The sequence below is a fragment of the Capricornis sumatraensis genome, chromosome 16 (assembly GCF_032405125.1).
Source record: "Capricornis sumatraensis isolate serow.1 chromosome 16, serow.2, whole genome shotgun sequence".
NCBI lineage: Eukaryota > Metazoa > Chordata > Mammalia > Artiodactyla > Bovidae > Capricornis > Capricornis sumatraensis.
In genome coordinates, this window is record NC_091084.1 from 8859062 (window position 1) to 9003240 (window position 144179).

The following is a 144179-nucleotide window of genomic DNA, read 5'->3' on the forward strand; positions in this document are numbered from 1 at the left end:
CATAACCTGCTGTGTAAATGGTCAAAATTTAATAATTTTATTTTCTACAGGAATCACTTGGAGCCCATATAATACCCTAGGAATAGTTTAACAATGTTAGGCTAAAGAAGTTCTTGGGAAGGTGATTGTTAAGAATTCATTAAATTTGTTTTATTAAAAAAGTAGGTAAAATATTCCAAACTGAAAATTCTGCTTCTAAGATTCCTCGTTTTTATATTGAAAAATCATGGGAGGGCCTGGAGGCTGCCCTGCAGTAACCCTTTATCCTATATTGTAACGCACAGACGTACTTCCTTACTTGAGGAAAGGAAAGTGTTTTCTGCTTTCGAGTCCCAGCCTGACACAGGGTAAGAACTAAGTCTATATTTGTTTAGTGAATAAAAATAGACAAATATAATAATTTTTACAAAAAGAAAATATCAGACTTCTACGGTTGCCAAAAAGAAGAACTTCTAAATTTTGGGTAAAACAAAGTCTGAGCTGGGTAAGCCTATCAGGGGGATGACACTGAAGTCAAGTCTTAAAGAATAGAGGAGAGAGGAATTTAGGAGCACTCCTGTGAAGCAGTGGGAGCAGCATGGGCCCGGGATGCTGCAAGAAGTTCCAGGGAGACCTGCTTCTTACTCAGAGTATGTAAATTATGACCTGTGGAGCAACTGGAGATGAGAGTGAAAAGCTCTTGAGTGTAGTTCTCTGGAGTTTTTAAAAATTACTTTTCATTATCTATTTATTTATTTTTGGGTGCACTGGGTCTTTGTTGCTGCACTGGCTTCTTCTAGCTGTGGCAAACAGTGGGTGCTCTTTGCTGCATTGGGGTGACTTCTCTTGTTGCAGAACATAGGGTCTAGGTGAAGGGGCTTCAGCAGGTGCGGCCCGTGGGCTCTGCAGCTGTGGCTCATAGGCCCTACAGTGCGGGCTCAGTAGCTGTGGTACACATGGGCTTAGCTGCTCTGTGGCATGTGGAATCTTCCTGGGCCGGGGATTGAACCCTGTCCCCTGCACTGGCAGACGGATTCTTATTCAAGGTACCATCAGGGAAGTCTTAATTTTATCTTTCAGGTGATGGGTAACTACTGAGATTGGGTTTTAAGAAACAGAGTGTTATGTTCATATTTGCGCTTTAAAAAGATTACTCTGATGGCGATGGTGTGAAAGACGCAGTGGTGAGAGCAAAAAGGGAGGCTGTTGAAATAGTCTAGATGAGACATGATGAATTATTAAACTAAGATAATAGTAGAAATAGAGAGGAGTCAGCAGATTTGAGATGCACTTTATTATTGGGAGGATTTACTGACTAGGGGTTAAGGGAGAATGAGAAGCCTGGATAAGATATAAATTTCTCTCTGGGAAATTTGGTGGATAATGGTGTCATTGATTGAAATAAGGGTTACAAAAGGTAGAACAGATTTTGGGGGGAAGATGGGAAAGTGTAAACCCTGACTCATCACTGAGAACTCATCACCAGAACTCATCACAGTTCTGAGAGTTGAGAAAATCACTTAATGTCGCCAACTTAGAAGATTAAACTGAAGAATATATCTATGAGACCATTTGGTACAGTGCTTTTCAATGGTAGGAGCCTAGTAAGTGCGAGTTTCCTTTCTTCTAATTATATCTCAAAAATGTTCAGTTGCCACAAAGACTATTATTGATTAAATGTTAACACTCAGGGGCTTCCCAGGTGGTGCACTGGTAAAGAATCCACCTGCCAATGTAGGAGATACAGGTTCGATCCCTAGGTGGGGAAGATCCCCTGGAGAAGGAAATGGCAACCCACTCTAGTATTCTTGCCTGGAGAATTCCATGGACAGAGGAGCCTGGCGTGCTGCAGTCCATGGGTTTGGAGTTGGACACGACTGAGTGAGTACACAACAACATTAACACTCAGGGACTTCCCAGGTGGCCCGGTGGCTGGGAGCCCACGGGGCTGTGGGTGTGGTCGTGGTCGGGAAACCAAGACCTCAGCTGACAGGACAGCTGAGCCAGTGTGCTCTGGAGCCGGCGCTCTGCAACCAGAGGAGCCTGTGCGCCCACAACTGGAGAAAGCCTGCGCAGCCAAAGCAAACAAACAGATAAACAACACTCAGTAGAGGCCTTTGGAAGAACGCTAGAAACAGTGGTACTCTTATGGAGCATAGAATCCTTAGAATATTAAAAAAAGTTTCAGGTTCACTGCGTTTTAATGAAGCCTGAAAAATGTGGATAATTTATATATTCACAGACCATGTATAAAAAAGCCATATAATCTCCACCAATATTTTGCAAATTTCTATGAAGTGGACAGATAAGTGAAAAAAAGCCTCTAAGATCCAAAAAAGATTATTCACTTAGAAAGACAACTAACAAAGTGCATATGGAGTATATATGTATAAAACCAGATATACTGCAGTAATAAGTTCAGAGGAGGCTTAGAGTATCATAGACAACAGTACCATAGAGTATTGGTCACAGGATGCTTCATGGGAGAAGTAACATTAAACTGCAGCTTAGAGGGTTGTGTCTGAAGAGTAGAGCAAAAATATAGTGCAGATAGGAATTGGGCAAGAGTGTAAGTAAAGCATGAGAAAAACATGAAAGCAGAGCAGAGGACTGCAAACTTGATTCCCATTAAATACATTAAACATGTTTGGCTAGAATGGAAGATCGACATTGTACACTGTGGGATTAAAAATTGTTGTTAGAATAATTCCTATTTTTTAGAAGAGAAGTTACACTTTGCATGTAAATTTCATGTAAATACTTTTTGGAATGTCACTTTTTTTGGAGATAATTTAAGCTAGTAAGATGACCATGTGTGTTAGTTGCTCAGTCGTGTCTGACTCTTTGTGATCCCATCGACTGTAGCCCACTAGGCTCCTCTGTCCATGGGATTCTCCAGGCAGGAATACTGGAGTGGGTTGCCATTTCCTTCTCTAGGGGATCTTTCTGACCCAGGGATCGAACCCAGGTCTCCCTCATTGCAGGCGGATTCTTTACCGTCTGAGCCACCTGGGAAGCCGAGGTGGCAATCATAATAATAGTGCAACTTAACATGTATTTAGCACAGGCTATGTTATAGGTTCTATTCCAAGTGCTTTACATGGGTGATTATCTCACATAATGCTATCAGTACTCTATGGGGGTGGATACTATTAAAGTGATTATGAGTGTTCAATGAAGGAATACAGGAAAGAGTGGGTTGAATACTTTTCTTCTGAAAAATCTCAGAACAGCACTTGCTATAAGCAATAGCAGTTGACTGTGCTATGAAAGATACTGAGCTGGCTCTCCTGCTCAAAATTATTCCTCTAACCCAAGTATTAAAGTGCCTGAAATCCCACTATTAGAAATCCATTATTGTTCTTTCTAGATAATGGTTTCAAATGATTTAAATGGTTTTACACCTTTCAGAATGATTTTTTAAAATGATAAAGTATCTTTTAAAATTTATACTAAACACATTAGGAAGAAAAAATACATCAGTTTACTTCTATGCTTGAGATGAGAAACCCAGATCAACACTATCAAGCACTGGTATGGAGGGAACATCCCAAAGGGCAATTGAATGGGGTAAATATGCAAACAGCAACAACAATAAAGCCATATATGTGGGGTGGGGGTGGTGGTGTATTAATATATAAACTTCACTCAGGTTGCGAATTTTCCAGAGAGATATACAATTTCTGGGAATGAAACATCAATTCTCCAATGTTAAACCAATGACATTTGGGTTTTTAGTATTGGGGTACCTGATAGATATTATATATTGCTAGGTGGAGAAATTCAGTTTCTGAATTAACTACATAATACGTGTACATTGTAAAGCTATAATATCGCATTATAATTTAAAAACAAAATTCTTGTTCATATAGATAGGAAAACATTGGAGATGAATGAAAAAGAAAAAAATACTCATAAAAAGCTTATCTGCAATATCTCCAAAATAACAAATACTTTTGAACAGACATTTTTGCCATTTAAAGAGATAGAAATATTTTTTGGAAAAATCTCTATTGACTAGAAATAGGCTATACTACAGGTGTCCTGGAAAATACAATTTTAATGGTCTCTTGCACTTTCACTTTTCACTTTCATGCATTGGAGAAGGAAATGGCAACCCACTCCAGTATTCTTGCCTGGAGAATCCCAGGGATGGGGGAGCCTGGTGGGCTGCTGTCTATGGGGTTGCACAGAGTTGGACACGACTGCGGCAACTTAGCAGCAGCAGCAGTACATATGGAAAGTGTAAGAATATGGTTATATATTGCCTTTTTAGAACTTTCATATTAAATAATTTTACATACATAAAATACAGTGAAAACCCAAGAACAAATTTTGAAATCTTTTAAAAGACCAAAGTACATCGAAAGCCCATGCACTTTATTCCAAAGAGAAGAACTAAGCTTGGACATCTAAAAGTGTGGACATCTGTTTTCGGGACTATAGATAAAAAACAGTTAAACAGAAGATGCGAAGGCAAGATACAGGTAGAAATAAGACCAAGTGATTAGAAGAAAAACAGGCTACAAAAACATAAACTGAGAACTCTGCATTCATAATAACCTAAATAAAAAAATTAAAAAATAACCTGAATCTAATCATGAGAAAACAATCAGACAAATCCAGATTACAGGGTATTCAATATAATCAGTCTGGATGCTTCGCAAGTGTCAATGTAGATGAAAGATTAAAAAAGAGAAGACTTTTCTAGGTTAAAAGATACGACAACCAAATGAAACATTATAATCCTGGGTTAGATCCTGGATCAGAGAAATAAAATAGCCACAGAGAGTTCTTTTTAGACAACTGAAGAACTTTGAATGTGGAATGTGTATCAAATAATATGTGATATTAAATTTCTTGGGTGTGATGATTTTGATGATGTAGGTGAATTTCTGTATGCTGGGGTATTAGAGGGGAAGTATCACCATGTCTACACTTTAAAGCAGTTCATTAAAGTATATTTTTTTGTGTGTGTAACTATGCATCTTCTGTCCCATCTACCCTGTCCTATCCGAGCCCACCTATTCTACTCTCTTCTTTCATCTGCCCATCCATCCATACATCAGATAAACCAAGGACAGCAAAATGTCAACAGCTGGTGGATCTAAATGAAGAATAAAATAAAATAAAATAAAAACAGCAGACAGACGGGCAAACAAAAATAAAATGTTCAAATCTCGAGGCAGAATATGGCAAATGAAACTGTATTGATGGAGGAGGGGAATGGAGTAATTTTGATGTCATAATTCTGTGAATTTATACCATTTTCCCTGAAAAAGGAAGGTTGCTGACTGATGTTACTGTTAAAATAAGGAAGAGTAACGTGTTTGGAGAGAAAGCTAATGGTTACCATCCATCAATTGATGAAATGCTCTCAATGTAAAAATCTTTATATTATGATTTTTTAAATGAGAGGATGTTTCCTTGATTCTAATAAAACATCTTATAATTAAAAAGTTGACTGGGGAGAAAAGCTTCCTAAAAGTCAATCTCAAGAAAAATTATTATCAATAAAGGATTCTTACATATAAAAACATGATGTTTCCTAAAACAAGAAAACAAAAAATACTCTGAAAATACTTACCAGAAGTGGTATTATTTGTAAAGTACTTTTGATGGATGGATTTTTGCAAATGGTTTCTTGTATATCTGAAATAATTATACCAGGATATATAAATAATTTAGTTATATATATTGAAAGGACTGGCTAAAGAATCAAATATCAAATTCTGATGTGTCAAAATATTCAGAACTGAATAAGAAACTTTTTTCCATATTGTCCTCAGAAACAGTCAAGAATTAATCTGATTAAAAACAATTATTTATGTTTTAGGAACATAAAAACAAAATTTATGTTCCTAAGAAGACATTCCTAGTACTTTGACTGTTCCATACCAATCTTTATTCAAATGATTATTTGAATCATTTGCATGGTTATTTTTTCATTAAAATTTTTCTATCTTCTTTTTTTTTTAATTTTTCTATCTTCTTTTTAAACAAAAAACAAATTTCATTCTTGGAGGATCTCAGGAAAAAGGAGGAGATGTTTAGTTATTGAGGTGCAAAAAGTTTAGTAATTTGGTCAGCTCTTGCCTTTTCAATGTTTTTGCTTTTGTCCATATAATAGCAAAGATCTGGACAAAAGAAAAAACTTAAGACAGAATCTTTTATATGAAGTATTTAAGATGTGTGAAAACATCTAAAGGAAAAAAAGAACCCTCCAAAAAAACTGACTTGATGCTTTTATTCTTTATCTGCTTAATTTTTGGAGAAGGAAATGGCAACCCACTCCAGTATTCTTGCCTGGAAAATCCCATGGACAGAGGAGACTGGTGAGCTATGGTCCATGGGGTCGCAAAGAGGTGGACACTACTGAGCACAGCACAGCTGCATAATTTTACATCGTAAACCTACAGCTTTAGTTATGTATTGCTTTTGTAGATTCAGCACCCTGTCTTTAATTAATGTATTAAGTATTTAATTTTGAAATTAACACAAAGAGTATGTAAAACATATGTGCATATTTTAGTTAGTAATAATAACGCTAATGTCTTGTGTAACTACCTAGACTAAGATATTTGAACATTATCATCACTTTGGAGAAATCCTGGAATACCTCAGCTGCTCTGGGGATTGCACTCTCTTCCCTTGCTCACAGAGGTAATGCACTAAACTGGTTTGCTTCTTTATAGGTTTAATACATGTGTGCATATCCCCCAAATAATTGTCTAGTTTTGCATGTTTCTGAGCTTTACATGGAGAAGGCACTGGCACCCCACTCCAGTACTCTTGCCTGAAAAATCCCATGGACAGAGGAGCCTGGTAGGCTGCAGTCCATGAGGTCGCAAAAAGTCGGACACGACTGAGCAATTTACCTTTTGCTTTTCACTTTCATGCATTGGAGAAGGAAATGGCAACCCACTCCAGTGTTCTTGCCTGGAGAATCCCAGGGATGGGGGAATCTGGTGGGCTGCCGTCTATGGGGTCGCACAGAGTCAGACACGACTGAAGCGACTTAGCAGCAGCAGCAACAGCAGAGATTTACATAAAAAGTATTTCTGTGGTTTGTCTTATTTTGCTTAAAATTATATATTATTTGGATTCATCCATGATGACGTGAGTAGCTCTAGTTTTCCATGTGTGTAGCTGTTCATTTTCCTTGTTGAATAGTAATCCAGAACCTGAATATACCATATATATATGTGCATATATATATGTTTTAAAATTCTTGGCTTTTGTTGTTATGATGATCTCTATCCCCTGGAGAAGGGAATGGCAACCCACTCCAGTATTGTTGCCTATGGAATCCCATGGACAGAGGAACTTAACGGGCTACACTCCATGGGGTTGAAAAGAGTCAGACATGACTAAGCAACTCACACACACACACTACACATACTTATACATGTTTCTTGATACACATGTGCAGTTTTCTCTAGATATGCACCTAGAAGTAAAATTGCTAGGTTGTAGGGTATGTTCATGTTCAATTTATTACATGGGTAGCAAAATATTTTCTAAAAGATTGCCTCAGTTTACATTCCCATCAGCATTATCAGAGAGCTCTAACTGCTGTATGTCTTTGCCAACACTTAGCATTGCCACGCTTTTAAACTCATGTCTTTCTGATGAGTATATAACTGTATCTCATTGTTTTATTTTGCATTACTAATAATGTTGAATAATCTATTAGTGTTTATTGTCATTTGCATTTTCTTTGTTTCGAAGTTCCTGTTCATCTTCCCACACCTATTTTTCTACTAAATTGACTTTTCTTATTGATATATAGAAGCTCTTTATATATTTGAATGATGTATTAAATTTTGTTTTGTGGCCTGCCTTTTCATTCTTTTAATGTTCTGAAATGAAGAAAAGTTTATAACTTTAATACAGTCAAATTTATTATCTTTTTCCTCTATGGATTATGATCCTTGTGCTCTACTTAAGAAATCCTTCCTTGAAATCCTGAGATTACAAATATTTTCTATACTACCTCCTATAAGCTTTATATTTATATTTTTCACATGTAATCTTTAATCACCTTGTAACTGATTTTTACGTATATTATGTAGTAGGAGCTCAATTTAATTTCTTTCTATTTGGTGCCCAATTGTTGCAACATGAAATGACAAACGACTTGTCTCAAAATGACCCCAGAAGTTCTTTATAGCTACTTGGGACCCAAGAACGGGTTCTCATCCTATGGGCTTTACCTAAATCTAATCGGTAGCTCATTCCAGTGAAAAAGGCTGTAATTTCTCACACTGGGATCCCAATCAGATGTTTGTTAGACTAGTTTATATTGTTCCATGGCTCTTAGAGCCTCTGTCCTGGTGTTTTCCTTCAAACTTGTTGTTTTTTCTCTTGGTGTTTCAGTTTGGAAATTTTCTCTCACCTATCTTCAAATTAATAAATCTTTCCTCAGCTTTGTTGAATCTACTGACAAGTACATAGAATACATTACTCATTTCTGTTAAGTGTTCCTATTTCTCACATTTCCATTTGACCCTTTTGTATGGTTTCCATCTCTCTGCTGAAATTCTTATCTGTTCAGGCTTGTAATCTCCCATGTGGCCCACCTTTCCCTAACCTTTAACATATTAGTCATATTAGTCATAGTTATTTAAAATTATCTATTAACAGTTTCAACTTCTGGGCATTCTGTGTCTCACTGTGTTAATTGCTTTGTCCCTTGACTAAGATTTTTTTTTCTTGCTTTTTAAGTTTTGACTGAATGCTGAATTTCTTGTTTGAAGTAAATATGTTTGTGCCAGAAAATGGGCATGGTCTTTTCTGTTAGACAGTTGGTGTGTATGTATGTGTGTGTGTCATTAATCAACTCAGTTTGAGTTTTATTGTTGCTATGGTTACCTTCAGTACATCAATGGTTTCAAAATTCTCTAGTGTTATTTTGTGCTTTTTCAGGTGTCAGAGGTTTTTCCCTTAAATTTCCCCCTCTACTTTCAGTTTTTGCCTCCCTGTGTGTCTGCACAGTACCACAAGACTCTATGCTCTTGCTTTTCTCCAGCTGATTTCCATTGCTTGTTTTTGGGTACTCGCTGGCCTTGTAGTGGGGGAGTAGTGGAGTTTTTCTGTTGTCCTGCTCCAGGCTTAGTCTCAGGCAGGTCCTCTATGTCTCCTCAGTCATTCTCCTCCTCCTTTCCAGGGCAGTCCACTTTGCCCACTATATCTTTGGAAGGTTTTGTGCAAGACAATTTTGTGCCCCTTCTCCAATAGCATGATATCTCTAATAATCTGGGTCTCTGCCTCCTTTCTGCCCCAAGAGTAGAAGCCTACTTCTCTTATCTTTATGCTACACCCAGTAAGTCTTCACTTGTGCCTGGAGGGCAATCAGCAAAGTTTGCTGCCTCTATCCCAATACCTGTGTGTGTGTGCTCAGTCGTGTCCAAATCTTTGCACCCCAATGGACTGTAGCCCACCAGGTTCCTCTGCCCATGGAATTTTTCAGGCAAGAATACTGGAGTGGGTACCATTTCCCACTCCAGGGGATCTTTCTGACCCTTCCTGACCCAGGTATCAAACGCACATCTCTTTTGTCTCCTGCTTTGGCAGGTGGATTCTTTACCCCTAGTGCCATCTGGGAAGCCTAGACCTTCATTCTGCAGAAAAGAAGGTTCTGCATGGAGCTCGATACCTTTCCTACAGTGATGGCTGCTCCCTTTCTCCAAGACTGCATCACTGAGAAAGGATTCCTCTAGTCTCCTGTTCTGCTCTTTTTCTTATGAACACATAGTATAAGTTTATAAAGAAGAATCTGTGAGCTGTGTGGACTCCTCTTGTGTCTGTGGCTCCCAGGGGTTTTATATTCCAGTAATAGCCCACATTTATCTGTTAGCAATTTAAACATAATTTCTAAGATCAGCTTGTATGGAATCTGGCATTTCACCATATTCTGCCACAGGGGAGCCAATGCTCATGTTGTCTCTCCTCGGAAGTTCCTGTCTTTCCTTGGATGTCAGGCTACTTCGTTGTGATTGAATCTCAGCTCTCTAATGGGTTCAAGAAAACCTACGTTTTTGTTGTTTATCTGTTTTTTCTCATTCTTAGTGTGTGATTGATTGATATATTCCAGTTTTCTACATTTTATGCAAAAGTGGAATATATACATGCACACAGTAAATACATATATATTTATATATATATTACATATTAAAAATATTCAGTAGTTCTTAACCATAGGTAATTTTCTTTTTGCCATTCAGAGAACATCTGGCTATGTCTGAAGACACTTATCATGATGGGGACATTCTATGATTTTCAAAGCCAGAGATACTGCTAAGCATGGTACAAGGCATGAACAGCCCCCCACAACAAATGATTATTGACCAAAAATGTCTGTAGTGACAAGGTTGAGAGACCTTGATAAATACATACATATAGAAAATATTTTTATTATTGTTCTCATCTAAATAGCTTATAATTTTGATTATGGTTAATTTTCCAGAACACTGGTTTGTTCAGAAATGTTTTTCTTAATGGTTATTTTTTGGTACTCATGTTTAGTTCAATTGCATGTGGTCAGAGGATGTGCATTACTCCAATCCTTTGAAGTGTGTCAGTGTGTTTTATAGTATAATATTGGTTCATTTTAATAAATGTTCTATGTGTGCCTACAAAGAATGTGTCCCTTTGATGAAGAATGTTAATCATGTTTGATTCTTACATATCAATTTTTTCAGTCTATTTGTTCTATCAATTACTGATTGTAATTAATTATAATTAATATTGAAATATCCCCTAGCCATGGCTAAAAAATACTTTATACATTTTGAGGCTATGTTTTTAAATGTTTATACAATGAAAATATTTTATAGATTTTTCCTGTATTAAAACTTTGATCATCATGAAGTCATCTTTTTTTATATCCAGTAATGTTTTCTGCTTTATAGTCAATTTCATCTGATAATAATTCATCTAAACTAGTTTTCCTCTGTGACCTTAGTAATTAGCACAGACATACTTTTTTCATCAACATTTAAGGTTAATTTCTGTCTCTCATGGACAGAGGAGCCTGGCAGGCTGCAGTCCATAGGATTGCTAAGAGTAGGACATGACTGAAGTGACTTAGCAAGCATGCACAAAGTTAATCTCTATCTTTATTCAATTTGATAACCATACAAGAATTCTAGTACACTTTAACACCATTTATGTTCTCCAATTTATGTAATATTTTTGATAGGTATTTAAATTCTGTTTTGTCTTTGAATCACATACTACTTTTTAATTACATTTATTATTTTTTAATACAATGTTTGTTCAAATTTACCCTCTCAGACTGTCCATCTGAGATCACTTTTGGTTTGCTAAAGTACCTTCTTTAGAATTTCCTTTAGTAAGAGACTGCTGTTGACAAAAACCTCTTAAAGAGTTACATTCTATACAGACATACAGAGGGGTGAAAAAAAGCTTGCATGTCTTCTCCCCTCATCGGTTTAATTTTGGAACTTGTTAGGCAAGCTTTTTTTTTTTTAACCTCTCTCTGTCTCTCTGGGAGTCTGAGACTGCATAGGATGTAGCTCCTCGGTAGGCCCAACTTTAGGATGGGAGGGTCTTCCATAGACTACTCATATTAAGTAGGCCATGGATTTTGTCTTCTGTTCCCATTTTTCCGTGGGGCCATGAAAAGCAAAGCTCAATTTCACTCTGTGGGTTAAATGTTCTCAAGACAAAAGCTAGCAGCAGTACTCTCCTTATCACTTTAGGTTCTTATTTATATTAGTTCCTGGTCCTATGAATTTCTATATTCTTACCATCTTATTGCTATATTTAAGATTTTAAAGTATATAATCCTGAATTTATGGTTGTTTTTGATGGATGGTAAATACAGAAGATGAGATGATTGGATGGGATCACTGACTCAATGGACATGAGTTTGAGCAAACTCAGGAAGACAGTGAAGGATGGGGAGGCCTGGCATGCTGCAGTTCATGGGCTGACAGAGTTGGACACGAATTACTGACTGAATGACAGCAACAATCCTGAATTTATGGTTGTTTTAGATGGATGGTAAGCACAGATAACTAGCTTGTCACATTGCTGAAGTGGAAGTATATTCACACTTTGCCAAAAGACAATTAAGCCTGCCAGTGAAACTGGTATCATTGTAAATGATATGAATACAGTATATTTGAAATAGTATATACATTCAGATAAATTTTAAATTGTTATATACTTGGTTCAAATAGGTGATAATCTGGATACATTTTGCATTTTCATTTTCAATTTTTAAATTAAATTTTAAATAAAAATTGTCTAAGAATAAAATACAAAATTTCCTGTATACAAAAAGTGTTCTTCCATACTTACAGTATAATCTTTCATTGAGATGATTAAGGGACTGCAGGATCTTTTGTTCTTCAGCTGATAGTGCACAGATGTTAAATTGCTGCATTTTATTTAAATCCAGATTTGTTTGCTGTAGCTGCTTGCTATTCATGACAGTTAGAATCTCATCCTCAGGCATTGAAGCTTTCACTAGATTTTCAGCCATCAAAAATTCAGAAGTACTGCCTGAAACTACAGAAATTTTATATTAACTATTCTTTGATCCCTTTTTGTCTTTGGGATCTCTCCTTATACATAACTGACACGCCTGTATGTATTAATTTCACAAACAGAAACCCAGTAAGTCTTTTGTTACTTTGCATTTTATTTATCAAGGTCTTCTATATCTAGCATTTTCCCATCCCTAATTAAAAAACAGATACTCAAAATGATGGCAGTGAGGTAATAAAAGTTCATAGAGTGTTTAACTAAGGAAAAAATACATTATGTATATGTAGATTATTTCTGTGTTGTTTTTATTATTCATTGGTAGAATGAAGAGATGAAGTAGATTGTCTTATAATAGCAATTATGATGATAAGAGAAAAGGAACTTACAGAAATTGTAGAAAATTAGATGACCAGCTGGACAGAACTGAAAGCTTAGAAATTGACCAAATAAAAGACCATATGACTAAAGAAGGATCAAATACTTCAAAGAAGATGAGTCTAATAACTTAGCTTGTTGCTTATAAAATAAGCACTTTGGAGTTTCACTTCACATCATCTATTTAAACAAATTTCAAAGGAATTAAAGAGTTAAGTTTAATGAATCAAATCATTAAAGTAATCTAGAGGGAAAAGAAACATTTCTAACTTTCTTCATTGGAAAGTGTCTTTGGTAATGCACAAATCACTACGACAAAACCAAAAACAAATTTTTAAAGGTTGGTCTTCCCTAATAGATTTTAAATTCTGAAGGCCAAGACTTTTATATGTTTGGTTAATTATTATGTATCTAAAATATTCAGTTGCAGGCAGGAAATTAGCTCTCAATAATTATTTCTTAAATGAAAAAATGTAAAGTAAGACTTCTATATGTGAAAATAAAACATAAGTGGAATAAAATGCACATAATAAAGTAGTAAAAACATTTGTAACTAGCATAAGGATCAGAATCCTTGATATTTAAAGAGTTTGCAGAAATGAGTGAGAAAATACTAAAACTCCAATATTTATAGGAAAAAAGAATATGAAGAAATAATTCACTAAAATAAATATACATACAGAAACAATTAAGCTTATTATTAGTAAAAAGGTACTCATAAAAACTAATAACACACCATTTCTCTGTCATATATGCAAATAATAGAGGTGATATTTACCTCAAGTTCACATACACCCCAGAAGAATTTTGAATAATACTTTTCATGAAAATGCTACAGGAATATATAAAAAAGGCCACAACAAAATTTATTTCCTTTGACCTAGTACCCACTCCAGTGTTCTTGCCTGGAGAATCCCAGGGACAGCGGAGCCTGGTGGGCTGCCCATCTATGGGGTAGCACAGAGTCGGACACAACTGAAGAGACTTAGCAGCATTAGCAGCAGCAGTACTCATTTAATACACAGAGTTTCATTCAATAAATATTAGTTGGGTGCCAATTAAGCCAGGTACTCTAATTTTAATTCTGGGTATATAAATATGGAAATCACCAAATAGGAAAAAATCGGATGTAGAAAGATGTTCAATATATTACTATTTAGAACAAATAACAACTGGCAACAGTCTAAATATGCAGGTTAAGATGAATTCAGGTCCTAATTGGTGGTGTAACAGTCATGTGATATGTAAGAACTTTGGAAAATATGTATAAGAACAACAAAAAAGAAATCATTGGGAACAAAGCTTAGAGGAAAATGTTTAAACTAAAACATACCTTCTTCAATATTAGAAGTACCCCTTGTAGTTTGTTTTGGCTCACTTGAACTTAGCTGGATATTTTGTCCAAAATTCTATAAAAATAGAGTATTAAATCAGAATATAATTCCATATTTAAAATTAGTGATATATATTGGCTTAAAAATTTTATTTGCTGTTTTTATTTTCAATTATCACTATTCATATAATACATATTTCCTTTTTATGGGGAGCAGAAATTAAGAATTACTGGAATAAGCCCTTTCTAGCTAAATGGCTTACCTGATGGCTCAGTAGGTAAAGAATCCGCCTGCAGTGCAGGACACCCCTGTTTGATTCCTGGGTCAGGAAGATTTCCTGGCAAAGGGATACACTACCCACTCCAGTATTCTTGGGCTTCCCTTGAGACTCAGCTGGTAAAGAATCCACCTGCAATGCGGGAGACCTAGGTTCGATCACTGGGTTGGGAAGATGCCCCGGAGAAGGGAAAGGCTACCCACTCTAGTATTCTTGCCTGGAGAATTCCATGAACCGTATAGTCCATGGGGTCCCAAAGAGTCGGACACAACTGAGTAACTTCCACTTTCATGGTAACTAAAGATTAGAAAAATGTTTTATGTCAATTTTGGTACATTTTCAGATTGCAATATCATCTTGGACATTTGTAAGAGGGAGGTAAGTTGGGTGTTAATCCAAAGTATTAACTAAAGGAAAGGTAAAAAATTACCCTAAGGCTAGTTTATCATTGTAAGGGTAGGTGACAATTACTAACCAGAAGTATCTGATTGTGGCTTTATGCCAAAGATAAGCAAGCATCTTAGATGACAATACTTAAAAAAGAAACAGCTGCCTCAATGCTGTGCAGAACTGGGAAATAAGAAATATCAGAGCTCTGGCAACTAGCATTTCCATTCAACACTCTTGAGTGATACCAACTCTCTTCCCCTGGATATGGTCTGCTTTGATTCTTTACTCTCGTTCTGTTCCACTTTAAGAAATGATTCTTAGATAAAGTTGCCTGGCTATTACTATACCTAGCCTTTGTTCAGTCTAACTGTAAGAGTAACTGAGGCAGGTTTCTGCAAAAACCCTGCTTCGATAGCTCTCATAGCCTTGCCTGATCTCCATTATAGATTTGAGACAACCTGGACTGAGACCATGAAACAAAGTGGCAATTGTGCTTTTTAAAATGTTTCATTGTGTTGGAGAAGACGCTTGAGAGTCCCTTGGACTGCAGGGAGATCCAACCAGTCCATCCTAAAGGAGATCAGTCCTGGGTGTTCATTGGAACGACTGATGCTAAAGCTGAAACGCCAATATTTTGGCCACCTGATGTGAAGGGCTGACTCATCTGAAAAGACCCTGATGCTGGGAAAGATTGAGGGCAGGAGGAGAAGGGGACAACAGTGGATGAGATGGTTGGATGGCATCACCGACTCAATGGACATGAGTTTGAGTAAACTCCGGGAGTTGCTGATGGACAGGGAGGCCTGGCATGCTGTGGTTTATGGGGTCACAGAGAGTTGGACATGACTGAGTGACTGAACTGAACTGACCTCTTTTAGATTCTCTGCACACAGAAGTAGTGGTTGGGAAAAATCCAGTGTGATAAAATACATTTCCTAATAACAAGGTGATAAGAGCCAGTGCTATAGTAACTGAATTCTTGTTTACCCTCTTGAGTGAAAACAAAACCAAACTCAACCCCAAACCAAAAACCAAAACAAAGCAATAGGGATGAAAAAAATTAAACTTCAAAACTTTGTTTTGAGTCAGGAAACACTGACCTGTTTTAAAGCTAACGAGACTTTTGTAGATGTGTAAGTGGAGTGAAAGACGTGTATGTGAAAGTGGAAGTGGAACTTCTGAGAAGAACAGAAACGGTCTCTAAAGGCAGCAGGAGAGAATGCAAAGGAGCAACACACAGAAGAACAGAAAAAGACACAGGAAAACAGAGACGAATTTAGAGAGGACAATAGTAATGGCATTTAAAATTCAGTTTGTTCATTTTTTTGTCATAATAACTATATATTACTTATAAATTTAATGTAAATTGATAAAAATAAAGAAAAAATAAAGATAAAAAATTTGTTCACTTTAGAGACTTTGAGATGTTTGATATGGAAGTTAAAAAGGAAGGACTTCTTAGGTATTATTCTATTTGTAATCAGGAAGTTATATTTATAATTAAGTACTATGTTTGTTATTAAACAGTAAAAATGTACTGGTAATGTGACAGGATTATTTACATAAATAAAAAAACTAATGATTTGTTTTGCTAAATCATGATTGATTGTTCTCCATACTAATAACTAGCAATATAAAATTAATAGTTCCTACAATATTCAAACAATAAGACATTCTACCTTTAACTTGAAATACTAATTTTTCATAAAACATTCTATTTTCAATTCTATTAAAAATCAGAGGTGGTATTTAATGCTATTCACTCATCCACCTAGGTTTTAAAAAATATTTTAAATACAAGCTTTGGATCAAATTAGACCTCTAGAAAATGTTATATTTAGGTCACATTTACTTAGCTCTCACAGAATCACCTCTACTAACTTTTAAATCCACATTATTATGCTTCTGACCTTTACTGAAGGCCTCTATTTCAAACAGCACAGGAAACTTCTTGTTTATTTGTTGCTGACTGTTAATAGGAATATATCTATTATGAACTTCAAGGTCCTGTATGATCCTCAATGATACAAACAAAGTAATTATCGATATCCCCTGAGAACAATGCAACACTCTATTTTCCTTCTTGGCATGTCTTCCAGGAAGTTCAGGTTCAAGGAGAACATTTAAACACACTGGAACTATATTAGTCTTTATGATAAGCACATTGCTTTATTTTCCACAGCTCTGGTTTACTTTTCTTTTTTTCCCTTTTTTAATGTATAGCTAAATATTAATATTGTTGTGAATAAATTCAGCTTTTCCCCAGAGCTGACTATAAATAATAACAAATAAAATAATGTGATTTCTTAAGCTTGCTTTAAAATATTCATTAGTAACTGATCATTTAGGCAGACTAGAATATAGCATTTACGTATAGTACTATAAGCTCCTAGCATAGAGAGTTCCAGTGCTTCACAATGGCTTTGGCTACATCATTTATGTTGTGGAACAGTTTGCAGGCAGAGCACAGACCTTTAAGAACATTCTGTTTTCCAAGCAATTTTTCACTACTGAATAGAGATGTCTACTAATGCTGTACTTACATTCATCTGCTCACTGTACTTCTGTCCTACAGATCCAGGGTTTTGTCTTTTTTGCTCTAAAAGACTTTTGTGCTTATTTTTGACACTTCGTTTTCTTCTTGTGACACTAGAATCTTAAACAAATACCACGACAAAGTCAAAATTTACATGCGTAGACAGTATATATCCACTGTAAACTTCCAAGTTACCTTCAAACATCACAGAAAACCCTAAGTTTCATTCATTCAGTTGGCAAGCTTTTATTGAACTTCTCTTACATGTACTATGCATGACACAGGTACCATAAAGATTTAAACAACATCTCTGCTTTTGAGGGGTCTATAGTTTAGAGCAGTGACCTCTAAAGTGTTGTGGCAGAACACCAGGAGGATATGCAAAATAAATCACTGTTGCACAGGAAGAATATGTTAAAATTTCATTTTCTATTATCTAAAAATTAGAAATTTAAAATTTACTGTGGTAAAACATGATTGATACTGGCACCCTTGTGAGTTTGCAAGGTAGATGCATATAGTATGCATACAAGGTATGCACATTGCTTACAGTAAACAGTTATCTTGGAGGAAGTGCACAGGTTCTAAGTGTGTGAGGTTGGCAGTGTTATCTTCATTAGTGTTCTTTTGTGTCCTTCAATGCACTGAATTTTATGTGTGCCCTGGATTTATGGATATTTCATAGTATATGAATGAATCTTTACAAAGTGGAAAAGAGGCTAAAATGACTTTTGTAGGGCTTTTATTGTATATGTAATATTTTATTATTACTTTACTTATTATTTTTTCTATGACTAATTAAAAACATAGTCTTGCAAAATCATAAAGACAATACTAATAGCGCAAGAACAGGCGAATAAGAAAGACAGAGCTGATACACATCTTATTCTCATTGCAAACTCTTTGCCACATAATAACAATTACAGTATAGTTATATTATAACAAAGGATCACAAATCTAAAAATTGTAAAAAATAACAATAAACCTCACTCTGTGTATTACGCCTTGAGATATCTAAGGATGGTATATAGAATGAAGTCATCATAATTGATAAGACATTTGAAACTAACCATTCAAAAAATTATTAATACTATATGAGAATTTTGCACGTTAATATGTAAAATTATTTTTATAAATATTTAAAAATGTATGATTTATAAGATAAAAAATATAACAATTATTTTAAAAGTCTGTATTTCATCCTTGTCTCAGTTAAAAATTTTTTCTATTTCTGGCTAAGGTGCTTAATGTATATATTAGTAGAGTAATATGTGTGTATGGTATATATGTATGTGATATTTGCTCAACATTTTTGTTAGTGGTGGTACAATAAAAACTCTTGCAGTATTCCAGAAGAATGGATGTAAATTTAAATGGATTATTACAGTAAAGTGAATAAACTGTATGTGAAATTGTAACAGAATTAAGTGAAAACACAGAGCCTTTATGAGAATCAAGAAAGCTTTCATAGAGGTTATGTTTAAGTTTGGTCTTAAAGGAGTAGTAAGGATCTTTGAATCAAAAGGAACATTATGTTCTAAAGTACAAAGTAACAAAGATACATAGTTAATAAGATTCTTGGACTGAAAGGTGGAAAATTCAATGAGTGTGTATAAGCACACAAATATCTTGGGAGTGTATATGTGTGCTTCTGTCACACAGGTTTAGGTAGGAAAAAATATACAAGTATTTTTAGCTGAAATTGTGTTACTGAAAGAACACAGATATTTATGCTACCATAGCTAATTATCTGTATATTTTCTCTATATAACATATATATATAATTACATACATGCTGCTATACATACACTATAAGTAAATATCTATATCTATATAACAACAAAGACATAAAAGCTTTCAAATTTCAAGAAAGCTGGCTAGTAACTGAACATCTGACTTTTTAGAGTAAGAAATACTAACATAATTTTAGCTAATGTGTTGAACATTTATAGTTGCCCAGGCCTTGTTCTATACTATAGGCACTATTATCATCACTATTTTTATAGATTAAAAAAACTGAGGCACAGGCAAGGGTTAGTAACTTGCTGAAGGTCACAGAGCCAGTAAAGGACAAAGATGAGATTTAGCTCAAACAATCTCTAAAATCTAGATATCTAGCTCTTACTCTCTATGCTAGTAATTTTGATTTGACTGTGTCTCATAGAAAGATATCTTCCATTGTAACCTGTGATGCACATATAGCTTTGTGAACCATATTTATGCTTACAATATACAGTGCCCTCGGGTAGTTTCTATTCTAGAACATTCTACAATTATATTTCATTAAAAATTTCTGGTTACTACTCATTAACTGATTTATAACCTGCTAATGCGTCATGACCTATAGTTTAAAATACACTGTATTATATTTATTCTAATATGGGGATGGTAAATATGTTAAATGCTAGATATGTTACATGCTAATAGCTTATAGTGAGATAATTTGGGTACCAATAAAGTTTTAATACTGTTTATTAAGCTTGGATTGTCTTCAAAATCTTGCAAAGTCCCCATTTTCCTATTTTTGAACAGCTCTAAAAATATCTTCAGCTGAAGAAGCAGAAGTTGAATGGTTCTATAAAGACCTCCAAGACCTTTTAGAACTAACACCCAAAAAAGATGTCCTTTTCATTATAGGGGACTGGAATGCAAAAATAGGAAGTCAAGAAACACCTGGGGTAACAGGCAAATTTGGCCTTGGAATATGGAATGAAGCAGGACAAAGGCTAAGAGTTTTGCCAAGAGAACACACTGGTCATAGAAAACACCCTCTTCCAACAACACAAGAGAAGACTACACATGGACATCATCAGATGGTCAACACCAAAATCAGATTGATTATATTCTTTGCAGCCAAAGATGGAGAAGCTCTATAGAGCCAGCAAAAACAAGACCAGGAGCTGACTGTGGCTCAGATCATGAACTCCTTGTTGCCAAATTCAGACTTAAATTGAAGAAAGTAGGGAAAACTGATAGACCATTCAGGTATGACCTAAATCAAATCCCTTATGATTTAGGAATACAGTGGAAGTGAGAAATAGATTTAAGGGCCTAGATCTGATAGATAGAGTGCCTGATGAACTATGGACAGAAGTTCGTGACATTGCACAGGAGACAGGGATCAAGACCATCCCCAAGAAAAAGAAATGCAAGAAAGCAAAATGGCTGTCTGGGGAGGGCTTACAAATAGCTGTGAAAAGAAGAGAAGCGAAAAGCAAAGGAGAAAAGGAGAGATATAAGCATCTGAATGCAGAGTTCCAAAGAATAGCAAAGAGAGAGAAGAAAGCCTTCCTCAGCGATCAATGCAAAGAAATAGAGGAAAACAATAAAATGGGAAAGACTAGAGATCTCTTCAAGAAAATTAGAGATACCAACGGAACATTTCATGCAAAGATGGGCTTGATAAAGGACAGAAATGGTATGGACCTAACAGAAGCAGAAGATATTAAGAAGAGGTGGCAAGAATACATACACAGAAGAACTGTACAAAAAAGATCTTCATAATCACGATGGTGTGATCACTCACCTAGAGCCAGACATCCTGGAATGTGAAGTCAAGTGGGCCTTAGAAAGCATCATGAACAAAGCTAGTGGAGGTGATGGAATTCCAGTTGAGGTATTTCAAATCCTGAAAGATGATGCTGTGAAAGTGCTACACTCAATATGCCAGCAAATTTGGAAAACTCAGCAGTGGCCACAGGACTGGAAAAGGTCAGTTTTCATTTCAATCCCAAAGAAAGGCAATGCCAAAGAATGCTCAAACTACATCACAATTGCACTCGTCTCACACGCTAGTAAAGTAATGCTCAAAATCCTCCAAGCCAGGCTTCAGCAATACGTGAAACGTGAACTTCCAGATGTTCAAGCTGGTTTTAGAAAAGGCAGAGGAACCAGAGATCAAATTGCCAACATCTGCTGGATCATGGAAAAAGCAAGAGAGTTCCAGAAAACCATCTACTTCTGCTTTATGGACTATGCCAAAGCCATTGACTGTGTGGATCACAATAAACTGTGGAAAATTCTGAAAGAGATGGGAATACCAGACCACCTGACCTGCCTCTTGAGAAACCTATATGCAGGTCAGGAAGCAACAGTTAGAACTGCACATGGAACAACAGACTGGTTCCAAATAGGAAAAGGAGTACATCAAGGCCGTATTTTGTCACCCTGCTTATTTAACTTATATGCTGACTACATCTTGAGAAACGCTGGACTGGAAGAAACACAAACTGGAATCAAGATTGCCGGGAAATATCAATAACCTCAGATATGCAGATGACACCACCCTTATGGCAGAAAGTGAAGAGGAACTAAAAAGCCTCTTGGTGAAAGTGAAAGTGGAGAGTGAAGAAGTGGCTTAAAGCTCAACATTCAGAAAACAGAGATCATGGCATCTGGTCCCATCACTTCATGGGAAATAGATGGGGAAACAGTGGAAACAGTGTCAGACTTTATTTTTGGGGGCTCCAAAATCACTGCAGATGGTGACTGCAGCCATGAAATCAAAAGGCACTCCTTGGAAGGAAAGTTATGAGCAACCTAGATAGCATATTGAAAAGCAGAGACATTACTTTGTCAACAAAGGCCGTCAAGTCAGGGCTATGGTTTTTCCTGTGGTCATGTATGGATGTGAAAGTTGGACTGTGAAGAAGGCTGAGCACCGATGAATTGATGCTTTTGAACTGTGGTGTTGGAGAAGACTCTTGAGAGTCCCTTGGACTGCAAGGAGATCCAACCAGTCCATTCTAAAGGAGGTCAGTCCTGGGTGTTCTTTGGAAGGACTGATATTAAAGCTGAAACTCCAATTCTTTGGCCACCTCATGTGAAGAGTTGACTCATTGGAAAAGACTCTGATACTGGGAGGGATTGTGGGTAGGAGGAGGAGGGGATGACAGAGGATGAGATGGCTGGATGGCATCACTGACTCGATGGACATGAGTTTGGGTGAACTCCGGGAGTTGGTGATGGACAGGGAGGCCTGGGGTGCTGTGATTCATGTGGTCGCAAAGAGTAGGGCATGACTGAGCAACTGAACTGAACTGAACTGAAAAATATCTTAAATGAAAATTAACTTGGTTACATGACTGCTGTATCAATAATTTTTCTCTTCCTTCAGCCTGTTAATAAATCTTCTGGAGGCAAGATCTACCAATACTTTTGTACTTTCTTGATCTGTACCGTAATTATTTGCCTTTGATTGTTCTTTGTGTAGATATTCAGTTTTGTGGATTATAGATTGATCCAAAGAACAGATGAAAATTTATGCTTAAAACTGTTCATGTTTTGTTCCATTCACATACATGACCTTAAATACTATTATATTTACTAATTAATATTGTAGCTGAGAATATAGGTACTTTTGCAAAAGTAACATAGTTTGTACTGGCATCTCTAGCCAAATTTCTTGTCTCATATGAAAATTCTAAATATGATAGAATTACTGCCAAAACTCAAAATAAAGCTACTAATCTTTAGGAAAGTATTACATATTTTAAAATTTATAATGTTGTTAATTAAAACAAGGGGAAATTCTGGAGACACTCATGAAATTATAAGTTTGGAAGAGATCTTAGATGTTAATTAGTTCAACCTCTTACTCGTAAATCTAAAGTACTCAGAGGTGGACAATCAACCTGTGCTTGAATGCTTAAGTGATGAGGAGCCACTTCCCCATGGGGTACCTTCCTCAATTGTTGGTGGTATTAGCTAAATTCTTCCTTATGCTGAGCTGAAAACATCTTTGCACATTTTACCCCTTCACTTAGTTCTGTTTCCTCCTTTTTTTACAATATAAACCTTCAAACATTTGTACAGAGCTTGTACATATCTCTCTGGCTTGAGCTCCTTTAATTGGTCTTCAGAAACAACCCCTCCTTCCAGAGTTCTGGCTCACTCTAGTTTGTTTATATACAGCTCTTAAAATATATAGCTTAAAATAATGTAGACTATCGAAGTACTTCCAAAGATCTGGTTATTATTGCCTAAAATTTTATTAAGTTTCTAACAGATATAGTAAAGTTTTCTTTTTTGTTTGTTTAGTTTTGTCTTGATTTTTTTCTTTTCTTAAAGAAAAATTGTCAAGATAGATATCTTGCTTCTGTAAAAAAAAAAAAAAGCCAAACTAAATAGATAGAAGCAAAACACATACACACACAAAAAAAGACCACACAAATCACAAAGTGGCAGAAAATATATGCAATACATATAACTGATGTTGAATCCTAGAATATATTCATATAAGGCACTTTTATCAATAAGGAAGAAAAACTCAGTACCCAAGAGCAGACATTTCACAAAAAAGGAAATGCAAATTGTGCATAAACATATGAAAAATGCTCAATTCATTAGTAACTAGGACAATGCAAACTGTTATAATTAGACACCATTTCTCATCCATACCTTTGAAAATATTAAAAAGTTTGACTACTGGAGGTTTAGTGAGCATGTAGTAAAGGCACTCTCATTTATTGCTTTGGAAAATAATTTGGCATTACCTGTAGCAGTATACTTAACCTGGCTGAAATACACATACCCAGCAACATGTGTATCAGGATATGTACAAAACTGTTCCTAGAAGCACTATTCATAAAGGCGAGAAACTGAAAGAACCCAAACGGCCAGGAGTAGGAAAATGAAAAATTTCCATAGACTGTAATACAGCAATTTTAATGAAATGCAATACAAAACAAGCACAAATGAAGTGTAGCTAAACTAATCAATAATAATGAATCCAAAACACAAATTGAAAAAAAGCAAATCATAGAGGTATATAGATGAAATGGTTCTATTCATATGAGTTACAAAACTAAAGCAAAACTAAATAATATATTGTTTGAGATATATTTATATATGGTAAAATTATACCGAAAAGCATGGAATCATTTACACAGTTCTATATAGTGTCATTTTGTAAGAGAGAAAAGGGATGTAACTAAGGCGAGGTATGTGAGATTTCAACACTACCAGTGATTTTCTAGTTTTGAAACTGGGCATTGGTTCTTTTATTATTAGTCTTTAACTTGTTCTTGTATATTATGTACATTATTTTGTATGTAAGATACATTTCACAATTGAGAGACTTAAAAAAGTATATTGAATGTAGAGAGGGAGGGATAAATTGGGAGATTGGGATTGATAAATACACACAACTATATATAAAATAGATAACTGAAAAGGACCTATTGTATAGCACAGAGAACTCTGCTCAATACTTTGTAATGGCCTATGTGGGAAAATAATTTTTTTTAAAGTGAATATATGTATAACAGATTCATTTTGCTGTATACCTGAAACTAAAACAACAGTGTAAATCAACTATACTCCAGTAAAAAAATTTTTAAAATTGTATTGAATGCATATACATGACTATAGTTATCTCTACTAAATCATAGTTTTTTAGTTTTGGTTTATCACTTCAACTGGTAAAGATGATTTTAAATCTTCATGCCATTATTCATTTGATTAATGACTTTTTTGTTACTCTGTACTTTTGACAAACTGTGTTAGATGAATGTACTATTTTAAAAATGTGTATCACTGAAAAATTTGTGGTTATTCAGAGTTTTAAAAATTAATTTATACTCTTCAGCTTTAGTGAAATATTGACAATGTAACATATTTAAGTTTAAGGTATACAATGTGATTAGTAGGTAACATGTATTTCAAAATAATTGCCATGATAAGATTATCTCCATCTTCTTACACAGAGAGGTATTTTTGTTGTTTTTGTTTTTTAATTACAAGCATAATAGCTAAGTAATTAAGAGCAGAGATAATAGAGACAGAAGGCTGAATTTTAACCCTGGCTCTGCCATTAGTCCTAGTCATGTGACTTACACACGTTATTAGCTCTCTCACTGCTTCATTCTCCTCGTTTATAAGATGGGAGTATTATTAGTTACTCACAGTTATTGAGAGAATTAAACTTGTTTCCACACGTAAAGTGGTTACAGTAGTGACTGGCACATAGTAAATGCTACCTAATTTATATCTAGAATAATTTGCTTCAGTATCTCTAATTACATTTCTGATCTCATGAAAACTAGATTTATTCTAAGGTAAGAATAAATTCAGCTGCAATACAACATTCTGGCTCTGCTTTGAACTGCCTGTGTCTTCTTTGGCTATATAATCTCATTATGTGTATCAGTTTCCTCATCCATAAAATATGGAAGCTAAGCTCAATTGTATCTTTGATCTTTTCTAATCAAAATTTTGATTCCTTGAAGGTATTTTTAACACTCCCTGGAGAAGAAAACAAAGCATTCTTTTTGAAATCAGATTTCAAAGTATTTAGTATGTCAACATCATTTGGATTTTTAAAAAACTGAAGTACAGCTGCCTATAGAAACATGTGCAAATTTTAAGTATTCAGGTAGACATACCCAAATGGCACAGACACCCAAGTCAAGAAATAGAACATTACCACCACTGAAAAAGCTTTCCTTCTTACCTGTTTCCATATAACCCCATCCATGGTTTTACCTATTCTTCAACCTGATAGAAATGGAATATAATATGCATTTTTATGACTGGCTTCTTTTGCACGATATCCTGGTGTGAGATTTAGTCATGCTACTGTTTCTTAGCAGTGGCTGATTCATTTTTTATTATGGTATTACACTCACTGAATAACTTTTACTTTACATGTTATAGCACTGAAGAACATTTGAGATCATTCTAGATTATGGCTATAAAACTGCTATGAAAGTTCTGGTACATATCTTCTGTTTTACACATGAATGAAATTCACACACACACACACACACACACACACACACACACACACATCTGCTGGTCTGGAATTGCTGAGTCATAGGATATGCATATATTCAAATTTAGTAGATGTGACCTTCCAGGCATCACACATCCTTCTTAACAGCATTGTAGTTAAAAAATTTTAGCCCTTCAGATGTAATTTTATCTAATTATTTTAATGTGAATTCTTCTGAGGACTGAGGCTGAAGTTTTACATATGTTAACTGACCATTTGATAAGCCTCCTTTATGAAAAGCTAATTCAAATATACTGCCTTTAAAATAAATTGGTGTGATGGTTTTTTTGATATGTCACCTGTCTACAGTCCCCAGTTGTTCAATTAGGCACTAATGTATTGCTGTGAAGGTATTTTGTAGATATTATTAAAGTCTATTATCAGTTTGCTTTAAGTAATGGAGATTATCCTAGATAACCCATGTGAACTTGAGTCAATTAAGTCAAAGGCCTCAAAGGTAAGTCTTTTTTGAGAGAATACAAAATTCTGCCTGTGAATGGCAAATTTCATATATTACTGTGAGTTTCTGCCCTTCTTCCTGGCCTGCCTTAAAAATTTCGTACTTGCTTAGATTTCCTGTTCCCCATATTTATGTAAGCCAATCTGTTATAATAAACAATATATCTTACTGGTTTTGTTTTGTTGGTTCAAACATGACTCATATAACTATGATGTCTTTTTCTTATTGATCGTAGGAGTTCTTTATATATTTTGGATATGAGCTCTTTGTTGGTATTATGCATTATAAATATCTTCTTTCACTCTATAGTTTGCCTTTTCAGTATTTTAATGGTGTTTTGGATGAAAAAGTTTCAGTCTTATCCTTAATGGTTAGTGCTTTTTATGTCTATGTAAAAAAATCTCTTCCCATCCCAAAGTCACAAGCCCATTCCCTGTATTATCTTCTAGAAGCATTTCTTTTTCACTTTCCATATTCATATATACAGTTCACTTGGAATTGATTTTTGTGTATGGTGTGAGCTAAGAGTCATTTTACTAATTCCATAAAATCATTCAATTGACTCAGTACCATTTAATAAAAAGACAAGTACTTTTTCCCTGCTATGCAGTACCATCTTTGCCAAAAATCAAGCATTCAAATATGAGTCTGTTTTTAGACTGTATTTTATTCCACTGATGTAAAACATCTGGTGCAAAAAGCATATTGCAATCAGAAAGAAGAATGTAAATTAAATTACTAATTTTAGAATTAAGGAAGTTATTGATGTTAACCCAGTCCAAAGTATGACAAAGGGAATGGGTACTTGAGGCAGAAATAGTACAGAAAATCACTAGAGGTGAGAAAGGATTGAGAGAGATCAGGGCTTTGGATCGTTCACTCACGTGAATGCTGAATCACCAAAGCAAAGACTTTTCCAATAAAGGAAGACAGTTGGAGAAGGCAATGGCACCCCACTCCAGTACTCTTGCCTGGAGAATCCCTTGGACAGAGGAGCCTGGTAGGCTGCAGTCCATGAGGTTGCTAAGAGTCGGACACGACTGAGAGACTTCACTTTCACTTTTCACTTTCATGCATTGGAGAAGGAAATGGCAACCCACTCCAGTATTCTTGCCTGGAGAATCCCAGGGACAGAGGAGCCTGTTGGGTGCCGCCTATGGGGTCACACAGAGTCAGACACGACTGACGTGACTTAGCAGCAGCAGCAGCAGTGAACTAGATATCAAAGTCATCTTCAGGGGAAAATGACTTGAAAGGTCAGGAGTTGGTACCTTTGAATGGCTTGGGTCTCATGGAAGAGTTTTTACTGAAAGTTTTGCTGGAGAGTTTTGGATATGCTAACAGAGAGCAAGACACCATCCATAACTGTCAACTCTGGGTACACTGACTATGAGATTAAAAATGCCCTAGCAAACAGCAGAGTAGGAAAAAATGAATAGATGCTCACTGAACTATAATTCATGGGCTTTCCAGGTGGCACTAGTGGTAAACAACCAGCCTGCCAACACAGGAGACACAGAGATGCGGGATCGATCCCTGGGTTGGGAATATCCCCTGGAATAGGAAATGACAACCCACTCCAGTATTTTTGCTTGGAGAATCTCTGTGGATAGAGATCCTGTGGATAGAGGATCCTGGCAGGCTACAGCCTACGGGGTTGCAGATTCAGATACGAAGTGACTTAGCCCTGAGAACTATAATTCAGTATTAACAAGGGGTTCACTTGAAATGTTTAATATTTAAAACAGTTTTAAAAAATGTTTGAATGACTGAACATACAAAGTTTTGTTAGTATTAGATTTTCTAAGTATAACTGCAATAATAAGAAGTATAGAAATAAACAACAAAACAGCATGGTACTGGCACAGAAACAGACAGATCAACTGAACAGAACAGAGAGCCGAGAAATAAACCGACCCACTATGGTTAATTAACCTATGACAATTAACCTTTTCTCCTTTTCAATGGAGGAAAGACAGTCTCCTCAATATTGGTGCTGGGACAACTGGACTGCTAAGTGTAAAAGAAAAAATCAGAATAGTCTCTAACACAGTGTACAAAAATAAACTCAAAATGGATTAAAGATCTAAATATGACTGGAAATCATAAACTCCTAGAAGAAAACATAAGTGTAACACTCTTTGACAGAAATAATAGCAATATATTTTTTTAGATTTGTCTCCTAAAGCAAAGGAAATAAGATAAAAAATAAATAAAATCCAGTTAAACTTAAAAGCTTTTGTACAGCAAAGGAAACCATCAACAAAACAAAAAGACAACCTCATGAATAGGAGAAAATACTTGTAAATTATATGACCAATTGTTGTTCTTGTTCAGTTGCACAGTTATGTCTGACTCTTTGTGATAAGGGGTTAATATCTAAAATATGTAAACAGCTCAGATAACTCAATAGCAAAAAATAAAAGATAACCCTATTAAAAAAAAAAAACAAAACAGGCAAAAGACCTAAATAGACATTTCTCCAAAGAAATACAGATGGCTAACAGGCACACGAAAAGATGCTTAATATCACTAATTTTTAGAGAAATGCAAATCAAAACCACAGTGAGGTATCATAACAGTCAAAAGTATTATCATTACAAAGTCTACAAATAATAAATTCCGGAGAGGGTGTGGAGAAAAGGAACTCTCCTATACTGTAGCAATGTAAATTGGTGCAGTCACTATGGAAAAGGGCATGATGCTTCCTCAATGAACTAAAAATAAGACTACTGTATGACCCAACAATTCCACTCCTTGTCATATATACGATGAAAATGAAAACACTAATTTAAAAATCTATGTGCACCTCAATGTTCATAGCAGCATTATGTACAATAGCCAGGTTATGGAAGAAATGCAAGAGCTCATCAACAGATGAATGGATAAAGATGTGGTACACACACACACACACACACACACACACACAGAGGAATATTATTCAGTCATAAAAAAGAATGAGATTCTGCCATTTGCAATAACATGGACAAACTTAGAGAATATTATGCTTAGTGAATGAGGTAGACAGAGAAGAAAAACACTATTGTTATCACTTTCTTGCAGAATCTAAAAAAATAAGACATATGAAGAGGTGAAGTCGCTCAGTTGCGTCCGACTCTGCGACCCCGTGGACTGTAGCCTACCAGGCTCCTCCGTCCATGGGATTCTCCAGGCAAGAATACTGGAGTGGGTTGCCATTTCCTTGTCCAGGGGATCTTCCCGACCCAGGGATTGAACCCAGGTATCCCGCATTGGAGGCAGACGCTTTACCATCTGAGCCACCAGGGAAGAAAGTATATAACAAAACAGAAATGGACTCACAGTATAGAAAACAAGCCAGTGGTTACCAGTGAGAAGTGGGAAGGGGGAACAGGCAAGATAGAGGTACAGAATTATACAACCTACTATGTAAAATACAGATAAGCAACAAGCATATATTGTATAGTAAAGGAAAATATAGCCATTAGCTTTTAATAACTTTAAATGAAGTATAATCTATAAAAATATTAAATCACTGTGAGGTATACTGGAAACTAATATGATATTGTAAATCAACTATACTTCAATAAAAACAAAGCAATGAACAAAAAAGTATGGATATATATAATTTCAATATCTCTTTAAAAACATGGCTAAAAATATTTAAATTTTCCAGTATTTCTTATACAAAGGCCCCTACTTTGATTATATGTTAGAAAAATATTTGTTTCTCAGATTATATATACAATATATATTTTTTCTTTTATCAGAGAATGAGAATATAATTTTCATATATTTTTATATTTATGCTATTGGGAAACTATATTTCTTAATGCTTTTCCTGATCATCTCAGACATATGTTTTCTTAATATTTATTACATAGCTTTAGTCCCATAGCTTTAGTATGGGACTAGGAGTCATAGATATTTGGATGAAAATACTACTTTTGCTATTTATTGATAATAGCTCTTGACTTTTGGCAATTCTATTTCCTTCTTTGCAAAATGAGGTTTTAAAAAATATGTATTTGTTAGGATTGCTGTGAGGTTTAAATGAGATAATACATATAAAGCACTTATTACTATAATTGGCAAAGAGTAGAAATTCACAAGTTAACTATCATAATTTATTTATCAAAATTTCCTTTAAAATATCAAATCTACATGATGTATTCTTTTTTTGGAAGCAGTGTGAAAACTAAAGTTACACTGTGAAGTGGCTGGATAAAAAGAAAAGCAAAACCTTTTGTGAGAGAAATAATATTTAAAAATCTAGTTTAAAACTAGAGTCTTGGCATTTAGCTTCCCATCTGCTAACATGGCCTGTGTCCATTCAGTTTAAGAAAAGTTTGGGTGCTTAATAAGTGCCAGGCACTGTTAAAATCTGGGGATATGGTAAAGAAGTCAAAAAAATTCCCTTGTTCTTAAAATCTCATGGTCTAATTGAAGAAAGGTGTAAATATTAAACTAACTCTCACTTTATATCTTAATATTTATTCATACCTTTGGGAAAAGAAAGAGTTGCCTTTCTGATTTTTTTCTCAAATCTTATGTATTTCTGACTAGTCATCTGATTTCTACTAGTAGAAAAATGTATGGGCCTATAGTCCATTCCTTTAGAGGAAAGTAGCTTCATGAAGAGTCAACCAGGCCTACTAAGGGCAATGGCATAACACAGAGAACGAATTTTCAAAAATATTTAAAGGAATTCTATATTTTTTTCCTTCGTATGAAACCTTCCATACATAGCCTATTAAAACAGAGCTGCCCCTCTTTTGGAAAGATAATGAGAGGGTTAGGCACACCTATTGTTAGCTAATAACAATTAAATTTAACAAATATTTTAAAGAAGAATAAAGAAAAGTATTATAATCACATTTATTCACCTGTTTAGAATAATTTAAACAAATATTTTCCACTGTGCTTACTTTGACAGAAATTTTGACTGTAACACTGCAGTAATAACAGAATGATATGGGATAAGAATCAAACCACATTTCTTGTCTTCCCTCTTTTAAACTAACAAGTCATGGGGAAAAACAGAAGTTAGCAAAAGTTTTTAATTTTAGTTATGCAAAGGTTGGGTCATTTGCTTAAAAGTGTTAGCTACTAGACAGACGGGTACAATATTATGGGTGATGTTATTTCTATAAGGCTGTTATTGTTCAATTTTAATATCTTGTAAGGTACATTATCAAACCACAATAAGAAAAAGTTCACATTTTACCTATAAAAATATATAAATTTATTCTTACCAGCAGCCTTTTCATTTTGACCCAGAATATTATGCTGTCTTTTCCACAAGGGAACCAGTTCTTCTCTAGTAGTTTTAAGAGTCACAGAGGGATGACTTTCTTCATATGTTGGACATCTTTGGGGGCAATATAATGTCCCATCTTGTGGGGCAACAGTTTGCCTGCCATGTGAATGATTTATTTTTGTTAACGTTTGGCACTCTGAAGAACAATATGGTAGAGTTGGCATCACAGTGACTAAGTCAGAACAGACATGAGGGAGTGGAAGACTACTTTCTTGATTCCACTGATTTAACTTGTATTCTGTTGGAAGCATATGTTTTGAATTAAAGTAGTTACATGTACTGATGTTTTGAGAATTATCAGGCATTACAGATTGACACTGAGATGCCTGTATATTTTTACAACTTCTAATATTTAATTGAGATGTAGGAGGAGGATGAGGTACAATTAATTTACCCTGAGCTTGTGCAAATGTGTTGGCTTTGCTCGCAGACTGTGGTCGAATAACAGTGCCTTTTCTGTTCATACATACAAAGCCTGACTGGACTTTAGCGGATCTTGTTCTTCTAATGACTTTCGCTTCACTCCTTTGTGGACTACTTTTCTGAGTTTTGGAACCACCACTCTTTACAGGGGATATACTTTCCTCCTCTGTGGAGTCTGGCCAGGCTTGTTTAGCAGTGTTATAACCTGAAGATATAAAACAGTTCAAAGGCACATGGTCTATTCCAGATCCTCCTAAAGCAGTGACATTTTCAGAGATAAAATCGTCCTTGGGCTCTTTTTTATTAGCAGAATCCACAGCAGAAGCAGGAATACTAGGCATGTTGCTGGCAGCACCACTTTTAGCTCGAATGTGGAATGGTTGAGACCACTGTTGAGGTACTCTTTTTCTACTCTTCAGCAAATGACTATCTTCAGCATTTTTCCATGTATTGCCAGTTTCATCAAACCATCTCAGTTTTTTAATAGTTTTTGGACTTTCTGCACTTTTCCCTTTTTCTTTTGTTAATTCAATACTATCTCTGATATCTGCTGCTTTTTGATTTCCTAACTTAAAGCCTTGGCTTGTAACCAGTGCCTTAAAATAATCATGCTCGTATTTAGATTCTTTCTTTAAAATACTTTTAAGAAATCTCACACTATTCTTCTCACAAATATTGTATTTTATTTTCTTGTGCTGACTGACTAAGTCACAATTAGAAATTATATTAGAGAATGATTTTGATGCTTCAGGTATTTTCTGTTTTTTATCTTTTGAATCAGAGTTGTGAAGTATACAGGCGACTTGAAAATTATCTGAAAATAAAGACAACTCTTCCTCATTACAATTAAAATATTTTGTCTTTTCATCTTTAATGTCTTTTATTTCCCCTAACTTATCAGAACACTGCACTGGGTCAATTTCCTTTATGTGTATACTGCTCTTTGGTAAAGGCCTAGCTGATTGTGTATTCAATGGCAAAACTAAAGGTGTTGCCAAAGGTACAAATGAAGTAGGAACTGAAGTAGTTCTATTTTCTTGAGTCATTTCAGAATATTTCTCTTGGTCTGAAATTATTGTGATTTCCTGTGTTAGAGAATCTGGAGTGGCCCAGGCTTTGCTGAATTTAAATTTTGGGCTCTCAGTAACTAATGGTTTCTCCCTTATGAATGTTCCAGAAGAGGAGTCAGTTGTCCTTATAACACTAGTTTCAGATGCGTTTTTGCTTTTTTTATCTTGTACAAATATGGATGGACTATGTAGAACGGCTACTGAATTATTAGCAGTGTTTACGGCTCTTTCCACGGTTCTACTCAGAGCAGATGGATTTTGTTCTTTACTATCAAAACATTTACTGGAATCAGGGAGAACATCAGGTTTACTAAAAATATTTGAGAAAATATTTGGATCATCTATATTTATAAGCCAATTATTTATGTGTTGAGTTTTAGAGAATGACATTTTATCTTCATCAAAGCAGCTTAGGTTAGTTGATGGCAGATTTGCTGATTTGAGGGAAACAGAATTCTGCTGCTGGACTGATGTGGAAGGCTCCTTATTAAGTGTTAAATATATTTCTTCACATTCCCCAGCCTCAAGACTGTCTACACTTGAGAGGGTTTCAGAATTTATTATCTGATTAACTTCATCACGAAATTTCTGAAAGAAATAAAAAGAACATTGTTTTATAGTTTAGAAATTTTAAGTGTCAACAAAAATGATTCAATATACCACCATTACTTGGCACATAAAAGAGAGTAATATGACTACAGACAGTATAGGTATATAAATAATCCATATCCCTGGAGAAGTCCTCACAGTGAAAAAGAGGGAGCCAACAAAGACAATAAAACGTATTTGCCTTAGCTTCTTCACCTTAAAGTAACTACTCAATGATCCTAGCCATTAGTTATAGCTTAGAAAATAATTTTTGCTATTGCTGTTCCATTCAGAGAATAGAGTTTCCTGAAGGTTTCATAATAGCATGTGAAATTCTGAAAAGTAGTTATTTACAAAGGGTATTTTTTTTTTCATGAGACTTGGACTGGACTTGAATGAGGCTCTTAAAAGCCCTATGACTCTAATATGACTTTCCTGTTGGTAAGGCTATACCTTCTTATAAAAGTTAATCTCATGGTCTATAAAAATGTAAGATGTTTATGAAAACATGCCTGGATCCTGCTGATTTAATACTTAGATGGAGTGTATGCACTGGTGGTGGTATTATTATTTTTAAATTCCCCAGGGAATTCTAATGTGGATTTAGGACTGAGAACTATTGATTTTAATGGCTCATTTTGGGGGATTTAGCACAATAATAATTTCCATGAATTCTTTACAGTAAGAGTCTCATCATTACTTCAATGGAATCTAATGGAAATTATCAGTTTTTAATAAAATTTCATGATCACTTCAAAGTATTGTTGTTGTTCAGTCGCTAAGTCATGTCCAACTCTTTGCCACCCCATGAACCGCAGCATGCCAGGCCTCCCTGTCCATCACCAACTCCCGGAGTTTGCTTGAACTCATGTCCATTTGAGTCAGTAATGCCATCCAACCATCTTGTTCTCTGTTGTCCCCTTCTCCTTCTGCCTTTAATCTTTCCCAGCATCAGGTTCTTTTCTAATGAGTCAGTTCTTCGCATCAGGTGCCCAAAGTATTGGAGCTTCATCTTCAGCACCAGTCCTTCCAAAGAACATACTGGGTTGATTTCCTTAAGGATTGACTGGTTTGATCTCCTTGCAGTCCAAGGGACTCAAGAATCTTCTCCAGCACCACAGTTTGAAAGCATCACTTCTTCGGGGCTCAGCCTTCTTTGTAATCCAAATCTCATATCATACATGACTACTGGAGAAACCATAGGTTTGATTATATGGACCTTTGTCAGCAAAGTGATGCCTTTGCTTTTTAATACATTATGTAGCTTTGTCATAGCTATTCCAAGGTTGTTGTTGTTGTTCAGTTGCTCAGTTGTTCCAACTCTGTAACTCCATGGACTGCACCATGCCAGGCTGCTCTGTCCTTCGCCATCTCCTGGCACTTGCTCAAACTCATGTTCATTGAGTCAGTGATGCCATCCAACCATCTTGTCCTCTGTTGTCCCCTTCTCCTCCTACTTTTAATCTTTCCCAGCATCAGGGTCTTTTCTAATGAGTTGGCTCTTTGGATCAGGAGGCCAAAGTATTGGAGCTTTAGTTTTAGTGTCAGTCCTTCTAATGAACATTTACAATTGATTTCCTTTAGGATTTCCTGGTTTGATCTCCTTGCAGTCCAAGGAACTCTCAAGAGTCTTCTTCAGTACCACAGTTTAAAAGCACCAATTCTTCATCATTCAGCCTTCTTTATGGTTCAACTTTCACAAGCATATGTGACTAATGGCAAAACCGTAGCTTTGACCAGATGAACATTAGTTGCCAAAATAATGTCTCTGCTTTTTAATATGCTCCCTAGGTTTGTCATAGGTTTCCTTCCAAAGAGAAAGCATCGTGGCTGCAGTCACCATCTGTAGTGATTTTGGAGCCCAAGAAAATAAAGTCTGTCACTGTTTCCATTGTTTCCCCATCTATTTGCCATGAAGTGATGGGACTGGATGCCGTGATCTTCATTTTTTCAATGTTGCATTTTAAGCCAGCTTTTTCACTCTCCTCTTTCACCTTCATCACGAGGCTCTTTAGTTCCTCTTTGCTTTCTGCCATAAGGGTGGTGTCATCTGCATAACTGATTTTATTGATATTTCTCTCAGCAATCTTGATTCCAGCTTCCTCCAGCCTGGCATTTCCAATGATGTACTCTGCACAGAAGTTAAATAAGCAGGGTGACAATATACAGCCTTGACATACTCCTTTCCCAATTTGGAACCAGTCCTTGTTCCATGTCTGGTTCTAACTGTTACTTCTTGACCTGCAAACAGGCTTCTCAGGACGCAGGTAAGGTGGTCTGGTATTCCCATCTCTTTAAGAATTTTCCACAGTTTGTTGTGATCTACACAGTCAAAGGCTTTAGTATAGTCAATGAAGCAGAAGTAGATGTTTTTCTGGAATTCTCTTGCTTTTTCTATGATCAAACAGATGATGGCAATTTGATCCCTGGTTTCTCTGCCTTTTCTAAATCCAGCTTGAACATCTCGAAGTTCTTGGTTCATGTATTATTGAAGCCTGGCTTCCAAGGAGAAGCATCTTTTAAATTTGCGGCTGCAGTCACCATCAGCAGTGATGGTATAGTCAATGTTTAAAACTATTTCTAATTTCACACATATAACACAGATATTTAAAAAGCATTAATCTGCATAACATATGTAGAAATAAATTCAAGAAGACTTTAATTTGTTAATCTATTGAAAAAGTTAAATGAACTCAAAGAAAATTAGTTGCCTTAAAATTTTACACAAATTTTAGAAAATTTAAATATTCTGATGTTAAACAAAAATTTAGTATTTTTTTAGCCCTGAAAATAAACTGAGAAACCAATGAAATCAGTTACAGATTAAAAATATTTTAGTTTGTATAGTTAATACTTATTGATATACTATTGTAAATGTTTTGCAAATGGTTCATAAGAGTTTGATATTACTAGCATTTATTCCCTGCCTGTCACTTCCTTCAACCTAACTCGAACAAAGCAAAGCATGGCTCCTTCGATGTCTACTTTTGGAACAGAGTGATTTTAATTGATAATGAGGCTCCTAAAAGCTCTATGACTCTAACAGGAATTTCTTTGAGACTGCATCTAATGAGATATAGAAATCTGGATTAGAAGGTCCTTTTAGACATAAGTATGATGTCTGTGGCTTTAACATCTCTCTTTGCCTAGGTCTGTGGTTGCTTCATTTCCCAAAGCACCTAAAAAGTTCAGCAAACTTTTTTTACTCAGAATTTTTCACTAAATCAACTTTTTTTCTCAGAATTTTTCTTATCACTAAAAAATGAAACATTGTGATCAGCTTCAAGCTTTGCTTGTAAGTTACTGATATAAATTGTACTAGACTTAACATGCTTTGTTTCTTAATTTTTAAATCAACTCTATTGTGATATACTTATCTACAGTAAAATGTACTAATTTTTTGGTTGTTATTGTATGTTTATGGAGTAAAACTCCATAACATAAAAGTTGGCTTAAAGCTTAACATTCAGAAAACTAAGATCATGGCATCCAGTCCCATCACTTCATGGGAAATAGATGGGGAAACAGTGGAAACAACGGCTGACTTTTTTTGGGGGGGCTCCAAAATCACTGCAGATAGTGACTGCAGCTGTGAAATTAAAAGATGCTTACTCCTTGGAAGGAAAGTTATGACCAACCTAGACAGGATATTAAAAAACAGAGACATTACTTTGCCAACAAAAGTCCATCTAGGCAAGGCTATGGTTTTTCCAGTAGTTATGTATGGATGTGAGAGTTGGACTATAAAGAAAGCTGCACACAGAAGAATTGATGCGTTTGAACTGTGGTGTTGGAGAAGATTCTTGAGAGTCCCTTGGACTGCACGGAGATCCAACCAGTCCATCCTAAAGGAGATTAGTCCTGGGTGTTCACTGGAAGGACTGATGTTGAAGATGAAACTCCAATACATTGGCTACCTGATGCGAAGAGCTGACTCATTTGAAAAGACCCTGATGCATGGAAAGATTTGAGGGTGGGAGGAGAAGGGGACGACAGAGGATAAGATGGTTAGATGGCATCACCGACTCAATGGACATGAGTTTGGGTAAACTTTGGGAGTTGGTAATGGACAGGGAGGCCTGGCATGCTGCGGTTCATGGGGTCGCAAAGAGTTGGACACGACTGAGCGACTGAACTGAACTGAATGGAGTGAAACTAGTAATAATCAAATAATTTATTATTTTTAAATATAAAATGTATTTATTCACATCTTTGAGAAGTTACCATTTCTTCAAAAAATTTATGTACAAAATGCCAAGAAAAATTACAATAGTACCTTTTTTCAAACCAAAAATACACACATGATGTGTACAAACTTTAAAAAACAAAACATAAGCAATATGAATATAGATTCTTTCAAAAATATTTCCAATGACATAGTTACAACTTAAATTATGTTAAGAGAAATAAATAATAGTGTTACCTAATATATTTACATATTTGCATGTCATATTTTTTTGATGTGGACTATTTAAAAAAAACTATTTACTGAATTTTACAATATTGTTTTATATTTTAGTTTTTTGGCCATGAGGCATGTGGTATCTTAGCTTCCTCATTAGGGATTGAACCTATACTCCTTCATAGGAAGGTGAAGTCTCTACCACTGGACCACCAGGGAATCCCTAAATTATCATATTTTAAATGTATAGTTTGATAGGTTTTGACAAATTATTTACCCATAACCATCACACTGAAATATTTAAGAACTTTCCATCTGTTGAAAGTTCTCTCATGCTTCTTTTCAGTAAATACCTACCCGCCACTGACAACTACTAATCTGTTTTTTGTTACTATATAGATCTGAGTTTTCATTTGTTATCATTTTCCTTCTGCCTGAAAGACTTTCCAGAGGGTCTCTTATTGCAGATACTGGTGTAGTACAGTTGTGTTCAGCTGTTGCTCATTTGAAAATGCCTATTTGGCTTTCATTTTAGAAGGACATTTTAATTAAATATAGATTATAGGTTGGTAGTTTTTTTTTTTCCTTGTTAGAACTTTGAAAATGTTTCACTGTCTTCTGGCCTGAAATTAGTGTGGTTCATCTTACCTTTGTTGACTTGCATGTAATACATCTTTTACTCCCTTTAGCTTAATTTAATTTTGATAAGGTTTTTTTGTGATGGGTTGTGGGCACATACATATGAGTGTATACTTACTTATCTTGGAGTTTGTTGAGCTTCTTTAATTTGTGGATTTGCAGTTTCATCAAACTTGAACATTCCCAGCCACTGTTTCTTTAAATGTTCCCTCTCCTCTTTGTGAGATTAATTTAATGTATGTTAGATTTAGATATTGTCCCTCATGTCACTAATTTTTGTTAAATATATTTTTTCTGACTTTTTTCTCCCAATTCTTCAAACTGGATGATTTCTGTCCACTGATTCTTTTGTCTATAGTGCCTTCATTGATAAGTCCAATTAATATAATTTTAATTTCAGGTAATATGTTTTTCAGATCTAGAAGTTCTATTTGGTTCCTCCCAAAATTTCATTCTCATTATGTTCACTTTTCTTTAATTCTTTGAAAATATTTGTAAAAGTTACTTTAAACTCTTGCCTATTATCTCTATCATTTATGATTATATTGACTTTTTTTTTCCTGGTTATGGGTCATATAGCTTTCTGCTTTTTCATACCTAGTGAGTTCTGAGTGTTGGACATTATGAACATTATGCTGTATGTCTAAATTTCAGTCTTCTTTAAAAGAGTGTTTCTTTTTTTGACAGGTAGTTAAAATACCTATGGATTTTTTCCAAGGCCTGTCAGGAGGATATGTCCAGGTAAAAAGCCTATGTGATCATAGAGCTTACCTCATTTGTTTCCCTTTATTCAAGACCATCTCTTATACTACCTCTTCTGCACAGTTTAAAAACAACTGTTTCATATATTTTATTCAGAATTATAGTTGTGTGTGGCAGGATGGCACTTCTTTATAGCCAGCCAAAGTCTCCTGCTTTGCTTTTCTAGCCTTGCCATAATTGCTCAGTTACTGGATAAACTAGGCCAAGGTTACAAATTTAATCTTGATATTAGCATATTAAGAATCTTATAAATGTGTGCAAGTACTCATTAAAAATAAAGTGCATGAACATTTCAGGAAGTTTAGTATGAAATCCATACTCATTTGTAGGAAAAACCAAAGTAAACACCATACTAGAGAGAAGAGAAACACCATTTCTAGCTAATTATGCCATTTGTTTATAAGAACTTAATATCCACATGTATTATAATTTTCAATTTGTTTTTTATAATCCAATCTATAATGATACATAAGATATATTGTACTTTCAAATAACTTTCATATTTTTCAAAAAATAATGTTCATAAAGCATATTTTTCTATGTATGAGACATGGAAAAAGAAGAATAGCAGCAGAGAGAAAACTGGAGCAAAAAGCTAAAAATGCTAAAACCTTCTCTCATTAGTATCTGTAATGAATCTGTGCTGATTCCTCCAAACATACCCTTGGCTAGTGTTATATATTTCTTTAGTGGATAACAATGCAAAAATGGGACAGAATTATTGCTAGATATTAAAATATTAATAATGTATTTAGAGTTTCATACTTGCAAACTGCTTAGATGCTGATCTTCTAGGAGTTTCTGCGTTTCCTCCGGTTTAAGCTGGAATGCATCTTTGTTAGTAGTCAAGTTTGCCTTGCTGTTTTCCATTTCTTGACCACAATTGATTTTGGATATGAGATATTTCTGATGCTTATGATCATTTTTTGACAGTGATGAAGGCAAGTCATTATCTATAGCTCTGTGAACCACACATAAAAAATGTTTAGTATACTTAAATAAAGTTAACATACAAATGACATATTCATGTAATATGTGTTTGTGTGTGTCCAGATAATCATATATAAGGATATTGGAGAAATATATAGATATATTAGAATGGGAATTTAAAGGAATCAATAGTAGAATAAAAATGGATATGGGATTATAGTGTCAATAAAGCATTCCATCTTCATGTAGGAATGCCCAATTTTTCATGGCTTTATTTATTAAATCCTATTCCTCTACTGTTTGGGATAGATATTGAAGTAATTACTATAGATATACAGAGTCAGTCCTCAGTTCTTTAAGAGATCCCTATCTGGATAATAATATGCTGCACTACCCTTAGTTCTGAGCTGATATCATAGATGGTGGTATCCCTATAACCCTAATAAAGTTGGTTGAAGATTCCAGCAGTTAGAAAATATGAAGAATTCTTGTCAGGGTAGACTGGAATTTCCATCTAACTTTAATACGTTTGGAAGCTTGGATTCCATCTAACTTTACTAGGTTTGGAAGATATTAACATATTGTTCTCAGTTGTACCACAAATATAAGCATAGTTTTCATGGCACAGAGGGGGCACCTTTAATAAAGAGTCTATTTTTAGTGTGTTAAGGTGCCACCTCCAAATTATCAGTGGATGATATCATCCTCTTTCAGAATTTTGCATCTTCTGGAAACTTACAGCATGTTACACTTAAGTATATGAACAAAGTGAAAATAAAAAAAAAACAAAGGAAGATATTTTGGGGGTGGGTGAGAGATGAAAGTATATCAAAGGCTGACTGCTACTGCATTAGGACTGGCAGTATGAATCCCAAGGGTATTTATCCCCAATTCACTTGAATTATCCTCAATTCAATGAGGATTAAAATACTTTGAAAAGTGACTTGTGGCCACATGTGACACATATCTATCTCCAATACCCATATATATCTTTATTTGGACAGATTGGAATAGTCAAAGTCAATGATTACTAGATTCCTGACTATCCTTTTGCAACCACAGAGAGATCAAGGAGAGCAAAAAGGTATCTAAGTTCCTGAACACTGAGATTATGTTTCTCTAATCCTTTTAGGTTTCTTACTCTTACATATTCCTTCCCTTTCAGTCACACTTCCCAAATGAAGTATTGCTAGATCTACAAAAATATCTAATAAACTAAATTTATTTACCTTTTAAGTTGTCGTCTCTCAACTTTTTCTTCTCTATTTCTTTCTTCTCTACTCCACTTGCTTCTCTTCTCTTCTCTACTTTCTTCCCCCAGTGAGGAGGACTGAAGGAATGTATAGGAATAAAAGGAGATGGGGAGGCAGAAAGACAGGAAGAGTGAAGCATGGGGGGAAAGGAAGAAGAAGTCATAAAAGAAGAAACAGAAGGAATAGGAGAGGGGAAATCTAAATTTGCTGAAGGCAAATACGGAGAGGGAGATGAATACAAAGGAGAGGAAAAAAGAGGGACAGGTAAAAGGGGTGAGAATGGAGAGGCAGTAGGGGAAGGTGAAGCGGAGGAGGAAAGAGCAGATGAAGAGGAAGAAAGCTGCAGAGAGGATGAAGAAGAGGATATGGAATTAGAAGGTGAAGACAAAGAGGAGGATGGGGAATTACAGGGAGGCGGGTTGGACAGAACTGACACGGGTGCATGACCTACAAAGGCCTGGGGAAGATTTGACAATGCTGTGGTTTGCGGGACAGATTGCTGGACTGATGGAAAAGGATCTAACTGAGTAGGATGTTCAGGCAAAGGAGTGACAGCAGAAAGAGCGGGGACTGGTTGATGAGGGGGATGACTGGCTAAACAGGAAGGCTTCAAAACAGGAAAACCTTCCAAAGGGGTTGGAGGAACAGTCAGTCGAGCTGGAAGGGAATGACGGACAAGGGCAGGCATTAGAGTAGTTGGGGTTGAATGCTGTGCTGGAAGAGAATGTTCGGGTCTGAAAGTGTTGTAAAACAACTTGCTCTGTGAGTCTGAATCAGGAATTACTGGTGAACCTTGGGGTGGGTGGGGTAAATGGTCAGGTGGGCCAGAAGGAATTGGGGTTGGTAGATGAGGGAAACTGCCAGGAAAGCTGGAAGTAACTGAGGCTGGTGGCCGAGGAAGATACTTGATTGGGTAGGATGGTAACAGGGCTGGTAAGTTCTTTGGAAGAGCAGAGGGGACAGATGGATGGATAGGCTGGCGGGTGGGAGAAACAGTTGGATAGCTAGGAAGAATTTGGGAATGGTGGGATAGCAATGGGGCTCTGAAAGGAGATAGCTTATTAGGTAAGTGGGGATCAAGTGTGGAGGTAGCTGGACAGGCAGGAATGGATCTGCACAGGTGGAAAAGCATTTGAACAGGAAGTAGAGAGACAGCCTTATTAAGATGGTTTTTCACTTTATTGGGCTCCCTCTATGTTTTCAATTCATACTATGCTTTGTTCTGAGGGTCCATGCATTATGTCCTTCTGATCAACCAGTGTCCTCTCATGAGTTGAGAAATGTACATAGGTTACTGATTCAGGTTCCCCTTTTCTCATTCCTTGCCCTTTAACAGTACTTTCACCTCTCAGAAGTCTGATAGTCATACAGATAATGAATATGGGCTAGAAAATCTGGTTGAAAGTGATGATACGAAGGGCAAATAGAGGTCAAACAGATCAATGCTCAGCTTTGGTCAGATTTCCTAGGGTAGTAGCCTGTGGTTCAGGATCAACTGTCTCACCACAAATACATGGATATTGGAGATAGATACTTAACAACATTATTTTAAAGTATAAAAATATGGGGAAAATGTAGTTTCTTTTGTTCTATGTGTACATCTACCAAAAGGGTCAAGTATATTATCTTTGTGATAAGGATTTGGTTGTGATGGAAGGCTTTTATTTTTATTAGTCATTTCTTATATCTCATTATTTCTTGAAGTAGTTTTTATTTTCATATGGACATAACTCTCATTTTCCCTGAGGCTTAAGCACTGAATGCCTTCCATTTTTAATACAGTTCTTCTCTCCTTTAGATTATCACATTACAGGATCTTAAATTATTTTTATCTACCACTAATATTTTCTACATTAGATCAATCATTTGTGAGTACAGATATATCTCCCCTTCTTTGGAAGGCCCCTGTTTCTTGGTATTACTTTATTCTTTAACACATTTTAGGTTTATATTGTACAGAAAATGTATTTTTAATGTGATAACCACATATAAGTATTTGTAGCCTAATTACATTTTTAATCATAGTACATATAAATATTTCTATGAACTTAACACCTGATCTTTAATATTCCAAGCTTTCACATTTGTAGTACAGCATTTTTACAGTTTATTAAGCATTTTCACATACATTATTTTAATACTGTCAGTTATCTGTGGAGAGCAGCTTAACTTTATAATAAGTAAACAAGGGTGTTTTCTCTATAAATTGCATACATTTGTATTCCAAATACATAAAATTTATGTATGTGTATATAGAGATATAGACATCATGAAGTCATAGTAATAATAGTAATTACAACAATAACTGAAAACTATGTATTCTAGTTTAGAATGGAAATAATTTCTTGTAAAAGAAAATTGGTACAATGGTCCTAGCACAGATTTGGTATAACAATAACTACATGTTTGTTTGCTACAGTGAAATCAAAGTTGTCTGATGTGTTATCTCTTCTAAGACTTTAACAAAGTGTACACTGCTGAACAAAAATGTCTATCCTTTTATTCATTGTGCAAAAGAGTTTTTTTATTGAAAATAGTTGATGTTATCAGGATAATAGTACACAGAAAAATAAATCTAATAGAGCAGAAAACCTGTATATAAAAATGCACATTACTTCTATACTAAATTACTTGAAAGTTTTTACTCCTCTAAATTTCCCCGGACCCTAAACCCCCTCTAATTGTCTGTCATCTTCCTTTTTGAGACAAAATTTCCAGTGAGTACTCTAAAATTACACTGTGTTCACTGCCTCAGCTTCCATTTGTTCCTTAATCTACTGCTGTCTGGCTTCTGTCTCTTGCTTTTGCTAGTGATTAACTAATTGACCTAACTGCAAAAAGAGACACTTCTTGACCACTATCTTTCTTGACTGTAATTCCCTTGGATTTCTTATTATCATATGTTCCTGGATATTTTACAACTTCTCTGGTTGTTCCTCCTCAGGCTCTTTCTTGAGCTCTTCTTTCTTTGCTTAGATATGCTAGAATTTTTAAGAGTCATGCAATCCTCTGCTTGTCTATCCATATTTTCCGTGTAATCTTATTCATATCGTCTGTGTGATCTTATCTGTATCTGTATGTAAGTGAAGGCTTAATCCATCCTCTGTGGACCAATTCAACTCTGGGTTAACTCTCTAACTCGGTTCCCTGGGTTATTAGTAGAACTAGGACTGTGTTTCAGGGACACAGATGTAAAAAATGACCCTTCATGGATAAACTGTCTGTACTGACAGGACTGTGAATAAGTCATAGGAAGGACTTATAGGAAGGACTGGTAGGAAGCTATAGTTTTGGGTTTCCCCAAATGTGGTAATTCTTATAACTGAACATATCGCTTGCATGGAAGCTATTCATATAGTCATTACAAGAAATGTTGGCTCTTGTTTAGAACAGAGGATTTCTAACCCAGGGTGGTTGTCTGTGCATTGTGATGTCACTTGTGGGAAGAGTGGCATAGCAAAGATGAGCCCTTTACCTATTTCGTGGTATGCCATGAGGATTCCGCCTACTGAAGAATGTTGTGTGTTGGCATGCAGTGTTTTATGTCTTCTAATTGAGGTCAAACCTGGTCTACTGCAGTCATGAGTTTGAGTGTTCAGCTGAACCAAGACCACCACTGGTGGGTAATAAAGTGTTAGTCACTCAGTTGTGTCTGACTCTGTGACCCCATGCACTATAGCCCACCAGGCCCATCTGTCCATGGAATTCTCCAGGCAAGAATACTGGAGTGGGTTGCCATTCCCTTCTCCAGGGGACTTTCCCAACCCATGGATCGAACCTGGGTATCTTGCATTGCAGGCAGATTCTTTACCGTCTGAGCCACCAGGGACTGAACTATGGCTTTAACTTATCCATTCACTGACAACTATCATACCTATATTCACGGCCCAGACATCTTACCAGTGAGAAATTGACTCCAGAATAGCTCATAAGTGTCTCAAACTCAGTTTATCATCATCCTTCCAGTTACTCTTTCCCTTAAACCTCTTTGTCCTGAACAGTCATTTTGATAAATCGTTTCACTATCCATTAACTAACCAAATCCATTCTCCACAGTCATTCTTGATTCCTCCCATTCACCTTTGGGTTCTTAAAAAGTTATCAAATCATGTTGATTCTACCTACTAAGTAGGTCTTCATAAGTCATTGTTTTCATTAACTAAACTACCATTTTGTCTGATTTTTCAGCCTTTAGTCTTACTATATTCTTCCTCATCCTGACAATATTCCTAAAATATAAATGTTACATGCTTGCTTAAAATCTCTCAGTAACTGCTTTTAGGACAAATTCCTTAACAAAGCTCTTCATGACTTAATTCATGGCTTCCTTTCTAAACAATCTGTGTACAATTTCTCAGCATACACACTAGTCAAAATAAATTACCTACAGACTTATAGTTACCAGAAGGGAAGAGATAGATTGGGAGTTTGGGATTGACATGTACACACTGCTGTATTTAAAATAGATAACCAACAAAAATCTACTGTATAGCACATGGAACACTGCTTAATACTCTGTAATAACCTAAATGGGGAAAGAATTTGAAAAATAGATACATGTATATATACATAACTGAATCACTTTGCAATATACCTGAAACTAACACAACACTGTTAATCAACTATGCTCCAATATAAAATAAAAATTAAAATGAACAAAATGAACCACCTCTTTCAGTTCTCTTAATACAGCATGTCCTCTTATACCTTCGTTCCTTTTCCTATTTGTTCCATCTTTCTAGAGTTCCCTCTCAATGTCTCTGATAAATATCTTCCTTATTTATTGAGCTTCAGGTCATGTTTATATCCTTTGAGTTTTCATAATGCCAGTGATGTTTCTCTGTTTAAAGTATTTGTTGAATACTTCCAACATGTACAGCACTGAACTGAGCATGATAGGGAATATCTGCATGAGTGAGATTAAGCTACTGTTCTCTACAATATTACAGTTTGGTGGGGCAGGCATAACTACACATAAAAATTGAGCAATAACATATACGATCATGACTTTAAAATTTATTTCTATAGCCTTGAGCTCTTGTTTCATCTTAGGTTCAACTGTTTTTATACATTTCTACTTGGATATTTACTCTCTAAATTCAGAAAGCTCAGATGAAGTTTAATAATATCTTGTTAAACCTATACACTTTTATTACATTCTTTATAATTTTTAAAGTCAGGAAATTCCCTCAATGATCAAGATTCAAAATTTCACCCTCTTTTGATTTCTATACTTTTTCATTTTCTTTATCCCACCATACACCAAAGCTATAATATAGTCTTTCCACAAAATATTTTTCTTCTTTCTTTTGTATTTCACTACCACTCTTTTAACGTAAGTCCTTTTAAACTCATTGCTTGAATATCTGTTGATTTTCCTGCACTATCCTATCCATACTCCAATTATTTTTATATCGAGACACTTTATTCTATATGAAACTTAACACATTATTCTTATTCTTTAATTTATTCTTTGATGATTTACATTTTTATGTTAAATTCATGTATATAGCACCTGATTCAGTATTTTTGCAGGTTATACTCAATTATAGGTTACTGTAAGATAATGGGCATAGTTTTCAATACTATACAGTATCTTCTTGTTGCTATCTATTTTATTTTGTTATTATTTTTTTGATTACACAGCATGCAGGTTCTTAGTTCCCTCACCAGGGATGGAACCTGTGCCCCCTGCAGTTTAAGGGAGTCCTAACCCTGCTTATTTAACATATGCAGAGTACATCATGAGAAACGCTGGACTGGAAGAAACACAAGCTGGAATCAAGATTGCCAGGAGAAATATCAATAACCTCAGATATGCAGATGACACCACTCTTATGGCAGAAAGTGAAGAGAAACTAAAAAGCCTCTTGATGAAAGTGAAAGTGGAGAGTGAAAAAGTTGGCTTAAAGCTTAACATTCAGAAAACAAAGATCATGGCATCTGGTCCCATCACTTCATGGTAAATAGATGGGGAAACAGTGGAAACAGTGGGTGACTTTATTTTTCTGGGCTCCAAAATCACTGCAGATGGTGACTGCAGCCATGAAATTAAGACGCTTACTCCTTGGAAGAAAAGTTATGACCAACCTAGATAGCATATTCAAAAGCAGAGACTTTACTTTGCTGACTAAGGTCCATCTAGTCAAGGCTATGGTTTTTCCAGTGGTCATGTATGGATGTGAGAGTTGGACTGTGAAGAAAGCTGAGCATCGAAGAATTGATGCTTTTGAACTGTGGTGTTGGAGAAAACTCTTGAGAGTCCCTTGGACTGTAAGGAGATCCAACCAGTCCATTCTGAAGGAGCTCAGTCCTGGGATTTCTTTGGAAGGAATGATGCTAAAGCTGAAACTCCAGTACTTTGGCCACCTCATGCGAAGAGTTGACTCATTGGAAAAGACTTTGATGCTGGGAGGGATTGGGGGCAGGAGGAGAAGGGGATGACAGAGGATGAGATGGCTGGATGGCATCACGGACTCAATGGACGTGAGTCTGAGTGAACTCCGGGAGTTGGTGATGGATAGGGAGGCCTGGTGTGCTGTGATTCATGGGGTCGCAAAGAGTCGAACACGACTGAGCGACTGAACTGAACTGAACCACTGGAATACCAGGGAAGTTCCATTTATCTATTTTATATATAGTAGTTTGTATCTGTTAATATCAAATCTCTAATTTGTCCTTCCCCCTGTCTCTGGCAACCACAAGTTTCTTTCTATATATAGTATGTCTGTTTTGCGTGTACATTTATATGTATTTTTAGATTCCACATATAAGTGATATCATACAATACCAGCTTTTGTTTGACTTTTTTCACTAAGCACTGTATTCTCTAGGTCCATCCATGTTGCTGCAAATGGTAGAATTTTATTCTTCTTTATGGCTGAGTAATATTCCATCATATACATAACACACCTTAATCCAACCATCTGGAAAACTGGGATGCAATTTCTAAACATTAAACTGAGCTGTTTATGTATTTTGGCTATTAGCCCCTTTGCAGTTATATCATTTGCAAATATTTTATCCAGTTTTAAAAAAGTTATCTTTTTGTTGATGGTTTCCTTTATTGTGCAAAAGCTTTTGCATTTAATTAGATAATATTGGTTTATTTTTGCTCTTATTTCCATTGATTCAAAAGACAGATCCAAAAAACAAAAATTGCTATGATTTATGTCAAAGTGTGTTATGCTTATGTTTTCTTCTAGGAGTAGCAGTTTCTGGTATTATGTTTATATCCTTAATCCATTTGAGTTTTTACTTTTGTACACTGTGTTAGAGAATGTTCTAACTTCATTCTGTTACATGTAGCTGTCCAGTTTTCTTTGAACTACTTGTCTTTTCTCTATTGTGTATTCTTGTCACCTTTGTCATAGGTTAATTGACTGTAAGTGTGTGGGTTTATTACTGGGTTCTCTATACAGCTTCTTTAGTCAATGTGTCTGTTGTGCCAATAACACTACTGTTTTGATTACTGCGGCTTTGTAGTACAGTCAGAAGTCTGAGAGGTTTATATCTCCAGCTTTGTTCTTTATTCTCAGGATTTTTTTTTGTAATTTCTGGATGTTTTGTGATTCCATATAAATTCTAGTATTATTTGTTTTAGATCTGTGAAAAAATATCATAGGTATTTTGATAGATTGAATTAAATCTGTAGACTGCTTTGGGTAGTATGTCCCTTTTAATGATATTACTGCCTCCAATTCAATAGCATGGAATATCTTTACATTTCTTTGAATCATCTTCAATTTCCTTCATCAGGTTTTACAGTTTTCAGAGTACAGGCCTTTCACTTTCTTGGCTAAGTTTACTCCTAGGTATTTTATTGTTTGATGTGATTTTAAACAGGATTGTTTACTTTCTATTTCTGATATTTCATTATTAGTGTATAAAAAACAACAGATTTCTGCATATTATTCTTATATCCCACAACCTTGCTAAATTCATTAGTTTCTAATATTAATAGTTCTTGGGTGGAGATGATAGGAGTTCTCTATATAGAGTGTTATGTCATCTGCAGAGCGAGTTTTACCTCTTCATCTTCTAATTTGGATTCCTTTTATTACTGTTTCTGTGGTTAGGAATTCCAACACTATGTTAAATAGAAGCAGTGAAAGTGGACATTCTTGTCTTGTCCTTGATTTTGAAGGAAAAATTTAAAATTTTTCACAATTGAATATGATGTGGGCTATTGGATTTGTCATAAATACCCTTCATTATGCTGAGATATGTTCATTCTATACACACTTTGATGAGGGTTTTTTTTTTTATCACAAATAGACACTGAATTTTGTCAAGTGTTTTCTCTCTTATCGATTGAGACAATCACATAATTTTTATCTTTCCTTTTGTTAATATGGTGTATCAAATTGATTGATTTATATATCTCAAACCATCCTTCTGACCTTGGAATAAATTCAACTTGATCATGATGTATGATTCTTTTTATGTATTGTTGGATTTGGTTTGCTAATATTTTGTTGATGATTATTGTATCTGTATTCATCAAAAATATTGGCCTATAATTTTTTCTTTTTTTTTGTAGTGTCTTTGCCTCGTTTTGGTATAAGGGTAAGGACTGTCTTGTAGGATGAATTTGAGAGTGTTCTAATAAACTCTTCAAGTTTATGGAATAGTTTGATTAGGACAGGTTTTAATTCTTCTTTGCACATTTAGTAGAATTGCCTCATGAAGCTGTCCTGTTCTGGAATTTTGTTTGCTGGGAATTTTTCTTTTTTTTTAAATTCAACTTCACTTCTAGTGAATGGTCTTCTGTTCAAATTGTCTATTTCTTCTCGACAGTCTTGGCAGCTGTATGCTTCAAGAAATTTGTCCACTTATTGTAGGCTGTCCAATCTGTTGGCATATAAACTGTTCATAGTATTCTCTTATGATTTTTTTTGTATCTCTGTGGTATTGGTTGTTATTTATCCACTTTATTTTCTTATTTTATTTGGATCCTCTCTCTTTTCTTCTTGGTGAGCCTGTTTATTTTTCAAAAAACTAGCTCTTGGTTTTATTAATTTTTTCCTACTGTTTTTTTCTCTCCTAGGAAATGACCTTAAAAAAATTGAAGCACAGTTGATTTACAATATTGTATTATATGTACAGTAAAATGAAAAAGTTGGCTTGAAGCTCAACATTCAGAAAATGAAGATCATAGTATCTGGTCCCATCACTTCATGGGAAATAGATGGGGAAACAGTGGAAACAGTGGGTGACTTTTCTTTTTTGGGCTCCAAAATCACTGCAGATGGTGATTGCAGCCATGAAATTACAAGACACTTACTCCTTGGAAGAAAAGTTATGACCAACCTAGATAGCATATTGAAAAACAGAGACATTACTTTGCCAACAAAGGTCCGTCTAGTCAAGGCTATGGTTTTTCCAGTGGTCATGTGTGGATGTGAGAGTTGGACTGTGAAGAAAGCTGAGTGCCGAAGAATTGATGCTTTTGAACTGTGGTGTTGGAGAAGACTCTTGAGAGTCCCTTGGACTGTAAGGAGATCCAACCAGTCCATTCTGAAGGAGATCAGCCCTGGGATTTCTTTGGAGGGAATGATGCTGAAGCTGAAACTCCAGTACTTTGGCCACCTCATGCGAAGAGTTGACTCATTGGAAAAGACTCTGATGCTGGGAGGGATTGGGGGCAGGAGGAGAAGGGGACAACAGAGGATGAGATGGCTGGATGGCATCACTGACTCGATGGATATGAGTCTGAGTGAACTCCGGGAGATGGTGATGGACAGGGAGGCCTGGGGTGCTGCGATTCATGGGGTCGCAAAGAGTCGGACACGACTGAGTGACTGAAATGAAATGAACTGAACCGAAAGTGATTGTTATATATATATATATTTCAGATTATATGTATTATAGATTATTACAGATATTAACTATAGTTCCTTATGCTATGCAATAAATCATTTTTGCTTATTTTATATATAAGTGGTTTGCATTTGTTAATCCCATATTCCTAATTTATTCCTCCTTTCCCCTTTGATAACCTTAAGTTTGTTTAACCATAACCAATGCCTGTGAGTTGGTTTCTGTTTTGTATATATCAATAGATTCATTCCTATTATTTTTCAGATTCCACATGTATGTGATATCATTATTTCCTTCCTTCTGCTAACTTTGGGTTTTGTTTGTTCTTTTTCTAATTCTCTTAGGTGATAGGTTAGGTTGTTTTGAGATTTTTCTTATTTCTTGAGGAAGGACTGTATTGCTAGGAACTTCCCTCTTAGAACTGCTTTTGCTGTATAAGTCTGCTGTAATTATTGCCCTATTGTCAATTTCTCCTTTTATGTTTGTTAGTGTTTATACAGTTAGGTGCTACTGTATTGGGTATGTATATGTTAAACAGTATATATCCTCTTCTTGTACTGATCTCTTTTTATCATTATATGGTACCCTTTTTGTCTTTCATTAAGCCTTTGTTTTGTTGTCATCTCCATTTGCATAAAATATCCTTTTCTGTCTCTTCACTTTCAGTTTGTATCTTTTGCCTTAAATGACTCTCTTGCAGGCAGCATATTGAAGGGTCTTTTAAAAAATCCAATTAGCTAGCTGTGTTTTTTGATTGAAGCATTAATCCATTGATATGTAAAGTAATTTATTAATAGGTATATAGTTATTACCAATTTGTTACTTGTTTTCCAGTTGGTCTCTCTCTTTTCCTAGTTTGATGATTTTCTTTTGTAGTATGTTTGAGTTCCTTGCTTTTTGCTTGTTGTGTATCTATTTGTGGTTACCATGGTGTTCATATATGTTAAACCTTAATTATGTGTACTTGCTTTAACCTCATAGTCATTTAAGTTCAAACACATTCTAAGAGATCTACATTTTTTACTACTCTCCCGCACATTTTGTGTTTCTGATGTAATTTTTTACATCTTCATGTTTATCCCATAACTATTTATTGTAGTTAGAGTTGCTTTACAACTTTTGTCTTTTAATCTATGTGCTAGCTTATTTAAGTGATCTTCAATCCCCACTATATATGGCTTTCCTATTGGAGTTTTCCCTTTCCTATAGATTCTTCTTTTTCATTTTGAGAAGACCCTTCAACATTTCTTTTAGGGTAGGTTTATTATTGCTGAATTCTTTTAGTTTTTGCTTGTCTGAGGAGTTCTTTATCTCATCTTCTATTCTAAATGATAATCTCACTGGGTAGACTATCTTAGGTTGCAGGTTTCTCTGCCCTTTTATTTTACTTACCTTTCTGTGTTTCTGACTTTAGGTGAAACAGTTACCTATTACAGTCTTGAAGGGGTATTCTTATGTGGGTGTGTCCCCATGCAGACTGTGTGTGCCCAATGTATTTGGAGGGAGGGCTGGATTAGATGTGGATGCAAGTCATGTCTTTCCTCATGGTATACTGGCCTCTACCACATTGGAAAGGGGGTATGGCTGGTAATGGAGGAGTTAGAGCCCGTGCAGGGTGTGGGACAGTACTTCTATGCTCAGTGGCCATCACTGTCCTGTCAGGGGTGAGATCTGCTCCTAAGTTGTAGGAGCAAAAGCCCTCATATTTGGGCTCAAGCTGGTTCTGCTTCCTGTAAGTATGTATTTTTCCTTCTCCCTGAACTAGGCTTGAACATAGCATGGTAGTTGTGGGAATTCAAGTCTGGGCTATTTCTTGGGTGCTATTTGAGTAAGCACCAGCAATGGACACTGCTCTATCTAGACGACATCCCTGGCCCCCAGGACACCTTTGGATCTTTAGATTGACTCTTTCCCAGGTCCTGAATGCCTGAGATCCATGGCCAAGCTGTGGCTTGGAGTGAGCAGGGTAACATTGACTTGGCTTAGACTGGGGGATGTGGCATGGCAGCAGCTACTACGGTACACCTCTCTCTACCCTGTCTGGTGGCAAGCTAACACTTGCACTCTCCTCATGAGTGGAGTCTAGGCTTCTCTAGCCTTCTCAGTGGTTCTCCAAGCAGCCAAAGGGGCTTGTCTCCTATATGCAGGACTGCAGGATAGGGATGCCCAGGCTATGGTTGGACTCACTGACTTCTTAGGGTGAGTGTCTGCCTGCATGATCTCCCTTTTCCTTTCAGTCCTCTCCCAGAGGCACAGACCCATTACCTGATGCTTTTCTTCCTATCCTGCCTGATTACATGTGTATCTTTCTTACAAACTTGGTTATATAAGGGTTCTTCTGCAAGTTTCCAGTTAGCTTTCCATGAATTGTTCTACATGTGGATGTATTTTTGCATTGTTTGTTATGGGAGGTAAGCTCAGGTCCTCTTCAGCTCCCATTTTTTATACTCTACTTCTTACACTTCTGATTCATCAGCATTCTTAAAAGTTTATGTCTCTTCTATGCCATAAAGGGCATTTTCATTTTTTCTTATTCTCTTATCTTTTCCTTCTAATCTCTCAAAATAATTTTATTCTTTATTAGATCTGTCTTTTCCTTTTTTTAGAAGTCTTTATTGAATCTGTTACAGTACTGCTTCTGTTTTGCTTTTTTTGGCCATATTAAGTTAGTTAGTTAAGTCGCTCAGTCGTGTCCGACTCTTTGCGACCCTGTGGACTGTAGCCCACCAGGCTCCTCCGTCCATGGGATTCTCCAGGCAAGAACACTGGAGTGGGTTGCCATTTCCTTCTCCAGGGGATCTTCCTGACCCAGGGATTGAACCCAGGTCTCCTACATTAGAGGCAGATGCTTTAACCTCTGAGCCACCAGGGAAGCTCCCAACCAGGGATCAAACCTGCACCCTTTGGAAGGCAAAGTCTTAACCACTGGATGACCAGGGAGGGCCCTCATTTTCTCACTATACAAAACAGTACTATTTTAGTTTAGGTAGTAATGATCTGTCACTTGGATTAGCCCATTAAGTTTTTCTAGTCTCCTTGTTTCCAGTTTCTTTCCATTCTTTTCATTCTCCAACATTCATACCAATTATCTTTCCATATAAAGAAGACTATGTCGATCTGTTTAAAACCACCATTGGCTCTCTACTAGTTATAGGATGAAATAAAAACTTCCTAGCTAGAAATACAAGCATTCACATCTGACCTCAATCTACATTTCTAGATAATCTCTCATCCTACCAGCAACATATACTACAGTCTTGTTACTCTGAACAAATTCTATGTCCTCAGGTGTCTTTGCCTTTTACAACACTGTAGGCCTAAACACGCCAGAAATCAATCCGTGCTTCTTTAGTCGACAATATGTACTCATCCTTGAAGTCTCCTCTCCAACTTTAAATTTTGTACTTTATCACTTGTGTGTGTATGCTTAGTCACTCAGTTGTATCCAACTCTTTGTGACCCCATGGACTGTAGCTTGCAAAGCTCCTCTGTCCATGGGATCCTCCAGGAAAGAATATTAGAGTGGGTTGCCATTCCATTCTCCTGGGGATCTTTCTGACCCAACAATCAAACTCGGGCCTCCTGCATTGAAGGTGGTGTCTTTACTGACTGAGCCACCAGGAAAGCCCTTTATCACTTTGCTAATATTTCTGTAACTGCCCACATTATACAGTATTGTTTGAGTCTTACAGTGTAATTACCATTACACAGTATTATAATGTAACTGCAAACACTTATTGGGCAGAGGACCATATTTCATTCATATTATAACTCTTGCTAATCAATGTACAGCACATAATAGGACTTAGGACTTCACATTTTTACTGCATTTCTGTTACTCATTAGTTTAACATCCATATTTAACAGGATAATATTTCTTCCATCGTAAGGGAAAAAGCCATATTTTGGCCCTATATCCCCTTTGGCTACTGTTCTACCACTCTTTTCCTTTCACAGCCAAGCTACAGTTGGTATTTTTTCTTTCTCACACTGTAGTTTCCTTCCAACGCAGCAATCTCTTTTCTGTCTCCATCCCTCCAATGAAATTTCTTTGACAAAAACTGCCAGAGTGACTTCTCTGTTTTGAAATATATGGGACATAGTCCCTCTAAGCTGGATATTTTCTCTTTGCCACTCCAGGTTCATTTTCCACACTTACCTCTGCTAGGCAGAGACTGAATGATACCCTGCCTTTTGATTTATGGCTGTTTTGACCAATGAAATGTACTAGCAAGATATGGAAATGTGACAGAACAAAGCGGTTTTTGATAACCCCTCCTCAGGCTTCCTCTCTGCTTGGCTTGGTTTAGCAGTGCAATGCTCCTCTGCCTAGTAGCCCTCTCCTACAGTTACAGCTCTTTTCAGTTTAGGTTTGCTGTGATAATACTAAGTTTGCTGTCAGTTTTGGGGTTGCTTCATCATCCTTTGTTGGCATCACAGTCTCTTTACTAACTTCTTTTCAGTTACCCCTTTTAAACGCTACATGTTTTCTGCCAGTATCTCAACTGGTAAAACTTTTTATATTAATGATTACCTAGAAGCCATTTGATTTCCATAAGGTTTCATTCCCTGTGAAAGTCTATACTTGCTTAGCTCCATCTTCTCCCTATATATAGTCTCTACCAACTATTCTGTTCCTAGCTGCAGGCTTCTCTTTTCTCACGTCCTTATATATTGCTCTTCTGTAGCGCTCTATCCTAGTTCTGCTGTCACAGTACATAATCTCCACTGCTGACTTCATCCATTGTCTTGGCTTCTAATATCTTAAGTCTAGATCTTTCTCTTAAGCTCCAGACCTATGTATTTTCAGTTACAGATACTGAAATAGTCTGTTTTGTCCTCTTTCAATCAGTTATCCACACTTGTTCACAATAGATTAGAATGATATGTTAAACAGGAAAGAAAAGGGAAAGGGAAGTCGCTCAGTCGTGTCTGACTCTTTGCAACCCCGTGGACTGTAGCCTACCAGGCTCCTCTGTCCATGGGATTTTCCAGGCAAGAGTACTGGAGTGGGTTGCCATTGCCTTCTCCAGGGGATCTTCCTGACCCAGGGATTGAACCTGGGTCTCCTGCATTGTAGGCAGACGCTTTACCGACTGAGCCACGAGGGAAGTCTAAACAGGAAAAATTGATCTTATTACCTATCTGCTTAAATCCTTCACTGACTCCTCTTAAAACTCTCAGGATAAAGCTTATATTCCCTAGCATACAGGTGTATTTACTTTTCCAATCTCATATCTAGTGAAGCTATTGCTATTTTGCATTCTGTTATTCAGCCATACTCTTATTCCTGGAACATATCATTCCTTCTACTACTCTTGGCCTTTCCACACTCTCATCCCTCCATCTGGAATACCATCTACCCACTTGTTTCATGATTAACTCCTATTTTCTTCAAAGCTTTGCTGAAGATTCTTCTATTCCATGAGGTCTTTCTTGAACTATAATAAAGACTTGAGAGGATGAATTTAATTGTTCTTATATCTGATTAAGGGAACAGTTTGCCACAGGTATTCTAAAAATGGAAATACTTTAGTACATACATTATAAACAGTTAAAATATTAACATACTTTACACATGAATTATGTATATATCTTTATATATATAAACATTAAATATTATTATTATTATTATTACCCATTTGGTACTGTTCTATAATTTTTTAAGCATTATTTCACTTTCTCCTAGATTATACTCTTGGGATTATATTTTTGAATATCATATTTCTCCATATCCCTTTCACAATGGCTGATCTACTGCTGTATACATAGTAGGTTCAAGAAACATTTATAGTAAATAAATGGAAAATACAGGATGTCAGAGGGTACTCCCTAGTTGGTTGGTCCATCCTACTGAATCAAGATGATTCATTTAAACTAACCTAGAGAGGAACCAGGAGGCATTGCAGTAGCTTTTTAAAAGATATCCATCTAGGAAAGATTTTCAGTGAGGAAAATCCCATTCCTACCATAAAGTTACTCTTTTTATCTAAATTTATATCACTGTTATTCAGCTTTTTTTCCTCAGTAAAACCAGTATCACTATTTTTAAATGGTTTTTGTAATAGCTCCCATAGAAAATTACTCAACATAGGCAACACTAAAACTAAAGACAAGAAACTAAAATTTTTACTTACTCTTGAAGAAATTTATATTACACTCTACTTCAATCCAGTGTGTGAAAATAAAATAGTATACTATAAAACAGAGGTGAGGAGTAACTGATGAAAAGGCCTGTAAACTTAGCAACTAGAGAGCTATTTAATTACTGTATATTAGTAACTATACATGATAATTATAAGTTACTTACCTCCAGTTTATTATTGGTCTGTGGGAAGAGGGAAGGTTTACTTCTGATTTTAGGTTGGATTCCTGAATTTGTTTGAGGGCATCTTCTAATGGAAGAACTGGTCTTTGAAGAACTAAGGAAATAATAAAATCATATAGTACAGAATCACTTCAACAATCTCTTTATACATAATTTAATTGGTCAATGATAAAATACTATCTTAAAACTTGTGTGACAAATTTATTTTGAACAGTATATTTTAAGTTTAAACATCCTCTTCCCAATAAGAAATAGTTATCTCAAAATTCTCATCAGCAATTTTAAGAATACTTATTTGGAAAAATGAAATCTGAGAAATGTCCAGGTTCTTTGATCTGGCATGCAAACCCCATTATATCTAGCCTCATAATTCCATAAATTTCTGACAGAATTTACAAATATCCTTATTAAGAAAAGGGGAAAATATAAAAATAGCAGTTAATGTTTATTGATATTTACTGTGAAAGACATTATTTTTGAGCACTGTATAAGTATTAACTACTTTATTCTCACTAAGGCCTTTGAAAGAAAGAAAGCGTTAATCACTAAGTTGTGTCCAGCTCTTCGGAACCCCATGGACTGAAGCATGCCACACTCCTCTGTCCATGGGATTCTCCAGGCAAGAATACTGGAGTGGGTTGACACACTCTTCTCTAGGAGTTCTGCCCAACTCAGAGATCAAACCTGGGTCTCCCGCACTTCAGGCAGATTCTTTATTGTTTGAGCCACCAGAAAAGCCCCAATCTCCATTTGCAACTGAGGAAACCGAAACATAGCTAAGTAACTTGTTCAGGGTCACACATTAAATGAATACTCATTCACATATCATTCTGCACAACCTCTAATCCAACCCTAGCTCCCATAAGTATCCACTTTCCCAAGAATTGCCACTGTGCACTTTGGTACACACCTTCTTGTTCAAGTTTAAATGTACCTTCTATTTAAAGGATATTGCTTTCCTGGAGCCCTCTTAGGGGAAGATACAAGTAACTACAAATAACTGAAGGCCTGGAGATAGGATAGCTGACTTTCTAGCTCTCCAATGATGCTACCAAATTGTTTTTTCCTCCTTTCTCCTTCAAAAACCCATATCATCATGATTGATGTTTGTTATTCACCTTAAAAATTTTAAGCAAAATCAGTATATTATGATGAATGGGTTAGTTCAAACTTGAACTCTAGAGTCAGGGGGTGATTGCATAAAATACGAGTGAAAAATGTCAGTTATGAGATGGTTTGCTGGATATTCTAACCATGAAGGACCAATCCTCTTAAAGCAGAAACTATCAAGCTTTAGATTTTGATTTTCTAATGAGCATAAGCAATGTCCCAAATGATTGTTTATTGGTAAAATTAATGGCTAGCTGCATAGCCTGATGAATATTAAAAATGAACTTTCTTTGTTGAAATTAATGATATTCAAGACAGATGGACTTCCCTGAAGTATTTTAATCACTCCCTACCCTTGCATGAACAGAGAATAAGAGTCTAGGGAGTCTATACCCTTTACCTTTACAGATAGCATTGAGGTTTGACCTCTAATTAGTCTTGGCTCCAGCTGTTAAACAGGAACATTTCTGATTGTGCAGTGCCAGAAGGCATATAATTTTGTCTCTAGAATATGACTGTGTAAGTCTAAATGGATCTTTCACATAAGTGTAGTCAGAGCACACAACACACAGCTAGGACTTTATTGAACTTAGTGAACAAGTTACACTGATTGTTTTGTGCGCGCTTTGTTAAAAAAATGTTTAGTTGAACTAGATTATAGCTTGAGATTTGCTTTAATTAATACTCACCACTAACTGTCAAAGAGAATTTAACAACTACTTTTAAAACTAACTTGGGTCATTTACATTGCTGTTTATTGTTGCTATTATCTAATGATCTCCTAGTCAGTACCTCATACTCACTGAGGAATACTCAAGTCTACATTTTTTTGAATATTTATTGTGTATTAGGGCTTTATGGCACCCCACTCCAGTACTCTTGCCTGGAAAATCCCATGGATGGAGGAGCCTGGTAGGCTGCAGTCCATGGGGTCGCTAAGAGTCAGACATGACTGAGCGACTTCCCTTTCCCTTTCACTTTCTTGCTTGCATTGGAGAAGGAAATGGCAACCCACTCCAGTGTTTTTGCCTGGAGAATCCCAGGGACGGGGGAGCCTGGTAGGCTACAGTCTATGGGGTTGCACAGAGTCGAACACGACTGAAGTGACTTAGCAGTAGCAGGGCTTTATTATTCCATTTAAATTACCAGGCTCCTCCTTCTAGTTCTTTTGCCCTGACAGTCTAACTAACTCCAACAATTCTCTGACTCTGACAATCTTCTGACCTCATTAAAAACCCCAATCCATCCCTTTTTTATAGTAAGGGGAAGCATTAGCTATCATGCATATTGGGTGAACTTTGGTGTAATTCTAATATTTGAGAATAAACTAAATGAATAGACAAGTAAACAGTTGTTTATCACAACTTTGTTGTTCTTCATTCATGACAGTAAACTTTCTTAAAATTTTAATTTAATATTTTGTACAGGTAACATATTCATATTTAGAAATCAAAAAATATAATACAAATTTGGAAGTTTTGCTCTAACTGGTATTTGTATATTCTTTCACTGTTTATGCAGATATAAACATACATAAATATATATTCTATTTTTAAAAGTTGAAGTATAGTTAATTTATAATACTATCTTAGTTTCAAGTATACAATCAGATATTCTCTATTTTTATAGATTATATTTAAAGTTGTTAAAAATAATGGTTATGTTTCCCTGTTAGTGTAATATATCCCTGTTGCTTAACTATTTTATTCATATTAATAGTAGCTTGTGTCTTTTAACCCATACCCCTATGTGTCCCTCCTTTTTCACTCTCTCCACTGGTAATCACTAGTTTGTTCTCTGTATCTCTAAGGTTTTTTTTTTTTAATTTTATTCATTTATTTGGGCTGCTGCTGGATCTTCGTTGCTTTGTGCAGGCTTTCTCTAGCAGTGGTGAGTGGAAGCTACTCCTGGCTGCAGTGTGCAGGCTTACGGCAGTGGCTTCTCTTGTTGCAGAGCACAGGCTCCAGAGTGCGGGCTCAGTGGTCGTGGCACATGGGCCTAGTTGCTCTGGGGCATGTGGAATTTTCCCGGACTAGAGACTGAACCCATGTCCCCTGCACTGACAGATTACTAAATGCTGCACCACCAGGGAAGTCTTGTTTGTTTTTTAAAAATATACATTCATTTATTTTTTTAAGATTTTCATATCAGTGATAACATATTTATTTTTAAATGTAAGTTTGTCTATGACATTTTAATAAGCATAACACTAAGTCCATTCACATTGCTGCAAATGGTGGAATTTCATTCTTTTTATGGCTGAGTAATATTCCATTACTGTTTAATATCCCATGAACGGTATGGAAAGGCAAAAAGATAGGACACTGAAAGATGAACTTCCCAGGTTGGAGGGTGCCGAACATGCTACTGGAGATCAGTGGAGAAATAACTACAGAAAGAATGAAGAGACGGAGCCAAAGCAAAAGCAACACACAGTTGTGGATGTGACTGGTGATGGAAGTAAAAGTCTGATGCTGTAAAGAGCAATATTGCATAGGAACCTGGAATGTTAGGTCCATGAATCAAGGCAAATTGGAATAGTGAACACTGACATTTTAGGAATCAGCAAACTAAAATGGACTGCAATGGGTGAATTTAATGCAGATGACCATTATATCTACTACTGGGCAAGAATTCCTTAGAAGAAATGAAGTAGCCATCATAGGCAACAAAAGAGTCTGAAATACAGTACTTGAATGCAGTCTCAAAAATGACAGAACAATCTCTGTTCATTTCCAAGGCAAACCATTCAATATTACAGTAATCCAAGTCTATGCCCTCAATAGTAATGGTGAAGAAGCTGAAGTTGAATGGGTCTATGAAGACCTACAAGACCTTCTAGAACTAACACCCAAAAAGATGTCCTTTTTATTACAGGGGACTGGAATGCAAAAGTAGGAAGTCAAGAAATACCTGGAGTAACAGGCAAATCTGGCCTCGGAGTACACAATGAAGCAGGGCAAAGGCTAACACAGTTTTGCCAAAAGAACGCACTGGTCATAGCAAACACAGTTATACAGTGGAAGTGACAAATAGATTCCAGAGATTAGATCTGATAAACAGAGTTCCTGAAAAACTATGGACAGAGGTTCATGACATTGTATAGGAGGCAGGGGATCAAGACCATCCCCAAGAAAAAGAAATGCAAAAAGGCAAAATGGCTGTCTGAGGAGGCCTTATAAATAGCTAAGAAAAGAAGAAACGTGAAAGGCAAAGGAGAAAAGGGAAGATATACCCATTTGAATATTGCATTTGAATGCAGAGTTCCAAAGAATAGCAAGGAGAGATAAGAAAGCCTTCCTCAGTGATCAGTGCAAAGAAATAGCGGAAAACAACAGAATGGGAAAGACTAGAGATCTCTTCAAGAAAATTAGAGATACCAAGGGAACATTTCATGGAAAGATGGGCTCGACAAAGGACAGAAATGGTATGGACCTAACAGAAGCAGAAGATATTAAGAAGAGGTGGCAAAAATACACAGAAGAACTGTTCAAAAAAGATCTTCACAACCCAGATAATCACGGTGGTGTAATGACTCATAGGTGAGCGAGACATACTGGAATGCAAAGTCAAGTGGGCCTTAGGAAGCATCACCATGAACAAAACTAGTGGAGGTGATGGAATTTCAGTTGAGCTATTTTAAATCCTAAAAGATGACACTATGTAAGTGCTGCAATCAATATCCCAGCAAATTTGGAAAATTCAGCAGTGGCCACAGGACTGGAAAAGGTGTTTTCATTCCAATCCCAAAGATCGACAAGGCCAAAGAATGCTCAAACTACTGCACAACTGCATTCACCTCATACGCTACTAAAGTAATGCTCAAAATTCTCCAAGTGAGGCTTTAACAGTATATGAACCGTGAACTTCCAGATGTTCAAGCTGGATCTAGAAAAGGCAGAGGAACCAGACATCAAATTGACAACATCTGTTGGATCATCGAAAAAGCAAGAGAGTTCCAGAAAAAATCTACTTCTGATTTACTGACTATGGCAAAGCCTTTGACTGTGTGGATAACAACAAACTGTGGAAAAATTTTCAAGAGATCGGAATATCAGAACACCTGATCTGCCTCTTGAGAAATCTGTATGCAGGTCAAGAAGCAACAGTTAGAACTGGACATGGAACAACAGACTGGTTCCAAATCAGGAAAGGAGTACATCGAGGCTGTATATTGTCACCCTGCTTATTATTTTATATGCAGAGAACATTATGAGAAACAATGGGCTGGATGAAACAGAAGCTGGAATCAAGATTGTAGAGAGAAATATCAATAATCTCAGACATGCAGATGACACCACCCTTATGGCAGAAAGTGAAGAGGAACTGAAACGCCTCTTGATGAAAGTGAAAGAGGAGAGTGAAAAAGTTGGCTTAAAGCTCAACATTCAGAAAACTAAGATCGTGGCATTTGGTCCCATCACTTCATGGCAAATAGATGGAGAAACAATGGAAACAGTGAGAGACTTTATTATTATTATTTTTTGACTCCAAAATCACTGCAGATGGTGACTGCAGCCATGAAATTAAAAGACGCTTTCTTTGGAAGAAAAGTTACGACCAACCTAGACAGCATATTAAAAAGCAGAGACATTACTTTGCCAACAAAAGGTCCATCTAGTCAAACTATGGCTTTTCCGGTATTCATGTATGGATGTGAGAGATGGACCACAAAGAAGGCTGAGCACCAAAGAATTGATGCTTTGAACTGTGGTGTTGGGGAAGACTCTTGAGAGTCCCTTGGACAGCAAGGAGATCCAACCAGTCCATCCTAGTGTTCATTGGAAGGACTGATGTTGAAGCTTAAACTCCAATACTTTGGCTACCTGATGCAAAGAAATGACTAATTTGAAAAGACCCTGATCCTGGGAAAGACTGAAGGTGGGAGAAGGGGACAACAGAAGATGAGATTATTGGATGGCATCACCGACTGAATGGACAGAGTTTGAGTAAGCTCTGGGATTTGGTGATGGACAGGGAGGCTTGGCGTGCTGCAGTCAATGGGGTCACAATGAATTCGGACAGGACTGAGTGACTGAACTGAACTGAACTGAATATTCCATTATATATATTTTCCTTAATTCAGTTAGTATTCTTATCACTATTGCTTTGAATCCTCTGGTAAACTGTTTCTGTTTCATTTTTTTTTTCTCTTGCTAAAGAGATCCATTTCTTCCATTGAGATCCATTTCTCTGTTTTCTCAATTTGCTTAACAGTCTCCATCTCTATGAAATAGGTGAAACAGTTACCAATTGCTGTCTTGAAGGGGTGTTCTTTTGTAGGAGCAACCCTATACAGCCTGTGTGTCCAATGGTTTTGGTGGGAGAGCTGGATTTGACATGAAGACAGGTCACATCTTTTCTCAAGCTGTGCTTCCATATTACACAGGGCATGCTTCCATATCACTTTGGAAGGATTGGGGCTGGGGAGGAGAGGCTAGGGCCAGAGCCAAGAGTGAGCTCGGGCTTCCTCTGTTGTCAGGGACTACCACCACCCTATCAGGTCCAGGGCTGGGTCCCAAGTTCCTGAAATAGCAGCCCTGAGGAGCAGGTCTGAGGTAGCTCAGGTGTGAGCTTTTCTCTCTCCCAACATCAGCACTCTGACCCCTGAGGTGAGCAGTGCTGGAGCAAGAGGGGCCAGTATGAGCTCCTAGTGTGTGACCAGGTGCAGGTTGCAACAGTTTGGCCGCAGAGAGTTTAGGCTGCTTCTGATGTGCTGCCTGTGCAAGTGCCCATAATGGCTGTCCTCACCCAAAGGATGCCACTTTGGTTCTGAGCTACCTCTGTGTCTCCTGGCTGAGTTCTTTCTTAGCTGGGGCAACCCTCACTCCAGTGTGGAGCTCAAGCTGGGGCATACCCTAGAGCAGTTTCAGACCAGCCAGTCAACTGTACAGTTTCAATCTGCCTTCTCTGCCCTCTTTTGACAATAAGTGTGTGTGCATTCCTCCCAGGTGGAGTCCAGGCTTCTTGCAGTCCTCCTCTTAGTCCCACCAACCCTCCAATCAGCCAAGGGGCTCATCTCCCTTGTGCTGGATACCAGGACGGGGGGTCTAATTTGTAGCTTCAACCGTTCACTCCCCCGAGAGGATTTCTGCCTGTGTAATCTCCCTTTTCCTTTGGGTATCCCTCCGGACACAGGTCTCCAGCTGACTGCTTCTCTTTCCTTCTTATCTTATTTTATGAGGATCTTTTTTTTCAGCCTTGGTTGTACAGGAGTCTTTCTGTCAGTTTCCAGTTAGTTTTCAGCAAGAATTTTTCCATATGTAGATATCTTTTTTTATGTGTTTGTTGGGGGAGGTGAGTTCCATATCCTCCTATGCCACCATCTTGATCTCCTCTCTTAACATACATTCTAATTTCTTCCTTTTCTTACAAAGAAGTCAGAATACTAAGTATACTCATCTGAACCTTATTTTTATACTTAATAATAAATATATCCTGAAAATTGTATTAAAAAGCAGAGACATATTTTGCCAACAAAGGTCCATCTAGTCAAAGCCATGCTTTTCCAATGGTCACATATAGATAAGAGAGCTGGACCATAAAGAAGGCTGGGTGCTAAAGAATTGATGCTTTTGAACTGTGGTGTTGGAGAAGACTCTTGAAAGTCCCTTGGATTGCAAGGAGATCAAACCAGTCAATCCTAAAGGAAATAAACCCTGAATATTCATTGGAAGGACTGATGCTGAAGCCCCAATAGTGTGGCCACCTGATGTGAAGAGCCGACTCATTGGAAAAGACCCTGATGCTTGGAAAGATTGAGGGCAACAGAAGAAGGGGGAAACAGAGGATGAGATGGTTGGATGGCATCACTGACTCAACAGACGTGAGTTTGAGCAAACTCAGGGAGATAGTGGAGGACAGGAAGCATGGCATGCCTGAAGCATGGCAGTCCATGCGGTCGCAAAGAGTTGGACACAATGACTGAACAACAAATCCTGGAAATCAGGGATAGATCTGGGTTTTATGAAAGGATAAGGCTTATACAATTTGAGGGCCCAATTAAGAGAAATAATACAAAATTAGATGTAGGGACCATGACAGAAAGAGCTCCTGAAACTTGAACCTTATTGACTGCATGGTAAATCTACGTCTGTTGGACATCATTTCGTATCAGTCTGTAAACTATTTCCTCTTCTTTCAATAGCTGCATAATATTCCATTGAGTGAATGTACATGCCATTTGTTTTTACTAACACTTCTAACTCTGCATACCTAGGCCCTTGGGTAATCAGCACTCTTTCTGGGAGAAGGATACCCAGGAGGGGTGAGTATTCTGAGGCATTTATCACAGCTAAGTACATCCTCTTTCTTAAGAAAAACTACCTTTTCTTTTGCCTCTTATACAATTTTCTTTATTTGCTTTTATTTCCCATCCTGTTTTCCTGATAACTACTCCTGCATTGGCAGACGGATTCTTTACCACTGTGCTACCTGGGAAGCCCTTATTCCTGGGTAGCACACTCTATATTGTTAGGGATAGCAATATAGCCACAATAAAGATACTAAAATGGTAAACAAGGATTTTGCTACTCTGAATGTTAAGTTTAATTTTCATATTCTGTGTGTGTTATGTATGTGTTTAAAGAAATTATTTACTGTTGAAAATAAAGTTCTAGAATATTGAAAAAAAGTAAATCAAGACTTCAATTAAAAACCCCTATGTTTTCCAGTCTGCCTTGCAGATGGAGTTGCCAATTAGATATTAATAGAAGCAGATAGATGGGGGCTTTTAGGAAAACAATTTAACAGGCGTTCAGAGGTACACCCTTCTCTCCTTTATATATTTCTTCCTTCCCGTCTACAACGCTGACAATAGTGACATGATGCTGGAGCTATAGCTGTTACCATGTGACCAATGAAGGTGAAGCTATAAATCATATACTAAGGGTAGCTCAACTGTGAGAGAGGAGTCCGGGTTCCCTGTGGCACTGCATGATCTTCAGACCAGCTCCTGACTGCCTACCTGAGTATTTCACATTGTACAAGAGAAAAACCTCTATCATGTTTAAGCTATATTAATTTTAGCAGTGTTACTAGTTGTTCTTACTTTCAGTAAGCTCTCTTATTGACATAGTAATGGCTCGCTTTCCAGTTAAAACACTTGAAGTGGACTGCATACTGGATAAAGATGAAATTCCTAGCACGGCATTCAAATTTCTTACAGAATTGTCCCAATTCATTTTTCTAGTCTTGTATCCATTTTTCTTTTCTTTTTTTCCCCATCCTATGCTTTGGATACACTTTGGATTTGCAATTCATAATTTACTTGCAAAAGTTGTTCCTTATGTCTGGGATTTTAAAAATTGCCTCTTTGCTTGGCAAAATGCTTATTGTTTAAGATTCAAATTAAGTCATTTTTTCAGGGATGATATCCTGCAAGTTCCTATATATGTCCAGTGTTCTTTGTGCTTCATAGTACTTTACACATTCTGCTACCACAAAAATTAGATTTATTGATATTACTTGTTTACATTACTCTCATCTCCAAAATAAACTGTGAAGTCTTTAACAGCAGAGTACAATTAGATTTTTCTGTATCTTGGTATCTTAGCTTACCCTAGACTGGTGTACAATATAGCAGTACAACATGTGTTTGCTAAATACTCAAAGGTTCTGCTTGTCCCTTTTCTTTCTGAAGCTTTGACATTTTGTTGCTAATTCTGTGTTACTATTTAAGGCATAAAAATGTAGATGTGGTACTGAAGAATCAAACATAATCATTTAAAAATTTTTAATTGACTCCAGTCTTAGATTGTTGGATTATGAAGGCAATGGCACTCCACTCCAGTAATCTTGCCTGGAAAATCCCATGGATGGAGGAGCCTGGTAGGCTGCAGTCCATGGGGTCGCTAAGAGTTGGATACGACTGAGTGACTTCACTTTCACCTTTCATTTTCATGCATTGGAGAAGGAAATGGCAACCCACTCCAGTGTTCTTGCCTGGAGAATCCCAGGGATGAGGGAGCCTGGTGGGCTGCCGTCTATGGGGTCACACAGAGTCGGACACGACTGAAGTGACTTAGCAGCAGCAGCAGCACCCTCTTTATGGATCTCTTTATTTTGCTGGTCTCTCAAATGTGAATTTGAACAAAAATGCAGACAAAATGCCAAAATGAATCTGATATTAACTTATTAAATCTAAATGTTAAATTGTCTTTTGATGTTAAGCTATTTACTAAATCAGTTTTAAAAAGACAACACATTGCAAGCCAGTATGAAGTATAATCAAACTTGTATGTTTTTCAAATTTCCCAACAGATCCAACAAAATATTAATTCTTCAAATTAAACCTATATCAAATTGCAATTTTCCATTTGGCAAAAGTCCTATTATTCAAAACATATAGGCTGAATTTCTGCTTTTTTTTCTTAATTTATTTTATTGTCTACTCAAGTTGAATGTGATTACAACTTTCGTTTTTATCTTTATATTGCTCTAGAAATTAAGGCACCTGTTCTCTTCCGCTGTGAAAAAGGAATATGGGCACGCTGGAATTTTTCAGTAACTTCTTCAACCTTCTGTTTTCGTTGTTGAAGTATCTGTTCTCTGATTTGATGTTCTCTTTCTTCTTGTTCTTTTCGTTTTTCTTCAAATGCTCTATATTTAAAACAATGTAGACAACAGAATTATGTAGTATAAACATTGAAAATTAAAAAAAAAAATGTTTAATTACTTAGAAAAAACAACTTTTAAGTACAAAAAGACCATTTGTTAACAGTTTAAATATCTTTGCAAGTAGTAATTTCAGAATCTTACCTGGGCCTTTTGCAACTAAAAGAAGGCATGTAATGAACCTCTTTCTAACATGGGGCAGGCCTGCATACACTTCCCATTTTCAGTTTCCAAACCCTGCTCTTCCAAAAAGCTACATTATTTTCTGTACTGTGAAGAAAATAACTGATTGGTAAAAGAATAAGCCTTGCAAATTATGTAGTAGCCAGGAAGATAATGTGTATTTCTCTTTTAGCCAAAAGTTTAAAATTGTCAGTTATGTTAAGTCTGGGTTGTGCTAAAAATTCAGACAATTTACATAAAAATTGTGATTCTCAACTTCTTTTGAAAACAAGAAAGACTTGACAACCTTGGACACTTTATTCACTTATGGTTAGAAACATCTTCCCATAATTCTTACTATCCCCTATTTTTCTTTATTTTTAAATAATTTTTTAATTTTTTAAACTATGGAGGTATAATAGATTTACAGGAGAGTTAGGAAGTACAGAACAAGGTTACATATAATTCCTCTATATATTACAACTGTATTTTTAAGCAGATAAATTAAGATTTTTAGTTGGAGTTTCAATATCAAACTCTCAAAAATTACTAGAATGACTATACAGAGAAGTAGAAGGATACAGTAGATCTGCAAAGCACTATGAATCAATTCAGTATAATTAAGATTTATACAATTTTTGTACAAATTCCATTCAAGTTCTCATAAACTATAAACTAGGAGACACTGGAACATATACAGAGACATTAAACAAGGTGCAAAAATTTCATGGTCTAAAGGTATTGAAATCATACGGAGTTTGTTCCCTTATCATTGTAGAATTATATTAGAAATTGTATTTGAAAATAACCAATATATTTTCAAGTGCAATGTGACATTTACCAAGAGAGATCTTTGACTTAGCCACTGAAAACCTCAATAAAGTTAGAGGACTGAGAAAAAAAACAGAGGGTGATTGTATAGAAGACATATTTAAATGAGAAATTAGTATCAAAATGAAAAATTAATATCAAAGACATTTTTTTTAAATCCCATGGATTTGGAAATCAAATATCCACTTTTAAATGATGGGTGTATCTAAGAAGCCATAACAAGGAAAATTAGAAAATATTTGTAATAGAATAAAAATGAAAAGAGAATTTACTAGAATTTGTTGCATGCAGCTGAAGCTGCTCAATGCAACTAAATACAATGTGGAGTCTTGAATAAGGTATGAAAACAAATAATGGACACTACCATAAAATTTTGTGAAATCTGAACACAATCTGTACTTTAGTTAATAATACTGTATCACATGTTAGTTTCTTGTTTTTTTTCTTTTGCTGTTGTTGTTAACAACATAGTATTCTTTATATCCTCAGAACTGGTAGAAGTTTCGAGCCTCATTCAATTTTTTTTTTAAATTACTAAGATAATAAATTTTCTAGACTATTTGCAGTAATACTAGATGCCAAAATACATGGGAACTATATTCAAAGTTTTGAGGGAATATAAATTAGAAATCTAGTATTCTATTCATACTAAATCAAACAAGTGGAATCAAAATGTCATAAATCTTTTAGCTCAGCAAAAATTCATAAATTTTCTAAAAACATATATATCATATACTATATATATATATATATATATATATATATATAAAAGCTTTTCTACTACCCTTGATAAAGGCTTGAGAAAGAACAATAACAACAAAAAAAAAGAGATAGAGAAATTGGAAAACATAAACTAAATGAAATGGGAGCACTAAATATGAAACAGAAAAAGTGAAACAAACTAGATAAAAGTAAAAGGTCATCATATAGTCCAGTTGTTTTTAAACATGAGTTCTCATTAGAAGCACAATTGGAGCTTTGGAGAAAAAAAGCAATACCTGGACATTTTTATTTTTCAAAAACTTCCAAGAGAATTCTGATATACATCTGGATTTAAAAAAGTAATTCCAAGCTTTTGTATTAAATGGTAGTTTTAGTGATATAGAATTATTACTTTCTATTGACCAATCATGATCCAATGGTATTAGGTGAATAACAGTTACATAATCACAATAGTAAAAGATGTTTATCAGTTTTCACAATCAATAGCCAGACAAAAAAGATAACTAGAATGGAAAGCCATAATGGAAACATGATTAACCTAACAATATAAATAGTTCTATATAATTTGGTGGGTTAAGTAGACTGATGTGGTAAGTGAAAGTTCATACATGCACATGTTTTCATTTGCCCATCCAGTTTATGTCTTTTGGTTGGTGGATTTAATCCAATTACATTTAAGGTAATTATTGACATGTATGATCGATCTTATTACTATTTTCTTAGTTGTTTTGGGTTTATTTCATATAGGTCTTTTCCTACTTTTGTGTCTCTGGCCTAGAGAAGTTCCTTTACCATTTGTTGTAAAACTGGTTTGGTGGTGCTGAATTCTATTAACTTTTGCTTTTGATTTCTGCAAAGTTTTTGATTTCTCTCAAATCTAAATCAAAGTCTTGCTGGGTAGCATATTCTTGGTTGTAGGTTCTTCCCTTTCATTGGTTTAAATACATCATGCCATTCCCTTCTGGCTTGTAGATTTTCTGTTGAGCAACCAGTTGATAACCTTTATCATCTTTCCCTTGTTTCTTTTAATGTTTTATCTTTGTCTTTGATTTTCATCATTTTGATTACTATATGTCTTGGTGTGTTCCTCCTTGGGTTTATCTTACTCTGCACTTCCTGAACCTGACTGACTTTTTCCATGTCAGGTAAGCTTTAAGTTATTATCTCTTCAAATATTTTCTCAGGTCTTTTCTCTCTCTCTTCTCCTTCTAGGACCCTCTATAATGTGAATGCTGTTTAAACAGGAAGCCCTATTCATGTTGTGTTTCATGTTGTCCCAGAGGTCTCTTAGGCTATCTTCACTTTTTTTAAATTCTTTTTTCTATATTCAGTTGTGCTGTAGTGATTTCCACCATTCTGTCCTCCAGGTCACTGGAGGAAATCTATTGATTTCTTCTAGTATCTCTGTTTGTTCTTTAGTTTTTCTAGGTCTTTGGTAAACATTTCTTGCATCTTCTCCATTGTTTTCCCAAGATCCTGGATCATCTTCACTATCATTATTCTGAAATCTTTTTCTGGAAAGTTGCCTATCTCCACTTCATTTGGTTGTTTTTCTGGGATTTTATCTTGTCTCTTCATCTGGGACATAACCCTCTGCTTTTTCATTCTGATTAACTTTCTGTAATGTGGTTTTTGTTCTAGCTGCTGTGGGATTGTGGTTCTTCTTGCTTCTTCTGTCTGCCCCCTGGTGGATAAGACTAAGAAGCTTGTGTAAACATCTGATGGGAGAGACATTGGGTGCAGAAAAACTGGGTCTTGCTCTGATGGACAGGCCCATGTTCAGTAAAACTTTAATCCAATTATTTGCTGATGGGTGGGGTTATGCTCCCTCACTGTTAGTTGTTTGGCCTGAGGTGACCCAGTCCTGGGATCTATTGGCTCTACGGTAGGGTTACTGGCAACCTCCAAGAGGACTTACACTGTGAAGCATCTTCCAGGACTGCTACTGCTGCTACCATTACTCCTGTCTCCATGGTGAGCCACTGCAGATCCATGCCTCCACAGAAGACTCTCTAGCACTAGCAGGTAGGACTGGTCGGTCTCCTTTGGGGTCACTTCTTATTTCCCCACAGAGGGGGGAAGCAGTCTTGGTGGGTCTTGATGCATGCAAGGTTTTGTTTTGCCCTCCAAGAGTGGAGTCGCTGTTTTCCCCAGTCGTGTGGAAGTTCTATAATCAAATCCCACTGGTCTTTAGATTCCTTGTGGATTCCCAGTCCCTTTGCTGAATCCCCAGGCTGGGAAGCCTGACATGAGGCTCCAAACCTTCACAACAGTGACAGAACTTCTTTGGTATTATTCTCTAGATTGTGGGTCACCCACACAACAGACATGGAATTTGATTTTATCGTATTTGTGCCCCTTCTACCATCTTGCTGTCACTTCTTTGTCTCTGGATGTGGGACGTCTCTTTTTTTTTTGGTTGGTTCCAGTGTCCTCCTGTCAAAGGTTATTCAAGAGCTAGTTGTGAGTTTGGTGTTCTTGCAGGAGGAAATGAATGAATGTCCTTCTATTCTACCATCTTGAACTGGAAGCCTCCCATTCCCTATTTTTCTTATCTTTCCTATTTCATTTATTTCTGACTGTCCCTAGGCACTTGATTTTATATTCAAAGAACTAATATAAAAAATTAATTTTGTTCATAAAAATGTGTGTGATTGAATGTGTCAATAATATCTCCTAGGTAATGAAAAAAGGAGCACTGGTATGACTCACTGGCAGAGAAACTGTCAAGTATCTCTTGGGAGTACATGGGGTTGGGAGGTGGTTGGCAAGAACTCTTTAAATTTTTTAATGCCACAGGTCACTATTAACCAACCTTCCAAAGATCTCCACTGGCTGGAACTATCTGAATGACTATTATATTTATAAAAAGACCCAGAAAATTACAACTGTTAACAAGGATATGAAGAAATTGAAACCTTTATGCATTGCTGGTGGGATTGTAAAACAAGTAGCTGCTGTAGAAAATGGTATAGTGAGCCCTCATAAAATTACATTTAATTATCATATGATTACACTTCTGGGAATATACCAAAGAAGTGAAATCAGGGACTCTAATATATGTTTGTATACTTATGTCCACAGTTGCATTATTCACAGTAGGCAAAAGGTGGAAGTAACTCAAGCATCCACTGACAGATGAATGGATAATCAAAATGTAACATTCATGTACAATGGAATATGATACAGTATTAAAAATAAGGAAATTCTGACACATACTATAACATGGATGAACCTTGAAGATATTCTGCTAAGTTAAATAAGTCAATCACAAAAGGAGAAATCTTATATAATTTTGCTTATATGAAGTACCTCGTCTTCCCAGGTGGTGCTAGTGCTAAAGAACCTGCCTGCCTAATGCAGGCAGATGTAAGATGTGGGTTTGATTCCTGGGCTAGGAAGATCCCTTGAAGGAGGGCATGGTAACCCACGTGAGTATTCTTGCCTGGAGAATCTCATGGACAGAGGAGCCTAGTGGGCTACAGTCCATGGGGTTGCAGAGTCAGACACAACTGAAGTGACTTAGCATGCATGCATACATATGAGGTACCTAGAGTAGTCAAATTCATAGAGACAGAAAGTGCAATACTGGTGGCCAGGGGCTGGAGGGAGTGAGGGTATGAGAAGTTAGTATTTAATAGGCACAGAGTTTCAGTTGAGAAGGTGAAAAAGGTCTGGAGATGGATGATGGTGGTGGTTACACAGCACTGTGAATGTACCTAATGTCACAACTATACACTTAAAGGGCTTCCCTTGTAGCTCAGCTGGTAAAGAACCACCTTCAGTGCAGGAGACCTGGGTTGGAAAGATCTCCTGGAGAAGGGAAAGGCTACCCACTCCAAGATTCTGGCCTGGAGAATCTTATGGACTGTACAGTCCATGGGGTCGCAAAGAGTCAGACATGACTGAGTGACTTTCATTTTCACTATACACTTAAAAATGCTTAAACTATTAAATTCTATGTTATACATATTTTATCACAATAAGAAATAAGAATCCCCTCAGGTATTTGATATGAAGGATGTTTTCTCAACCTTATGTAATGTAATAAGCAAGTATAGCTATAAGGTCCTTTGTGCAACTGTGCAACCAGATGAACACTTAAGCGTCTCCAGCACTGTCCATGAGAAATAAAATGTAAGCTGTATATATAATTTTACATTTTCTAGTAGCCACATTGAAAACCAGGAGAATTTTAGTATTAATTTAAATCAGTATGTCTCCAATATTTTCATTTCAACACATGCATCAATGTAAAAATTATTGAAATATTTTATATCCTTTTTTGTACTAAGTGTTGCTTTATATTTAAATTTGGACTAGTTACATCTTAAGTGCTCAATGGACATATCAGACTAGCAGCTATTTTAATAAACTTTTCTGGTAGGTGGTTTGGTTTTTGAAGAAGGAAGAGTTTTCACAGCAGACAAAGACTTAATAATAAGGAAGCTAGGTTAGAAACTAAGAAGGCCTATAAAAGGATTAATACAACTTCTTAAATAATTTTCTCCTAATCCATAGGAAAATACATAGCTGTCATTTAATTTTTATAAAACTTTTGTTTTAAAACAGAATTTCCTTTAATTATTCTAATACAGTGGTTCTCAATCCTGGGATATTTCCCCTTCCCTGGGTACTTACAAATTTGTGAAGCAGTTTTGATTGTCACAAAAATTAGGGTGGGCGAATGCACTATCTGTCCTTTAATCGGCCAATGTGAAGCTTACTCTAGACAAAACTATATATTTGAGAGGTGGCTTGAGAAATCCATGGCTGTCCAGATGCTTAAGGGAATTTGTCAAATAAAAAAAATTTTTTTTTTCTGTAATTCAAATATGTAAAGTGGTTCATCAATAGCTTATATCTGAGTCATCAGGTAAGACACTAAACATTTACTTGGCATAGCGGACACAAAAATAGGGAAACAAGTTATTTGTTGTTTAGAATCTTAAAACAGGAAAAATGAATTATAACCACTTTACCATTACTGAAAAGACAGAAGATTCTGAAAAGATTCTAGTAAGCAAGGAATAATAATTGCAAATTTGTTATATATTATTTCATGGCAAATAAATGGGGAAACAATGGAAACAGTGACAGACTTTATTTTCTTGGGCTTCAAAATCACTGCAGATGGTGACTGCAGCCATGAAATTAAGACACTTGCTCCTTGGAAGAAAAGCTATGACCAATCTAGATAGCACATTAAAAAGCAGAGACATTACTTTACCAACAGAGGTCTGTCTAGTCAAAGCTATGGATGTGAGAGTTGGACCATAAAGAAAGCTGAGTGCTGAAGAGTTGATGCTTATAAACTTTGGTGTTGGAGAAGACTCTTGAGAGGCCCTTGGACTGCAAAAAGATCAAACCTGTCCTTCCAAAAGGAAATCAGTCCTGAATATTCCTTGGAAGGACTGATGCTGAAGCTGAAACGCCAATACTCTGGCCACCTGATGGGAAGAACTAACTCATTTGAGAAGACCCTGATGCTGGGAAAGATTGGAGGCAGGAGAAGAGGATGACGGAAGACGAGATTGTAGGATGGTATCACCAACTTGATGGACATGAGTTTGAACAAGCTCTGGGAGTTGGTGATGAACAGGGAAGCCTGGTGTGCTGTAGTCCATGGGGTCACAAAGAGTCAGACATGACTGAGCGACTGAACTGAACTGATCCATTATTACCCTTGTAAGAGAGTGAAATATAATTGATGTTTACATTGGCTTTATATTAGCAGATTGTTACTGTTTAGTCACTAAGTTATGTCTGACTCCCACCCAGGCTCCTCTGTCCATGGGATTTCCAAAGCAAGAATACTGGACTGGGTTGCCATTTCCTTTTCTGGGTATCTTCCTGACCCAGGGATTGAACCTATGTCTCCTGCATAGGCAAGAGGGTTCTTTATTACTGAGTCACCAAGGAAGCCCTTGTATTAGGAGATACAGACTAGCAAATGCATGAGAACTTTTTATAGCTTGAATACTTAAAGGGAAATAAAAACATACTGAGGAGAGAAATGAAAGTTATTATATAAAAGAAATAAGTGGAAATTTGGGGGCTCAAAAGTACAATATCTGAAAGAAAAATTTCCACTAGTAGGCTTAGTAGTGTTAGGGGAAGCACACTGATTGAAACCGCCCACCCTGGCCAGGCACCATAGTAACCATTTGCATGAGTTGTTTTATGACAGGAGATCCTGATAAGGAATATGGAACTAATAAGCCACCACCAACCGGAAGAGTTCGGGAAAAGTCTAAAGGAGACACCGTGTGTCCATCCACTTCCCAGAATCCCTCTCGCTAGCATCCATCTTGGCTGAGCAATGTGTGCGCCACCAGGAAAGACTCTGAATTAGAATGATTGGCCAAACACCACCCAGAAACTAATCCAATCACCATAAAACCTGAGACTCGAGCCACGCGGCAGAGCAGGTCTCCTGGGTTCCCTTACCCTACTGCTATCCACCTGGATGCCCTTTCCCAATAAAATCTCTTGCTTTGTCAGCACATGTATCTTCTCGGACAATTCATTTCTGAGTGTTAGACAAGACCCCAGTTTTGGGCCCTGGAAGGTGTCCGCCTTCCTGCAACAGTAGCAGATTACTGATAGCACAAGAGTCAGTAAACTTGAGGACTAACTAGAAATCATCTAGTCTGAACAATCTGAGTTAAATTCACCCATTCCAGTCCATGTCTATGCCCCAACCAGTAATGCTGAAGAAGCTGGAGTTGAACGGTTCTATGAAGATCTACAAGACCTTTTAGAACTAACACCCAAAATGTCCTTTTCATTATAGGGGAGTGGAATGCAAAACACCTGGAGGAACAGGCAAATTTGGCCTTGGAATGCGGAATGAAGCAGGGCAAAGACTAATAGAGTTTTGCCAAGAAAATGCACTGGTCATAGAAAACACCCTCTTCCAACAACACAAGAGAAGACACTACACATGGACATCACCAGATGGTTAACACCAAAATCAGATTGATTATATTCTATGCAGCCAAAGATGGAGAAGCTCTATACAGTCAACAAAAACAAGACCAGGAGCTGACTGTGGCTCAGATCATGAACTCCTTATTACCAAATTCAGACTTAAATTGAAGAAAGTAGGGAAAACCGCTAGACCATTCAGGTAAGACCTAAATCAAATCCCTTATGATTATACAGTGGAAGTGAGAAATAGATTTAAGGGCCTAGATCTGATAGATAGAGTGCCTGATGAACTATGGAATGAGGTTCGTGACATTGTACAGCAGACAGGGATCAAGACCATCTCCATGGAAAAGAAATGCAAAAAAGCAAGATGGCTGTCTGAGGAGGGCTTACAAATAGTTGTGAAAAGAAGAGAAGCGAAAAGCAAAGGAGAAAAGGAAAATATAAGCATCTGAATGCAGAGTTCCAAAGAATAGCAAGGAGAGATAAGAAAGCCTTCCTCAGGGATCGATGCAAAGAAATAGAGGAAAACAACAGAATGGGAAAGACAAGAGATCTCTTCAAGAAAATTAGAGATACCAAGGGAACATTTCATGCAAAGATGGGCTCAATAAAAGACAGAAATGGTATGGACCTAACAGAAGCAGAAGATATTAAGAAGAGGTGGCAAGGATACACAGAAGAACTGTACAAAAAAGAGCTTCACGACTGGGAAAATCACAATGGTGTGATCACTCATCTAGAGCCAGACATGCTGGAATGTGAAGTCAAGTGGGCCTTAGAAAGCATCACTATGAACAAAGCTAGTGGAGGTGATGGAATTCCAGTTGAGCTATTTCAAATCCTGAAAGATGATGCTGTGAAAGTGTTCCACTGAATATGCCAACAAATTTGGAGAATTCAGCAGTGGCCACAGGACTGGAAAAGGTCAGTTTTCATTCCAATCCCAAAGAAAGGCAATGCCAAAGAATGCTCAAACTACCACACAATTGCACTCATCTCACATGCAAGTAAAGTAATGCTCAAAATCCTCCAAGCCAGGCTTCAGCAATACGTGAACTGTGAACTCCCTGATGTTCAAGCTGGTTTTAGAAAAGGCAGAGGAACTAGAGATCAAATTGTCAACATCTGCTGGATCATGGAAAAAGCAAGAGAATTCCAGAAAAACATCTATTTCTGCTTTTGACTATGCCAAAGCCTTTGATTGTGTGGATTACAATAAACTGTGGAAAATTCTGAAAGAGATGGGAATACCAGACCACCTGACCTGTCTCTTGAGAAATCTGTATGCAGGTCAGGAAGCAACAGTTAGAACTGGACATGGAACAACAGACTGGTTCCAAATAGGAAAAGGAGGACGTCAAGGCTGTATATTGTCACCCTGCTTATTTAACTTATATGCAGAGTACATCATGAGAAACGCTGGACTGGAAGAAGCACAAGCTGGAATCAAGATTGCCGGGAGAAATATCAATAACCTCAGATATGCAGATGACACCACCCTTATTGCGGAAAGTGAAGAGGAACTAAAAAGCCTCTTGATGAAAGTGAAAGGGGAGAGTGAAAAACTTAGCTTAAAGCTCAACATTCAGAAAATGAAGATCATGGTATCTGGTCCCATCATTTCATGGGAAATAGATGGGGAAACAGTGGAAACAGTGTCAGACTTTATGTTTTTGGGCTCCAAAATCACTGCAGATGGTGATGGCAGCCATGAAATTAAAAGACGTTTGCTCCTTGGAAAAAAAATTATGACCAACCTAGATAGCATATTGAAAAACAGAGACATTGCTTTCCCCACAAAGGTCCGTCTAGTCAAGGCTATGGTTTTTCCAGTGGTCATGTATGGATGTGAGAGTTGGACTGTGAAGAAGGCTGAGCACCGAAGAATTGATGCTTTTGAACTGTGGTGTTGGAGAAGACTCTTGAGAGTCCCTTGGACTGCAAGGAGATCCAACCAGTCCATTCTAAAGGAGCTCAGTCCTGGAATTTCTTTGGAAGGAATGATGCTAAAGCTGAAACTCCGGTACTCTGGCCACTTCATGCAAAGAGTTGACTCACTGGAAAAGACTCTGATGCTGGGAGGGATTGGGGGTAGTAGGAGAAGGGGATGACAGAGGATGAGATGGCTGGATGGCATCACTAACTCGATGAACATGAATCTGAGTGAACTCTGGGAATTGGTGATGGACAAGGAGGCCTGGCGTGCTGCAATTCATGAAGTCACAAAGAGTTGGACCTGACTGAGCGACTGAACTGAAATGAAGTCTGAACAACAGCACAGATGAGAGGGCAAAAGAATGAGTAACAACTTTAGTTACCTGTGGGTCACCAAATCGTAAGTGGTCATTATTATGTGTCTGTAGAAGGAAATGGCAACCCACTCCAGTGTTCTTGCCTGGAGAATCCCAGGGACGGTGGAGCCTGATGGGCTGCCGTCTATGGGGTCGCACAGAGTCGAACACGACTGAAGCGGCTTAGCAGTAGCAGCAGCAGTACAATATATGTAAATTGGAGTCCCCGAAATAGAAGAGAAAGAGAATAAGGCAGAAAATGTCTGAAGAACTATGGCCTGATAATTTCCAAATTTGGTGAAGAACATTAAATTACAGATAAGAGCAGCTCAGTGAACTCCTATAAAGATAAATACCAAAGCACAGACCTAGGTAATTTAAGTCAAACTAATGAAAACCAAACATAAAATATTAAAAGTAGTTACAGAATAAAAGGTATACTACATATACCAGAATAAAATAGGAATGACAGCTAACGTTTCATGAGAATGACAGCTAACTTCTCCATGAGAAACACGGAGGTCACAAGACAAGACAGTGGCCTTTTTATAGAGCTAAAGAAAATAGCTGTTAACTCACAACTGTGGATTCAGTGCAACTGTCTTTTAAACTGAAAGTAAAATCAAGTTATCTTCAGATAAACAAAAGCTGAGAGTATTGCCAGATGTCCTGTACTACAAGAAATGCCAAAGGAAGTTCTTCAGGCTAACGGGAAATTACACCAGATGGAAACATGGATCTACGCAAAGGAATGAAGAACACTGAAAACAATAAATATGCAGGTAAATGGAAAAGAGTATATTAATTTTCTCTTCCTCAACTGTTAAAAAGACAACTGGAGGTTTAATACAAAAAATACAATATTGTATTGTGGGTTTATAACATGTATAGGTATAAAAGAAATGACAAAATAGCACAAAGGATGCCAGGGAGGTGGGTAAACATAATTAAATTGTTGAAAGATCCTTATATTTTATGTGAAATGATCTAATATTAACTATAAACAGTTAATAAATATTGCAATTCCAAGAGGAGCCACTGAAAATAGGAAAACTAAAAAAAAAAACAACTTTCTTTTTAACTAAGTCAAAGGAAGACAGGAAGGAGGAAAACACAAACAATAGAAAAAAATAAAGAATTAATAGAAAACAAAGTTAAACTATAGACCTAAATCAAACCATTTCAATAGTTATTAAATGTAAATGAACTAAACACTCCATTTAAAAAGCAGAGTCTTGGTTTTGGGAGATAATTCTCTATGAATATTTCATGTTTCTACACAGTTCAGGTCCTCTTTGAATGCATTTACAGCCTAGTTAAAAATGTTTGTATAAGGAGACATTCCAGGATAGTAAAGCTTAGAAAGGTCTTTCTTCCTGGAGAGACAATCTGGGGTAGTAAAGATAGAGATCTCTATTTGTTTACATTCCAGAGTAAAGATAAGATGTCTCCCTCTCTGGAGAGGAGGATGGGCAGCAGCCATGTATAAGATTAGAGTTGCCCAATTCTGTGCTTCCTACTCTGTAATGAACTTTACTGCATATATAACTGCTCTGGCCTTTACTACATTGCCCTAGGGGCCTGGAGGTTGGGAACTGACACAAGATATTCTTTGGCTATTGCTTTTCCTATGGAAAGTCTATCTTCGAATTAGGGGGGTTATGTTTTTCTTTTAGCCTACCACAACATATATGAAATTGTGTAAGCTAAATCATTAGCTTGCAAGCTGGTTAAAAATCTTAGACCTTTCATAGTTATTCACAGTTTATAACTGAAACACTTGCTAAATTGGTTATAAAGCAAAACCCAAGAGGACCACTACAAATACAGGTAGGATGAAAGCCAAAGGACGAAAAAGCAGGGGAAAAAAAAAATATATATATATATATATCTAATATATATATATATATATATATAAAATATATATTAATACCAGATGAAGCAGGCCTTAAGACAGGAGTATTACAAGATGAAAAACAACATTTCATAATGAGAGAAGGGTCAGTTTGTCAAGAAAACATAACAATCATAAATATGTATGCGCTTAAATAACAGATCATCAAGATACATCACACAAACAGAACTAAAGAGAGGAACTGAAATATCCACAATCATAGGTGCATATTGTAACATCTCACTCTTAATAACTGATAGAACAACCAGATAAATAATATCAGTAAGAATACAGAAGATTTGAAGAACACTATCAACTACTTTGACCTTGTTATTTATAGAACTGTTAATAACCAACAACTGTTTTAGATACAACATATACATTCTTTTCAAGTACACCATAAGAAATCTTAGGTAGGGCCATAACATATATGCCAATGAATCTCATAAAATTTAAATCCTACAGAACACGTTCTCTGACCAAAAAATTAGAAATCAATTATGATATCTAAGAAAGCTCCAAATAACTGGAAATTAAAAACCACCACTGCAATATACTCCTAGATAACCCACAGGTCAAAGAAGAAATCAAAAGTAAAGAAAACTTTTTAAACTACCTGAAAATGTAAATACAGCATATCAAACCTGTTAAATGTAGTTATAAGATTGTTAAGAGGGAAATAGCTTTAAAAGCCTATATTAGAAAAACAGAATGGTGTAAAATCAATAATTTAATTTCTATTTTGAGGTGTTAGAAGTAGAACAAATTTATTCTAAAGAAAGGAATAAACAAAAATCAGAAAAGAAACCAATGAAATACTAAACAAAAAATAGAGACCACATAGACTAAATTTGCTTATGAAAATCTAAATAAAATTGATAAACTCATATCAAAAGTGATGAAAAAAAAAGCAAACAAAAATGATCACTATCATGAATGAAAGATCACTACAAATACCCCAGGCATTTAAAAAATAGGAAAATATTATGCACAACTTTATGCTAGTAAATTGAACAACTTAGAGAAAATGGACTAACTTCTTAAAAGAAATAAATTAGCAAAACTAGTATAGAAGAAAAACAAAATGTGAAAAATTCTCCTCCTATAATGCTACAATAATCATGGCAGTGTAGTATTGGTATGGAATATATAGACCAGTTGGAGAAGGTAATGGCACCCCACTCCAGTACTCTTGCCTGGAAAATCCCATGGACGGAGGAGCCTGGTGGGCTGCAGTCCAGGGAGTCGCTAAGAGTCAGACACGACTGAGCGACTTCCCTTTCACATATCACTTTCATGCACTGGAGAAGGAAGTGGCAACCCACTCCAGTGTTCTTGCCTGGAGAATCCCAGGGATGGGGGAGACTGGTGGGCTGCCGTCTATGGGGCCGCACAGAGTCGGACACGACTGAAGCGACTTAGCAGCAGCAGCATATAACAGGGTAGAACAGAATATGCAATACAGAAGTAGACCTTCCCACACATGGTTCATTGATTTTTTTGAAAACAGAGGCCATGGCCACTAAATGAAAAAAGGAAACAATTCCAACAAATGGTGCCAGAGCAACCAGATACACTTACAGGAAAAAACTACCTCAACCTTCATATCACACCATACACAAATTGAGATGAATGATAAACCTAAACTAAAAAGCTAAAACTATAAATGTTTTAGAATAAAACAAGAAGGCTATGTTCATAACCCTGTAGTAGACAAAAATGTCTTACAGAGGACACAAAAAGAACTATCCATAGAACAAAAAATTGATAAACTATTCTTTATTAAAACTTACAACTGCTTTTTGAAAGATTTCATTAAGTAAATAAAAAGGCAAGCCACCAATTGGAAGAAAATACTTACATATCTCTGACAAAGAAACTGTATCCAGAATACATAAAAAAATCTTACAATGACAAAAAGATGAAAATCCAATTAAAAAATAAAGTCTCCTTCCCAGGGACTTCACAAAAACTATACAGGAATGACTAATCAGGGAACTGAAAAATAAAACCATTTGAAGTCTATTAAATGGCTAAATGTGAAAAGGTTGAATGGAAGGTTCAAAAGCTACTGGAGCTCATGTACATCGTTACTGGGTATGTAAAATGGTTAGCCCTTTTGGAAAATTGTTTGACAGCTTCATACACCAATAAACACACATATACCCTAAGACCCAGCAATTCTACTTTTAGGTATTTACTTGGGAGAAATGAAACACACATCCACAAAAAAATTTCTTTACCACTTCAGCTTGAATTATCACAGCCAGTAGCTTTATTAATAGTCCTAAATTAGAACTTCATGTCCATCAATGGGAAAATGGATAAACAAATTATGATATATTCTTACAATGTAATGCCACTCAACAATAAAAAAGAATGACCTACTGATATATATATATATATATATACATATATATAATGATGAGGATGACTTTCAACATTAAGAAAAAGAAGCCAGAAACAAAAGTACAAAAACAGGCAAAATGAATTCTGATTATAGAAATCAGAACAATGGTTATTATAAGGGTAGAAATTAACAAGGGATTCGGAGGTATTAATACATGCAAGGGAATGATAATGATAGATCACTTTATTCAGTTTGAATAAAAGCAAGGATATAAGGGATGGAATGAACAGGGGCTTCTCATGTGGCTCAGTGGTAAAGACACTGTCTGCTTCCCAGGTAGTGCTAGTGGTAAAGAACCCGCCTGCCAGTTCAGGAAATATGAGAGACATGGTTCCATCCTTGGGTTGGGAAGATCCCCTAGAGGCAACCCATTCCAGTATTCTTGCCTGGAGAATCCCATGGACACAAGAGCCTGGCGGGCTACAGTCCATGGGGTCACAGAGTTGTACATGGCTGAAGCAGCACAAAGACGAGGGTTCAATCCCTGGGTGGGGAAGATCCCCTGGAGAAGAAACAGGAAACCCACTCCAGGTTTCTTGCCTGGGAAATTCCATGGACAGAGGAGCCTGTGGGTTATAGTCTATGGTGTCGCAAAGAGTCGGACATGACTGAGCACACAATGAACAGAAAAACGGTGCTAAGACAAGTGGACTGGGGTGGGGTCTTAGAATTGCTGAATCCAGAGTACTAGGAGGAAGTGTTATGGAAAGATAGGAGGTATAGAGATTGAAATACTTGAAATTTAGGTTTAGGAGGTAGAGGAGCAATTGGTAACAGCTGAGGTCAATGACAGGGTGAAGTTCAAGAAAAAAACAAGCCATCAGGTTGGATGGGTGGTTTAGGCAAATATTGAAATTACAAAGAACAATCACTAGAATAGTGGTAGGGAGACAAAAAGAGCCAGGTGTTAAAATTTTCAAGGGATGACATAGAGGATCTATAGATAACCACAATCAGAGTGGTGAGCAACATAGTTTGACTGGATATGCTTCAAAAGAGCTGGAGGATTTTAAAGAAAACAGACAGGTTAGGAGTGATAATGAGGGGCAACAATGACTTCTCGTACTCCATCCTTTGCTGCTGCTAAGTCGCTTCAGTCATGTTCGACTCTGTGCGACCCCACAGAAGGCAGCCCACCAGGCTCCGCCATCCCTGGGATTCTCCAGGGAAGGACATTGGAGTGGGTGGGCAATTCCTTCTCCAGTGCATGAAAGTGAAAAGTGAAAGTGAAGTCACTCAGTCGTGTCTGCTTTTTCACCACCTCAAGGACTGCAGCCTACCAGGTTCCTCTGTCCATGGGATTTTCCAGGCAAGAGTACTGGAGTGGGGTGCCATTGCCTTCTCCAATCAAATATCCACTAGTTTCCTTTACTTTCTACAATATCACCTTCTATTTTCCTCTCACATACTTTATCATTGAGGAAAACAGAAGCTGTGAAGCAGAGAACTTTTTATACACCTAAAAATTTACTTTTATCCATATTAATCTAAATTTGAGGTTCTAGGAACAGTTTCTAATATAATCACATCTTTACCTGTTTTAAGCCTTCATTTTGCTTTGGAGGGGATGAACATTTTCCACGTTTACCATGTTCTTTGCAGTGTGAAAGGCACTCTGCACATGGGCAAGAGTTTATATAGCTGATCTTTGTATTCTGGATAGGGGATACAATCAGGATTCTAGGGACTGATTTAAAAAGGAAGTTTGGGTGAAGACTGCTGGGAAAGAAAAGTTCATTACTACACATAAGGCAGCCTGCGAAAATGACATAATAATAATAATCATCATCATGTACTCCAGGTGCCACTATGGTCAGGCATTGTATATGATAGGTATTTTATGTGTATTATCTTGTTTTATCTCACAACAGTTCTCTGAGTTAAGTATTTTATAGATGAAAAAACTCAGTCTTTGAAAGGTTAAGTACTTTTTTCTAAGGTCACATTAATCACTAAGTGGAAGAACTGGTAGTCTAAACTAGGCAGTCTGGTTTTGGCTGGTTTTTAATCATTATATGATATACTATGTAACAGCCTTTTTGGGGTAATTTTCCTCTCTTTTTCTATAGTATTTCTGTCTCTGACATCACTTGTAACAAAACTGGCTTCCCAAAGAACACTAAGCTTGGTTTTCTTATAGTATTTGTCCACTAACCTGTAATCATCTCTTCAGTTTTCTGTTTTACTTGTTAGGCTCTCAGTATCTTAAGAAGGACAGTTGGGTCAGCACACAGCATCCTGCTTGGAATATTCATTGTTGAATCAAAGAATTAATCGCATAGGAACTGTCTCTCCCCCATCATATTCAGTTCTCTAAGCACAGGGACTGAAAACTTAATTTCTAGAATTCCTGGAGTTTTTGTATTTCTAGAATACCAAAGCCTTGCACTTGGTGGATGTTCAATAAATAATTGTTGAACAAATGTCTGACCACATGTTAACTTCAATAGATCAGCGCACATTTAAAAGCAGTTATTTATTATTTTAACTTAATAATTTATCTGCTGTGGATAAGTAAAACAGATATGGTCTGTGTAGTTATTTATAATCTACTGAGGCAATCTACTCAAGTAAACAAAGAGTTCCTAATTGTCGTAGTGCTCTGAAGTAAACAAACTTTAGTCCATGATAGGGAACCAAGGAAACTCACTTTAAATAAACAGGGAACATTTCTCTGGAGACATGACATTTAAGCTACAATTTTCACATTAAGGAGGCCAGTCATGAAAAGAATGAGGGGTAAGGATATGCTTTAGGCTGAAGAAATAGCATGCAAAGGTTCTGAGCTGAGAAAAAGAAAAAAATTAGCAGTTTTTCAGATTGAGAAAATATTGAGAAAATAACACCAGTTCAACAATTTGGCAATGAGGAGTAATGGATTTCAAAAGCTAAGAAGTGATTATTTTCCATGCTATAATCAGAAGTTCATTTTGATAGCAAACTACTATCACTATAATTTTATAATGTTCCACAGTGGCCCTGTTCTCTGGGATAAAATGCATAAAGATAGTAAAAAATAATTTCACACAGCACTTTTTTGTATCATAGGAAGTATGGGCTGTGATAGACCAAATCAAATTAAACAAGGGATGGAATGTGATCAAAAAGCAGACGTTTCCACTCCCAAACTTAATAACAGGCTCAATAAAACAAAGTCTTACTAAAAAACTTTGCTTATTAAAAAAGTGATGATTAATGTAGTTCCTTCCTTATTCACTTAATGAGTAGTTACTGATTTTCTTTTATGTTAATATATGTCAGGCACTGTGGTAAGGACTGTGGGAATAAAAGGATCTGGGGATAAAAATGAGAGACAGCTTCTCTGCCATTGCAGAATTCAGCACTGGAAGGGTATGTTGCTGCCTCCCATTTACCATGGAATTACACTTTTTCACAGAAGAAATATGGTCTTCTTTGGCAATGTAAAAATAAATTTTTTGGATAAATAAAAATTGTATGTATTAAAGATTTACAACATGATGTTTTGATATACATGTACACACTGAAATGAATACAACAATCAAACTAATTAACACACCCATCACCTCTGATTACTTTGTGTGATAACTTGGGCTCTATTCTCTTAGCAAATTTCTGGCATATAATACATTATTATTTTTTATAATACATTATTATTAATATTACCTATAGTCACCAGGCTGTACATTTGGTGTGCAAACTTATTCACCTTATACCTGAAAGTTTGTACTCTTTGATCAATCTCTCTCCTTTTATTCCCCCATCCTCTCCACCAGCCTCTGGAAACCATAATTCCACTTTGTTGCCATAAGTTCAATTTTGTTTTTAGAGTCTACATATAAGTGTAAGTGAAAGATCATGCAATATTTGTCTTTCTGTGTCTAGCTTATTTCACTTAGTATAATGCCCTATAGTTTCATTCATGTTGTCAGAAATGATAGGATTTCCTTCTTTTTTTAAGGTTGAGTAGCATTCCATGGTGTTTATTTATTTACTTATTTTTTACTTTAAATTTTTTTATTTTGTATTTGAGTATAGCTGATTAACAGTGTTGTGATATTTTCAAGTGGACAGCAATGTGATTCAGCCATACATATACGTGTATTCATTCTCCCCCAAATTCCCCTTCCATCCAGTCTGCCACATGACATTGAGCAGAGTTCTTTGTGCTATACAGTAGGACCTTGTTGGCTATCCATTTAAAATATAGTAGTGTGTACATGTCCCAAACTCCCTAACAATTCCTTCCTCCCATCCTTCCCCTTGGCAACCATAAGTTTATTCTTTAAGTCTATAAATATATACCATTTGAATGCAGAGTTCCAAAGAATAGCAAGGAGAGATAAGAAAACCTTCCTCAGTCATCATTACAAAGAAATAGAGGAAACAACAGAATGGGAAAGACTACAGAGATCTCTTCAAGAAAATCACAGACACCAAGGGAACATTTCATGCAAAGATGGGCACAATTAAGGACAGAACTGGTAATGGACTAACAGAAGCAGAAGATATTAAGATGAGGTGGCAAGAATACACAGAGGAACTATACAGAAAAGATCTTCATGACCAAGATAATCACAATGGTGATTATTCCAGACATCCTGGAATGCAAAGTCAAGTGGGCCTTAGGAAGCATCACTATGAACAAAGTAAGTGGAGGTGATGGAATTCCAGTTGAGCACTTTCAAATCCTGAAAGATGATGCTGTGAAAGTGCTGCACTCAACATGCTGGCAAATTTGGAAAACTCAGCAGTGGCCACAGGACTGGAAAAGGTCAGTTTTCATTCCCATCCCCAAAAAAGGCAATGCCAAAGAATGCTCAAATTACCGCACAAAGTAATGCTAGCATTACTCATCTCACACACTAGCAAAGTAATGCTCAAAATTCTCTAAGCCAGGCTTCAACAGTATGTGAACCATGAACTTCCAGATGTTCAAGTTGGATTTAGAAAAGGCAGAGGAACTAGAGATCAAATTGCCAACATTGCTGGATCATTGAAAAAGCAAGAGAGTTCCAGAAAAACATCTGCTTTATTGACTATGTCAAAGCCTTTGACTGTGGATCACAACAAATTGTGGAAAATTCTGAAAGAGATGGGAATACCAGACCACTTGACCTGCCTCTTGATAAATCTGTATGCAGGTCAAGAAGCAGCAGTTAGAATGGGACATGGAAGAACAGACTGGTTTCAAATTGGGAAAGTAGAACATCAAAGCTGTATATTGTCACTCTGCTTATTTAACTTTTATGCAGAGTACATTATGAGAAACGCTGGGCTGGATGAAGTACAAGCTGGAATCAAGATTGCCAGGAGAAATATCAATAACCTCAGATATGCAGATGACACCATGCTTATGGCAGAAAGTGAAGAAGAACTAAAGAGCTTCTTAATGAAAGTGAAAGAGTAGAGTGAAAAAGTTGGCTTAAAACTCAACATTCAGAAAACTAAGATCATGGCATCTAGTCCCATTACTTCATGCCAAATAGATGGGGAAACAGTGGAAACAATGACAGGCTTTATTTTTTTGGGCTCCAAAATTACTGCAGATGGTAATGGCAGCCATGAATTAAAAGACACTTGCTCCTTGGAAGAAAAGTTATGACCAACCTAGACATCATATTAAAAAACAGAGACATTACTTTGCCAACAAAGGTCCATCTAGTCAAAGCTATAGTTTTTTCCAGTAGTCATGTATGGATGTGAGAGTTGGACTATAAAGAAAGCTGAGTGTCGAAGGATTGATGCTTTTGAACTGTGGTATTGGAGAAGACCCTTGAGAGTCCCTTGAATTGCAAGGAGATCCAACCAGTCCATCCTAAGGAAATCAGTCCTGAATATTCATTGGTAGGACTGAAGCTGAAGCTTAAACTCCAATACTTTGGCCACCTGATATGAAAAACTGACTCATTGGAAAAGACCCTGATGCTGGGAAAAAGAGATTAGGAGAAAATATTTGCAAGTGATGTGACAGACAAGGGATTAGTCTCCAAAATCTGCAAATAGCTCATGAGGTTTAACATCATCAAAACAAACAACCCAATCAAAAAAATGGGCAGAAGACCTAAACAGACATTCCTCCAAAGAAGGGATGCTTTTGCTAAGTCACTTCAGTCGTGTTGTGCGACCCCATAGATGGCAGCCCACCAGGCTCCCCCGTCCCTGGGATTCTCCAGGCAAGAACACTGGAGTGGGTTGCCATTCCTTCTCCAGTGCATGAAAGTGAAAGGTGAAAGTGAAGTCGCTCAGTCGTGTCTGACTCTTAGCGACCCCATGAACTGCAGCCTAGCAGGCTCCTCCGTCCATAGGATTTTCCAGGCAAGAGTACTGGAGTGGGGTGCCATTGCCTTCTCCCCAAAGAAGGCATACAGATGGCCAAAAAGCATGTGAAAAGATGCTCAACATTGCTAATGATCAGAGAAATACAAATCTATATTGCAATGAGATACCATCTTACACCAAGTCAGAATGACTATCATCACAAAAGAACCCCCTAAACCCAAAAACAATAAATGCTGGAGAGGATGTGGAGAGACAGGAACCTTTCCACACTGGGGGTGGGAACGTAAGTTGGTATAGTTACTATGGAGAACAAATTCCTTAAAAAAACTAAAAATAGAGCTAACATATGACCCTGCAATCCCATTCCTGGGCATATATACAGAAAAAAACATGGTCTGAAAGGATGCATGCACCCCAATATTCACTGCTGTTTACAATAGCCAAGACATGGATCCATGGTATTTATATTCCACTTTTTATTCATTCATCTGTTAATAGACTTTTAGATTGGGTACTATGAATAATGTGCCTTAGCAACTTTTGAAGAGTCTATTTAAAATGTACAATTCTGAAAGATGTAGACCACCTTGATGTAGACCATGAAAGATGCAGACCACCTTGGCTCAAAGAGATACACTTCAGAAAATGGTGGCTATTTGCTAAACTGTTTGGTTTCCACAAACAAACAGTTTGGGAATCTACAATTATGGAGTATAATTTTTTTCTTTATATACTTCCTTAAGAAGTATATAAATAACCACCATGACAATTACTTTCTTTAACAGCAGAACCCAAACAATAGTGACTAAGAGTAACTTCGATCAGAACAACACAGGCAGAACTGGAGAGCTGGCCTTCTGTGATGCGTTTTTTTCTATTTGGAACCATAATTCAGATTTAGGTAGATATAACTTTCTAGAGATATGATCACATATTAGTTTAAAACTCAACTATATTTTGAGATAATTAAAGATATTTAAAAATAGAATAAAATATTATATTTTAAATTAATGCAATTAGAAAAATAGTTTTTAAGAATAAAGTATAACATTTTAAACAAACAATAATGCCAATATCCTATAAAACAGCTCAAGAATACATTGAATTTAGAAATAAAACAGCTCAAGAATATACTGTCAATTTTCACTGCATGGCAAAGAAACACATCTTGTACTTGAAAAGAGTGAAACTTATTTGGAATGCCCCAAATCTATGTTGAATATCATATTTCCAACTTACTGTCTGTCATTTGACCAGAAAAGAAAACAATAAAAAATGAAAAATTACCCTTATTGGAGGGGAAAATACCCAAACAACAAAGATTCATATTCAGACTTAACAAATATAATTAGTAATGTACATACGACAAAGGGAAAATATAATAGCACCTCATTTCTCTAAAGGCTGAGGTATTGGCTAAAATAAACATATCAATATCAATTAAAGCACATAAATTTCAGTCATAAGAGTCTCAAGTCCTTATTCACATACATTCTTATTAGACTCAGTTCTGATAAAATCCTTTGTTTGCTTAGGTAATACTGCATTAGAAATGAAAGAAGAAAGGTGAACAAGCGTCTAGAGGGAGAAATGTGTGTGTGTATGTATGTGCTCAGTGTCTCTTTTTGACCCCATGGATGTAGCCAATCAGGATCCTCTGACCATAGGAGAATCATAGGATTCTCCAGGCAAGAATATTGGAGTGGGTTGCCATTGCCTCCTCCAGGGGATCTTCCCAACCCAGGGATTGAACCCACTTCTGTGGCTCCTCTGTTAGCAGAGATATTCTTTACCACTGAGCCAACAGGGAAGTCCAGAAGAAGAAATACTACCATCAAAAAGAAATTTTGCTTCTGAGAAGAGGAGGTAAACAGACTTTCTGCTATGTCTTTCACTAAGTACAAATAAGAATCTTGGACATTACATTAAAAAAAAAAAATTTAGAAGAGTCTGAAAGATGGAGAAAAGGAGGCAAACTGGCTAGGGACCTCAGGATCCAAGGGAAAACATGGTCGTAAGCTCCCTGAGTTTTCTTTTGGCTTCATATATCCCATACCTGGAGTGGGAGAAATAGGCAACATGGAAACGTAAACAGGACAAAAAAGCACCACCTCTCACTTCACCACCACCACCACCAAAAAAAAAAAAAGTCTGCTATCTCTAGCTCCACGAGGAGGAAAAGGCCAGTGTAGCAAGACAGAAAACTTTTTGACAATAATCTTACTACTTCATCTAAACATCACAGAAAAAAAGAACTGTGGTCCTTTTCCCATCTAAGCCAAGACAGTAGGGAGCCTAGATTTCATTTCCATCCTCGCCAGAACGTAGCCAGAACGCTGGTGAATGCTGTCAGAGCAGCTCAGTAGACTGCTAGGCTTTCATCCCCATCTAGAGGTAATGAGGTCCTCCCCAGTCCCAGTATTAGCAGTAATTAAGTGGAGAGTCTGCACTATCACCTGCCTTGCAATGATGAGCTATCCCCTACTTCCCCTGGTTGGATTCTGTTCAGGAAGCCTGTGGAAAGACAAAACTTTTACCAACTTTCACTAACAGTAATGAGGCCACTCCCAATGTGGTGCCAATGGGGACCACGTGAGGAGCTGTAACTCCAACTGTCCAGAAGTGATAAGAAGTCTCTTTCCCAACTGTGCCAACAGAGGGGTAAACCTAGATTTCCACCCCCAACTGTCAGCAATGAAGCAGTGTCTCCCCCTCTTATTCCCTTCCTCTGCTGGCACAGTGCCAGAGAAAGCCAGCTGAGGCTGAAGTAAGTAAGTTTCGGAGTCTCATAACAAGATATGAAAATGTCTGATTTCCAGTAGAAAAATCACTTGTCATTCTAAGAACCAGGAAGATCACAAACTAAATGAAAAAAGATAGTCCATAGGCCAACATCAAGTTGACAGGTTTGCAAATGAAAACACAAAGTTTCCAAAACTAAACAGAAGATATAAAGAAAAATCAAATGGAAATTTTAGAACTAAAAAATACTATTGAAAGAAAAATACTCAGTGGATTTATTAGGAGATTCAACATAGAAGCATAGTATGTTCAACATAGTATGTCAATTCTTCCCACATCCTTTAGATATACAAGTATAAAGCAATTCCTATAAAAATTCTAGTGACATTTTTTTACAGATACAAAACGATTATTTTAATTTTATATGTAAAGGCAAAATAATTAGAATAAAAGAATTTTGAAAAAAAAAAAAAGGAGTAAAATGGAAGGAAGTGATTTGAGTACTTATAGCCACAGTAATCAAAACTGTGTAATAGCCTTGGTGGAGGGATGAAAGTGAAAGTGAAAGTGAAGTCGCTCAGTGTCCGATTCTCTGTGACCCCATGGACTGTAGCCTATCAGGCTCCTCCGTCCATGGGATTTTCCAGGCAAGAGTGTTGGAGTGGACTGCCATTTAGAGAACCAAGAAATAGACCCACACAAATGTGCACAAATGATTTCTGACAAGGGTGCAAAAAATTCATGGAGGAAAGATAGTTTTTGAACAAAGAATGCCGGACTAATTGGATATCCATAGGTTAAACAAAACAAAACCAAAAAACCATGACCTATGTCTCACACACTATAAAAAAATTAACTTAAAATAGATCACACACCTAGACTATAAAAATACAAACTTTTTACAGTTTGTAAGTCTATAAACTTTTAGGAGAAAATATTCAGGATCTAGAACCAAGCAAAGGCTTCTCCAAAAACACAATCTATAAGAAGAAAAAGTGATAAAGTGGACTTCATAAAAATGAGAAACTTGCTCTAGGAAAGCCTCTATTAGTAAAAAAGTGAAAATATAAACTCCAGTGCAGAATAAAATATTTGCAAACCACACATTTGACATAGGATTTGCACCTAGAATATATAGAGGGTTCTCAAAACTCGACAGTAAAAAAGCAAATAATCTAATTAGAAAATGGATGAAAAGTCAATCTAAGACAAAGGGAAAGACTCTGATGTTGGGAAAGATTGAAGGAAGGAGGAGAAGGGGACAACAGAGGATGAGATGGCTGGATGACATCACTGACTCAATGGACATGAGTTTGAGTAAACTCTGGGAGTTGGCGATGGACAGGGAGGCCTGGTGTACTGCAGTCCAAGGGGTCACAAAGAGTTGGACACAACTGAGTGACTGAACTGAACTGAAGACAAAGGAGGCAAGGCTATACGTGGAGGAAACACAGTCTTTTCAAGAAGTGATTCTGGGAAAATTAGATGGCTACCTGTAAAACAATGAAATTATAATATTCTCTAACACCATGTAAAAATAATCTCAAAACAGATTAAATATCTAAATGTAGGGCTAGATACTGTAAAATTCCTAGAGGAAAATATAGGCAGAACACTCTGACACAAATCATAGCAATATTTTTGGAGCCATCTCTTGGACTAATGGAAATAAAAACAAAAATAAACAAATAGGACCTAATTAAACTAAAAAGCTTTTGCACAGCTTTTGCACATAAACAAAATGAAAAGACAATTTACAGTCTGGGATAAAATATTTGCAAATGATCCTACTGACAAGGAATTAGTTTCTAAAATATAAAAACAGCTCACACAGCTTCAATGTCAGAAAAACAAACAACCCAATCAAAAAAATGGGGAGAAGACTTAAAGAGACATTCCTCCAAAGAAAACATACAGATGGCCAATAGACACATGAAAAGATGATCAATATCACTAATTATTAGAAAATCACAACTACAGTTAGGTATCATCTCATACCAGTCAGAATGGCCATTATTAAAAAGCCTACAAATAATAAATGCTGGAGAGGGTCTGGAGAAAAAGGAACTCTTCTAAATTGTTGATGGAAATTTAAATTGGTGCACCCACTGTGGAGAACAGCATGGAGGTTCCTTAAAAAGCTAAAAATAGTAAACATATGATTCTGTAATCCCACTCCTGGGCATATATCTGGAGAAAACTCTGATTTGAAAAGATACATGCACCCCTATGTTCACAGCAGCACTATTTACAATAGTCAAGATATGGAACTGTTAGGTAGGAAGTTAGGCATGAGCCATGAGGGGTGGCTTAAGGGAAAGGGATGCAAGCTGATCTCTAAACCTCAGACACTCCCAGGAGAGCTCACAGATATGCTACAAAAATAGCCACAGAGACTTTTCTAATTCTTGCCCATGTGCCCTAGGCACACAGTGGATACAGACTCACCACAGGGCTTCTCCAACTCTGGCACATTCTCTCTGGTACACAGCTGTGTCCTCAAGTATCCTTAGGCAGCCAGGAGCCCATTAAAGGTTCATAAATATTCTATACATACATATGATTATAACAGACTGAAATATGGGAAAGCAGGAGCAATAGAGCCTGTTATGTAACTTGCAACTATTAATTAAAGCTCCCAGCCCACCCCCATCTAGATGAATATGTAAAAATGCTACTTTTGCATGTGCCCAGACATGCCCCCTTCCCTGATTGACCTTGAGCATACATCCATTTGCATTCCCTTTCCTGATTGGTGTTGGGTACACAGGGCAGAACCAAGAGGAGGAGATGGGAAGTATAAAAATGGAAGCCAAGAGGACCGTTGCCACAGCTGCTCCCATGTCTCCAGAGTGTACTATCCACTCTCTGGTTTAATAAAAGTTCTGTCTGCTTGAGCTGTGGTTGATCTGTTACTAGTCTGTTGTTTTGAATCCTTGTTATTATGAGACAACAGTCAAGATATCTTGCCTGCTTTAGCTGTCATTAGTCCATCATTCCAAATCTTTGTTACGGATGAGACAAAAACAGGGAGAGAAATAAACCAACCTGACAGAAGCAACCAAAATGTCCACTAACAGATGAATGGATAAATTAGTAGTATACATATACAAAGGAATATTACTTGCCCATAGAAAGAAATAAAACCATTTGCTTATGGACCTAGAGATTACCGTATTAAGTGAAGTTAGAGAAAGACAAATATATGATACCACTTATATGTGGACTCTAAAAAATGATACAAATGAACATATTTACAAAACATAAATAGACTCAGACATAGAAAACAAATTTATGGTTACAAAAGGGGATAGTGGGAGGGGCAGGAAGATAAATTAGGGGTTTGGGATTAAAATATACTGATTACTATACATAGACTAGATAAAAAACAAACAACCAGGACCTACTGTATAGTACAGGGAACTGTACTCGATATCCTGTAATAACCTATAATGGAAAAGAATCTAAGAACGTGTATATACGTATAACTGAATCACTTGGCTGTGCACATGAAACTAACATAACATTGTAAATGAACTATACTTCAAAAAAATTGAAAATGGATAAAAGACATGATGAGAAATTTCATAGATAGGCAGATGGCAAATAAGCACATTAAAGATATTCTGCATCAATAGGCATTAAGAAAATATCAGTTAAAACCTCACCAAGATATTATTACACCTTTGTTGTTGTTGCTGTTTAGTTGCTAAGTTGTACCCAGTTCTTTGCAACCCAATGGAACTATAGCCCACTAGGCTCCTTCTGTCCATGGGATTTCCCAGGAAAGAATACTGGAGTGGGTTGCCATTTCCTTCTCCACACTACACCTTTAAGAATGGCTAAAATACAAAATAGTTACAACATCAATGCTAATGAGGATGTGGAAAACCGGATCACTCTTACACTGCTGGTGGATAGTCACTCTGAAGACCAATTTAGCGGTTTTTTAAAAGGCTAAACCAAAATATGATCCAGCAATTGTACTCTTTCATTTATCCCAGAGAAATAAAGATGTTCAGTTCAGTTACTCAGTTGTGTCCAACTCTTTGCGACCCCATGGACCGAAGCACTCCAGGCCTCCCTGTCCATCACCAACTCCCAGAGTTTACTCAAAGTCATGTCCATTGATTCGGTGATGCCATCCAACCACCTCATCCTCTGTCATCCCCTTCTCCTCCTGCCCTCAATGCCTACACAAAAACCTATACATGAATATTTATAGCAGCTTTATTCATAGTAACTCCAAACTGGGAACTACCCAAATATCCTTAATGGGTGAATGGTAATAATACAATATAATAATACTCAGTAACAAAAAGGAATAAGCTATTCATCCAGCAACCTGGATGAATCCCAGAGAAATGGGTTGAGTGAAAACAGGCAATCCTGAATCAAACATAAATCATCATATATATATAATATATACACTATACATGATATGCAGATGACACCAGCCTTATGGCAGAAAGTGAAGAGGAGCTAAAAAGTGTCTTGATGAAAGTGAAAGAAGAGAGCAAAAAAGTTGGCTTAAAGCTCAACATTCAGAAAACGAAGATCATGGCATCTGGGCCCATCACTTCATGGGAAATAGATGGGGAAACAGTAGAAACAGTGTCAGACTTTATTTTTTTGGGCTCCAAAATCACTTTGGATGGTGACTGCAGCCATGAAATTAAAAGACGCTTACTTCTTGGAAGAAAAGTTATGACCAACCTAGATAGCATATTCAAAAGCAGAGACATTACTTTGCTGACTAAGGTCTGTCTAGTCAAGGCTATGATTTTTTCCAGTAGTCATGTATGGATGTGAGAGTTGGACTGTGAAGAAGGCTGAGCGCCGAAGAATTGATGCTTTTAACTGTGGTGTTGGAGAAGACTCTTGAGAGTCCCTTGGACTGCAAGGAGATCCAACCAGTCCATTCTGAAGGAGATCAACCCTGGGATTTTTTTGGAAGGAATGATGCTAAAGCTGAAGCTCCAGTACTTTGGCTACCTCATGCGAAGAGTTGACTCATTGGAAAAGACTGATGCTGGGAGAGATTGGGGGCAGGAGGAGAAGGGGACGACAGAGGATGAGATGGCTGGATGGCATCACAGACTCGATGGACGTGAGTTTGAGTGAACTCCGGGAGATGGTGATAGGCAGGGAGGCCTGGCGTGCTGCGATTCATGGGGTTGCAAAGAGTCGGACACGACTGAGTGACTGAACTGAACTGATACATATATATGATAGTATTTATATAATACTCTAGAAATGAAAAAATTATAGAAATGAGAACAGAATAGTGATTTCCAGGGAATGGGTGTGGGAGGGAAGTGGGTGTGGGTATAAAAAGGCAATGTGAAATAACAGAATTGTTCTGTGTCTTGACTATATAAATGTCATTATCCTGGTTGTGAGGTTGCACTACACTTTTTCTAGATGTTACCACTGGGGGAAACTGAATAGAGTGTATTATGTGATCTTGGGCTTCCCCAGTGGCTCACCGGTAAAGAATACACCTGCAAGGCAGGAGCTGCAGGAGACACAGGTTCATCTCTGGGTTGGGAAGACCCCCTGGAGGAGGGTATGGCAACCCACTCCAGTATTCTTGCCTGGGAAATCCCAAGGATAGGGGAGCCTGGTGGGCTACAGTCTATGGGGTCGCAGAGTCAGAAATGACTTAGCGACTAAACAGTAACAACAACAAAGTTAAATTTAACTTTAAAAAAGAAATTACAGCTATGCAGTAAGGGAAAAAATCTTTAACAAAGAATTCACCAAGCTAACCTTAATAGCTAAACTTAATAGCTCAAGGGCAACACAGTAACAGAGTAAAATATTTGATGCCATAATAATGATTCTAAGGCATGAACAAAAGATCAAACACATTTATCATAATCTGTATAAAAGATGACAGAAATATGTATTGTAATTTAGATTTGCATTAAAAATGTCAAAATAAGGTTTGCATAATTGATGAGTATTCCACTTCTCACAATGCTCTTCATGCGCCACCCATAACTGACCCTTAACTCCTATTGACCCTACTACTCAATTCCGACTCTGCCTTCATAGGCCAGCTTCATACCTTCTCTTGCTTAGATCCCCATAACAGTTTTCTACCCCTCTTCTTTGCCTCCAGCCTACACTTTCAATTCATTCTCTACCCTTTGTAACAATGAGATAAAATACGAACATGATCATCCATCTCTCTTTTACGCTTTCAACAGCATCTCAGGATAGGGTTTAATTTCTTTAGACTGGCACAAAAGTTATTTTAGTAATGTCTCCTGTCAGCTCTATAGCTTCCTTTCCTGATGCCCTTCCACATTTTCCAGTGCCTAAATCACATAAAACTTTTTTTTAATGTATTTTATTTCATAACATTTAAGTTTTGTCACATATTGTTCTCCTTTGCCACTCAAGTGAGCTAACTCCTGGTTATCTAATAAGAATCTACTCTTCCAGGAATTCTTTGTCATGTACAATGTGAGATGTACTTCCACAGCACCTTGTTGGTGACTCAATTATAGTATTTACTGTACAGCACTACCATCCTTTTTTTTTTTTTTTTTACTACTTCATTATTAGTAAATAGAGAGCAAGAATCATGCATTTTATTTTTTATCCTCTGGTATACGAAAGGTGGCTCAGATGGTAAAGACTCTGCCTTCACTGTGGGAGACCCATGTTTGATCTCTGGGTTGGGAAGATGCCCTGGAGAAGGAAATGGCAACCCACTCCAGTATTCTTGCCTGGAGAATTCCAGGCACTGAGGAGCCTGGTGGGCTATGGTCCATGGGGTTGCAAAGAGTAGGACATGATTCAGACTGAGAGACTAACACTTTCACTACACTTTCAAATGTTAGTTGAATGAATAAATGTTATCCTTTATAACATTTTCAGTAGCTGAAAATATCCTGAATTCCTTTCATTTCTCTTTAATATATTATGAATATATTATGGATAATATGGGCTTTACTGGTGGCTTGGTGGTAAAGAACCCGCCTGCAATGCAGAAGTGGGTCTGATCCCTGGGTTGGGAAGATTCCCTGGAGGAGGCCATGGCAGCCCTCTCCAGAACTCTTGCCTGGAGAATCCCATGGACAGAGGAGCCTGTGGGCTACAGTCCATTGGGTACCAAAGAGTCGGACACGACTGAAGCCACTGAGCACGCATGCATGAATAATATATCCAGGGATATTTAAATCTACTGATAACTGAATTTGTTTGAATCTGTTTATATTTTTTAGCTTATTCCATACATCTATATATGTAGGTTTGATTAATACGACTTAAATTGCTTAAAGTATAAGTCCTTATTTATTCTAAGGTACAGTTTTCCTGCTTCATGGGGAACTCCATACTCCACCATTCTCACAAATAGATAATGCAGCTACCTCATACTTCATGTTCACCAAATAATTCATCCTGTGATTCTCTAGGTAATTTTTTTTCTGCCTATAGGATATTTAAGGAATCTTCTTTATTACAGGTTTTAAAGATTCTTCCAAAGTGCCTGACCCTCACCACTTGCTAGCGTTTCCTCTTTGCTTTATTTGGGCAGTTTTCCCCATTCAATCCTTTTCTTTCTTATTATGCCAGTTGGTTATATAGTTACATAGGAGTTTTGTCTGATCATCTGAACTTTTAAGCCTACATGCTTACATTATATTGTTTTAAAACTATTTGAATGTTTCTTTTGAGTTTTTTACTTCTTAAAATTCATTTCTATTTAGTTTCCTCATGAAGCCACACTGGATCTGATTATTGACATTTCTAACTTATAATGATGAAACAGATTAACCAAAATTATTTTTTCTCCTAATATTTAATAATTGGTACTCAATTAGCTATGCTGTTGATGAATAAATGCCTCTTTACTAATTTATCAAAAGATAGTTCTAAGTTGAAAATTAAAAACAATGTAGGAAATAAGTTAATATTCTTTAAGTATGTGTATATATTACAATTACTTGGTCCACAAAGCAGCCTAACTAGAAAGTTATCTGTGGTTGTGTTCCCACAAACTAATATTATAAAACAAAACAAAAAATGGGATGCTATGGAAGACAAGCAACTGTGGCTGTAATTGCTAAGAGCAACTAAGGGAAGTCTCAGGATGCCTATTGTGATTAGGTCTATGGGTATATCTATTGCAGCAGTAACTACTGGTGGAGGAAAGTCTTGGAGAGAAACAAAAGGGACTTCACTGTATGGATACTGAGTGACAGAATGGAAAAATTAAGAATGCGATAAAAACATACAAGAAAAATACTGGCAACAGAAATGCAAAAAATGGTAACGAGAAAATAAAATGTGTGTGATTTTAGGCAATTAATATAAGTAAAAAAGAGCACTTGGTGCTATGAAGATCTTTTGAGTACTACTGGGGAAATAGTAATGACAACGTCAAAGTACAAATTTATCTCATTTTGTAGGAAAAAACCTAAGTGTTAGGAGACTATCTCTACCTGTAGGAAAAATAGTTTTTCTAAACTCTATGACCATAACATGAATAGACACCATAAACTCAGATGACATAAAGCATAAATGGATAGATAATGGCAAGGCCAAAAAAGTCACAATGATAGATACATTCTGAAGTTCAGAAGTGTATTTAGAATTTCGTTCCCTTTATAAAAGGTGAATATAGAAATAAATAATTAGTGTTTAAAAGAAACACTATTATGTAGCTTTACATAAAAACAGGTTTTCTTTAGCCATCTGTAGGGCAACAGAAAAGGAAAACATAATGAAATTATATTGGAAAATGTACTGCCTCTTAGAATTTTAAACCCCAAATTTTCTTCTACATTTTCTACATCAGAATTCTTATGGTATTTGATAAGACAAGATAGGTTGGAATTTTATGAATCAAATTCCACATATAAAGCCTGCCATTTCATACAGCAAGACTATTAAAAAATGTACAATTGACAAATATTAATTTGTTAATAAAATAAGCTTTAATGTTGAAGCACTACATGACAAATATTTTGTATATGTGTTCTCAACTATTTCTATTATTAAACTTTTTTTCTCTACATAACAGTTCCTTGAAACATATAGTATTAATTCCAACCATAAATGAGAAACTAAAGCTCAAAGAGCTTAAATAACTTGCTCTAACTGATGGAGCTAGGATTTTAACCTAGATCTCTGACTCCAAAGCCAATGACCCTTTCAACCTAAGATTATTCATCTTTAGTGAACACCTATCAGTGCCTTTTGTAAGCTTCAGGAGCTGAAAGGTAGGAGAAAAACAGAAATACACAAATAAAAAACGGAAACAAAATAAAGCTTCATTAAATATTATCAACTACACCAGGCGGTATAGAGCTAAAGAGAAATACAGTGCCAGAAAAAAAATTACAGGTAAACAATTTTGTATTCCCCAAATGGGATTTGCAACATATGCACAATGATGTAGTTAATAAACTCTAGGGATTTTCTGCTATTCAGCTAATGTAGAAATATAAACAAGGTAGAAAGAAACAACAATAAAAATGGCATAACCATTCTGCATTAAAAAAAAACCCAGTAATTCAAATGAATTTTGAGAAATGTCAACCAGAGATAGGATCGTTTGCATTTGTGTTTTTACTTTATTTAGTTTCCAGTTTATACTAGAAAGCTCTTTTTTTAAAGTGGCAATCATTTATAAAATTCTTTTTATAATATTTCCACCATTATTCATATTTCCCCTATGTTTCTGACTGGATGAATGAGGGAAGTACATACATAAAAATTATATATAAGTGAATAATAATTAAAATAAAATATATTCTGTTAGACAGTAAATGCTAATTGGTCACTTTTTATCATGCTGCTGCTGCTGCTAAGTCACTTCAGTTGTGTCCGACTCTGTGTGACCCCATAGACGGCAGCCCACCAGGCTCCCCCATCCCTGGGATTCTCCAGGCAAGAACACTGGAGTGGGATGCCATTTCCTTCTCCACACTTTTTATCATAAAATGACACAAAAAATGAAGAATATATTTTATAGTCATTTTAAGAAGTAGATATGACACTAATAAATTCTATGACAAGAAAAGACTGCCTCAGTTACATTTACTAAACTAGATGATACATCATTCTGTGCTATGGCAGAAAAACAATAAAATTAAAAAGTCACAAACATTTTGATCAATTTTATACAGAAATCACTGTCATGACTTAGGTTCATAAAATGCTACAAAGTAGAGAAATTATTAATTTATAAAGACTGAGTTTCTATGCTTTTGAATAAAATACAATTACTTACTTTTTTCTCCGGTTTGACTCCACAAAATATTTACGTGCTCGATTTCGACATATTTTTTGTTGCTGCAGTAATATTTGGCGCTCTTCCTCTAAATTTTTCTCAAAATGAATTTTCATATCTCTAATGACAGCATAAAGTTAAGGACAGTGGTTTATGTCTTTAATGGATGAATGTCAGTGCTATCTGATAAACATAATTACAGCCTCATACTAATGATGTAATGATTTTTTGTAGAATAATCAGTATGTGTACACATTAGTGTCAGTGGCAGATGTTTTATTTTTTCTTGACTTGATAATAGAACTGAAGATACGTCTCATTTTCTTTGAGGAAAAATTAATTACTTTTATACATCATGAGCCCAGATAAGGAGAATGTCTGTCTTTTCTTTTATTATACAGATATTTGGGTACTTATTAACAAGTTGCTATCTTAGGAATGTTGGGCTTCCCATGTGTGGTGCTGATGGTAAAGAATCTGCCTGCTAATACAGGTAGATATTAAGAGACCTGGGTTTGATCCCTGGGTCAGGAAGATCCCCTGGAGAAGGAAATGGCAATCCACTTCCAACATTCTTGCCTGGAGAATCCCACGGACAGAGCCTGGCAGGTTGCAGTCCATAGGGTTGCACAGAGTCAGACGCAACTGAAGTGGCTAAACACACACACACATCTTAGGAATGTATGTAGAAAAATGAAAGGAGGTTATATTTCACTAATATAAAGCAGATGAGTTAAATGTTTCGGTTGATATTTTAATTCACATTATGAAAGTCATATCAAAATATTAAAAATCAGCTAGCAATATAACTGGGAAAATTTGCTGATTTACTCATAGGTTATAAAAAAAACCATCAGGAAAACCATACATAGCAGTGTTTACAAGAAGTTTGCCAGATAAAGAGTATTTTAGTTATCTAAATCATCCATTCATTTGAAATTTATTTCTTTAAATAAGTTGAATTGCTGTGGTTAACTGATGTCTGCATTTACTCAGCTACATTTCAACTGGCATTACTGAATGCCTTTATCAAGTTTATCATAGTATTTTTCTGCTTTTAATGATTCTGAAGTTTTAAGAAGTGGTCATTGAATCACCATTTCCAAAACTTCATCATTAGATGTAGATGTATATAAGATTGAATTGAAGTTATATATTGTGAGCATGCCTAGTTGTCTTTTTAGAATAAACTATGTTTAAATCACCTCTCCCCCCAAATAAAGATTTGAAATTCTCTTTAAGAGGTCTATTTAATCAAAATTTTTATAAGATATAAATGTTAGTGGTAAAACAACATATTAAATAATAAGTTAAGCAGTACATAATTTGTTAAATCAAAATGTCTTAATTTTAGGATCCTACAGTATTTCAGCAACATAGTAAAAAAAACCTATCCAATACTGTATACTTCAAACCAATCACATTTATTTGACTGTTTTAGCCATTTGAAACTTTGTGAATGGGTGCTTTCAACTATGTTGCTATGTATCTATTTCTGTGCCACTGGCCATAATTAATTTATTATAAAATTTTGTACCTTGCCATAAACAAATACATGCACTTGCATACATGATAATTTTACTTAATGTTTCTTTTGAAGGATTTATAAAATTGAAACAAAAAAAAGGAAGGAATCTGGTTCTTTGTTACCATGGAAAGAGCTAAAGAAAGATTTAGCTTCTTCTTCCAACAGAGTAATTTACTAGAAAGAGTCAGACTTCAACAAGATGGCTAACTGCTAAGTCACAACATCTCAGTGGAGGAAAGTGCAACATCCTTTCAGGGTACCCAAGATCAACACTGTTGGTGGGAGGAAAGGGAGAAGTTGCTTCAGTTCAGGTGAGAAATATGAAGGAGTATGATGCACGTGGAAACAATTGTGTTCAAGGTTTTAACATGCTTGCAGTCTCACCACAGTAACATAAAGAAAATCACAAATGTAAAGTTTGTAATAATGTTCTGACAACTATATATTGTTAGATTTAATTAAATCTCTCTCTACATATATGCTGCTGCTAAGTCACTTCAGTCGTGCCTAACTCTGTGCGACCCCATAGACAGCAACCCACCAGGGTCCCCCGTTCCTGGGATTCTCCAGGTAAGAACACTGGAGTGGGTTGCCATTTCCTTCTCCAATGGATGAAACTGAAAAGTGAAAGTGAAGTCGCTCAGTTGTGTCTGACTTCACGACCCCATGGACTGCAGCCTACCAGGCTCCTCCATCCATGGGATTTTCCAGGCAAGAGTACTGGAGTGGGTTGCCGTTGCCTTCTCCGCTCTACATATATATATATAATATTGCCTGCTGAGTTATAAAAGATGCTTTGCCTTTGCATCTCTTCAAAGTATGGTATTCAAATTTAAAAAATATTAGATGGCTGGTTAAACTTTTATTTTTCATACAAGCTGTACTGTAAAGGTAAGATACTTCCATAAGAACTATAGTTAAATACTTGTTCAAAGAAAGGTTATATATTTATATTAAAAAAAAAAAACAACCAACAACAAAACCAAGAAAATTATAGGTTGTAGTACTGGCTAAGTAATACATAATGATTGTAACTTAAAAGCATAGCCTAATATACCCCACCTCATCCTCTCCCAATATAGTATTTTTCTAATTGTAGCTCATTTAGGTTGTTTCAAATATTGTGCCACCACTAATAACTATGAATCATATAACCAATACTCTTGTTAAATTATTAGAGCTATCCTGATTCTTTTTCTTCTCTGTACCTTCTTCAATAGCCTTGACTCTGATGCTCTAAATCCCTTGCCCAGACCACTTCAGTAGTCTTTTAACTCATCATATTACTCCTAAACTTGTCATTCCTACATTTGAACGTCCACAAAACCAGCTAAACACAAATCTCACTAGGTCTCTCATTCTTTGCTGTTCTCCAAAATCTCTCTGTTACTTTCATGATAAAATTAGAATATAAAGCATCCTATAATTTGGTCTGTTTTTTCATCTTCATTTTTCAACACTTCCCTACATGACTCTTAGCCCGGTCACACTATCACACTAAGATACTTATTAACAGAACAAGCCATGACGTAGTATGCCATTATATTTTGGTACATGCTGGATAACTCTATCCATCCTTTCAGGGACACCTCAAACAGTTCCTACCCTAGGAAGCTTTTTCTAACCCTCACTGGATGATATGACACTCTCATGGGTACATCATGTGTATCTCCTCCACATTTCTATAAAATATAATATGCCTGGCATGGCACTTAGAATATGGTAATGGCATAATGAAAGCTTGCTGAATGATTTCCTTGGAGAAAATTCTCAGCAGATAAACTAAGACAAAAGGTATACATATCTTCATAGCTTTCAGTGTCTCACAGACAAATTGATTTCCAAAAGGGTTATATAAATTAACATGTCATTAGAAATATATGTATATGAGTTAAAACCTCATGAGTATAAGGGAGTACTTTTAAAAAAAGTAAGACCATGTGGGAAGTCAGGTTTTAGTATGTATGCATTAGCAAAACAGAATAACTGTCTTTGTCTTATTTGATACTATTTTTTTTATTTTCCTCTTTGGTGAATTGTTAGTTCAGAGTCACTGGTCATTCATCTATTGAGAACTTCATTTAAAAAATCAGTTTCAGTACATTCAATAGAGATAGAATAGTGTAAATATTAACCTTCTATCATAATTACAAGTATTTCCTCCAGATAATTCATTTTATTTAATTATACAATTTCCCCTTAAAGTTTTAAATTAACAAGTTATCTTTGAAATATTTTTCATTTGAAATTGGTTCTGCTTTTCAAAAGGTAAAGTAACTATATCTTCAAGTTATGAAAAATGTGAAAATCTATTTTTTGTCAGTTTTTCTTTACAATTTTGTATTTATTTTTTATGAACCACCCGGTAGCTCAGATGGTAAAGAATGTTCCTGCAATGCAGGAGACCTGGGTTCAATCCCTGGGTAGGGAAGATTCCCTGGAGAAGGGCATGGCAACCCACTCCAGTATTCTTGCCTGGAGAATTCCATGGACTGAGAAGCCTGACAGACTACAGTCTATGCCTTTTCTTTTTTTAATCAGTTCAAGTATATTTTGGAATGAAGTATAAAGTGTAACTCAAGGTAGAGACAGTGAATTTAGACTACTCTTTTTTAGTGGTTTGAATAATGAGACAGGAGATATTAAAACAGTTATAAGAGTTCTTATGATCAAAAGATGTGATTTTTAGTTTTAAGGATAGTCAAGACTAGAGGGTGTTTATAGGCTTTAGGGAAAGAAGGCTATTAGGGAAGAGTTGGAAGTAAATTGTAATAGAGAGTTAGGATAATTTACAATCCAGGGTTACTGAGAAGAGAGGTGATGAAAACAGGGCATAAGTGAATGGATTAACCTTCTACAGTAAAAGTGATATCCCATCAGTGAGCCTGGAGAAAAAGATAGGGTAGGGGACTGAGGTTGGTGATGCGAGTAGGATGGTTTGTGTTGTTTGTTGGGAGGGACCTGAAGGAGTTTATGCATCCATTCTCTTATAAAATAGTAAAAGAGGCTATTAAGAATGAGGGGAGGTGATCAAGATCTGGCACGGAAATTAATTTAAAAGGAACAAGAAAGAATTTTGTTCTTGTTCTGGTGAAGCTGAGAACAATCAAACCACAGCAATCTTGTGACTTTTCTCTGATAGATTTTTCACTATTGAGTGAAGGAGCAGAAATATAGGGTGGTAATAGTTATTGGATGGTTGAGAAAGAAGAACAGGAGTACAAAAAACCAAGGATGTTGTTGAGAGAATATGTGTAGATAATTAAAAACAGGTTTAAACTGGGTAGGGAATAAAAAGAGGCAAGGTGGATGCTAGGATAAAATGGAAGGGGAAAAGACTGGAGATACTTGTGAGAAAAAAGGAGGCATACTGTGAAGGGGACATGAGAGGCCTTCCCTCCTTTTTTTGAAAATAAATTTTATTCTATTTTCTTTTGAATTGTTTTAAGAAGTTGAAATTATAGAACTTCATCTAATTTTAATTTGATAAATATCATGAAGTTTTGTTCTTCCATAGCTTTTAGAGTTAGGAAATTCCAATTCGAGTAGAGAAATACAGCCTCTGAGTACTGAATTCATATTCAGAAGTCACATGTAGAAATTTTACCAAGCCACTTCTTATTTTAAGTCTACAGTTCATTTTTAAAAATTTAGTTATTAATAAATTTGCACACCTACTCTGTACCAGGTATCCAATATGAAACATTACAGACACTGAAAACATACAATATGACACAAGTGCTTAAGTGTTTCTCCAACTAGTAACAATGATATTCTTGATTTACTAGCAACTATATAGATCCAGGTTCGATCCCGGGGTCAGGAAGATCCCCTGGAGAAGGAAATGGCAACCCACTCCAGTACTCTTGCCTGGAAAATCCCATGGACTGAGAAGCCTGGTAGGCTACAGCCCCCGGGGTCGCAAAGAGTTGGACACCACTGAGCGACTTCACTTTCACTTTCACTTTCATATATGCATAAACTAGGAAAAAATGTATATTATATATAATACATATAGATGCATACACACACATACACTAGCAAAAGTTGTTGGATTTTAGCAAAGGCTCAGGGTATCTATTGAAATGATTATTTACAACTTTCTTAATTTTAACTATATATTTAGTATTTAAGTAAATTTTTAGTAATACATTTCTTTATAGGAAACCAACATTATAATTCTGGAATTATACCTATTTGGTTTTGTTCATTTGAGGTACTGCCAAATTTATTTTACAACTATTTCCTTTGTTGTATCAACATTCACACCTTAAAAATTTAAAAATATTAAGTCTATGATCATTTCACTAATGAAAATGATGGAAAGATACACCTTGTCAATGAGCCACTTACAGTGCTTCCCTATTTTCTGATTTACAGATAAATCAGGGTCAGTGTAATAGGAGTTCAGGGTTCAAGTAAACACAATGTCAATGGGGCAGAATCAAATCCATACTGAAAACAATCTGGTTTATTTCAGATTACACCTTGAATCAGGATAGTTTTGAGGAGCAGCAAGGCCAAAAGCCAAAGTGAATGGAGTTAATAATGAATAGATGAAAAGAATTAGAAGCTGTCATTGCAGGTTAGCATTCTGAAAAGTCAACTAAAGCAAGAAAAGATGGGATAAAAGCTTGAGGAAGCATGATCAGAAGAGGAATATTTACCATTATTTAAGCTTTGTATGTACCTGTCTTCCTCACTAGAGTTGTATCCCAAGCACCTAGCCAAAAAAGGAGGCACTAAATGAAAACTGCTTGTTGACTTGCTTTTAAAAGTGCAACTCCCAGAACCGGGAGACAATAAGAAAGTGGGAATTAATTTGAAAAGCAGAGACTCTCTGACAAGAATGAAGATGATTACACAGCATCATCGCTACCAACCAAGTCCTCTGAGAATACAAACGTTACACTCTAATTGTCATAACACTCTCTGAAGGAATAAACATGGTTTACATATTCGGAAAACAGAACTGTTTAACACTTTCAATTTTCTACAATGCAACCAATAATAATGTCAAAGGTGGGCTAGACCAATTCTTAGGTAGGGACAAGTCAGTGATAAACCTGTGCGAAGGCTCCAGGTCCTTTGCTTCTCATTTTCTGTCTGTTGTCTCTTTGACAACAGACTGGGCAGAGGATAGAAAACAAAACAAATTAACCAAATATGTTAGGCTTTAGCAGCTCTGTAAAATAAATCAAGTGTTAGGTTAACTGTTAAGACGGACTATTTCAGGAGACCAAAACATTTTATTTACTTGCGGCATTCTTTTCTCCAAGCAGCATGAATTATCAGGAGATGGATAATATGAAGTAAAGAACATAATGGCCTAACTCTACAAGAAAACAATCCCCAGAGAACACGTTTACCCATTTCAAAACTCATTTAAAAAAAATTTTTTTTTACTGCAAAGTTGAAAACGGGGGAGATAACAAGGTGGCCGGGAAAGTGGTCCTAGAATAGAAGATGGTATTTCAGGTTTAAGGGGAGCAGCGACAGTTGCCGAAGCGAATACCCATATTAAGATGACTGGCCGGTTTCTCTCATCTAGCATCTGTGATAATGGGAACAGAACAGAAAAAAGATGGGGCTCCCCACTTCCAACACCGCCACCCAGGCAACCACGGCTGGAAGGATACAGGTAGGCGCCAGGTCGGTGACGCCCGCCGCTCAAGCGAGGGCTGAGGGGGGCTTTGACGTGGGTGTCCGAGGATTCAGCGTCCAGTCCTGGGACCGCGCTCCGGGCTCCAGGCCTCCTGGTCAGCATCCTTCACCTCAGAGCCGCCTCCCGGCTAGCCCCCAGAGCCTCCCTCATGGCAGCTCCCGCTGCCTCCGTCGGCCCTCCCAGCACTCCTTCTCTCAAGCCTCGCGTCACTGAGGCGGGAAAGTTGGCCGCCGCAGCTCCGGTTCCCGCACAGCGGCGCTCTCGGCTGTGGTGTCGACGGCAGCTGCCGCAGCGGCGACCTTGCCTGGAAACGGCAGAGGTGGCGACGCCGCCGCCATGTTGACAAGCAACCGACACCGCGTCCTTCGCGACGGCGACCAGGCTTTGGGGGCGGTGCCCTGGAGGCAGCCAATAGGAGGCGCGGACCCCTCCCCTGTGCCCCGCCTCCCGCCCCCCAACCCCCGAGTTGCCCTCGGGCGGCGGCCAGGAAGCTTGCCTCCTCGGGGACACAAGTCCTCTCAGGAGGACGTGCTGACTTGTGCCTCGGAACCTGACTCCGTTCCACGTCGCTTTTATGAGGCTGTTTTCGTGGGGTTACTAAGAGTGACGAAAGACAGTGAGATGCAAAAATCCACAGATATTGGCAAAGCCACCGTGGGGATTCTGAAATGATTTCCTCCGGGGGTAATTCAGGGTAGAATTTGTTGTTTAACTGCCGAGTGCTGTTGTGTGATTGAAGTTCTGTCTTTCTGGAGCATCACTGTTTCCAATCACCATCTTTTTTAAAAAGCTTTGGGAGTGGAAATTTCCTTTCTCTGCATTCCATCTCTCCCTCCCTGATGCTTCTGCCATTCCGTCTGCAAGTCGTCTTCCTTGCCATTTCCCTACTTATAAGGTCTGCATTTCAAAGACTTTTAATGGTGCCAGCCTTGTTGCCAGATTCTGGAAATAGACCATCAAAGCATCGGCGGCCAGGAAAGTAGTGCAGATTTAATTTAGTAATCTCCTGGGAAGACATGCCAAAAGAGATCATCATATTGAAACTGTTTCAGGAGGTATGGAAAATCGAATGGATTTTTGAGCCATCAGTTCAGAAGTTTTGCAAGTAAAAAATTTTGAAAAAAGGCTGAACTTTTTTTTGCAGTTCATTGTAAAAACACATGTGAATTCTGAGTATATTTCAGCGTTTTTTTTTTTTTTCTTTTTGTGTGGAAAAACCTCCCATATTAGAAGCAGAATGTATAAACCAAATGAAAATCACTCACCACCATTCAAATGCCTATGCCTTTGTGAATCAATTTGTTCATTTTTAGAGTTCAAAATAATAAACTTTTCCAGTTGAAGCTATTTAAAACAGAGTTTTTGCAAAGTTGGATGCAATGATTCAAACTGGAATGTGTTCTGATTAAAACTGCCACAACAAATCGAGTTTTTACTTAAAACACAAAGCACGTAAGCCCTCTTCAGGACCATGCCAAGAGGACACAATATGTAATCTTGGCAAAGAAAGGCTAACTGTGTACACTAGGAGGATTATCTATCTTTGCAAATTTTTAACTGACTTAGTCACAGGAATTTACATTGATTCTATTCCCACTGGCTATCATCACAAGTTTGTTTCTCTAGAGCCAATTTGAGAGAGAAAAAGCAATGTAGGGCAGTCTTCCCTGGTGGCTCAGTGGTAAAGAATCCACCTGGAATGCAGGAGCCTTAGGATATGTGGGTAGGGAAGATCCCCTGGAGGAGGGCATGCAACCCACTCCAGTATTCTTGCCTGGGAAATCTCATGGACAGAGGAGCTTGGTGGGCTACAGCCCATAGGGTAGCAAAGAGTCAGACACGACTGGAGTGACTTAGCATGCAAGTAATGTAGGTCAGTAAAGTGCAAATAAAAGTGAATGCTTGCTGTTTGAAGTATTTGGGCATGGTTAGCCTTCCTGATCCAGTACTCTTGCCTGGAAAATCCCATGGACGGAAGAGCCTAGTAGGCTGCAGTGGCTAAGAGTCGAACACGACTGAGTGCTTCACTTTCACTTTCATGCATTGGAGAAGGAAATGGCAACCCACTCCAGTGTTCTTGCATGGAGAATCCCAAGGAAGGGGGAGCCTAGTGGGCTGCCGTCTATGGGGTAGCACAGAGTCGGACATGACTGAAGCGACTTAGCAGCAGTAGCAGCAGCAGCCTTCCTGAAAGTCTAGTTTTTGCTACATTATCAGTTTTGTATGTCATGACTTTTAGGCACCTTATTGTTTTGTCACACAGGGTATTAGCATTAAGAGGCATAATTTGGTTTCTTAGTTTCCTACAAACGCTTGCCCATATAATCATTCTTCACTCAAATATTGCTTTACAATGATACTTCAAGAAGGAAAGAAATTTTAAACACAATGTTACCAATTTTTAAAAAAATTACAGAATATTTTGGTCTTTAAATAATTTCCTTCTTCAAAATGTTAAGCAGGCTTTTCACATTTTAAGTCGTACAGTCTTTTATTAAGTTGCATAGATTCTAGAAAAACCTTTAAGATTAAATATTTGGATAGTAGATAATTTGAAGCATTTACAAGCTTTATCTTTTGGCAGGAAAGATAAGTATGATTTAAGCAATAATAATCTACTTCTGCTTTATTGACTATGCCAAAAGCCTTTGATTGTGTGGATCACAATAAACTGTGGAAAATTCTGAAAGAGATGGGAATACCAGTCCACCAGACCTGTCTCTTGAGAAACCTATATGCAGGTCAGGAAGCAACAGTTCAAACTCGACATGGAACAACAGACTGCTTCCAAATAGGAAAAGGAGTATGTCAAGGCTGTATATTGTCACCCTGCTTATTTAACTTATATGTAGAGTCAGTTCAGTTCAGTCGCTCAGTCGTGTCCGACTCTTTGCGAACCCATGAATCGCAGCACGCCAGACCTCCCTGTCCATCACCAACTCCCGGAGTTCACTCAGACTCACGTCCATCGAGTCAGTGATGCCATCCAGCCATCGCATCCTCTGTCGTCCCCTTCTTCTCCTGCCCCCAATCCCTCCCAGCATCAGAATCTTTTCCAATGAGTCAACTCTTCGCATGAGGTGGCCAAAGTACTGGAGTTTCAGCTTTAGCATCATTCCTTCCAAAGAAGTCCCAGGGCTGATCTCCTTCAGAATGGACTGGTTGGATCTCCTTGCACTCCAAGGGACTCTCAAGAGTCTTCTCCAACACTACAGTTCAAAAGCATCAATTCTTCGGCGCTCAGCCTTCTTCATAGTCCAACTCTCACATCCATCCATGACTACTGGAAAAACCATAGCCTTGACTAGACGGACCTTAGTCGGCAAAGTAAGGTCTCTGCTTTTGAATATACTATCTAGGATGCTCATAAGTTTTCTACCAAGGGGTAAGCGTCTTTTAATTTCATGGCTGCAGTCACCATCTGCAGTGATTTTGGAGCCCAAAAACATAAAGTCTGACACTGTTTCTACCGTTTCCCCATCTATTTGCCATGAAGTGTTGGGACCAGATGCCATGATCTTCGTTTTCTGAATGTTGAGGTTTAAGCCAGCTTTTTCACTCTCCTCTTTCACTTTCATCAAGAGGCTTTTTAGTTCCTCTTCACTTTCTGCCATAAGGGTGGTGTCATCTGCATATCTGAGGTGATTGATATTTCTCCCGGCAATCTTGATTCCAGCTTGTGCTTCTTCCATCCCAGCGTTTCTCATGATGTACTCTGCATATAAGCTAAATAAGCAGGGTGACAATATACAGCCTTGATGTCCTCCTTTTCCTATTTCAAACCAGTCTGTTGTTCCATGTCCAGTTTTGACTGTTGCTTTCTGACCTGCATATATGTTTCTCAAGAGGCAGCTCAGGTGGTCTGATACTCCCATCTCTTTCAGAACTTTCCACAGTTTATTGTGATCCACACAATCAAATGCTTTGGCATAGTCAATAAAGCAGAAGTAGATAATTTTCTGGAACTCTCTTGCTTTTTCCATGATCCAGGGGATGTTGGCAATTTGATCTCTGGTTCCTCTGCCTTTTCTAAAACCAGCTTGAACATCAGGAAGTTCACGATTCACGTATTGTTGAAGCCTGGCTTGGAGGATTTTGAGCATTACCTTACTAGTGTGTGAGATGAGTGCAATTGTGCAGTAGTTTGAGCATTCTTTGGCATTGCCTTTCTTTTGGGATTGGAATGAAAACTGACCTTTTCCAGTCCTGTGGCCACTGCTGAGTTTTCCAAATTTGCTGGCATATTGAGTGCAGCACTTTCACAGCATCATCTTTCAGGATTTGAAATATCTCAACTGGAATTCCATCACCTCCACTAGCTTTGTTCATAGTGATGCTTTCTAAGGCCTACTTGACTTCACATCCCAGGATGTCTGGCTCTGGGTGAGTGATCACACCATCGTGATTATCCAGGTCGTGAAGCTCTTTTTCGTACAGTTCTTCTGTGTATTCTTGCCACCTCTTCTTAATATCTTCTGCTTCTGTTAGGTCCATGGCATTTCTGTCCTTTATCGAGCCCATCTTTGCATGAAATGTTCCCTTGGTATCTCTAATTTTCTTAAAGAGATCTCTAGTCTTTCCCATTCTGTTGTTTTCCTCTATTTCTTTGCATTGATCGCTGAGAAAAGCTTTCTTATCTCTCCTTGCTATTCTTTGGAACTCTGTATTCAGATGCTTATATCTTTCCTTTTCTTGTTTGCTTTTCGCTTCTCTTCTTTTCACAACTATTTGTAAGCCCTCCTCAGACAGCCATTTTGCTTTTTTGCATGTCTTTTCATGGGGATGGTCTTGATCCCTGTCTCCTGTACAATGTCACGAACCTCTGTCCGTAGTTCATCAGGCACTCTGCCTATCAGATCTAGTCCCTTAAATATATTTCTTACTTCCACTGTATAATCACAAGGGATTTTATTTAGGTCATACCTGACTGGTCTAATGGTTTTCCCCACCTTCTTCAATTTAAGTCTGAATTTGGCAATAAGGAGTTCATGATCTGAGCCACAGTCACGTCCTAGTCTTGTTTTTGCTGACTGTATAGAGCTTCTCCATCTTTGGCTGCAAAGAATATAATCAATCTGATTTCGGTGTTGACCATCTGATGATGTCCATGTGTAGGCTGCACCTTTATAGATACGAAGCTGAGCATGGAAGAATTGATACTTTTGAACTGTGGTGTTGGAGAAGACTCTTGAGAGTCCCTTGGACTGCAAGGAGATCCAACTAGTCCATCCTAAAGTAAATCAGTCATGAATGTTCATTGGAAGCAGTGATGTTGAAGCTGAAACTCCAATCATTTGGCTACCTGATGCGAAGAACTGACTCACTGAAAAAGCCCCTGATGCTGGAAAGATTGAATTGGGAGGAGAAGGGTATGACAGAGAATGAGATGGTTGGATGGCATCACTGACTCGATGGACATGACTCTGAGTAAACTCCAGGAGTTGGTGATGGACAGGGAGGCCTGGCGTGCTGCAGTCCATGGGGTTGCAAAAAGTCTGACGCAACTGAGCAACTGAACTGAATGGAACTAAAAAATCTCTATATTTTGGTAAAAGCGATAAGTGAATTAAATATAATGATTACTTTTTCACTTCAAGAGCCATAAAGTAATTCATTCTTTTATTAAGAAAATAAATATTGACCAGTTACTATGTGCCAAGTACTCTCTAGTGGTGGGATACAGCAGTAAGCAAAACTTCAAAGTCCCTGTGCTCTTTAAGCTTGTATTTATTTTTCTTTCTTACTAGAATATATTAGGTAATGAAAAGTACTATGAGGAAAAATGGAGTAGTGTAGACGGATAGATAACTGATGTCAGTTCTATTTTAGATAGTGTGCGCAGGAAAAGCCTCCCAAAATGGGAAATTTGGGAAGAGGTCTGAATGAATAAAGAAGATTGCCACTCAAATATCTGGATGAAGGTTGTTATTCAGAAGCAGTGGGGGCTTTAAGTACAAAAGGCTCTGAGGGCAGAATTTTAGCTGATATATTCAAGGAACAATAAGGAGACCACTGTATCCAGAACAGAGTGAGGCAGGGGAGGTGTCCTAGGACATGAAATTAAAGCAGTGTACGGGGGATGTCCTCCCAATATGGTGGTGACTTACGTCGCACATAAGGAATTAATATAAAATCCAACTTCCAATGGAGGGAAAGCCATTGGAAAATTTTGAGTAGGAGAGTAAGACCTAATTTAATCTTTCAAAAGGATCGCTTTAGTGGCTGTAGGGAAACTAGTCTACAGTTGATAACACTAGAAACAATGAGACCAGATTGGATGTTGTTATGGTAGGTTGGTTGAGAGATTATGGAGGCTTTTACTAGGTAGTCAAAGCGGTAGCGAGAAGTTTTCAAAATTCTAACCTGAGTCATTAAGATGTGTAGATGCATGGTTGTGGCAAGTGAGTGGAATTTATTTTAAAAGAAGAGTCAAATGTGACTCTCAGATATGGGACTGGAACCAACCACCTAAGGAATATTGCCATTTACTAAAATAGGTTGAGTGTGGGAGAAGAAATAAGATTTAAGTTTCAAGTATGTTAAGTGTGAGATGCCTATTAGACACCTGACTTTATTAACATGGTTTCAGAAATTGTTAATGGTGTTCTGTTTACAGAAGAAAATATAGTAACCACTTTATGGTTATAAAACATGTTCACGTAGTAATCTAATTTGGATAATGTCATAACCTTGAGAATTATGTGAGGCAGCACATGATGGACAATTTCTTGAGCTTTCAGTTTCTTCTTGGCTGAGGTTATTTTTTTTCTTCTACCAAAGTATTTTCTTGCTGAGGCTATTACTTTTTCTGCTGAAGTATTTTCTTGCTCAAGTAAGAATTTCCTGAATTTGTCTGTGGGCAAGCTGTGAAAGAACAAAGTATTTTAGTGTCTGGCTGGTTTAAAATTACTAAAATTCTGCCATCTTCTTTTCAATTTTATAAGACTTCAACTAGAAATTTAAGATTAAAGATTAATACTAGAAAATAATGATGACAATAAAAATAATAATGATACCACCTAATACTTGAATACTTGTCATTTCTCTTGCACTGTGCCTAGTGCTTACATACATCAAATAATTGAATCCACACGACAATCCCCATTCTACAGAGAAAGTAAGCTATCATATTAGGTAACTATGCCCAAGTTTCCAGAGCAATGGAGTGGTGAATCAAGATTCATCCAAGAATGCCGGTACCAGAGCCAGCACTCTCAACTACCCCATATTGCCTGTTGGGAGAAACAGAAAATTTCAGCAGAATAAGAGATGAGAGTGCTTGCGTTTAAGCAGAGGGTAGTGAGGATGTAAAGTAAGAAAATAATCTGAGATATTACTTCCTTAATTACTACCTTAATACCTAGACCATACCACTCACTATGCAAGTGCCATAAAAACTGTCATCTCTACCTTGTAGTTCTTGGGCTAGGAATGGAAATGGAGATAATAATATCTTGAATTGGAAACAAAACTCAGGAAAGTCTTAATTTTAGGGTAATGAAGACTTAGGCATGTTTCTATAGGGAAAAGAAGGAGCCTCTATCATGGAGAATTCGAAAATTCATCAAAGACATTGATCTATCAACTTTCAGAGAGTAGTGATTTTGATTAACAACAGTGCCCTTATATTCACAATTGTTGAAATTTTAACACTATTGATGTAAACATACAAATCAGTTAGAGTCCTAGGAATTTGGTTTAGGTGGTTAATATGACCATCATCGATAGCTACATTCAGTTGTAAGAATGCTTTAAGTCTGAATTATCTGCTGTGGGTGTCCACACTGATTAAATTTCTATTTAGTATTTTGTAGACATAGTTTTGATGTATTAGTCTTCCACTCCATCATTTAAGTAGAAACTTAACCGCTACTTTCTTACTATTTTTATGCAAACTGGTTCACAGTAAGAGAGTTACACATTATCAAAAGCATTTTTTTTTTTCTGAGGAAAAAATTCCTGGCTCATAAAACTTGGATAACTCTATAAATTCTTGGTTGCTTGCTTGATTTAGTTAGCTAGCTGGCCAGCTATTGCTTATATTCCAAAAACATGAATTTACAATGCAGACATGTAGTGATAAAAAGGATTTGTATAACTTAGAATGATGGGATCTCTGGAGGCTACCTTATTCCTTATATGAAGGGTGTTGTTTCAAAAGAGGGCATGGAAACCAGTAAGTACTGGCTTCTGTTTTTGTTGTACACCTTCCAGAAATTTTCGACTGAAGACTCAATGTACTGGAGCTCTTTCCACACAGAGCTAACTGATATTTGAAGAAAATTTTCACTTCTCCAACCAAGAAAAATATGATTTATCTTTTCCAAGCCTCACTCTTGTTCTTAAATCTATGTATTTTTACTTGTGGAGAAGCTATACAAGATAACTGTGTGCATCATTCTACGGTAAGAATTTCAGCAATGTTATTTTAGCTAAGAAAGCATGATTATATAGTTTTAAAGATATATACTAGGTGTTTGACAAGATTAATTACAGCACTCAATATAATTTATGGAAAAATTAAAGTGTTTATTTAGAAATGCTGAGACATGCTTAAATAATATTATTTTTAAACTTAGGAAACTATAAACTGAAGATTGACTCTTAACACATTTCTTATAAAAATTGTTAAAGAAATTGCAGACCTAGGTTAAAAACTAGCCAACAACTTTCCAGTTAACTTTAATAATGAAATATCTTGTAGGCAATGAAAAGTTCATTTTACTAAAAAAAAAAAAACTGTTCTATAAACTTTCATACTTTAAATATAGTCTTTTACCTGGTTACTCAGGAAATTTTAAAATTTAAAATGAAAAATTTGTGTTCAGAACAATGTCAGAGTGATAGCTAAGACTGTATGCAATACTATGAGTAGATGGTGGTTTGAATCTCTATAATTTAAATATTGGTTTATAATATTTAAATGTTATAAAATGTATTTACCACTGTATCAATACCAAATACCAAAGTTGAAGCAAGAATAAATTCTAAGGAAGCTACAGAAATATTAGTAAGAATTCTCTATGCTAAAAATTTAAGAATCTTATTTAGATCTAAAAAACTATAGTTGTAAACTATAGCTGTTTTTGAAAACAGCTAATATGTCAATTGTTATAGGAGTATAGGGGAAAGAGCAAAAGTTAAAAGTAGATCTTTGTAGCAAAATGTATTTTGGGCAAATATCTTTTAAATTATGTGATTAGCTCTTCACTTTTCTCTCAATATCCATGTCAAAGATGACAGATCTTGTTATTTTCTTTTAATTACAGTTATTTAAATCTTATAACTTCTACCAAAGAATGTTTTAATAATAAAAAACTGGTAATGTATGCTTTAACATTAAAAAGCCCAACAATGTACCAATAAGAACCGATACATTTGCAATGATAGCTGTAATTGGCTTTTTTTCTTTTTTTTTGAACACAGTAGTCTGTACTTTTTGCCCTCTTACCCCCTACCTTGTCTCTCTCTCCTTCCTTCTCCCCACTAGTATTCAAAAGTTTATAGTTGGTTGTTAGCTTTTGATTTTAATTTTTTAAAATGTATTTTATTGAAGTGTAGTTGATTTATAATGTTGTGTTAATTTTTGCTATACAGCCAAGTGATTCAGTTATATATATTTATATCATACATATATAAAATATGTATCCTTTTTCATATTCTTTTCCATTGTGGTTTATTATAGGATATTGAATATAGTTCCCTGTGCTACAGAGTAGGACCTCATTGTTTATCCATTCCAGATATAATGTTGCTGGCTTTAAAAAATGACATCTGTTGTTGATTTTGGAAAGAAAAATTCCATTCTTTTTTCTGCTATTATTATTGCTGCCTTTTAAGTCTATGAATACTTTACCTTTCAAATCTGTAAATACTTTAGCTTATACAAAAGCGACAAATCTCCTACACATTTTCCCCTCAGCCCCACATCACAATTCCTAAATTGGTGGCAGAACGTCCTTCTGGCATAGAAATGTTGTAGGCCTCTCAGGGAACCTTCTTAGTATCCATCGAAGGAATTTCAAATGGCATGATTCTTGAAAGAGGAATGGCTCAGCACTCTATCACACAGGGAAACGTGAAACAGTCAAGGCCATAAAACCACTGTAATGGAAAGTAGGCCCTAAATGAATCCTTTTGGAATTGGAGAGGAAAAAAGAGAGCAAAAGATTTGTTTGTGGAAGTTTGAATTAATCAATTAATTATGTATTCTTTCTTTGTGTATGGCTTAAAATCTCATCTTTTTCTAGAGTCTTATTTATGATATATTAGGTAATATAACATGCTTCATATATTTTTTCTTGTTTTTTTTTTTTTTTTAATATAAAGGATTCTCCAGGAGTTAACATCATAGAAGATGAATCTAATACAAAAGGTGAAAGTAAAAGTAATGCTACTGTTTACAAAGAAGATTGTGAGGAATCATGTGATATTAAAACTAAAATTACACGAGAAGAAAAATATTTCATGTGTAGTAAGTATTAAAAACAACCAGAATTATAAAAGTATATGATTTATTATTTCTATAGTAGAGATGGAAAAATATACTTTAACATTTATTGAGTCATTTAATATATATCCTGATCATCCTAGGCTAGAGGTATATGTTTTGGGCACATAGTAGTTGCTTCACACCTAATTTACCTAATTTGTAAATGAACAATTCCTTCTTCTATGTTATTTAGCCCAGGAACATCAACTGACCACAGAAGGCCCTGACACTATCAATTTGCCTAGGACTATTTTCTTGGTTCCATCTGAATCAATAGGAAATTTCACCTAAATTTTGAGGGGGGAATTAATTAATATTGAATAACTGCTATAATAGATACAATACAAATTCATAGCCAATTTATGTAGCAAAGCATACAAAATAAAGAATTTTAAAATCTTCATTTTTGTTTAAAACTATTTAGTAGCAGCACAATAATTCTCATGATCTACTATATGTACCTAGGGGATGGGATGAGAAGGGGGATCAGAAGGGGAAGAAGTTATGAGCCAGTTCTTATAGGACTTTAACTCTTAGGTCAGAAAGTATAAAAAGCTCACTTTATTGTGTTTAATCCTGTGTGTAACACAAATATCTCAGGCTTCTCAAACCAATGAGTGTAGGTTTAGATCTATTAAGATAAATGTCTAAATCCAGCGAATATCTAATAGAAAGTGAGAGACTGAAAGTAAAAATGACAAGTGAGACTGAATGTGGTGTATTTTAAACTATCAAGAGTTATTAATGGGATTCTACTGCTAGAGTGAAATTTAGGAAAATAGAAACGACTAATTTTTAAAAGAATAATTATGCAATAAGAGGGGACTTCTTTTGTTATAAAGGATATCATCAGTATAATTGAATAAACTTGGATTAAGTCTGAGAAATACATGGTAATCAATGCATAATTCCTGATTTTGATGGTTGTGTTGGAGAGAATGTCTTTGGTGTAAAATACCCAGAAATATCCAGAGGTATCATGGTGGCATGCTCTCAAAAGAAGAAAAAATTCTTCACACTGTTCTTACAACTATTCTATGAGTAAGATTGTTTTAAAATAAAAACATTTTTAAAAAGAAAAAATACATGGTAAAAAAGTTTAACCAGAAACCAACCAGTTAAAACTTCTGACTGAGGTTTATTACGGGTGTATATGCTTTTGTGTTTGCATTTTTTTTTTTACACAAAAATACAGCATTAATAGAAAAAATTAAAAGAAAGATTTACCTTAGAAATTAACTTTCATGATACAGAATTATTGCCTTTTACTTTCTTATGTAGTAAGAATTGATGAATTTTTGACCTCCTGCTCCTTTCTCTCTCATAAAGTGAGAATTGATATTCAGAATGCTGTCTCTCATTTATATCAGTTTAAATTAGGGGGTTAAAATAGATTATTAGGAAGCATATTTTCATTGCGAGGTACTGAAAAAATTGTTTTCTTCGTTAATCTTGAGTTAAACAAAAAAGTACTAAGCAGAATATGCAACTCTATATATTTAGTTAGATTGAGATGCTATTGCATTTACATATTTATCCAAAATCATTTAAAAATTCTTTATTTTTTACTGTAGTTATCTTCTGTAACAATATAATGTTTAGCAAACCCATTTTATTGTGATTTAAGGGAATTTGCAAAATTCTATTGTTTCTTATACACGAAGTACCAAAAAACTACTAAGAAACATGATGGATGAGCAGCAAGCTTCCTTGGATTATTTAATTAATCAGGTACGGCTTTTTAATTTTTTTTAGAATTGTGCTCTTATTGTATGTATACATTGATATAGTTAGCTAGAAGTATAATTGTTTGATTTTTTTTAATGTTCAGAAATCTATTTAGTGCCTACTATGTCAGAGACACCATAGAAAAGTGCAGGCAAATAGAAAGCAATAACCAAGAAAAGGATCTTCACTTGAAGGTTATTCAGTCTGAGCAGGAGGGGTTGGGGGTGGGGCAGAAGAATGTACTGAAAATGTTGTGAATGCTTTAGAAAGTTGCACAAAAGAAACTCGAAGAAAGTTGCACAAAAGCAATTCAAAATCTGAGCTGTGGGAAACGTTCCCAGATTACAGAGTTTATGAACTGAGTCGTGAAAGACGGATAAAAACTTCAGAGGTCACAAAGTTTGGGTAAGAAGACTAAGAGCAGGATGTTCCATCCTCGGGAAACTTCTTGAAGTGGTGCAGGGGTGGGGTGACTGGTGAGGTAGAGGGTGTATAAGAAAACTGACTCGAGGAATCATGCCACACCGAGAAGTCATTGAAGTGTCTGAGCAGGGAAATGCAATGACTGGATTGGCAGCTGGTGTGGAGGATGGCTTGAGGAAGAGCAGATAACAAACTACAGCAAAGGAGCAGACAAGATCCAAAGAACAGATCTGCAAGAGAAGTTAAATATAGAAATGCACAGATGAAGGCAGTGTTCAGGGGAAAATGGTACTGAATTTAATGACTGCTATTTAGCAATCATTAGCAAGCTTTATTGCTTTCTTATAGCAATGAGAAATTCAAAAGAAAGATGAGCATTATATATATATTTCAAAGCTGGATTTATAAGAATCTTACGAATATCAGTTACAGAATTCAGCTAAAGAAATTTTGTTCCAATACATATTTGCTTAAATATATGCCTGTGTGTTTAGGTTAATGAGCTCATGAATCGAGTTCTCCTTTTGACAACAGAAGTTTTTAGAAAACAGCTGGATACTTTTCCTCACAGACCAGTTCAGTCACACGGTGAGAACTTTTGTATTTTAGCCTTTTCATATTTGTCTTTTGTTACTTAAACATTTCATGGACAGGTTGGTACATTTAGAACTTTTGTTTAAAAAATATAGCTTATTATCATCTAACAGGCTGGAGAAGTAACACCTGCCATTAAGCAAATTTCGGCACAGACAATGCATACTTTTCTGAATTGGCAAAATGTTCTGACCATTTGAAAGCCATGGCTATAGACAGATATTCAGAATCTGTTGAAAATAGCATAGTTTTATTAATATGTAACGGAATGTAGGCTCTCCTTTTACATTTTAGTAATAATAGTCTTAGCTTAGAAGAAAAGTTTCAGAATTCCTCCCACCTGTAAAAAGTATTTTTGACATGCTTGAGATATTTCAAATTAGAACATAAAATTTGAAGAAGAAGCTAGATTCAGAAAGAAACTGGAATTTAGCTCTTTCGATGCTAAAATACAGTATAACAGTACAGTAATTCCTAAAGGAATAGGTTTCTAATAAAAATGCCCTATATATCTTACAGTTGTGAATTAATACCAAAGTTTCAAAGTAAATAAATGTTTATTGATGGCCTTATAAGTGATCTTTCTTTTTTCCTTGCAAAAAGAAGAAAATAAACTGTTACTGAGATCACTTATTTGTCAGGGACTATGACAGGCACTTTCACATGTTACTGTGTTATTTTTTATTATGTTATTTTACCTCATTTGTGAGTAGTGAAGATAGTGTAACAAGGTGGTCATAAGCATGGACTCTAGTGTCAGATCATTTGTCTTCAAATCCCTGATCCACTGTTTCCTGATATCAGTTTCCTTATCAGGAAACTAATAGTCTCCTCTGTCCATGGAATTCTCCAGTCAAGAATACTGGACTGGGTTGTCATTTCCTCTTACGGGGAATCTTCCCAACCAAGCGATTAAACCTGGGTCTCCTGCAATGCAGGCAGATTGTTTATCATCTGAGCCATCAGGGAAGCCCAAACTTATAGTACCTACTTTGTATGTTTCTTGTGAGATTTAGATGAGTAAATACATCAAAATCTCCTAAAGTATCGCCTGAGCATAATAAGACAGTATAAGAATTTGCTGTTATGATGATTATCATCAGTTAAGGAATATGGAGTCCAGAAAAATCTAAACAATCTATTCACGTTTATTTGGATGGTGATGGCAAAGCAGATACTCTATCACAGCTTAGTCCTTCACTGTAAGCTTCTATCATATCTCTAAGCATGAGCTTATCATAAAAATATCTCTTAGCAACTCAGAAGAAAGGCAACAAATCTATATCTTCTGGAAGTAAAGGGGAAAGCAAACAATTTTTTACAGCTAACTTTTTGTAGATGATATTTTCTGCATATTTACTGTGTGCTAGGCACTATGCTAAGTACTTTACATAATGTCTTATATGTATATTGTCAGAATAACACTATGAAGTAGATAGTATTATTATTATAACAATATTGCACATGAAGAAAAGTAGTTAAGAAACTTAGCTAATAATCCTAACCAGTAAAGAGTAGAACTAGACTCTAACCCAAGCATCTGGCTCTGAAGCCTCAGGCTTTGATGTGTTTGTTCTCTGGGTAATTGATATTGCAAGGTTAAATTTATTTTATTATATTTCTAGGAGATGATACAAAATAAAGCATCCAGAGTAAAATGTAGCATTATATCCACATAATAGTTATGTTTACAATCCCCTGGAAAGTGGAATGCTTTAGAGAAGGTGATTATAGACTGCTACAATTTTAGCTATTGTCAACAGAGCAGGCTTTGGCCTCAGCACCAATTCCTCTGGTGAAGAACATGATTCCTCCTTCCTCTCCCTTTCCTTGTTTTTAATGGGGGCCCCAATACACCAGAATATCTGACGTTTCAAATAGTGGAGGAAGGATGTGTCAATAGTAGCTAGCCTACTTATTCTTTTGGATTTTCTCCTTGTCATCATTACAGATTATTGTCACATATTATGTTCCCAAGATAAGCCTAGATTTCTGAAAATACACTATTTATTGGACAAAAGCATGTATAATTGTAAAACTTTTAAATAAATGTTGATACCAACTGGGCAAATAATAACAGTGAGCTATCAGTAAAGGTTTATTGCAGTATAAATTATTTAGTCCCAGTTCCTTTGTTCATCTAGATTCTTATGTTTAATGATGAGATGATTTTGCTTTTTAAGAAGTTAAAATCATCGTATCGTTGTTGTTGTTCAGTAGCTCAGTCATGGACTGTGTGATTCAAGAACCTCATGGACCACAGCATGCCAGGCTTCCCTGTCTATCACCATCTCCCAGAGCTTGCTCAAACTCATGTCCATTGAGTTGGTGATGCCATCCAACCATTTCATCCTCTGTCGTCCCCTTCTCCTGCCTTCTATCTTTCCCAGTATCAGGGTCTATTCTAATGAGTCAGCTCTTCGCATCAGGCAGCCAAAGTATTGGCGCTTCAGCTTCAGTGTCAGTCCTTCCAATGAATATTCAGGGCTGATTTCCTTTAGGATCAACTGGTTGGATCTCCTTGCAGTCCAAGGGTCTCTCAAGAGTCTTTTCCAACACCACAGTTCAAAAGCAACAATTCTTCAGCGCTCAGCTTTCTTTATAGTACAACTCTCACACCACTACATGACTACTGGAAAAACCATAGCTTAGACTATTACAGATCTTTGTTGGCAAAGTAATGTCTCTGCTTTTTAATATGCTGTATAGGTTTTCTTTTCTTCCAAGGAGCAAGTGTCTTTTAGTTTCATGGCTTCAGCCACTATCTGCAGTGATTTTGGAGTCCAAGAAAATAAAACCTGTCACTGTTTCCATCGTTTCCCCATCTATATTCCATGAAGTGATGAGACTGGATGCCATGATCTTTGTTTTCTGAATGTTGAGTTTTAAGCCAACTTTTTCACTCTCCTCTTTCACTTTCACTAAGAGGCTCTTTAGTCCCTCTTCGCTTTCTGCCATAAGGATGGTGCCATCTGCATATTTGAGGTTATTGATATTTCTCTCAGCAATCTTGCTTCCAGCTTGTGCTTCTTCCAGCCCAGCGTTTCTCATGATGTACTCTGCATAGAAGTTAAATAAGCATATCATTAATGAACATTTTAATAATAATTTCACATAACACTGTCAATTCTTTATAATAAAATGATTAAGTCTTAAATGTATATGTGGAAATATCCTAAATAACTAATTTTCCTTTTCTAGGTCTAGATTGTACTGATATTAAAGATACCATTGGTTCTGTCACCAAAACACCAAGTGGTTTGTATATAATCCATCCAGAAGGCGCTAGTCATCCATTTGAGGTAAAGTTTTCCCTTATTATATATGGAATGGGATAGGCATCTAGTCTATTTAAATAATGTTAGTTTTAATTGCTTTACTATTTTATTTCTTCTTAAAAATTTTCAAATAAATTAGTATAGGTTCCAGTTTTGAAAGTTTTGTTTTCTGGGATTCTTTGCCCAAACCACAAACCAGTAAAAGAATTAGAGAGTTGTTCACTTGTCTATTTGAGTGTTTCTGGTTACATTCTTTAAAGTGAATCCATTTGGTGCTAGATCTTATCCTTACAGTAGATGGAATTATGCAAAATAAATACTTATTTGCTTTAATTAGCTTATGGATATTAAAAAATAATGGTGTACTTTGTCTTGGAGCTTGATAAAAATACTTTAATTTCTCTTCCTACACATGGATATACTTTGTTTGGATGGTAAATGACTTTTGTGATTGTATAAAAAATTAATAATTTAAAAAACCTTTCATTAAATTGTGAGATTGAGAAGCTGATCCATTTATTAAACTGCATAAAATAAATTACTCATGTCTATCCTTAGTAGTTCTCTATCATGATTTTTAGAGGCAATTTCAACTCTATGTATTATTAAAACTATATGTTATTATATATTGTATATTAATATTATATATATAATTTTCTGGTTACATTTTTGTGCATTAGAAAGGTTGTAACATGAATATCATACCTTATTAATAGTCTTTGTTACATGATAAAATAATTTTTCTAAGTAGATACTACCAGTTTCTCATCTCAGTTATGAACATTTTCTGACATCTATTAACAGGATGTCAAAAATTGGGAATTAAGTGGGAAATAATTTTAAATTACCTAAATTATCTCACCTTCAGATTCAGAAGTGGGCCTGAACAGATGTGGAAAGGGAAGGTTTCTAATTTTGTGAAGAGTGGGACGCATAATTACCTCTTCTGTGGGAAAGTGTTGGTTCCCTAACTTCCTCCACACTGCCTTTTTCTGTCTGTGTGTGGGAAGTTTCTGATGGGGAGGATTGCTCTGATTTTCTTGCTTTATCACTTCAATGACTCCTCCATGGTGATCCTCTTAAGGGCGTTTAGCAGAGCACCACAGATGCATCTATGAGTGGCTTTTGGGGTGGGGCATGTGCTAAGTTGCTTCAGTCACATCTGACTCTTTGCGAGCCCATGGTCTGTAGCCCACCAGGCTTCTCTGTCCATGGGATTCTGCAGGCAAGGATACTGAAGTGTGTTGCCTTGCCCTCCTCCAGGGGATATTCCTGTCCCAGGGATCGAACCTACGTCTCTTATGTCTTCTGCAATGGCAGGGGTGTTCTTTACCACTAGCGCCACCTGGGAAGACCTGTAGATGGGGCTTAGACCATGCTTTTCTCTCTGCAAATCTCAATCTGAACACGGGCCATCCAGGCTATGAAGAAAAAAAGCAATCAAAGACAGACACACAGGCATATTTGACATTGTTTTAAAAAATCACTGTTTTAATTAAAAGGAAAAGTTATTTATAAAGAAATGAATCACTCTGCCACATCAGATGGATGTCATTTGTTTTTGTTGTTGTTCAGTTGCTAAGTCATGTCTGAGTCTGCGACGCTATGGACTGCAGCATGCCAGGCTCCTCTGTTCTCCACTGTCTCCCAGAGTTTGCTCAGATTCATATCCATTGACTCGATGTTGCTCCTGCCTCTGTCTCCTTTGCCTTCAATCTTTCCCAGCATCAGGGTCTTTTCCAGTGAGTCAGCTCTTCACATCATGTGGCCAAAGTATTGGAGCTTTAGCTTCAGCATCAGTCCTTCCAATGAATATTCAGGGTTGATTTCATTTAGAACTGACTAGTTTCATCTCCCTGTGGTCCAAGGACCCTCAAGAGTCTTCTCCAGTACCACAATTAAAAAGCAGCACTCAGCCTTCTTTATGGTCCAACTCTCACCTGTACATGACTATTGGAAAAACCATAACTTTGACTATATGCACTTTTGTTGGCAAAGTGATGTCTCTGCTTTTTAATACACTGTCTAGGTTAGGTTTGTCAAAGTTTTCCTCCCAAGGAGCAAGCATGTTTTAATTTCATGGCTGCACTCACTGTCCACAGTGATTTTGGAGCCCAAGAAATAAAATCTGTCACTTTTATTACTGTAAAATCTGTCACTATTATTACTCAACTGAAAAATATTTATAAAGTTGAGGAATAAGAGCCTTAAAATGCTACAAACACATATATTGACTGACACAGGGACTGCAGTTAGGTTTGTTTTATAACAGTATTATTTCTTGAGATTAAAAAAAATCTGAATATTTTAATGACATATAGTTGCATTGAAACTTTCAGTGGCAGTATCTTCTCTTTCTCTAGGCTTAGGGTGAAGTATGGGATTCCTTAATAGCTCAGTTGATAAAGAATCTGCCTGCAATGCAGGAGACCCCAGTTCGATTCCTTGGTCAGGAGGATCCGCTCTAGAAGGGATAGGCTATCCACTCCAGGATTCTTGGGCTTACTTTGTGGCTAAGCTGGTAAAGAATCTGCCTTCAGTGTAGGAGACCTGAGACCTGGGTTCAGTCCCTGGGTTGGGAAAATCCCCTGGAGAAGAGGAAAGCTACTCACTCCAGTAATCTGGCCCAGAGAATTCCAAGGACTAGAAAGTCCATGAGGTTGCAAAGAGTCGGACATGACTGAGCAGCTTGCACAAGCTTGAAGTATGAGTTTTATATCAAAGAATGAAAATAATAGCATGTTGTTTTTGTCTTTTCTGGGTTATTTTAGGTTATGTGTGACATGGATTACAGAGGAGGTGGATGGACTGTGATACAGAAAAGGATTGATGGGATAATTGATTTCCAAAAGTTGTGGTGTGATTATCTGGATGGATTTGGTGACCTCTTAGGTCAAATTTTATTCATTTCTCCTCTCTTTTCTTCTTCTTGGTATTATGCCTATAGACTGTCTGTATTGGTTAAATTATTAGTAAAAATAGCAAATCTTGTGACTATAAACACATGACTTAAACTACTCTCTCATTATTAGCCAAATTATTTAAAATAAGTAGGTCTTCAGTTGGGATCTAGATATCTTTATTTTTAGATGCCTGTTGAAATGTGATTTGACTGAAAACTGTAAGTTGGGTATTTATTAAGTATTGATTATACACCCAGCAGAGTTCTGGCAGATGGTTAATAGTTATTTGTAGAATCAAAAACTGAATGAACAGGGACCTTGAAATTCTTGAGATTTGTGCTGTGTCTGTACAAACAAATGAAATGGAAATTTGGGGTACATTGTGTATAAGCTCAAGTAATGTGAACTGAGAGTAGTGATTTATAAAAGCATCAGTAAAATTTGGAAAATGGAAACCCCAGGTGAACTATAAAATTTGTTCCCAATATTCCATGGCAATATCACTTTGGCTGTTGAACAAAAACTTTAGTATTCCTGAACACTGCAGAATTTTACATTAATTGGAACATTTGCAGGTGACTTTGATCATTTTTATGCAATTATTTTAAGTTGCTGTTGTTATAACTTAAAATATTTAACATCCCATAATAATGTCATTCAAGGATTTAGTAAGTGGTGGTGTTAGTCCTACTGCTAAAAACCTACTGCATGTCAGTGAGGTTAGAAAGTGTGTGAAATGTAATAAAATGTCACAAAGAAGGCCAAATAGCTGCCATGCTATGGAGTGCAGTTGATATACTTGTGTTTTCTCAGCATTACCTCCAATTTTCCAACAAGCCCGGCCATCTGAATCAAGCAGTCATGGATCTGCATACTCTAAATTGCTATCTTCCATATATAATCCTTATTTCTGTAGGGAGATAATTTTAGTTTTAATGAAAAATGTCTTCAGGCAGATATACTTTGGTAAACAGACTGCTTTGTACTTGGCCTATTAAAGAAATAAACTGTATTAAGGAAAGTATCTTAATTATAACTTAAGTATAACTTAAGTATACTTAAGTATCTTAAGTATACCTCCAACCCCAAGTTTGGGGTATAGGGGCAGTATGGCAAAGACATTTAATTGGTGTCAGACTAGGAGAAATCAAGCAGTCCCGTCTTACTTGTCCAACTTTCTTACTTCCTTTCTTCCTGTACTTCAGAATATCTTTAGTTCTAGGTGGGTATGCAGCTAAAGTGCTCCTGCAAGCCCTTGAGAGTGACTTAATGTGTTAGCTATAGTTTTAAGAGTCTGAATGCTGTCACATAGTCCCCAATTCTTTGAAGTTCATTTTATTAGACCTTACTTCTTTTGGTAATTTCATGATTCAGGTAGAGGGATGTGCTTCAGAGCAGGAGTGTCCACATTTAGGCCATGACAGTGAGTAGACGGAGGTAGAAAGCCAATGGCTAGAACATGCAAATATGCAATTTGTATTATGGAGTTTAAGCATTCATCCTGGATCTACAATCATCTTGGAAATACTGACCCTAACCTGAGAATACTCTGGTGTTTCTAACTTATATTTTCATTCCTTCAGAGGTAACTGACAAGCTGCATTATAACAAAGAAATATTAGTTCACAAAACATTATTCTCAAAGACAGAGTAAGAATAATTTCTATTGAGCACTTTCAGGAAATATTTCCTTAGGAGTTGCTGATTTGGAGGTTAAACCTCTTACATTTACTGGTACACATCATTTTGTTACCGGCCATAATATTTGAACTGGTAGTTTTGTTGATATGCCTTAAGGTAGAACTTGATTTTTTAACTTAATCTTTAAATGACTTTTTGAATTTAATTTAGGCAGATAAAAAAATGAAACAATCTAGTTATCCTTGGTCTAGTAAAGCAGAAGTGAGAAGATACACACACACACACATATGTATGTATATATATATAGGCAAATTAGGCACACAGTGATAATTTGAGCTAGGGCCATCTATTCCCTCAAATAATTTATGTGCACCATCTGAGAGTTATTGAAACACCAAACATCAAGCACTTAATAATACAAAGTTATGCTAATAATACACAGTTATTCTAAATATGCTGTACCATATTTAAAAAAGCATTTTTTTTAAACAGGCGAATTTTGGCTAGGACTGAAAAAGACTTTTTATATAGTGAATCAGAAGAATACCAGTTTTATGCTGCATGTGGCACTGGAATCTGAAGATGACACATTAGCTTATGCATCATATGATGATTTTTGGATAGAGGATGAAACAAAATTTTTTAAAATGCACTTAGGACGATATTCAGGAAATGCTGGTAAGTTTTTTATTACTAAAATTATCCAAAAGATTTAAATCTAGCTGATTCAATATTAGATAAAGATAAAAAGTAATGTATTTATTTTGGCATATATATCACTGTTGACAGATTAGATTAAAAATGAGACAACTGTCTAAGTCTTGAGTTTTGAAACTCTGAGATGGTTGCATCATCTCATGGTTTTGAACTGCTTTAGACACTTCAAAACAACTTGCCATATGTAATCTCAGTTGATTCTTTAGATAGCGATTCTGTGGGATAGGCTGGGAAGGCATTATTTCCATTTTCATGTTCTAAGAGGCCAGCATTTAGAAGTCTTAGAATGTTAGAGCTGATCTTCACTCTTCTCGCTTCACAGGTGAAGAAAGATTAAGTGACTTCCTGGGATTGCCAGCTCATGACATCTGAGCCGTGGCAAGGATCCAGGCTGATAAACAACTAGTTTAATGGGTTTTTAAGGGTCTATATTTCAGTGCATCTACTTCCCCCCCCCAAAATTATATGTGTTAGCACTTTAAAATACTTTTTGTTAAATTTATATTTTGATGTTGACATTTTAAATTCTTCTGTTTAGCTCTTCTGTTGATTGCTCTTGATGGTTCTTGTTCAGTAGGGATGATTAGTGTTAGAAATCCAAAAATGAATGAGTTATGCTTCCAGCTCTTTAACTGATCACAATATAGAGGGGAAGATTAAATAGAACTGAAAACAGAATAGAACAGAATACTGATGCAGCTCTGGAGGTTAAGAGGGAGAGAATGATTCCAACTGATTGCATCCAGGAAATCTTAATGGAAGGGTGATTTTCAACAAAGAATTAATGTTAGATTCAACCTGGGATGCTTTTTGAAAGTACATACTTGTGCAGAATCTGATGCAGTAAGTTTGGGCCCAGGTATTTGTATCAACTAGATGGATATTTAGCATCCTTATAGTTGAGAATCACTGATTTGTACTTGGAGGAATGGATGGCATTTGGGCAAATGAATGTTGGCAAAGAGAACAGTTTGAGATAAGGCACAGAAATGGAGAACACATTAGTGAATGCCAGATAAAGGGGATAGGGCAGAGATGTAGAATCCTATGGACAGAGGAAACCAGCGGGCTACAGTCCATAGTGTTGCAGAGAGTTGGACACGACTGAGGCAACTTAGCACACATGCAATGTCCACTTGAAGATGTTTATTATGTTGAGGAATTCATTACTAGATTTTGGCCTATTGCTCCTGGAGGAGAGATTTTAATCTGATATCTAGTAAAAAGTAATTTAAGCCTTAATTTTAGATGCAATGCTTTTTCACGATTGGTTGGTAAAAGTTGATTAAAATTACAAAAAGTGCCTTTAAATTTAGTCATCAAAAAAAATCTATTTTACCCAGGTGATGCATTCCGGGGCTTCAGAAAAGAAGATAATCAAAATGCAATGCCTTTCAGCACACCAGATGTTGATAATGATGGATGTCGTCCTGCATGCTTCATCAGTGATCAGTCTGTGAAAAGCTGCAGCCACCTCAGTAACAATACCGGATGGTGGTTCAGCCAGTGTGGTCTCGCAAATCTGAATGGCATTCATCACTTCTCTGGAAAGTTGCTTACAACTGGAATTCGATGGGACACATGGACTAAAAACAACTCACCCATCAAGATTAAATCTGTTTCAATGAAAATTAGAAGAACTTACAATCCATATTTTAAATAATCTCATTTAAAATTTTAATGCTCTTTTTGATAATATATAAAAGATTCTACATAGTTCTCTTTTTACTGAGTGTTTTAAGCACATTTGCCAAAATTTAACCATAGATGACATCTAGGTATTATGAATCTAATTAGAAATCTTTAATTTTGCAGGGTTTTAATAAAGGAAAACATGGCTCAATGTATGCTTTTACTGCTAGCTATATTAGTAATATATAATAAAATTTGTTTTGAGTGAATTGCAACTTGTCTACCTGAAATCTATTGTCCTTTTAAAGGATTTTCCCTTTTCTTTAAAGCATATATAACCATAGTAGATTGTTAGGAAAATTAAAAAGGCATTATATTTATTGCTATATTTATTTGAAATAGTTACCATATAATCCACAGATAATTTCTATAGAAGACAATTATATAGAATAATTTTGTTCAGATTAATATATAAACTTCACATAGTTTAAAAACCTAACTATTTCTGAGTGACTCCATAATATTTTACAAGTAATAAGAATTTGCTGCAAAAATAAAGTCTTCCTTGTTATTTTATTGTGGCTAATAAATTTACTCTTGTTTGTAATAAACTGACTATACATTTGTATCCTGAGCAGATGAATTCTGATGGTGGCTTCTCTGGTAGCTCAGTAAGTAAAGAATCTGACTCTAATGCAGGAGACCAGGGTTCGATCCCTGGGTTGGGAAGATTCCCTGGAGAAGGAAATGGCAACCCACTCAGTATTCTTGCCTGGAAAATCCCATAGATTTTCCCATATCCTATAGGATATGGAAAGTCCCATATCCTTTCCTCCTCATAGGACAGAGGAGCCTAACAGGCTACAGTCCATGGAGTCACAAGTGTTGGACACAACTAAACCAGTTGGGTTTCCCTGGTGGCGCAGAGGTTAAAGCGTCTGCCTGCAATGCGGGAGACCCTGGTTTGATCCCTGGGTCAGGAAGATCCCCTGGAGAAGGAAATGGCAGCCCACTTCAGTATTCTTGCCTGGAGAATCCCATGGAGAAAGGAGCCTGGTAGGCTACAGTCCACGGGGTCCCAAAGAGTCGGACATGACTGAGCTACTTCACTTTCACTTTCAAACTACCAGTTGCATTTTAAAACACATTTGTATCTTAACTCTTTTTAAGCCAATAGGAATGGTGTGAACTTTAAGTGAAGAAGAAAGAGCAATGAATCAGTGGGTTAGAGGTGGCTCTAGGAGCAAGCTTATCCCTTCTACTTTTTCATGAAGTTGGAAGGAGTTGGAATGGTTAGGCTTGTATAAGAAAACATAGCAAGGAATGTGCTGGACCAAATTTATATTAATTAAGAAAATTAGGGTTGAACGGTAAAGTACTTTGTCCAGAGTTAGGATTATACAATGTCCAAAGGAGGGTAGAAGTATATGAAAAAATGAGGTGAGAGGAGGTCTGAATTACAGGCAAAGACAAATATCTTGTGATATCACTTATATGGGGAATATTAAAAAAAAATGGTACAAATGAACTTATTTCCAAAACAGGAAATAGAGACACAGATGTAGGAAACAAGCTTATGGTTACCAAAGGGGAAAGAGTGGGGAAAAATTAGAAGATTGGGAATGACTTATACATACTACTATACATAAATAGCTATTAAGAACTACTGTATAGCACAATTCTATATACAGGATCTTCCCTGTAGCTCAGATAGTGAAGAATCTGCCTGCAATGCAAGAGACCTGGGTTCGATTCCTGGGTTGGGAAGATGCTCTGGAGAAGGGAATGGCAACCCACTCCAGTATTCTGGCCTGGAGGATCCCATGGACAGAGAAGCCCGGTGGGCCACAGTCCATGGGGTCGCAGAGTTGGACACAACTAAGTGACTAACACTACACAACTGTATAGCACAGGGAACTCTACTCAATACTCTGTAATAGCTTATATGAGAAAAGTATCTAAAACAGTGGATATATGTATATGTGTAAATGATTAACTTTGCTGTACAGCAGAAAATAACACAATATTGTAAATCAGCTATGTTGCTTTGTTGTTTAGCTGCTAAGTCATGTCTGACTCTTTGAGACCATGTATACTGTAGCCTTCCAGGCTCCTCTGTTGGTGGAATTTCCCAGGCAAGAATAGAGGAGTGATTTTGCATTTCCTTCCTACTTGATCCCAGCCCAGTGATCAAGCCCACATCTCCTACTTTGCAGTTCGATTCTTTACCACACATGAAGGTATAGAGATCACAGTACATTATCTAAATCCAGCAAAAGGCTTAACTTGATTAGAACACAGAAACTGATTTAAGCTCAGGGATGAGCAAAAATGACATGATCACCTTTCAAGATTGCTTTCACTTTGATCTCCTCTCCAAGCAGTGAATAAATCATGTATAGAACATGCACAGGATATAGTTGCAAGTAGGTAAATATGGTTCCCCATGGCTTCCTGTCCATGGTCCCATTTAAAAATACAAATGCTTTGTTATTTTGTCAACTTAATTATCATTAAACATTGAAACTGTGTCCAGTTTAAAAATCAAAAGAAAAATATACAGATCAAAAAACTTTGCTCTATACCAGCATGTGAAAGTAACTCAGTCGTGTCAGACTCTGCAATCCCATGGACTATACAGTCCATGGAATTCTCCAGGCTAGACTACTAGAGTGGGTAGCCATTCCCTTCTTCAGGGGATCAAACCCAGATCTCCCACACTGCAGGTGAATTCTTTACCAGCTGAGCCACCAGGGAAGCCCAGCATAGATTCAGTTCAGTTCAGTTGCTCAGTCGTGTTCGACTCTTTGCAACCTCATGAATCGCAGCACCCCAGGCCTCCCTGTCTATCACCAACTCCCAGAGTTCACTCAAACTCATGTCCATCGAGTCGTGATGCCATCCAGCCATCTCATCCTCTGTCATCCCCTTCTCCTCCTGCCCCCGATCCCTCCCAGCATCAGAGTCTTTTCCAGTGAGTCAACTCTTTGCATGAGGTGGCCAAAGTATTGGAGTTTCAGCTTTAGCATCAGCCCTTCCAATGAACACCCAGGACTGATCTCCTTTAGAATACACTGCTTGGATCTCCTTGCAGTCCAAGGGACTCTCAAGAGTCTTCTCCAACACCACAGTTCAAAGGCATCAGTTCTTCAGTGCTCAGCTTTCTTCACAGTTCGACTCTCACATCCATACATGACCACTGGGAAAACCATAGCCTTGACTAGACGGACCTTTGTTGGCAAAGTAATGTCTCTGCTTTTGAATATGCTATCTAGGTTGGTCCTAACTTTCCTTCCCAGGAGTAAGCGTCTTTAAATTTCATGGCTGCAATCACCACATGCAGTGATTTTGGAGCCCCCCAAAATAAATTCTGATGCTGTTTCCACTGTTTCCTCATCTATTTGCCATGAAGTGATGGGACTGGATGCCATGATCTCAATTTTCTGAATGTTGAGCTTTAAGCCGACTTTTTCACTCTTCTCTTTCACTTTCATCAAGAGGCTTTTTAGTTCCTCTTCACTTACTGTCATAAGGGTGGTGTCATCTGCATATGAGGTTATTGATATTTCTCCCAGCAATCTTGATTCCAGCTTGTGCTTCTTCCAGCCCAGCGTTTCTCATGATGTACTCTGCATATAAGTTAAATAAGCAGGGTGATAATATACAGCCTTGATGTCCTCCTTTTCCTATTTGGAAGCAGTCTGTTGTTCCATGTCCAGTTCTAACTGTTGCTTCCTGACCTGCATATAGGTTTCTTAAGAGGTTTCTGGTTTCTTATAGGTTTCTGGTATTCCCATCTCTTTCAGAATTTTCCACAGTTTCTTGTGATCCACACAGTCAAAGGCTATGGCATAGTCAATAAAGCAGAAAGAGATGTTTTTCTGGAATTCTCTTGCTTTTTCAATGATCCAGCGGATGTTGGCAATCTGATCTCTGGTTCCTCTGCCTTTTCTAAGAGCAGCTTGAACATCTGGAAGTTCACAGTTCACGTATTGCTGAAGCCTGGCTTGTAGAATTTTGAGCATTACTTTACTAGTGTGTGAGATGAGTGCAATTGTGCAGTAGTTTGAGCATTCTTTGGCATTACCTATTTTGGGGATTGGAATGAAAACTGACCTTTTCCAGTCCTGTGGCCACTGCTGAGGTTTCCAAATTTGCTGGCATATTGAGTGTAGCACTTTCACAGCATCATCTTTCAGGATTTGAAAGAGCTCAACTGGAATTCCATCACCTCCACTAGCTTTGTTCATAGTGATGCTTTCTAAGGCCCGCTTGACTTCACATTCCAGGATGTCTGGCTCTAGGTGAATGATCACACCATCGTGATTATCTTAGTTGTGAAGATTTTTTTTTGTACAGTTCTTCTGTGTGTTCTTGCCACCTCTTCTTAATATCTTCTGCTTCTGTTAGGTCCATACCTTTTCTGTCCTTTATTGAGCCCATCTTTGCATGAAATGTCCCCTTGGTATCTCTAATTTTCTTAAAGATTAGTTATAAATAAAAAAGTTAACATTCATAATAGCTTTGAGAGCTAAAATGCTTAGAAGTAGGTTACTAATCTATTTTAAAACTGAGAAACATAAATGACTCTAAATGGCAGCATAGTCATGTTCTTTGAGAGGGGATTTGGTGCAAATGGCTCTCAGGCTTTCCAGGTGGTGCTAGTGGTAAAGAACCTGCCTGCTAATACAGGAGACTTAAAAGATGCAAGTTCAATCCCTGGATGGGAAAGATCTCTTGGAGAAGGGCATGATAACCCACTCCAGTGTTCTTGCCTAGAGAATCCCATGGATAGGGAAGCTTGGTGGACTACAGTCCATGGAGTAGCAAAGAGTTGGACTCAACTGAAGCTGCTTAACACTCATGCATATATTAATAGATGCAAAATTGTTAAAAAAGAGAAAAAATTATCAGTGTGCTAAGAACTCATAGGACTTACTCTTATCAACATTTGTATATAATATATATAGCAGTTCTAATTACCTTTATCATGTATTCAGCTCAGCTCAGCTCAGTTGCTCAGTCATGTCCGACTCTTTGAGACCCATGAATTGCAGCTTGCCAGGCCTCCCTGTCCATCACCAACTCCTGGAGTTCAGTCAAACTCATGTCCATCGAGTCGGTGCTGCCATCCAGCCATCTCATCCTCTGTCTCCCCCTTCTCCTCCTGCCCCCAATTCCTCCCAGCATCATGTATTAGGCTGGCCAAAAAGTTTCTTTGGATTTTCCATAACATGGAAAGACTGAATGAACTTTTTGGCCAACCCAATATATGGCATCATTACTACTTATTTGTCCTGTAAATGGGAGTTTGTACCTTTTGACTGTCTTCATTCAGTTCCCCTCACTGCAAACTCTTCCTCTGATGACCACAAATCTGATCTCTTTTTCTATGAGTTTGTTTTTGAAGTATAATTTTTATTTGTTTTTGAAGTGTAATTGACCAACCAGTCCATTCTAAAGATCAGCCCTGGGTGTTCTTTGGAAGGAATGATGCTAAAGCTGAAACTCCAGTACTTTGGCCACCTCATGCAAAGAGTTGACTCATTGGAAAAACTCTGATGCTGGGGGGGATTAGGGGCAGGAGGAAAAGGGGACGACCGAGGATGAGATGGCTGGATGGCATCACTGACTCAATGGAGGTGAGTTTGAGTGAACTCCGGAAGTTGGTGATGGACAGGGAGGCCTGGCGTGCTGCGATTCCTGGGGTCGCAAAGAGTCGGACACGACTGAGCGACTGAACTGAACTGAACTGACCTACAACACTATATTAGCACCTGTTACACAACATAGTGATTCAGTATTTCCATATCATGATTGTCTAGTTATGATCAGTCACCATACAAAGATACTGCATGGTTATTGACTATAGCCCCCACACTGTACTTTTCACATCTGTGAATGGATCATATGGTAGTTTTATTTTTAATTTTTTGAGAAATCCTCATACTATTTTCCATAGCAGCTGCACTAGCTTACATTCACACCAACAGTGCTCCCTTTTGTCCATATCCTTGTCAATACTTCTTATTTGCTGTCTTCTTGCTAATAGCTTTCTGATGAGTGTGAGGTGATATCTCATTGTGGTTTTGATTTGCATTTCTCTGTTGATTAGTGATGTCGAGCATCTTTTCATGTGCTTGTTAGCCATCTGTATGTCTCCTATTCAGATCTTGTATGTCTATTTAAATCCTCTGCCCATTTTAAAATTAGATTGCCTGTGTTTTGACGTTAAGTTGTATGAGTTCTTTGTGAATTTTGGATACTAACTCCTTATGAGACATATCATTTGCAAATATTTTCTCCCATTCATTAGGTGGCCTTTTTTGATGATAGTTTCCCTTGCTATGCAATAGCTTTTTAGTTTGATGCAGTCTCATTTATTTTTGTTTTTGCTTCTCTTGCCTATGGAGGAATATCCAAAAAGTACTACCAAGAAAATTTCAAAAAGTTATTGCCTATGTTTTCAGGTCTTGCATATAAGTCTTTAAATCATTTTGAATTTGTTTTTGTGCGTGGTATGTGAGAGTAGTCCAGTTAGATTCTTTTGCATGCAGTTGTCCAGTTTTTCAACACCATTTATCGAGGAGGCTCTGTCTTCCCCATTGTATATCTTGTCTTCTTTGTCATAGATTAATTGCCTATATAAGTGTGGGTTCATATCTTAGCTCTCTAATCTGCTCTACTGATCTATGTGTCTAATTTTGTGCCAGTACCATACATTTTGATTCTTATAGTTTTGTAGTATAGCTTGAAATCAAGGAATATGATACCTCCAGCTGTATTCTTTTTTATCAGTATTGCTTTGGTTATTTGGAGTCTTTTGTATTTCTATACAAATGTTAGAATTATTTGTTCCAGTTCCATGAAAATGCAGTTGGCATTTTGATAAGGATTGCATTGAATCTGTAGATTGCTTTGGCTAGTATGATCATTTTAACAGTATTTATTCTTCCAATCAGTGAACAAGGTATATATTTACCATCCATTTGTGTCTTCAATTTATTTCATCAATGCCTTACAGTTACTAGTACAGGTCTTTTTCTTCAGCTAGATTTATTTTTAGGTATTTTATTCTTTTTGATGTGATTTTAAATTAGATTATTTTCTCAGTTTGTTTGATATATGTGGATATTGAACCATCCTTGCATCCCTGGGATGAATCTCACTTGATCATGGTGTATGATTCTTTTATTGTGTTGTCAAATTTCATTTGCAAATATTTTGTTAAGGATTTTTGTATTTATGTTCATCAGATATATTGACATGTAATTTTTTTGTGTGTGTGATATCTCGCTCTCTCTCTTTTTTTTCTGTATCAGGGTGATGTTGGCTTGGTAGAATGAATGTGTAAGTGTCCCTACATCTGCAATTTTTTTGGAATTGTTTAAAAAATGATAGGTGTTAACTCTTCTCTAAATGTTTGGTAGAATTCACATTGAAGCCATTTGGTCCTGAACTTGTGTTGGTTGGGAGCTTTTTTTGTCTTTTAAATTACTGTTTCAATTTCACTACTGATAATTGGTGTGTTCATATTTTTTATTTCTTCCTGGTTAAGTCTTGGGAGTTTGTACTTAACAAGTACAAACTTGTTACTTGCTACTTGTTTCTGAGAGCTGGTCCATTCATTTTATGCTGTCCATTTTATCATTGTGGAATAGATCATAGCAATCTCATATTTTGTTTCTCTTGTGTTGGTTGCTATTTCTCCCTTTTCATTTCTGATTTTATTGACTTGGGCCCTCTATTTTCTTGATAAGTCTGGCTAAAGTTTTATAAATTTTGTTTTTCTTTTCAAAGAACCAATTTTAGTTTTATTGATCTTTTCTATTGTTTTTCTGATCTCTTTTTCATTTATTTCTGTTCTAATTTTCACGATTTCTTTTCTTGTACTAACTTTGAATTTTCTTTGTTTTTATTTTTCTAGTTGTTGGTTCAGTTGTTTATTTGAGATTTTTCTTGTTTCCTGAGGGGGGCATGTACCACTATAAACTAGCTTCTGAGAACTTTTGCTTTGTCCCATAGATTTTGAAACTGTATTTTTGTTTTCTTTAGTCTCTAGATATTTTCAATTTCCTCTTGATTTCTTCAGTGATCCATTAGTTGTTTAGTAGCATATTGTTTAGACTTCATGTTTTTGTCTTTTTTGGAGTCTTTAAATTGTAGTTGATTTTTGTCTTAAACCATTGTGTTTGGAATAGTTACTCGATATGATTTCAGTATTTTTAAATTTACTGAGACTTGTTTTGTGGATTAGCATGTGATCTATCCTGGAAAATGTTTCATGTACACCTAAAAGAATGCATATGCTTCATTTGATGAAATGTTCTATATATATACTTCTAATAAGTCCATCTGATCTGTATATTGTTTAAGGTCAGTGTTTCCTTATTGATTTTCTATCTGGATGATCTATTGATTCTAGTAGTGTTTAAAAATCTCCTGCTTTTATTGTTTTAATATCAATTTCTCCCTTTATGTCTGTTAATGTTTGTTTTATGTATTTAGATGCTCTTATGATCAGTGCAAATATATTTACAATTGTATCTTCTTCTTGTATTGATCTCTTGATCATTATGTAAATGTCTTTATCTCTTGTTATAGTCTTTGCTTTAAAATCTATTTTGTCTGATGTAAGCATTGTTAGCCTGGCTTGCTTTTCATTTCCATTTGCAAGGAATACTTTCTTTCATTGCCTCACTTTCAGTTTGCATTTGTCTCCATAATTGAAGTGAATCTCTTGTAAGCAATGTTTATATAGGTCTTGTTTTTCTTTAACCCATTCATCCAGTCCATGTCTTATGACTGGAATATTTCATCTATTTACATTTAAACGTATTGATAGTTTTGTACTTATTGCCATTTTGTTAATTTGGAGGGGTTGTTTTAGAAGTTCTTCTTGGTTCTTTTCTTCTTTTGCCCTCATCCCTTGTGATTTGATGACTATCTTCAGTGATATATTTGGATTTCTTTCTTTTTGTGTGTGTACATGTGTTATGGGTTTTTGGTTGGTAGTTATCATGAGGCCTATATATCTCTATCTATATTATATAAGTTGCTGATTTTTCAGTTTGAATGCGTTTTAACAATGCTGCATGTTTACTCCTCCCACCCCACATTTGCTATTTTTGACATCATATTTTACCTCTTTTATTTTGCATATCCCTTGCCTATGTGTTGTGGATATAGACTTTATTTATTTTTACTACTTTTGTCTTTTGGCCTTCATACTAGTTTTAAACATGGTCAATTTACTAACTTTATATTTGCCTTTACTATTGAGTTTTTTCCTTTTGTACTTTTTATATTTATATCATGACCTTTTCTTTTTTGCTTATACAAGTCCCTTTAACATATCTTGTAAAGCTAGTTTGGTGGTGCTGAACTCTTTTAGCTTTTGCTTATCTATAAAGCTTTTGAGGTCTTCCTCAAATTTGAATGATAGCCTTGCCAGATAGACTGTTCTTGGTTTTTCCAAGGTTTTCCCCTTTCATCACTTTAAACATATTGCCACTTGCTTCTGGGCTGCAGTTTCTTCTAAAAAGTAAACTGATAAATTTATGGGAATTTTCTGCATACTAGTTGGTATGCAACTGATTTCTTTTCCCTTGCTGCTTTTAATATTCTCTCTTTAGCTCAGTTGGTGAAGAATCCACCTGCAATGTGAGAGACCTTGGTTTGATCCCTGGGTTGGGAAGATCCTCTGGAGAAAGGAAAAGCTATTCACTCAAATATTCTGGCCTGGAGAATTCCATGGACTGTATAGACCATGGGGTCACAAAGAATCAGACACGACTGAGCGACTTTCTCTTCACTTCACTTCTTTATCTTTAATTTTTTTGCCATTTTGTTTATAGCATATCTGGGTGTAATCTTCTTTGGGCTGATCCTGTTTGGTATTCTCTGTGCTTCCTGGACCTAGATACTTGTTTCTTTTTCCAGGTTAAGGAAGTTTTCAGCTATTATATCTTCAAATATGTTCTCTGCCCAGGTTTCTCTCTCTCCTTCTTCTTGGGCCTCTACAATGTGATTGTTATTATGCTTTTGAGGTCTTCTTCAAATCTGAATGTTGATGTTGTCCCAGAAGTCTCTTTAACTGTCCTCACTTCTTTTCTTTTTTTTTTTTTCTTCTATTCAGCTTTAATTATTTCTACCATTCTGTTTTCTAGCATGTTGATCTGTTCCTCTGTAT

General features: G+C 36.5%; 2 protein-coding genes across 2 annotated transcripts; one reads left to right on the plus strand and one right to left on the minus strand.

Annotated features, from left to right (window-relative positions):
* Nucleotides 1-1884: 1884 nt before the first annotated feature.
* On the minus strand, nucleotides 1885-110681 carry CEP126 (centrosomal protein 126). The gene is made up of 11 exons (XM_068988829.1): nucleotides 110554-110681; nucleotides 103387-103506; nucleotides 68724-68869; nucleotides 58142-58253; nucleotides 40592-40787; nucleotides 31878-34023; nucleotides 17418-17530; nucleotides 14207-14282; nucleotides 12310-12519; nucleotides 5567-5631; nucleotides 1885-2142 (listed from the first exon to the last, which is right to left on the minus strand). The coding sequence occupies exons 1-11, from the start codon at nucleotides 110679-110681 to the stop codon at nucleotides 1885-1887; spliced, it is 3570 nt and encodes a 1189-aa protein (XP_068844930.1).
* An 8184-nt stretch (nucleotides 110682-118865) lies between these two features.
* ANGPTL5 (angiopoietin like 5) lies at nucleotides 118866-134053 on the plus strand. The gene is made up of 8 exons (XM_068989223.1): nucleotides 118866-118984; nucleotides 120909-121053; nucleotides 122699-122802; nucleotides 123717-123810; nucleotides 127018-127118; nucleotides 129866-129986; nucleotides 132131-132316; nucleotides 133699-134053. The coding sequence occupies exons 1-8, from the start codon at nucleotides 118889-118891 to the stop codon at nucleotides 134016-134018; spliced, it is 1167 nt and encodes a 388-aa protein (XP_068845324.1). The 5' UTR covers nucleotides 118866-118888; the 3' UTR covers nucleotides 134019-134053.
* The last annotated feature ends 10126 nt before the right edge of the window (nucleotides 134054-144179 follow it).

Excerpts from the sequence above, each read along its gene's own strand:
- CEP126 (XM_068988829.1), bottom strand. The coding sequence starts at position 110,681 with ATGCTGACCAGGAGGCCTGGAGCCCGGAGCGCGGTCCCAGGACTGGAC. Across the intron at positions 103,507-110,553 it reads CACCGACCTGGCGCCTACCT|AGATATGAAAATTCATTTTG; the intron begins GTATCCTTCCAG and ends TGCTGTCATTAG. Across the intron at positions 40,788-58,141 it reads AGACCAATAATAAACTGGAG|AGCTATAGATAATGACTTGC; the intron begins GTAAGTAACTTA and ends TGTGGTTCACAG.
- ANGPTL5 (XM_068989223.1), top strand. The coding sequence starts at position 118,889 with ATGATTTATCTTTTCCAAGCCTCACTCTTGTTCTTAAATCTATGTATT. Across the intron at positions 118,985-120,908 it reads ACTGTGTGCATCATTCTACG|GATTCTCCAGGAGTTAACAT; the intron begins GTAAGAATTTCA and ends TTTAATATAAAG. Across the intron at positions 132,317-133,698 it reads ACGATATTCAGGAAATGCTG|GTGATGCATTCCGGGGCTTC; the intron begins GTAAGTTTTTTA and ends TATTTTACCCAG.